Source organism: Leucopleurus acutus (assembly GCF_964270905.1).
Source record: "Leucopleurus acutus genome assembly, chromosome: 14".
NCBI classification, from domain to species: domain Eukaryota; kingdom Metazoa; phylum Chordata; class Mammalia; order Artiodactyla; family Delphinidae; genus Leucopleurus; species Leucopleurus acutus.
In genome coordinates this window covers 11,596,088-11,734,275 of record NC_139156.1, presented here as the reverse complement: position 1 = coordinate 11,734,275, position 138,188 = coordinate 11,596,088, and the positions used below count along the sequence as shown (strand labels likewise).

General features: G+C 45.5%; 2 protein-coding genes across 13 annotated transcripts; both read right to left on the bottom strand.

The window, feature by feature from the left end:
- Positions 1–25,041: 25,041 nt before the first annotated feature.
- Positions 25,042–61,462, bottom strand: RGS10 (regulator of G protein signaling 10; the record flags this gene model as incomplete). 4 transcript variants are annotated; one of them, XM_082854752.1, is made up of 5 exons in its annotated part: positions 25,042–25,392; positions 39,375–39,518; positions 49,300–49,386; positions 50,777–50,895; positions 61,414–61,462. In XM_082854752.1, 5 exons carry the CDS (start codon positions 61,460–61,462, stop codon positions 25,246–25,248), a joined length of 546 nt encoding a protein of 181 aa, XP_082710878.1. In that variant the 3' UTR covers positions 25,042–25,245. The 4 variants fall into 4 exon arrangements, with proteins under 4 accessions (XP_082710878.1, XP_082710879.1, XP_082710880.1 ...); XM_082854753.1 differs by having other exon boundaries at positions 39,375–39,512; XM_082854754.1 differs by having other exon boundaries at positions 50,792–50,895.
- Positions 61,463–84,817: 23,355 nt separating this feature from the next.
- Positions 84,818–109,055, bottom strand: TIAL1 (TIA1 cytotoxic granule associated RNA binding protein like 1). 9 transcript variants are annotated; one of them, XM_082853897.1, is made up of 13 exons: positions 108,542–109,055; positions 100,782–100,878; positions 94,838–94,987; positions 94,544–94,598; positions 94,299–94,386; positions 92,333–92,408; positions 90,286–90,394; positions 89,529–89,624; positions 89,338–89,422; positions 88,983–89,106; positions 88,506–88,645; positions 87,521–87,667; positions 84,880–85,013 (listed from the first exon to the last, which is right to left on the bottom strand). In XM_082853897.1, the coding sequence occupies exons 1-12, from the start codon at positions 108,571–108,573 to the stop codon at positions 87,541–87,543; spliced, it is 1,179 nt and encodes a 392-aa protein (XP_082710023.1). In that variant the 5' UTR covers positions 108,574–109,055; the 3' UTR covers positions 84,880–85,013; positions 87,521–87,540. The 9 variants fall into 9 exon arrangements, with proteins under 9 accessions (XP_082710030.1, XP_082710022.1, XP_082710024.1 ...); XM_082853896.1 differs by having other exon boundaries at positions 84,819–87,667; positions 108,542–109,054; XM_082853898.1 differs by having other exon boundaries at positions 84,819–87,667; positions 94,838–94,936; positions 108,542–109,054.
- Positions 109,056–138,188: the final 29,133 nt, after the last annotated feature.

Below are 138,188 nucleotides of genomic sequence, written 5' to 3'. Positions count from 1 at the left end.
CCCTTTACAGTTGATCAGCTCAGCTCCCAAAAGTAGACGGGCTAGATGAGGTCCTGTCTTGGAGCCAAGGAACCTGGGAGGAGAGGGTTCTGTTATTTGCTCCAAGTCCTGTGGTTGATAAGCCGCGGGGCCACTTTCTCCCTGAGTCCTCCACTGTGCCCTCGGAAGGCTGGAAGGGTGGTCTCATCCCTGCAGCCCTAAACATGGGGTCCAGTGATGCGTGTAAGTGAAACGCCTGTGGCACGCTGCAGGCAGTCAGAGCCAGCCAGTCTCCGGCTGGAGAGAGCCACCTAGTTCCAGCCATCAGCCCGCCCCTGGCCACCCAGGGGACATTCACGGCAACTAAGTTTCTTCCAGAGAGGGGAGTTCGCCACTGCCTTCGGGCCTCTAAGGAACAGTGACCTGTGCGAGGGGTCTTTATCAATAAAGATAATAACAGTTAACAGTATTTATTGGGTCAGGGCTCAACATGCATTTCTCACTCAATCCTCCCAACCACCCGACTGTTTGGGTGTCACTATGATTATTATCCCTATTTTACAGATGGGGATGCTGAGGTCTAGGGAGGTGAAATAACCTACCGGAAGTCAGACAGCCAGTCAGTGATGGAAGCAGGCCCCAAAACTCAGCTCTATCTGATGCCATAGGCCTTGATTTTTCTTTTCAGTTTTTTGCTTGTTTGTTTTTGGTAATAACTATCACACAACAATCCCCCTTCCCAGTGGAAGAGAGTTTTCCTTCTGCTGTAGGTCTCTGGAGCTATTCCCTGCATATATATTCCTTTTTAATCTTACTCAAAATGGAAGCTATACACATTACTCTCCACCTGGCTTTTTCACTCAACAGAGCATCTTGAAGATGGTTCTGAATCAGCATGTAAAGATTGGCCTTGTCGCTTTTTTTTTCTTTTTTTTAAATTAATTAATTTATTTTTTTTGGCTGTGTTGGGTCTTCGTTTCTGTGCAAGGGCTTTCTCTAGTTGCGGCAAGCGGGGGCCACTCTTCATCGCGGTGCGTGGGCCTCTCACTATCGCGGCCTCTCTTGTTGCGGAGCACAGGCTCCAGACGCGCAGGCTCAGTAGTTGTGGCTCACGGGCCTAGTTGCTCCGCGGCATGTGGGATCTTCCCAGACCAGGACTCGAACCCGTGTCCCCTGCATTGGCAGGCAGATTCTCAACCATTGTGCCACCAGGGAAGCCCGGCCTTGTCACTTTTTATCTGCTCAGTATTCTGTACGTATGGCCATATCGATTTTTTCTTCTATAAATGATCACTCAGGTGGGTTCCAGAGATTTCTCACCCTTAGCACTGCCAATGCCTATGCCCACACTCAGCCAGCACTCCTGACTGCCTCATTGTCAAGCAACACGGCCACGACCCCTCTCTGGGCTAAGATTCCTTGCAGTCCTAACCACAGCCTCTGATCCTTCAGTTGGGGAAGGGCCGGAGCAGGTGTTCTCAATACCTCCTGCCATGGGTCAAAGGCCCTGCAGGAGGGTAGGAGGGCCCGTGAAGGGTCACCTGGTCCATTTGCATCCTCCAGGCCCAGGCGAGTACTGACCTCCCAGAGGAGACCCACCCACCTGGCACACTCCTCCCTTAAAAGAAGAACCACATGGGAATACGCTGGGGTCCAGTGTTCAGGACTCTGCGCTTTCACTGCCAAGGGCCCGGGTTCAGTCCCTGGTTGGGGAACTAAGATCCCACAAGCTGTGTGGTGTGGCCAAAAAAAAAGAAGAAGAAGAAACACATGGCACGTGCAGGTGGCCCTCACACCCCATCACTGTTTCCTGCCCTTCCCACTTGGGTACCAGCTTCTAACCCCGTTATCTATCTTGTCCCCTCAGGCCAACTTTCCTTCCTCACATTCTCTCTGTGGAGGGTGGAGCAGATGGTGACCTTGTTCTCCAGGGTCAGTGCTGCCTCTCCTGGGAGGTGGCCTCAGATGACCCAGGGACTCTGCATTGAGGAGGGGGCCCTGGTAGGCAGCAAGCCTGAGGCCTGTGACAGGAGCCGCTTGGACACGAAGCCAAGGCAGGACGATGGGGCCATGAGCAGATTGGAAAGTCACTTCAAACCCAAAGTGCCCTCAGTGCCCCAACCAAGTCAAATGAAGCACTGACTGAACACGACAAACCTGCAGTTGTTTTCTTTCTATTCCTACAAAGCTTAAGAGAAGCAGGAAGGGGGAGAGGAAAGACTGCATCCTTCTCAGTGTGGTGCTAATGAACAGGCACCTTGGGAGCAGAGAGATCTGTGTTTGAATCTTAGCCCTGCAACACACCAGCGACACGACCCAGGGCTACCCACTTCAGGCCTCAGTTTCAATAGCTGTAAAATGGGGATAAGGATACTAACCTTATCAGTTGCTGTGACAAGCCATGTAGAGCAATTTTTACTCTGTCTAGCACCTAGTAAAAACTCAATACATGTTAGCAATGTTGCTGTTCGTCTTGGGGCAGGTTCTCTAGAAGCAGAGGCTGAGACCAAGATTCCTGTGCAAATGCAGGTATGGGCATACCTTGGAGATACTGCAGGTTCCGTTCCAGACCACCGCAATAAAGCGAGTCACGTGACTTTTTGGGCTTCCCAGTGCATATAAAATTTATGTGCACACTACACTATAATTTGTTAAATGTGTAGTAGCATTATATCTTAAAAAAATAAACCAATGTGCATACCTTAATTTAAAAATAATGCTGTTGGAAAAATGGTGCTGATAGACTTGCTCAACCTAGGGTTGCTACAAACTTGAATCTGTAAAAAGAAAATGCAGTATCTGCAAAGTGCAATAAAGCAAAGAGAAATAAAACAAGGTATGCCTGTACTGAGGGAGTAAAGGAAGGAGGACAGGCAGCTGGGCAAAGATACCGTTTCGGGGGAAGTCCTGCCTCAACCTGACCCCACGAGGAAATCTGGAGTTACATTATGCACAGAGGTGTCCTGGGGCTGGACTGTGACAGCCTTGCAGCCGTCAGCCATTGGCCATGGATATGAGGGGAAGGAGAGCTGCAAACCTGCCAGGTATCTCTGGATGAGACTGCCGGGGCAATCCTCCAAAGAAGAATGTAACTGTGAGTCCTTAGCAGCCAAGCTCTGCAGCACTTGGAGTGTGGGCACACCCACCTGGTGAAGGACACCTGGGCAGGGCACCAGCAGCATCTGCTAGGTTGTTGTTATCATCAATAGAAGTAGCTGCCCTGAGCACTGTGTTGAGGAAGATTGTGAGGCTGAATGGTGGCTCAGTGGAAAAGGATGACTTGATCGGGACTACCCTGGTGGTCCAGTGGTTGGTTAAGACTCCACACTCCTGATGCAGGGGGCCCAGGTTCCATCCCTGGTCAGGGAACTAGATCCTGCATGCCGCAACTAAAAGATCCCGTGTGCTGCAACTAAGATCCGGCGCAGCCAAATAAATAAATATTTTTTTAAGTGACTCGATCAATTAGTAATGTCTGCAATGGGTGTGGGAGGGGAAATGATGGCAGTGAATTTGCTCATAAACTTGAGGACCTTTCCGGCTCTACCTCTCCAGAATAAATGCTGACCAACTACTCATTCATTCACCGTATAGTGATAGAGGAACTACTGAATGTGAAGTACTGCACCTTTGCAGGGCCTTCAAGGAGCTTACTGTCCAGGAAAGAAGAGAAGACGCGTGCACACAGAAAAGGTACCGGCTCACACACAAATGAGCACAAGCTAATAGTGGCTGAACCCACGCCCTCACTGCCAGCCATTCGATAGGGCCTGACAGGAAGGGCTGTGTTTTCCAGCAATGCAGAGCCATTCTCAAAACCTAACCTAAACAATTCAGTCCCTGGGTTTTGCTCATTTCCTCTTAACATGTGTCCAACTCTTTGGGCCTCTTCCATTGTTCTCCAGGTGCCATACAACACGTTTATTAAGGCCTCGGGCTTTGGACCAAGAGAGAGCTGGGATCGAATCCTGGCTCTGCCACTTCCTAGCTGTGTGACCTTGGGCAAGTTACTTAATCTCTCTGAGTCTGTTTCCTCACCTGCTACACTGATCTAACAGCAGCAGCTGCCCCATACGGCCAATGCGACATTTGCTGAGGTGGCATCTGTGTGCCAAGGAAGACACATGTCCCAAGTGAAAGAAGTGTTTCTGCAGAGGTGGGGGCCTCCCAGCTCACTGTGGAAAGTAGCACAGTAAGAGAGGCTGGTGGGATGGCCCCCGAGAGGATGGGGGAGGGGTGGCTGCCTCGGCTCCCTTCTCTTCCAGCTCTCTCTGCCTCTTTCCCTCTGCTGGGTCTCAAGTGCCTACCCCTGCCTCAGTGACCTGAGAGCCCGACCCCCCGCAGGCTATGATCTTGGCCCAGTCGGGTGAGTCTCTGAGCCTCTGTATCCTCAGTGCTGCCTGGGCTGCAGCAGGAGCCCGGGAGCCGCATCCCTGCTGAGGTTGCCGACACGGCCCCCGAGCCCCGAGAGACCCTCAGTGCCACGCCAGACTTGGAGGGGGCTCAGAGAGCCTGACAGGGCCCGGAGGGGTGCACCCCATTCTCCCAGTGAGAGGAACTGGAGTGGCAGCTGGAGGGAGACCTCACCGCAGCCAGGTTTGCCTCCCTCTGGGAAGCGCCAGGAAACAGGGGCAGTTGTGGGGAGGAGGGTGTGCAGCTGGGCTGGAGGCCACCCAGGCGTCCCCAGGCCCTAAGCGTCCTTCACACCCCCCCAGAGGCCGCTGGGGAGGAGAAGGGGCCTCCAGCCCCCTGTGGACATTCCCAGTCAGGAGCTCCAGGGACCGCAGCGGCCTCGTCAGACAGGAGCTGGGAGGGTCTGAAGCACGCCTGCACCTCCCCCTCGCCCTCTTTCTCTCTTGCAGCCTCTCTTGCTCGCTTCGTCTCTGTGGGTGTCAGTCTCTGTCTCTGTCTCTGTGTCTCCGCCCCGAGTCCATTTCCTCTGTCTGGCTCTGCCTCTCGTTCATCTCAGCCTGTCTCTGGCACCCTGACCTCCTTCCCTCCTGCCCCACTTCCCTTTAGCCTCCTCTCACCTCCCAGGTTTTTTTCTCTCTCAAAAGAACCCCAGCCCCGTGAGGTTTCGGGAAGGTGGGATTTGGTGACTCAGAGGCCAGGGTCCCAGAAGCCCGGCAGTGTGGAGGCCACGGCCCCAGGAGCTGCGGCTGTGACCACCCACCCCTTCATTTCGCCTATTGAACTTCCTCGTTTCTAATGCGTCCCACATGGAGTGGCAAACAAGCAGTCCATCCTCTCCCCCAGGGTCCCCTCCTTCCAGGGAACTTTGTCGTCCAAGAGCATCTTGTCTCCAGAACAGGGAGGGGATGGAGCAGCGCGGTCCCAGCCATCAGGGTCTGGAGCAGCTAACCGGGCTTTCTGGGTTTTTCCCACAGCTCATCCGGCCCAGCTCAGTTTGGAATCGGCCGTGTTTGGCACATACTGGGCTGGAATGGCGTCACGTGTCCTGAGATGCCAGAGCCGTGAGGATGGGGCGTTAGGTGTTAGGAGACCCTCCTCATCTGTAGAAACATGTCTGAGACCCTGGCCGTCGCTGAAACTGGGAGCAAAGGGTGGTCCCCAGCGGGAGGTCTCGCCCAGCCTTGGCCCTGGATTCAGTTGGCAGGGTTGGGTCCTATTTGTTCTCTCTGCACCACCTGGTGGCATCCAGTGCCACCTGGCACAATGGACGCTACCCCTGGCACCTCTCAGCCGCTGGCCAAGACCTTCCAAGTTCAGCCCTTTGTAATTTCCAGGTGTCCAGCTGTCTGGGCCCCAGTTTAACTGGAAGTAGGCTGGCACAGAGCTAAGCGGGCACTCCCGGCCAACTTCCTCACCACCTAGCTTTTGATTCTAAAGCCATCTTTATGCCAATCCCACAAAAGGAAGCCCAGACCAGCAACAACAAGAAGGGAAAGAACAACAGTAAGAATGTGATGGACTCAGTGGATGTTCACAGCAGGTCTTGCGGGTCCGGAGAGGTCCTTTTGTGCAGTCTGGGCTCAGCCTGTGACCAGGACGGAGCATCTGGGCCGAGTTACTGGCCCAGCTACAAAGGCGTCCCCTTCACAGTGGCTCAGGACTCGCCAAATATTCCAGAAACAACAAGAGGGTTTGAGGTTGAAAAGTGCAGTTCAGGGATTTTGTTCATGTTCTTGTAAATGATACACAAGTATTCATCCGAGTGAATGGGAAAAGCTTAGGCAATTTAAACACAATGCAGCAAACAAGGGCAAGGCAATGATGACAGTCTTGGACTCAGTCCCTCGCGGGGCCCCAGCCATGGGCAGTTTTCGGAAAAGGCCTGGTCCTCTCTGTGGCTGGTCTTGAAGTTGGGTGCTGGGACATTTCTAGAGGACTGGGAGGGGGTTAGTGACATCACACCTCTTTGTACCATAGTTTGTGCAAATTCTGAAAGGAGTGAAGGAATGAAAGGAAGAAGGAACACATTTTTTAAATAATCTTTTTATTCTCTAAAGAAGTATGGATTTGAGCTTTGTCTCTGTCCTCCTAAAGCTGCTTACTAGGTATTTCTCTGTTCATTTTCCCCCTATCCTTCATGCACCCACCGCCCAGGTCTGAGGTCACCATTGGCGATTTTTTTCTGTTAGCCCATTGCCCAGTTGAGGATGTGTTTATGGTTTTTTTGAATGACCTCCCCCACCCCGGTCCTGTGAATTAAAGAGAGAGAGACAGACAAATGAGATAAATAGAGAGAGATAGATTGATATGTATATGTCTCTCTCTCTCTCTATCTGTATCCGTTGACTGACCTATAGACAAAGGAAATGATCAGAGACCAGGAATTGAAGGCTCTGTCACTTAACTGCCCAGAGACCCCTGCTGGTCAGCGATATTAGGGACCACCCCTGCCTAGGAGCGCTCAGGGGTGTGCTAGAAAATATTTAACAGCAGGCTCCTGGGGGAAGGGGAGGGGGGAAGCCCTGAGTGTAGCCTTTGCTGATTTCTGGGGTGTAAACATTCCCACCATGGCTGATGTCACACTACCAGCGTGATGCCACTGAGTGTTGAGTTGGGAAGAGATGCACTTAACTGGCTCTCACGTAACTGGCTGTGTTTGCTGGAGCCAGCACACCACACGGGAGATCATTATGGGGTGAATACAGATGGCCTCTGTCCACTGCAGCCGCAGGGGTTTGAGGCCCTTTGCTCTCAGCCGGCTCTGACCCTTTCCCCTCAGTTCCTGGTCCACCTTCGGCCCCTCCTCTTCCTCCAGCAAGTACAGACTAGAGGGTCAACCGTCCCTATCAATCTGCCAACCAGACCACAGCCAGAGCAACGGGCCATTTTTTTTTTTTTTAGGACAAAACTATAAACCAAACCACATAAATGTATTCTTTTCCCCAGATATGTAAAAAGAAAGGGTATGCTTGTTACTGAAAGCAGACAGTGAGGGAAAGGACTGGGTGGCAGCCGCTGAGGGAACAGACCCACTGAGGTGGCCCAGCCCCGGAAGGTCACGGCCTGTAACTTGCGGAGTTTGTGGTTGATGGGGTGGGGATGCCTCAGGAAAGGAGGATGTGTCAGAGTGGGCGACGGCGGGCCAGCCCAGAGCCCTGGGAGGTCCCACAGGACAAGGGAGGCCGTCGCATGGCTGCCGGGCCTGGCTGGGGAAAGGAGCCCCAGGCACAGTCTGAGGGTCTCTTAGTCCAAGGAGGTCACCTCGGAAGCTCATTTAACACAGAGGTTCAACTCCACGCACCCAAGAGAGAGAAGTGACCTTTTTAACAGTCGAGGCAATTCCACGAACCGTCCCATGCAGGAGCATACTCCCTGAGCGAGCCTAAGGGGGACCCGTGGGTCTGATCGGCTAGTGTTACTGCCCTACTTGGGGAGATCATCTTGCCCCTGTGTGTAAGTCTGCTGTTTAAAGACATGCATTTTTCACCCAGCCTGACCCCTCCATAGAGGCGACCTCTGGGCTAGAACCTGTCCTCAGACCCAGGAGTCTTTCCCACCCTGGAGGGAAACAAGACTGATCTGTCTTCAACATAGTGCCTTTCTGCAGGGGTTTCCAAGGGAAATTTGGACAAAGCACGATTTTCATCTGATGGGAAGGAGCAGAGAGCAGGGGGCAATGAGGCTCACGAGCATGAGGGAGGGAGAGGATAGGAGACTGTGGAGTAAAGTCAGTCCCAGCAGAGCAAAAGTCACCACTGTCTGACCTCGCCTTGACCCTTAGGGGGCTGAACAGCCCCCATCTCACCTTTACTGAGACTTTCACCCCTCTCCACTTTATGGTGAAATGAGGAGCAGAAGGCTCCCCCTTAGAAAAATGGGGGACCCCTGAACCAGATGTGCACTCTTTCCCCAGCATATAAGATGCTTTGGGGTGGTGCTCAGACACAAACAATATTGTCAACATTCTAGGAAAGTGATTTCCTTCCCATTCATTTGTGAATCTTTCTGGCTATCTTATAGGGAAAGCTGCCACACCTAGTCCCATGGAGCAGGGGGCTTAAACAACAGAAATTCATTTTCTCACAGTTCTGGAGACTAGAAGGCCAAGAGCAAGATGTCTGCAGGGTTGGTTCCTTCCTGTCTCCTTGGCTTGCAGACAGTTGTCCTGTCTTCTCCCTGTGTCATCACATGGCCTCCCCTCTGTGCACTCCTACATCCTAATCTCCTCTTTTTAAAAAGACACCAGTCAGATTGGACTAGGGTCCCCCCTAATGGCCTCATTTTAACTTAATCACCTCTTCGGATTTCAACACATGCATTTCAGGGAGACACAGTTCAGCCCATAACACCTCAGTTTAGTGCTGACATCACTCTCTCCCGACCTTTTCTCCTTTTTAGAAAAGAGAGAGAAGACCTCAGGCTTAGAGACGTGAAGGCAAAAGAACCTGAGTCAGAGCTAATCATGTCATGTTTCCATCAACTGTACATTGTCTTCTAGGACATTTGACACTGATTGGCCATTTATAGCAGTGATTTAATTTTTTAAAATAAGTACACTTGACAAGTGAGTGAACTCTTCAGTATTATGAGGTGCATTATGAAGGTGGTACACAGAGGACTAAGGTTTGGGGAAATGTGATCTAGCCTAAGAGGCTTTGCAAATGGGATTGGATTGATGCCCGATGGCTGGCTGTGTTAGAGCAAGAGCTGGAACTCAGGGCCCTACCCCCAAGCCAGATCCTTCACAGCAGACCCAGTGCTATGCCAATGGGCGTTTGGTGTCATGCTCAGGGGGAGTGGAGCTCTGTGGTTTGGTGTTTTAGTCTGTTTAGGCTGCTATAACAAAATACCATAGACTGGGTGGTTTGTAAACAACAAACACTGGACTTCCCTGGTGGTGCAGTGGTTAAGAATCCGCCTGCCAATGCAGGGGACACGGGTTTGAGCCCTGATCCAGGAAGATCCCACATGCCGTGGAGCAACCAAGCCTGTGAGCCACAACTGCTGAGCCTGCATGCCGCAACTACTGAAGCCCACGTGCCTAGAGCCCGTGCTCCACAACAAAGAGAAGCCACCGCAATGAGAAGCCTGCGCACTGCAACAAAGAGCAGCCCCCGCTCGACGTAACTAGAGAAAGCCTGCGCACAGCAATGAAGACCCAACACAGCCAAAAATAAATAAAATAAATAAATTTAAAAAAACAACAACAAACATTTATTTCTCACCGTTCTAGAAGCTGGAAATCCAAGATCAGTCTGCCAGCAGCCTTCTTCTGGGTTACAGATTACTGACTTCTCATTGTTACCACATGGCAGAAGGGGCTCAGGTTCTCTCTGGGTCCCTTGCATAAGGGCACTAATTATTGATGAGGGCCCCACCTTGATGACCTAATCACCTCTGGAAGACCCCACCTCCTAATACCATCCCCCTTGGGGATTAGGATTTCAACATATGGATTTGAGAACTGGGAGAACACAAACATTCAGACCATAGCATTTAGAGAGAATGGTCTTACAGGTGAGCCCACCACGTCCAGGCTGCAACACACTGGACACATTCCTTAAACACTCTGTGCCACTGTGTCTTTATCCACAGGGCTGTGGTAGAATTTAAAATGCTAATATTCCTATGTGCTTAGCCTAGTACCTGATCTGCAGCGAGGCCTTGATTAATATTTGCTATTGATCATGACCATAAAAAGAATCATGGAACATCCTCTGAAACAACTGAACCCCAGGTGTGTGTGTTTATTTTTTAAAGAAAAAAATCTAGAAACAAACATCCTGTGAGCACTTCCCATACATGTACTCAAGCACATGTAAGCACCCGCTCTGGGTAATGAATGGAACCAGTGAATGGTGAATGAGTAATCAGTTCCCATCTGATGTTCCTGGGGCACATGTTAAAATGCAGATCCCTGGACCCAGAACAGGGACTCTAGGAGGAGGGCTTGGGAATCTGTTTTAACAAGTGCCCTGCGTCATTCTGATGTGCTCTATGTGTCAGAACCACTGACCTAGAGCCAAACTTGTCTGCCTGTATGGCCTGTGGGCTGGTCATCCTTTTGACAAGGCCCAGTATGGGCCCCCCTAGCTACAAGATGAAAACAACCTTTCTCAAAAATGTACATTGTTGGAAGTATTTTCCCATAATTGGCTGTAATATGGAGATGTTGAGGGGGGGTGTTGTTTTTGCTTTGTTTGTTTCTTTTTTTTTTTTTTTTTTTTTGCGGTATACAGGTCTCTCACTGTTGTGGCCTCTCCTGTTGCAGAGCACAGCCTCCGGATGCGCAGGCTCAGCGGCCATGGCTCACGGGCCCAGCCGCTCCGCGGCATGTGGGATCTTCCCAGACCAGGGCACGAACCCGTGTCCCCTGCATCGGCAGGCGGACTCTCAACCACTGAGCCACCAGGGAAGCCCTGTTTCTTTTTTTAAGTGAAGTCTTTTATTTTGAGAGAACTGTAGATTCACACACAGTGGTAAATAATAGAGAGAGAGAAAGAGAGACCCCATGTACCCTTCATCCAGCTTCCCCCAGCAGTGACGTCTTACAAAACTCTAGTACAGCACCACAACCAGGACGGTGACATGGATGCTGTCAACTTATAGGACACAGCCATCGGCACAAGGATTCTTCATGCTTCCACTCCTGCCCCACTGGATCCTTGACCCCTGACAGCCACGAAATAGAAAGGGAGGCCACTGCAGAGGGCACACACGGCAAAGCCACCAGCTCAGCGGTAGGAAGGAGAACCCGTGGGCTGAGGGCATGGCAGCCTGAGCCACGGGGGCTCATTTTTTTAGGAAAACACTTCAGAGACAAATCTGTTTAAGGGGAAGCCTTAAACAAGGTGTGCATGAAATTGAAATCTATAAAGACCCAAGGGTGAGGTGGAAAGGATGCGGGAATGGGCATCAGGGTCCCATGCTTTCTGCCGGCCTCTAGTGGGGGGGACGGCGGGGGGAGACAGAGGCAGGGGGAGACAGGGGTGTGGGGGGGAGTGGAAGGGGGGGGGCTGGGTGGAAACCCAGGGGGAGGTCAGATGATTTCTGCTTCTCAACATCTCAAACGAAGGAATCAAGAGATCAGCCAGCCCCTTCCCTCTCTAGACCTCTGTGATAAAGTTTTGCACAGTGAGTAGCATCTTGGAACCTGTTTTTTCTACAGTTAAAGAAAAAAACCAGTCCAGTGAACTGGTTTCACCTCTGAAGAAACTCTGTGGTTTCTACAGCTTGAACTTGAGCAAAACTGGAACATCAGAAAATTCTTTCCTTCTGTGGCATCTCTTAAAATCTTCCAGTGAGATGCCTGATCTGTTCCCTCACCCCGTTTCCATAAAGAAAGCTGGGTGAATGAGGTTGTCTCAAAAAATATATTTTATTGTCCCTCCTTCTGCTCCCTCTGCCCCCTTCCACGGCCCTTGCCTCCTCTGGGACCCACAGAAGGAGGGTTCCTGCTGGAAGGGGTGACCTTCAAGCCAGTCTCTTCTTGAGATGAGCTGCCCAGCAGTTTGTTTGCTTTTCTTTTTCATCTAAACTCCAAATACCACAGAACCAGCACCTGCAATTTTCCCTAACACATCCTTTGAACTTGCTGCAAGTTAAACCATAGAAGGTTTCATTTCTCAGCTGCAATATATGTCGCCTTCCCCCACCCAACTTGCTTCCAAGAAACACCCCATGTTCCTCCTTTCCTACCCCGCCTCCCAACAACAACAACAAAATGGAAATACAAACTTCAACAGCGCCCTTGCTTGACTCTATGTAAACAGCATAGCGAGAATAAAGCCCAGGCTCCCTCGCCCTTCTTCCTCTCACTTCTGAGCTGGGAACACCATAAATAGGGACCTTGCTGAGGGGCAGATAAGGCACATCCAGGCGGGAGAGATGTAATTAGTGGCATCGTTCCTTTGTCTGTGCAGAAGACAGCAGAATGCCGCCACCCACATGATGCTTTGGCAAATGTACTGTCACTCATTTTCACAAACAATTCAATGGGTTTTTAAAAAGTGCCTACAACAGGCAAAGAAAGGCAGGGGAAAAAAACCAGAATGACAATTCAGCCAGTGTTCCAAAGTTACTTGAGAGTTGTTTTGGGGACAGTGAAGCCAAACTGACTTGATGACTCCTCAAGCCAAAGTTCAGATGGTCAGAGAGCCTAGGGTTCACGGGACAGGCAGGGGGCAAAGCACCAGATTCACAGTCAGAAAAATTAAGCTTGAATAACCCCGTGTTCTTCATGCGGCTGTCACATGCCTCTGAGTCTTACTTTTCCCATCTGCTTAATGGGCATATTGATACCAGTGTTTTACCTCTAGACTTCTGGTGATCACTTGGAAGAGTGAGTGCTTTGGGATCTATAGGATAGGTACTGTTGTTTAAGGAAGCCAGAATGGCAAATCACCCTGCAACACTGAGTACTAACTCTTCCACAGAGGCAACCCCTCTGGCCTCCCTTCATTAAGAACAAGGGTTAATAAAGTAACCCAGAACCTACAAGCTCCACTCTCAGAGCAGCTGCACAGTTGATGAGGCACAGTCCAATGTGTTTTCCTTTTATTTCCTCCAAACCCTGAAGGAGATCCAAATACCAAGTTCTGGGAACTTGTTAAAATCCCTGTTTCTCTCCCACCCTCTCCCCACACCCCCGGCAGTCGCCCTGGCACCCCTCCGTGCTCCTCTCTCCCCTCTTCCCCACCTTTCTGTAGGATGGAGCTCAATCTAGCCTCTCTGGGCTAGAAAGAATCCTTTTTATGTGTGAGGTGGTGATCCAGCTGGCAGTGATGGGATTCTTGAGGGCAGCTGGTTACAGAGGAAGGCTCTGGGGTTAATATTTATTTTTTATACCAAGGCGATTGTTTCTTTTGATGGTGTCCTCAAAGCTCTCCGGGGCCCAGACTTAAGAGTTTGTGCAAATGTTGAAAACAAATTATGCCTTTGGGGATTTTTTTTTTCTCCTAAATCTCCCTTTTAAGCTCGTTTCCTGCTTTCCCTCAGGGTGAAAATGAAGATTTGAGTTCCTGCCTTTCTTGAGAAGCATCTTCCAGAACATAAACCCACACAGTCTCTCGGAGCTGAAAGAGGCTCCAGGGTTCAGCTAGTCCAATCGCAGGTGTCTGAAGGCCCTGTCCCACGCCCCACAGGAGGGTGCCCAGCCTCTGCTCGGGTGCGTCCAGGGAGGGGGGATTCTCCTCCTACGTGAGGCTCAGCAGATGATGTCTCACTTCTTCCCAAGTAAGCCCTCCCTGAGGGGTACTCTGGCCTCTGTGTCCAGCCTCCACACCTTCCCACCCCACATACCCAGCTCCCAGGGGAGGCTGTAGGAAGGAAATGACCCAGAAATACCCACATCTCCTGTACAGGAGATGCCCCAAATGTCTGAGGAGATGCAAGTTTTGAAGGAGAACGACTTAACCTTGATCAACCAGAATTCCAGTGGCTTCTTCTCAGATTCACAGCTGAAGTTGTTTCCGAGAAGGGAATTGGAAAAGCACTGAAGTCAGGAGCATGGGCCGCAGCTGGGACTGCTGAGAGAGGCCAGCTCCCAACATTTCAATTGAGACGCTTAAATAATTCACCGAGGAAATATTGATATTCTCATGGGAAAAGGGCGCTCAACTCCCCTTGCCTACTGAGATTGAGGGAAATGGCCTCTTTGGTGTGGAATGGGAGGGGAGAGTCAATATCCCTGGAAAACTGCAATGACAGGATTTAAATCCACCCTGATGTTAAGTCATGCCTTGGAGATACATTATTTATGTCCCTTTCCTCTCAGTGGCTGGAGAAACACAAGGGCAGGGCTGGCCTTGTTCATCTCTGGGTCCCACACTGCCTGGAGCTCAGGGACTGTCACATGAGATGTATTCAACCAGCACCTATTCAAGAGAACAGGTTTTCTAGAGAGGGGCGTTCACAAGGCCACTGAATCACTCTGTTGGCTGGATTAAGACCCAGGCCTCGTTCGTTGAAACTTTATATCGTCGTTTTCCATTTTCTTCTCTGAGAGTGAACTCTGAGTCAGAGATGACCTCAGAGGACTTCTCCTAACACAGTGTCTTTGGGTTACTTACACCACCAGGGATGCTCCCTTTTTTTTTTTTTTTTTTTGGTACACGGGCCTCTCACTGTTGTGGCCTTTCCCGTTGCGGAGCACAGGCTCCAGACGCGCAGGCTCAGCGGCCATGGCTCACGGGCCCAGCGGGATCTTCCCGGACCGGGGCACGAACCCGTGTCCCCTTCATCGGCAGGCGGACTCTCAACCACTGCGCCACTAGGGAAGCCCATGGGATGCTCCCTTTTTAAACAGGTACCTGAAACCCCCCGGGTCAGTTTCTCTGGGGCAGGTCTCAGGAGTGTTCATTGCAGTAAGGTTCCCAGATGTTTCTGATGCGTAGTGAGGTTAGGAAGCACTGCTCTAGGTAAGGAGGTGATGTTCTCTGTTCATTTAGTTGAGACAAACCTGTGCTTGTTCACTTTGTCTTCTGTGCGCTTGCAATCCTTGCAGCTGAAGTTAGCAGATGCTGGATTCATACTGTGGTTCCCAAACTGCTCACCGAGGCACCCAGAGGCCACCGCAAACTGACAGGAGTCAGACAGGAGACAGCCAGAGGATATCTTACACTTTCAAGGGAAACACAGGGATAGCTGACACTGAAATAACTCAAGGTGGTTCATGGTTTCAACACTAGATCATGCTACATTCCTTCTGATGGAGCCATATCTTTCTAAAGCTGGGTTTTCGGTGGTTGCTGTGATAAAAAGGAAGTACCGCATGAATAGCGCTATGGGACAGGATCTAAGGGTGGTGGCGTCAATCTGATTCCAAGGTTTGAGAAGCTGGCTGGAGCCCACAGGCGCACACATTCCATTAGTAAGTAATTTTGGTTATTTTTGAATGAAATAGAAATACTCTCTTTAAATGTTGATGTATGTGTGTGATTTTTTAAATCAATTATGAAGTTGTTAGGACACAAATACTTATTAAATTGTTTGGACCTGTTTAATAAATGGAACAGTTAGTTTGGGGTTTGTTTGCTTAACCTAAGAACACTGAAAAGATTTATGAGACTCCAAGGGCATCGTGAACTGAGAAAATTCAGGGGCCTCTGGACTAAGGAGAAACGTCAGCATACATAATGTTAATTTATTCTCAGAAGTAAAGGAAATACAAGCTAAATGACACCATGAAGAAACAATAAAACAAGTCAGGAATGAGGAGCATTTTATACTATACTTAGCCTGGTTTCTTCGACAAAGGCAACGCCATTAAACAAAAAATATAAAAGATTGGGAGACTGGTCTAAATTACAGAGAGACATTACAATGCTAGCTCCTTGATTGGATCCTGGTTTGAAAAAAGGACACTTCAAAATGTCCTGTCATTTGAGAAGTTTTAATACGGAGTTGTTATTAGATGATATTGAGAATAATTGTTCAGTTTACTAAGTGTAATAAATGTTATTACTTTAGGTGAACGATTACATCTAATTTTCTTTAAAATAGTTTGGCAAAAAAATATGAACATATAGAGGAAACATGGCTAATAATTATTAATAATAATTAGTGGTAATTATTAACAATGATTAAATATAGACAATGGTTTTATTGTAATCATATTTTTACTTTTCTGAATGTTTTGAAACTCTTCCTATAAGCAGTTTTTTTGTTTATTTATTTATTTATTTATTTTTGGCTGCGTTGGGTCTTCGTTGCTGTGTGCGGGCTCTCTCTAGTTGTGGTGAGCAGGGGCTACTCTTTGTTGCGGTGCACGGGTTTCTCATTGCGGTGGCTTCTCTTGTTGTGGAGCACGGGCTCTAGGCACGCGGGCTTCAGTAGTTGTGGTTCGTGGGCTCAGTAGTTGTGGCTCACGGGCTCTAGAGCACAGGCTCAGCAGCCGTGGCATACAGACGGCTTAGTTGCTCCACAGCATGTGGGATCTTCCCGGATCAGGGCTTAAACCCATGTCCCCTGCATTGGCAGGTGGATTCTAAACCACTGCGCCACCAGGGAAGCCCTATAAGTAGTTTTCATAATGTAACACGTTAGTGGTAAACTGAGCAATGCAACTGGTCAGCACTGAAGAAGCAGGGATGTAAAGATATGGACGAATCCACTGAAATCCCTCCCAACTTTGCCACAAAATTGTACAAAGGCAGAATGGCACCTTGGCTAGTAACTATTTTGCAAAGTAACTAATTTTCTTAATGAAAAAAATCAGAGGAAAGTCTCAAGGAGTTCTGTGCATGAAGGAGGGGCCACTTTATTCTCACTCCACACAGCTGGACAGGAGTTGGGGACAGGGTACCAAGATCTCCATCCGTGAGAACCGAGACAGGAAATACAGAAGGTAGGATGAAAAAGCACAGCTTCTTGAGAAGGTGCCCCTTAAAAGCTGTCCCCCAGATGCTGGCATTGTTCTGTAGCTGGACCTGGTAGTGATTCCATGTGTGTAAACAAATGTGGACAGTCACTGAGCTGCCCACTCGAGATTTGTATATTTACTGAACATTAATTATTCCTCAATTTTTAAAAAAAGCCATCCCCTTACCCGTAAAATAATGATGCAGCCCAGAGAGCTGGGGAGGAAAGAGTGAAATTTTAACCTCTTATCTTGGAGGCTTCAGAAATAACCACATTTCAGAACAAACACCAGAGATAAAAGATGAGGGTTTGGAGATATACTTTTAAAATCCACCGATTAGAAAGACAGAAATTTAATATCTCAACAATTTTAAACCTTTAAGCCTCTGTGCACAAAGCTAGTCATTTCTTGATCTCTTCGTTAATGCAGCTTTTGTACCAGGCAGTTTACTGTACAAAGTCCTGCAGTTCTTTAATAAACTCACATCAAAACATTGTTTCCAAGTGCTTAAAAGAAAATGAACAGTGACTTTAGAAATGAATGAAATGAACAAAACAGTCCTCTCCTGATGGCCTGTCTGGGTCTTTGGGGCCAGCAGAGGCCAAGGTGGGAGGCTGGGGGGAGCGAGGCCGGGGGAAAGAGGCAAAAGAAAACCTCAATGTAAATGCAGGAAGTGCCTCATCCTCCTGCCTAAACAGCTGTGGGACCGTGGCGGCTAGGAAGAGTGCCCACCTTCCTGCCACTCACACCTAGAAGCCAGGGCGGTGGCCCTGGTCAGCGGGCATGGACCTGGCAGTTCCAGGGCTGCCCCATTCCCAGACCCGGGCTCTCGGAAGGTGATTAGCACAAAGACCCTTTTACAAGTGGACCTGGGGAGGGGGCACCGCAGGGCGCCTCTGGGGGTTGGGGACCCCTCGGGTGGGGACCCCTCCCCGGGGGTGGGTGTGGTGCCCAGGGCCTGGTAGGGTCCTCCCCCGCTGCCGGCCCCTCCCCGCAGAGAGCCCAGCTGCACCCTCTCTCCATGGCTCAGCAGCTCCCCCGTGAGCCCGAGCCGGGAACTTCAGGAAAGCTGTCCCTGTGCCGGGTTCCCTCCTCTCGCAGAAGCAGAGTCGGGGCCATCCTGGAAAGCGCGAGGGCAGCTCCTCCCCCGGGGGAAACCATCATTCTCGCAGGCCGAGGGAAAGTCGCCCAGGATACGAGCAGCTCCCCAGAGGACATCTACTGGATTCCCTTCCCTTTCCTTCAGACGCAGAGGGGCTCCAGAAGAGACCACCAATTCCCTGTTTTCACCACTTTTCCCTGGTCAGAACCCCTTCTGTCAGAGACCCTCTCTCAGACTTCCTGCCCTTTAACTTGGCCACTTGGCTGAATTAGGAGCCTGGCTCCAGGTTGGCAACGGAGCCCCCTCCCGGCCTTGACACCCAATCCCAAGCCCATCCTGGTCTCCCCTTCCCGCCCCCCGCCAGCGGCCCTCCACGTCCTCTGGTGCTGACCCTCTCCAGCTCTGAGACCCACTCACTTTCTACATCAATCATTTGAGCAGTATTCAGATCCAGCTCCCTGGCCCTGGGGCTCTTCCTGTGTTCACTCAAATGACATAGAGGAAGAGCCCTGGCCAAGGACTCAGGAATTAGCCCAGACTAGGAATCTGCTACATCTTTCCTTTGTGACCTTGAACAGACTACATGACTCTGGATCATTAATATTTATGGACCCCCCTATGGGCCAGGAACTGTGCTATGTACATTATATGTATTATCTCATTCAATCTCATTGAGTCAATGTTATCCCCATCTAACAGGTGAGGAGATTTAGGCTTGGAAAGATATGTGACGTGCCCAAGAGCACACAGCTAATAAACATGGAGCTGGGTTAGAATTTAGGCAGTCAAACTCCATGACATGATCTTAATCAAAATTCTCATGCTAGTCAATAGTAAAAAAGTAATAATAATAATAATAATAATTGAGAGAGATTCTTCCACTGCTAAGATTCTGGGGAAAGCTGCAAATTCAGTAGAAGTGGACCCACATTTTCATGTCTCCAGATGGGCCATGACCTTAACCACCTAAGAAAATTCAGAGAAATACTGCCTCCAGGAGGGGAAGGGACAGCCCTCCTGGGAGACCAGGGTCTCACCTCTGTAATCGCCAGGATCTGTAAATACAGATATTTACAAGGCAGCCAGTGGCACTATATTTCTTCCCCCATTCATCTGACGAGGGTACGAGAGGAGACATGTGGACCAAAAGCCACGTACTTGCAAAGGCATCCTTCCTCTGGAGACCAAGAAGCAGCAAATTCTTTTCCTGGGAACATCTCCATCAAGCAGACATCTGTTACTCTTAGGCGATCTGTATGCCATAACAGTTTAAAAAACAGAGTTTAAATGCTTAAATGAGAAGGAAACAGTTTGCCCGCGTTGCAAAATAGCATATAAACTGTGCTGGAATTAGCACAAGGGAAACATTTATCTTCCCTAGATAATCTTGAAACTGGACTTTTTTTTTTGGATGGTGTATAATTATGTTTACTGGCATGGAAAGATGGTCATGATATATCACTAACTGGGGAAAAAAACTGGTTGCAAATACCAAACCAGACTTTTTAAAGGAGCATTTGACTCTACCTCCCTTGCTGGGGCAAAGTACTCTCTGCATATCCTGCGAGGGAAAAAGAAGGATGGGTCAAGACCAGCTGGGTGGTGGCCTTGTCCCTGAGAGAGCAGAAAGAGAGTCCCATTTTTTAGCTGGAATGGCCAAAGATTTGTCTGAGCTGAAATCTGGCCCAGCCTGGTATAGAGAAAGATGGTGGGCTGCGAGGGGGTGTGTGGAGGGGTCTAAAAGACCTGGGTTCCAATCCTGGCAGCACCAACCATAAGCCATGGTGACCTGGTGCAGGTTCAATGCCTCCAAAGGTCAGCCCCCTTTGATATAGTGGAGGCCACACCCACTGCCCAAGTTTGACACCATCTGCAGTGCGCCTTGCACAATGCCTGGCATGTGGGAGGTGCTCAGGAAGTGGTGGGCCTCCTAATTCTGCAATCACAAGGGTTGACCATTACCAAAGGGCAACCCTGGAGTGCCAGGCTGTGAATGAGACGAACCAAAATTTGAGATCCTGACCCACTTGACATTCCTTTGCTCACTCACGGGACGTTTATGGAGGGCCCACCACGTGGCTGCTCGGGGCCAGGCAGTAGACTCACCTCTGGGAACTCAGTGAAACACATCCCGTCCCTGTCCTTGGGGAGAGAGGTCATAAGCTGGTAACGGAGAAATAGCCACGTGCCAGGGCTCTGAAGGCGCTGGGAAGCGGGCAGGGGGATGCTTACTGGGGTCCTCGGGAAAGACCTCTCCCAGGAGCTGACATTTGGCCTGAGAGCCAAGGAGCCAAGGTCAGGAGGAGGCAGCCTGTGCAGAGGCCACAGGAAGCAGCGTCCGTGCCCTGCTCACATCTGAAATGAGCTGTAGAGGGACAGAAGGTGAGCTGGGACGGGGCTCAGCTCTCCTGGCTTTGCCGTCCTGAGGCCATGGTCATGATCTGAGCTTTCATTCTGAGCACAAAGAAAGGCCCAGAAAGGGCTTATCCAGGTGAGCAACCTGGTCAGGGTTTTGCTTTCAAAAGGTGGATGCTGGATGAAGATGGGGAGGGGGTGTGCAGTGAGGACTGACCTGTGCAGAGGCTCCATCCGGCAAGACACGAGAGAGGCAGATTGGCCCGGGCCCAGGGCTGTGGAGGTGGGAAGGATGGATGCACTCAACATAGATTTGGGAGCGGAATTTAGAGGACTTGCTGATGGATCAGACTAGAAGTCAGGAAAGGGGAGACCCTCAGGCCACTTCCAGGTCTCTCAACCCAGTGGCTTTCTGGGAGTTGGGAAAAGGTCCCCCCTTTCTCCAGGTGGATGCAACACTGTGAATGCCCGTGCAAGCACCCAGCCAGTGTACCCTGCAAGACCCTCACTCAGAGGCCCCAAGGAGGGACCCCCAGGTTTCTGCTTCAGCAACTTTGGACTTGCAAAGTTTGCAGTGCCTGTGGGAATCCAAGGAGAACAATTTGGGGACCATTTCGACAGAGATTCTACCCCTGCCCCCATCTGTGTGTGAGGTTTCTCCCCTCCCTGCCCAGGCATCAGTCCTTTCACAGTGCTCACTGCAGTGTATGAGAAGAAACACAGTTTTAAAACCCTGGAAGCTAATGGTACAACAAGACCATTTAGCACTTAAATAAATGTAAGTTCTAGAACATCCGCGGCCAAAATGAAAGTAAATAATGACAGAATGCGAGTCATGACTGCGCATGCCTAGCATTTGCCAAGCGTATAAACAGTGTGCTCACAAATTCAGGGCCGGGACCTGGGAGTTGGGTACCAATTCATCAGCTCCCGACTCTAACACAAGAAAGGACATATTAGCAAAATCGTAATGGGAAACGCAGTTAACTAATTCTTCATTCTCCGGAGTTAACCTGAGACTGGAATTTAAAAAGCTCATCCCCCATGAGAACAGAGAGTACTTATTCTCATGTTTTTCAAATGAAATCACTTCACCGCCAGTGTCAACATGAAGATTAATTAACCCCCTGACATTTAGGGAAAAGACAAAACAACTGAGCATGTAAACTTAAGAGATGAACACAACCGGCCAGTCCTGTCCCCTCAGTCTCTCTCCCAGGGGCTGGTCACTTTCTTTCTTACAGAGGAGTTTTTGGTTAAAAACCCCATCTCATCTCCCGACCAGCTGCTGGCAGGGTTGATGCTCCATTCTTTCTTTTTTTTTGAACTGTGTATAGTATGACTTTTGTCTATTTTATGGCTGCACGTCACAGCCTGTGGGATCTTAGTTCCCTGACCAGGGATCGAACCCATGCCCGCTACAGTGGAAGTGCGGAGTCCTAGCCATGGGACTGCCAGGGAATTCTCCATGCTTCACTCTTTAATTCCCCTACATTCCTATAGCTAGTATGTGGCCTGGGATGTAGTAGGTGCTCATTAAGCATCTGTTGTATGAGTAAAGGAGCATCTTTACCAAAACGCCAGTATTCACCCCAGCGCTGGGCCTCCCTGGGGCCCTGTCCAGGCAGAGGATGAACCAAAAAGGGAGCTGGGGACGGGAGATGGAAGGTTTGGTTCCAGCCTCAGACTCCACCACTTACAAGCACGTGTGAGTCATGTCCTTTGTTTTGGTTTTCCCACCTCTAAAATGGGAGAAATAGATGTTCTCCCACTTTTTAAGGTTTTGTGTATGAAGCAATGGGAAAGAAGCCTTTGGAAAGGTGTTCTTCAAGTGTGAGGTGACCCCCGCCCTGCCTTGGAGGGGAGTTCTGTGATTGAGAAAGCAAGATGGTGCAGGAGTGTGAACCGCAACTGACTCTGAGAAAGCTGGGCGGGTCAGCAGAGTGGATCTGGAGGTATCATTAATGACTGAAAAGTCACAGAGGAAAATGTCACCAAGGCCGTGCTCTCTGCATACAGGAGATGGAGATCAGGGCACAAACTGTAGAGCCAGCAGAAAATGTAAAATGTGAATGGCTTGTTAGAAGGCAATAGGGAATGATGGGGCTTGTAGCCAAGTGGAGATTTCATTTGCGCTCTGCCCAAGGCAATTGCACTGAAAGCTTTCAGACACATGCCCCATCAAACACAACATCTATGGCCTGCGGGTTGAGATTTTGAGACCCTGCAGACTGTTGTCATAAGCGTGTTTTACTCTGAAGCTTTGACCTCTGGGTCCTGGCTGGCACTGGAGGGACTGCCCCTCCCAGCGCTAGCCGATTCTTAGAGACAGAAAACAACTGACAGATGCAGAGCTCACATCCCCAGGTCCCTTCTTTACGGGGCTCTCACACTCTGGGCCACCTGCCCTAATGACTCAGGCCCAGGTACCAGTTAGGGACAGTCCCTAAGCCCCAGAGCCCACGGAAATGATACGAACTAGCCAAACCTACCCTTTGCCCTGCCTTTTCCAAGGAAACCACAATAAAGGCTTTTGCCTACGTTTCCCTCACTCTCTCCACCTTCTGACCGACCCTGGTGATTCCCCACGCGGCCCCTGCATGGTGTGACCTGCTCCTTTCTCTTAGAAACTATCCTTTCAATGATAGTCGTCTCCTGATCTGCTGGGCTCACCACACCTGAATAATAATAAAACCTACATTTTAGAACACCTGTGAACCGGAGCATGAATCGTCATGGCTGCTATACTCCCCCCATTGAATCTTGGCACCTAACACAATCCCTAGCACACTGCAGACACAATTTAAATATTAATCAATAAATGGACGGATGGACAGACATAGGGTGAAAGTGAAAAGCTGGGTAGAAGCATGGGTCTGGCTACACAGATTCCCTACACTTCTGTCTCACTTCTGCAATGGCTTTAGGAAGCTGGATTCTGTACCTGCCTCAGTTCCGCGATTGGCAGGGATGCAGGCAGCCCGGCCAGAGCAAGCTGGGGGAAGTGCTGTGAGAAGTGAGCCGTGGCTGAACATGGGCAGCTCACCCTCCCACCCGCATTCAGCTCTTCAGACAGCTCCTAAGCCAGAGGCTTTCTTCTGGCAGACAGTCTCCCAGCTAACTCTGGCTGTTTCCTTTATGTGCTTATGAAGAGCTCACCACCTCAAAGGGCCTCTGAACCCAGGGGTAAAAGGGTAAAAGCCAGAAAGAGGGTTCCCAGCCCACCTGCAGCCTCTGGGACCCGCCCAGCACAGGCTCTCAAAAGAGAGCACCAAGCAGCTCGCTCAGTTCCCTGGCACCTTGAAATTATCCTGCAGCTGCGACAGTGCAGTGGGGTGTGGGTCTGCATCCCTGCACTTTTCTGGCTAGTAAACTGCAAGTGGAGCTAGAGAACCCATGTTGTTTTTATTCCTTACTCTTTCAAGTGCCTCAGTCTGCTCTGCACTGATGCAGAAGCAGTTCAATTCAGAAGATGGACTGAATTTCCCAGATGACAGGGCCCTTGGGTGTCATTCTCAGCATTACTATCTCATCCCAGGCAGAGAGAAGGCATGTCGGGGATGACCTGGGGGAGGCAGAAAACCCCCTGTCGGGGGGATCAAGCATTTGCTGTTTCTGATGAATGCTCAGTTGGGTGGTTTGGTTGGCAGCAGTGAATGGCTTCCTAAGACCATCCCTTCCCCAGGTCCAAGGTGGAAGGACAGGGGGCATTCGACCACAGTGAATGGACAAGGAGAATCCGGGGAACTGCCCAAGTGGTCACCCTAGGAGAGGGTGGTCAGTAGAGTGACTATGCAAACTGGTTTCACCGGGAACAGAACCAGCTGATGCCTATTATCCCAGCGTGATGATTAAGCTCACTCCCCTTCTCTCTCAAGTGTCCCGGCTTGATTGATAAATCATACAGTCATGCTCATCAGCAGGGAATTTTGCAAATGGGAACGTCTGACTCGGAAGGCTCTCAAGTAAGAGTCTGGTTGCTTTGTTTGTGCAAACAGGAGCTTAAGGTTTGGCAAACATGCTGGAGAAGGTCTGGCAGCAGCAGACGGCAGGAACAATGAGCAGAAGGGAAGTGTGCCTGACCTTGGGCTCTGCTGGGGGTGCCTGGGCCCAGCAGGACTTCACTCACACCCTCTTCACCCAAGAGGGGGCTTCCAAAGACAGCATTTCCTTCCTCTGGTTGAAGTCTCAAGCCCAGAGTTAACAAGTCTAGCAAGGGGTAGGCATCAAGAAGAAAGGGTTTCACCAAAAGGGCTGCAAGAGAAGGGAACATCCCCCCAGCTCCATCATCGGCACGGGCCAGTGCCACCATCCCATTCAGCACCACCTTGCATCACCATGGGGACCCTGAACAGTCTCCCATTTGTCTTTCTTCCTGGTTGAGATCTTGTTTCTGTCAAAATGAACTATTTATCTTTGTTGCATGAAATGTCACGGATTACGGGCAAAACCAGAACGAACCCACGCGCAAGAAATAAGAGCCCTCTGACGATACCCACACGCAGCTCCCCAGATCTTCAGAGGCTGTGATGAATTTTCTTTTCCCAGCACTGAACTTACTCTCTAGAAGTATTTAACCCAAGAGGCACCTGACAGACAAAACCCCAGTGACCTGAGCTTGTCAGATCAATTCATTCTTGAGCTGGTTCACCAAGTGAATCTGTGGACACATGTGACCCACACACAGAGGCAGGGCAAAGACTTTAGAGGTAAGAGGTGGCTGTATGTTCACCTGGTGGCCTCACGTGACGCTTAATCAAGCTGTGAAATACTCAAACTGTCCAGTGTTTTAAGGACTGTCCCCCCTTTGGGTGTGTGTGAGAACTAAAACTTCAAAGCTATTTGTCTTTTTATGTAAGATTAGCCATCATGCAAAACTTACTGGTCAAGCAGGTAATAAAATACACATGTTCCATGGAAGCGTTTTGCACATTTCAGTCCTTGCAGAAAACAAAGAGGTTATAAACCCTGCACGGTCCTGAGAGCGAGTTCCTTCGCTTCTGAAAGCTGCCAGTCCTGCCAGTGTCTTGGGGGCTCATGTATTATAAATTCTCGAAGCTCTTTTAGCTGCAGTCTGGGCATCGGGTGGACCTTCGTCCTCTTCCTCCGTTCGCTTGTGTTTTAAGAACAAGTCAGACTTTAAGAAGCGGCTGTAGCTGTCATACTTCATAAGGTTGAAGATCTAAGGGGAAAAGGAAACAAAATCTGAAGGGTGAGGCTAATCATCTCATCGAATATTTATTAAATACCGATCGTGTGCTGAGGAAAATACGTGCCAAACACACAAAGAAAGTTAAGTACGTCGTGTGCTAGACAAGCTGGATTTCCTGGGTGTTTTGGGTCATTTTGAAATTTTCTCAATGGAATATAAGAGCTTAGAGAGTCACACGAAACAAACCTATCTATATCTTCCACGGAAGTATAGGTTCGCACAGCACTGATTTATACCTTTGTATCAAGAGGTCCTTTAAGAATTTCCACTTTATTTGGGTAGATAATACAGGGATGTATTGCTCCAGGAACTTGAGATAGCAGAAGAGAAACCATTTCTGCAGAGACGACAGTGTACTAGGCCACTGTCACTGTCATATCAGACGATGTCAATATTGTTACGACCCCCGGAAGTCTGGCATCCCAGATCTCAAACAAACCTATCATTACGCCCAGAAACAAAATGGGGCTTATTCAATGCAGGTCAGGGAAGTGAAACGGTAGTCCTGGCGAGCAGAGGCTTCGGGAACAGGCCTTAATGAAAGAAAATAGCGGTCAGCTGCGGAATGCAAACACCTGCTTCCTCACACAGTTCCAGGAGTGCATCTCTGGGAGAGAAATCATTCCAAGGTACGTGCTCATCAGGTACAAGGGGAGAAACCCTGACAGATTAGAGGGCTGCCGCCTGCCTCACCCCAAGTCCTCAGAGAGCTGCCCCCTCTCTTCCCAGCATCCCGTCTCCTCCCACCCCATCCTTTGCCACCACCCTCCTCCCTTGCCCTGCAAAGGGGTGGGAAGAGGAGAAGCAAAAGGGAAGCGCTTTCTGGTGGTCGAGGGATACAGTCTCTTTTGAGAAATCCCTCTCCATCTCTCTCAGACCTTTCAGCCGAGATTTCAGGGCATTCTGCAGACCGAAAATCCGCCCTGCGCACCCTGGTACCTTCACTTATTGCACCACCAATGGGCTCAACGAGTGGAAAGTTCCAGGGGTGTCTAGAATGCTGCTCACTGCCAGGCAGGGTTATCAAGTGGGTGGTAAAACGTCTTTTCAATCTGTCCTCTCTCAACAGGCACACAAACTACTTCGTAAATGAAATGTCTGATGGTGACCAGGGACTCAGAACATCTACCTGGGGGCCGGGAGAACTGGACCTCAGCCTTGACACCTTCATTTTCCCAAGACGGCTTCAAGCATGGGAGAACCGCTTAAATCATTTTGCTTTCAGCAGAGTTTGGGTTTTCTTTAAACTCTTCAGCTACTGCCTGCCCTTCCCTGGGTGTCCTTCCAGTCTTATCTCACTGCTCAGAAAGACCACGCCTCTGTAAGCTCCCACCTTGTGCCTCTCCATGGCAGCCATCTATTTTGTAGCCATCTTGTAATCCTAGACTGATTTGCTACGGTTTGGAGAAATTATTCATTAAAAAAAAAAAACACCTCCCAGAAAATACTAGAATCATAGCCAGGGGTGAGACGGGGGATGAGGAATGCCATTATCATTTCGTGCAGGTGTTGCCATCCCTCACCACCTGCATTATTCGGCCCTTCCTGGCACAAGAGCCCCCAAAGGGAACTTTGAGATGCCCACCAAGTTCACAGTTTGGAACAATACTCGAAAAGTGACTAATGAAACCAGCTTCGCGAGTGCCCCTCCCGGCCCCCAGCCCCGCACCCCATCCCGACCAGGTCCGCAGCGGATGGGACCCAGCTCTGCCAGCAGGATGCGGTTCGACCCAAGTGTCTCGTCTGAGTCTCCACGTGTGGGAGTGGAACATCCTGTTTGCCTGCTGTGGCTCTTCAAAGAAGAGAAGCAAAAAGGCTGGGGCTGGAGGCACCTGGGCCAGGCCGGAGGCAGTGGGGGAGGGAGGAGGGGAGGTGGCTTCAGCCGAGCACCTGGCAGGACTCACTCGGCCTCCAGGAGATGCCAGGACACCACAGGCTTGGCTGCCCCTTTAGCACTCCTGGCGTCAGCAAGCGTGAGGGGAGGGGGCTGCGAGCTATTTAACAAGAGCAGACGCGCTGCTCCCTGCCGTGGGCGGGTGTGAGATGCCCGTGAAGGCCTTCAGGCTGGGGCTGCCCTCTCCACGAGCCCTCACCTGCTTCCAGGTGCAGCTCCTGGTGCCGCCGAGTCAGGGGGTGGCAGCTGCAGCCATCAGACTGGGGCAGATTTGAAGAAGAAAAGGGATGCTGATTCCAAGAGTCTCATTTTCTGGGTCTGTGAGCTGCCTGGTATCTCTGCACGGGGTCTTCACCGCCACCGGCAAAGGGTCTCCTGGTCACTGGCCTAGGAGCTCATGGCAATAGGCAGCTCCCATCCCAGGGCTCCTCGTGGTTGGTGCTCAGTGAAGATGGCTTAAAGGATAGAGAATGTCCTAAAAATCTCTTTCAAGAAAGTGGCCAGGACTTCCCTGGTGGCGCATTGGTTAAGAATCCGCCTGCCAGTGCAAGGGACACGGGTTCGAGCCCTGGTCTGGGAAGATCCCACATGCCGCGGAGCAACTAAGCCCGTGCGCCACAACTACTGAGCCTGCGAGCCACAACTACTGAGACCGCGTGCCACAATGACTGAAGCCCGCGCGCCTAGAGCCTGTGCTCCGCAACAAGAGAAACCACCGCAATGAGAAACCCATGCACCGCAACAAAGAGTAGCCCCTGATCGCCACAACTAGAGAAAGCCCACGCTTCAAAGAAGACCCAACACAGCCAAAAATAAAATAAAAATTAATAAAAGTTTAAAAAACAAAGTGATTGATAAATTTAAAAAAAAAAAGAAAAGAAAGTGGCCAAACACCAGGTACCCAGCTGTTGACCACAGCCTTCTTTATCATGGGGCAAATGGCCATGACGGAGGCCGAACAAACATTCACCCAGTGAATGAATAGACTCTACCCACCGAGCAATGACAGAGGGTTGGCAAAACAATTCGGGGTGGTACCAGCCCCACTAAGAGCACCTTCAAACCACACGCCAGGCAATGCATGGAGCATCCTCTCTAATCCTCACCGAACCCGAGGACCCCAATCACACAGGGGAAGGACAGAAGACTTGGAGATTTGGTGTTTTGCCCCAGTGGCTGGTATGTTGTCAGCTCAGCTGCCATGACAAGTACTAAGGACTGGGTGGCTTGAAAATCAAAAATTTCTTTCCTCAGAGTCCTGGAGGCTGGAAGTCCAAGATCAAGGTGATGGGAGCGTTGGTTTCTCCTGGCTTGTAGGTGGCCATCTTCCCCAGGGTCATCTGGTCTCTGCTGTGTGTGTGTCTATGTCCTAATCTCCACTCCTTATAAAGACACTGGTCAGGCTGGAGTAGGGCCCACCCCAAGGACCTCATTTAACGTTAGTCACCTCTTTAAAGACCCCCATCTCCCAACACAGTCACATTCTGAGGTACTGGGGCTTAGGAGTCTGACATATGAATTTGAGGGAGACACAATTCAGCCCATAACAGTGAGTAAAAGAGGGTGCAAAAAGGATGCAGGATGCAAACTCTGGCCGTCTGGCTCTCGAGCCCACACTCCTAACCTCCAGGCTATCCTGCCACTCATGTGGCAGAGCAAGAGGCAGTCATTAAAAATGAAGACTGCATAGGAGTTTAATGTGGAAAAATGTATGTGAGTGTTAAGTGACTGAACACAGAATTTTTAAAATGCACGTAAACTAAAAACAATGATCCCAACTACGTTCTTTAACGAGTGCTTGTGTGTATAAGTGGGAAATAAACATCCCCAAAGGTCAGTATAGTAGGTTGAATGGTGTGCCCCCCCCCCCCAAGTTTAGGTCCACCTGGAACTTCAGAATGTGACTTTATTTGGGAATAGGGGTAGTTGAGGATCTCAAGATGACATCATCCTGGACTTAGGGTGGGCCTAAATCCAAGGAGTGTTGTCATAAGAAAAGGAGAGAACACACAGAGAGACACACACAGAGAGAGGAAGGCCATGTGAAGGCAGAGGCAGAGACTGGAGTTGGAGGGATGCAGCCACAAGCCAAGGAACACCAAGGGCTGCCAGCGGCCACCAGCAGCTGGAAGAGGCCAGGAAAGAGTCTTCCCTCCAGCCTTTAGAAGGAGCACAGCCCTGCCGACACCTCAGTTTCAGGCTTCTGGCCTCCTGAGCTGTGAGAGAAAAAAATGTCTGTTGTTTTAAGCCACTCAGTTTACAATAATCTATTACGACAGCCCTTGGAAATGAACACAGTCAAATTATTGATTTCACCTCACTCCTGCTCGTGCACAGAAAATGAGATGGCCCTAGGGGTTCCAGAAGGTTCCACAAAACCAGGACTCTCTGATAGGGAGGACTGGCCTCACTGGGGCTGGGCTGTGATCATCCCCTGACCATGAGCCTCTAGTTGTCTGCAGGGAAGCGAAAGAAGAAGGTGGAGACCCAGGTGGGCAGGGGGCCGGGCCTGCAGGCTGCCGACCAACACCCCTTGACCAACACCCCTTCGGGGAGACAGGCAGCCTGTGGAGCAGAAAACTCAAGTTGGCAGCTAAGTTGCATTCCCTACCTTTTTTTTTTTTTTTTTTGGCCATCACAGCTGTGGCCCAGCAGGTTTCAGGTTTCAGCAGCCCCACATCTGGGGGCTGGACGCCAGGACTGTAAATTGCTTAATGTCGTGACCTTGGGAGCCAACCCTCAGGCTGCTGGCAGTGGGACTCGAAGTGAAAACAGAGAAGGGGGTCTTCCTGCCAGGAGGTCTCCCCACTCAAAGTTGTTATACAAGACGCCCGGCCCTCCCCAGATCCCAGACTGCGCGACCGATTAGCATTCCCCTTTCTGCAAAGGAAAATACCCACGTGGTGCTTCAATTTGAGACTCTTCCGGGTCTGCTGCTCCAGAAAAGGACTCCCTCACAGACGCATATTCAGCCATATAGACAATGAGAAGCTTAACCAGCCTTGAGGGCCCCTCCGTGAAGGTTTCATCCCTGTCTCAAGTGCATCTCAAGCCTAATAAATCTTTTAACCCGTCTTAGGGGACAAGGCCATGAAAGACCTAAACTAAACACGCATCCTACCTCCTCTTCAAAGCCCTCCACCATGTTATTTCAACTGGATACCAGGAGGAAAAAACATGAATCCTTTACTGCAACAGAAAATTTTATTAATGGGAGTTCATATTTGCTTCAAGAACCTGGTTTAGTTTTTACATGAAAAGGACTGAAAGAACACATAACTGTCCATGAATTGCAGTTCTAGAATGCAACTGCACACCTAGACCTCAGACATGCTTTCACACCACACGGACAGACACAAAGTGTGAAGAAAACCAGCCTCCACCTCCAGCCCTCAGGCAAGGATCAGCGGGGCACCGCAGAGGCTGCTGGGGCCAGGCACAGATGGGGACGTCCCCACCCCTGATGGAAGATCACCTCCCGCTCTGGGGATGGGGGGATGGGGGAGAAGGCCTGAGGGCAACTGGCAGAGAGCAAGTAAGAAGATAAAGCTCAGGCCAGCCCTTGTCCCAAAGCACCAGGGAAGGCCACACAGAAGGTTCTGTCGCCTGGACAGTGCTGCTTCCTGGACAGGACCCCCACCGAGGTGGACGCCGTGCCAAGGTGAGAGCAGAAATCCAGAAAGAGGCCGAACACGGACAGAGACAGAGACCCCTGCCCGGCGAGCAATCCGCTCGCACGCCCATGGGTTTGGTGCTGTCTCACTGCCAGGGGGTGGCGGGGGGTGGTTTGTCCACTTGATCCTGGAGTCCTTAATACTCAAATCCAAAGCTGAAATGACATGCTTTCGACGTGGGGTGAAGGCGTTTTATTTTCGCCTTTGGCCGTCAGGGAGAAAGTTCAATGCTCTCTGGCACCCGTCCCCTACCCCCTCTTCTTCCCCTAAACTCCATTTTAAAGTTGTAAAAAAAAACCCAAAACTCAAAGTATTTCAAATGCTGTCCTTCCCTCCCCACCCTCAGAAGCCACAGGGCCATGGCAAACACCAGGATCCAATGCTCCTTCCACTTGAATGAAAACCCATGAACCGCTCTTTCTGGCTTTGCCTGTTGGAACATGTCATTCTCCGGACTGGACTTGACCGTTGAGAGCAAAAGGCAGCTGGCACCAAGACTGAGGTGCCCAGTAAGTCCAGCTCCAGTTCCCACCACAGGCAGACTTGGAGAAGCGAGGGGCTAGGAGAGGGAGTGGACTCCTAGACAACCCTGGTAGGCGTGGCAGCCCCTCCCCCCACCCCTGGGTCCTCACCAGCTGCCCCAACCCTTCTTACTGAGGTCTACAAAGGAAGCACTTCTCATTTCTTGGGTTCTGGGGAAATTCAAAGAAACGACACTGCTAAAAAGGGGCCTGGTGCATGGTTCCTTTCGCTGTCAAGGATGTGGCTGGGAGTGCTGACATCTCACTGAAGTCTTTTGATATTTTTTTAAACATCAGAGGTTGAGGACTTCCTTTTCAGTGGAGAAAACCACCTCCACTCTGCCCTCCCCAGACCAGACTTAGCACCAACCCCGAAGCCTGGGTGAGGGCATCCTGGCAACACGCAAAATCTGCAGTAAGTGTAGGCACTGGGGTCCCTAAGATTTATGAAAGAAGAATGAGCCCCCCTGCCCCCCTCAAACCTGCAGGCTTCTCTTTCATGGTCGGAGAGAGCAATGACCTTGACCCTTCCCTCTTCTCCAATCTCCTTGCTATTCCAGGGAACCCATCATTCTACGCTGTGGAATTCAAACCAGAGGCTTCAGAGCAAGAAAGTTGTGTAAATTGGTGCCCAGAAACTTGCAGGAGCAGAATTCTGTTTTAAATCTTTCATATGGCACAAGCTCAAGTCACTGAGCAGATTTCAAAGTGTTCCGTTTTCAAACATTCGGGGGAGGGTCTGGAAGGATACACAACATAAGGCGGAAAGTGAGAGGGAAGAGGCAGGAACTGGGGGATTTTAGCTTTTCATCTCCTCTTGGATTATGTGAATTTTCTTCTCTTCATCTTAACAATGCATATAGTAATTTAACAATTAAAAATAATTTTTTTTTTTTTTTTTGTGGTACGCGGGCCTCTCACTGCTGTGGCCTCTCCTGTTGCGGAGCACAGGCTCCGGACGCGCAGGCTCAGCGGCCATGGCTCACGGGCCCAGCCGCTCCGCCGCATGTGGGATCTTCCCGGACCAGGGCACGAACCCGCGTCCCCTGCATCAGCAGGCAGACTCTCAACCACTGCGCCACCAGGGAAGCCCTAAAAATAATTTTTAAAATTAACTTGTCCAGAATCCTGGGCAAGGCAGTAACAGGATGTGCTCGTGGCTAGTGCTGGCTGCGTTGGCCTTCCTCCCTGGAGTTCTAGCCACGTAGCTGAGCAGGACACATGTGTCCAGGCCACCAAGCTGACACGGCCAGAACAGACCGGCACTGTCATTACTTGTACATGTTAGGCTGCTGTGACTAATTTGATCCCTTCATGTCATGGGTGACTCTCAGTGCCTTAGTGACTGATGGGAATATTCTAGCATCAGCCAGGGCTGGAGGTACAGGAGAGCACTACTGAGCAAGGGAGGCGAAGGTGGGAAAGGAGAAGAAGGTAAGAGTGTTGGCTGGTCTTTAATCGCCAAAGACCATGCTGCTGTACCAGCGCCCAGGAAAGGAAGAAGGCGGCACAGACCAGAGGGAGAACAGTAAGAACAAACACCACTGCTTCCCGTGGACCATGGGCCTCAGTGTGGCAGGAGGAGTCCGGCTGAACCAGAAGCGCCGGGTTCATGCCCCGTTTCCCCTCTTCCAGCTCTGGGACCTCAGGCCAGTCAGGTCACCTTCCCCTCAAGGGAACTTTCTCTCGTAAAGTGAGGTGCCAGGTTCCACCTTCCCCGAGCCTACTTGATAGTCAGATAAGATGCACACACAAAAGCACAGTGCAAACTGTGAAGAGGTTCTGCCTTAATGTTTCCCCAGAATTCACTGAAGTGTAGAAAACTGACAGACATTATTTGGTGCTTTTTTGAAAGGTGGGGACCTAGCGAGGGTAAGGCACGTGGATTCTGCTACATTTCTGAAAGTTACGTTAAGCCAGGGTTTCTCCACCTGGGCACCACTGACATTTTGGACCAGATATGTGTGTGTGTAGGGGGTCGTGGGGTGGTGGGGGGGCTCAGGGCTGTCCTGTGCATTGCAGGGTGTTTTGACAGCAACCTGGCCTCTGCCCATTAGGTGCCAGAAGCGCTCCCCCCACTCCGATCATGACAACCGAGAATGTCTGCAGACATTGCCCCATGTCCCACGACAGTTAAGAACTACTGCATTAAGACAATTTAAAGGACATGCACAGTTAACACCTGTGGAGGGCTGGCTGCACGCCAGGTGCTGCACCTAGTCAGTGTTTCACAGACATGAGTGCATTTCATCCTCACAACTGCCTTATCATAACCTGCATTTCACAAATGAGGAAACTGAGGCTCAGGGAGGGATGGCATCTTAGCCAAAGTTTCAAAGCTGCTAAATTCTAAAGTCAAAGAAAAGTCGGCTCTACGGAAACAAGGTTGTGGCCATCAGGGAGCAATTTTTTAAAATGGGGCATTGGGACTTCCCTGGTGGTGCAGTGGTTAAGAATCCGCCTGCCAGTGCAGGGGACATGGGTTCGAGCCCTGGTCTAGGAAGATCCAACATGCCGCGAAGCAACTAAGCCCGTGCACCACAACTACTGAGCCTGCGCTCTACAGCCTGCGAGTCACAACTACCAAAGCCCATGCTCCCCAACAAGAGAAGCCACCGCAATGAGAAGCCCACGTATCACAACGAAGAGTAGCCCCCGCTCACCGCAACTAGAGAAAGCCTGTGCACAGCAATGAAGACCCAACGCAGCCAAAAATAAATAAATAAATAAATAAATTAATAAAATGGGGCGTTGAAGGCTTGTGGACTGCTTTGCTGCTTGGAGAGGTAGCCGTGTTTGCCGAAATCCCCACGTTACCGATGAGGCCACAGAAGGCACACCAGGAAACAGGACCCACCTGGGGTCAGATGGAGGCAGTCTTGGAACATGAGCTCCCACTTCCCCCTCCAGCCTTACTTAACATGCAGTGACAAGGACAGTAAATCTGAGCTCAGTGTCCAGGAAGTGATGGGCAGGGAGGAGTAAGGGAGGGGGGAGGGGGTTAGGTCATCAGGGTACAAACAATGAGCCATGTTCAGGAGACTGCGGGCTCGCAGCTGAGTTTCTAGAACAGAGATGGATCTGCACCGAGTCATCTGCATTCTCCTGACTGGCTGAGGAGGGACGGGCACAGCCGGAGCTGGGGATCAGAGCCAAGGTGCCCGGCTTTCAAGAGAACCAAACCTTATGAGCCCAACCGGCACATTCTATAGTCACTGTTGAAATTAAACTGGTTGCCATGGCCTCAGGGCCTAACCCCAGCCAGTCCCTTCCAGCTTAGCTTCTTCATCTCCCTCGGTCACTCCACTGCAGGCACAGACCCAGTGGATTCCTGCCCCAGGGCCTTTGCAACTGCCATTGGCTCTCCCTGGAAGGTCCTGCCCCCAAGTCTTCTCACGCAGCTCCCCCTTGCCACTCAGATCTCAGGCATCTCTTCAAGGAGTCCTCCCTGACCACTAGACCCAAAATAGGCCCCTCTCAGTCACTCTTAACCCGTCATCTGTTTTATCTCCTTCTTAGCATTAATCTCTGTCTGTCCTCTTGGGTGGACAGGTGCTGATTTCCTCACTGCACACACAGTTCCTAGCACAGTCCCTGGTACATAGGAGGCCCTGCATCAATATTTATAGCATAAAGGAATGAAAGAAAAAACAAGTTCACACACCAGCAAACCAACCAGAACTGAACTAGACCTCCCAGGGGAGTTTTTAAGACTAAAAAGCCACTGCAGTGAAGTGCAATCCATTGAAGAAAACAGCTCTTTGTAAGATCACCTCCTCCTTCCTGCTTCCTACAACTTAAAATTGTCCAACAGCAGCCTTTGACTGTAGGCTAAAGTTCCAGGGAGATGCCCCCAGTGCTACCCTCACCTCTCCTGGCTTTACAGGCACGTGCCGGGCACACACCTGGGCCACGTTGGCAGTGCAGGATTAAATCAGAGAACAGTCTCTCTAATTATGAATTTTCCAGGTAACAAAGTTTTAAGCCCCCCAACTTCTCTTAAGATATAATCTATGGGGACTTCCCTGGTGGTCCAGCTTTAAGACTCCACGCTCCCAATGCAGGGGGCCCGGGTTCAATCCCTGGTCAGGGAACTAGATCCCTCAGGCCGCAATTAAAGATCCCGCATGCTGCAATGCAGATGCCACGTGCTTCAACTAAGACCCAGCGCAGCCAAATAAATACATAAACAAACAAACAAATGAATAATTTTTTTTAAAAGATATCATTTATGATGAAATTCTTTTTTTTTTTTTTTTTGCGGTACGCAGGCCTCTCACTGTTGTGGCTTCTCCCTTTGCGGAGCACAGCCTCCGGACGCGCAGGCTCAGCGGCCATGGCTCACAGGCCTAGCCGCTCCGTGGCATGTGGGATCTTCCCGGACCGGGGCACGAACCCGTGTCCCCTGCATCGGCAGGCAGACTCTCAACCACTGCGCCATCAGGGAAGCCCTATGATGAAATTCTTATTAAAACGCCTAACACATTCTTCAGTGAACACGCTGACCACAATTTAAGTTTTGCTTTATAATCTGGGGTCATTAGGATCACTAACTGCATCACCATCCTGTAGCACAGGGATGCCCCCAGTGCGGTGTGTGGGGCTGTGAGATTCCCCACGCTCAGTGGTTCCCAATCACTGTGCTGTGGTTTTGTGTTTAGTATCATTTTTCTGCTTCCTCCCTGGTTGTCAGCCATCACTTCTTGCTGCCCCTCACTCCACAGCCTCTACCAGCACTTCAAATGGGCTGTGAACTGAAAAACCAGAACCTGTTAGAACTGTGTGTAAACCAAAAATCAACAGGACCTGAATGAAGACCCAAGAAGCTCTCCTTTAAATGGGATTCGTGGATGTCAAGTCATCTCATCTGATGCTCAGGGAAGATCTTCCCATCCTTCTAGGCTCCAGCTGTGCCCCAAAGTCCACGCTGCCCTCTCAGCAGCCTCCAGGGCTTGGGGCGCTGCCTGCTGTGGGAAGGGGCTGAGGCCTCTGGAGTTTTCCTGGTGAGCCGGTGCTGAAAGCAGCCAGCTCAGACAGCTCGGCGATAAAGCCAGGCAGTGCTCAACGAAGCCAAAGCCGCTGAGGAGGCTTTTAAGTTACGTGAAATCTTGTGGTTTCAAACATGCTCCCCTCAGCTTCACTCTCCTTCACTTAGGAAAGTAGGGCTCTTGTGAGGGCCTTTGGGGAGCAGAGACCCATAGACTCTGCTGAGCATACATTTTGACAGTTGCCAGCAAGGGCCCCAAGAGGCAGAGGTTTCTGAAGTGAAACAGAACCCAGAGGCCTTTGCAGGGACTCACTGTGGACTCAGCTCAGATTCCAAATACCTTCTCTCCACCCAATTATGCCCGAGGAAGATAGTTAGTACCTCTGTCTTCCCCTCAAATAAATGACTTTTAACAACAGGGTATAAAAGTATTTTATTTACAGTAAGTAGTTTGAACTGCATTGTACCACATTTGTTAGATGTGTGTGCACATGCATATTTATAGAAAAATTGATGGAAAGTCTAGACATTAAATGCTATCTCCAGGCATAAAGTTATGAATTGTTTTTATCTTTATATTTTGGTTTCCCAAGTTTCTTTTGTTGAGCATGTATGATTTTTCTAGTTAGGTCAATAAAAGTTTTTCTTAATAAAAGTTATTTTTAAAATATTTTGTTGCTTAAAAAAATTGTCCTTGGTCCCTTGTATTTCCTCCTTTCTGCACCAGCTAAACCTCCCACAGTCTGAATCCAACGGGGGTGCCCTGGTCACAGAGGCCTAGCTCCATTTTGAGATGTGTCGCAGGCCTAACACAAGGAGAGCTGGTGGGACAGGAGCGCTGTCCCACCGCGTGGAGAGACAGCAGCCCACCTCATTCCTTGCGGCTACCTTGCCTTCGGCGATCCCAGAAAAGGATCGTATTCGCGTGGCAATCCCTCTGCTCCAACCGGTCTCATGCGGCTTTGAGGAGCCATGAGGGGCTGCCCACGAGGGCGGGACAGCTGTACAGGCTGTGAGTGTGTGCGGCGTACAGTCTCTGAAGGCAGGTGCATCGGCCTCCAGCACGCCCTGTACCTATGGGACTTTGTGCTAACAAACCACTTAGTCTCCTGGAACCTTGCTTTTCTCATCATCAAAATGGGAATACTGCTACTCACTGGAGATTAAATGAGATAATATATGCCAAGGGGGCACAGAAGGGCACCCCTGAAGGGTAGATATTGTTCTTATTGAGAATACCGAGAACACAGGGGCTTCAGTGCGGGTTCTCAGTCCTGGCTGCATTTCAGAGTACCCTAGGAAGTTTGTAAAAGATTCTGAGGTCCGGGTGGGGCAGACACCCCCGTGTGGCTACAGACACAAGAACTGCCTTTAACCATGCATCCCTTTCCCTCCACAAATCTATGTCCATGGCATCCCTCCCATTGGCTCAACATCACTACCTCCAGGAAGCCCTCAGCAAGTCTCCCATGCTAACGGGAGTCCCTTCAACACTCAAATTTGACTTAGAAGTCATGTGGAATTTGCACTTGCCACTGTACCAACTGGAAAACCTTCTCAAGCTAACATTTGTATTTTCTACCTATTTGTTTTCTATCTGATGCTGAGCAAATGAGGCCTTCTGCATGCTGGGACATGGCTCTGGGCTCTGTGCATACTCCAGGTGATCAAAAAAATGCCAACTGATGCCGTGGGCCAGTGGTTTTCAAAGTGTAGTCCCAGGACCTGCAGCATGAGCACCACCTGGGGACGTGTTAGGACGGCAAAGTCTCAACCCACTTGGGAACCATCAAGTCCACTGGTTAACTCTGGGGGTGGAGCCCAGCTTCTGTTTTAACAACAGGTGGCTCTAGGTTTGCTCATGTTGGAGGAATGCTGAATTAAGCTAAGAGCTGGTCTCCACTTGTGTGCCAAGTAAGGCCTTTGCTTCCCCAATAAGAACAGGGCCAGCAGAAGTTTGAAATCTGTCAGTGTTCCATGGTCCACATGTGTGCATACAACGTTGCATAAGAACAGAGCATGCTATGAATAGTCACATCTGCAAATTCATGCCTGAAAAAATCTCTGCGATGCAGCTTCACCCCTCTTGCCTCTTTTACTGCTGGCATTCCTCATACGAAAATTTGCCAGAACACTAAAGTTTACCCCTTCTAGGTCCATTTTTTTTTTTTTTTTTTTTGTGGTACGCGGGCCTCTCACTGTTGTGGCCTCTCCCGTTGCGGAGCACAGGCTCCGGACGCGCAGGCTCAGTGGCCATGGCTCACGGGCCCAGCCGCTCCGCGGCATGTGGGATCTTCCCAGACCGGGGCACGAACCCACGTCCCCTGCATCGGCAGGCGGACCCTCAACCACCGCGCCACCAGGGAAGCCCTAGGTCCATTTTTTAAACCTAACTTTTCCTGCTTTAAGTGGACTACGTTGGCAAAGTGGACTATGGGGCCAACTGAAGTAGGAGGCGATGTTTGTACAAAAGCCCCAGGTTCCCCGCCACTCCAAGTCCACGTGCTTTTGCTTTTCTAGATTTTTCTGGCTGCTCCTACCTTCAGCGGTTACCACTCATTGCTTCCTCAGAGCGGGTTCCTCAAATAGCTCCAGCCTCCCTTCTCATCTGGTTGAGAAGACAGATAACCCTGCTCGGTCAAACTACGTGTAGACCAAGAGGAACAAGGCCTGAGGGTGGCTCCAATAGGTCAAATCCTGGGCCTGGCAGGCCAGCCTGCTCTTTCACCAACCACGGCCCCTTCACGTGCCGCAGCCTGCCCGGTCGGGTGGGACAGCTTCTAGGGTGTCGAACATTTGGTTTTAACTGAATTCTTCCAGGCTGGGAAAAAAATGCCAGTTTTCCAATCAAGGTGCATGTAGGGAAGTCAGGTTACCTGGTCCTGGAGCTTCTGGAACATCAGTGGGTGCGGTTCCTCCAGTATCGTCTCATTGAGCCGGGACTGGCCCTCGACGTTGACTTGTGAAGAGGCCTTGCTGGACAGAAAGGTCATGTAGATCTCCTTCGCCTTTTCCTGCATCTGGGGGAGACACGGAGAGCCTGTCTGTTATCGGCGAGCACAGCCCTTCCCGGCCTGAGCCCAGAAGGAGCGCTGCTGTGAGAGCCCTGGGGGATCTGGCTGTGGCTCCGGAGCTGAGCCGGATGGGAGGGTGGGGGGCGGGGGGGCTCACGGTTGGCCTGGCCCCTTCCCCTCCTCTTCCATGCATCTGTAGGCCACACCTCCTGTCTCAAAACCACTATCCATTCCGAAATGATGTCGGAAAGAATCCCAGCCCGGAGTGAGGGACATTCGGTAGCAACCAGCCATCCTGTGACTGCCCCAAATCAAGGCCTCATGGGAACATTACTCAGCAATAAAAAGGAATAAAGCACCAACATATTCTACAACACGGATGAACCCCGAAAGCATGACGCTCAGTGAAGGAAGCCAGACACGAAAGGCCACACGTGACATGATTCTATTTCTGTGAAATATTCAGAAGAGGCAACTCCACAGAGACAGAGACATGAGTGGTCGGCTGGGGGAGGGGGAAACGGGGAGTGGCTGCTTAATGGGTAAGGGGTCTCTGTTTGGGGTGATGAAAAAGTTCTGGAACTGGATAGTGGTGATAGATGTATAACACTGTGAATGTATTTAATGCCACTGAACTGTACACTTTAAAATGGTTAAAATGGTAAACATGAGAGCCCTAAAAAATGGTCAGTGTGGTAAGGTGTGTGTCGTGTCTATCTTACCACAATACAAAAAAATCAAGTTAAACCATGAACACATATCCCAACCAGCGATCAAGCCCCTACTATGTGCCAGACACGTTAGGTGTTTTACAACTATGGTCCCATTTCCTTAACCCCTTGGGCGCCCATGAAGTGCCCCATCCCTGACGAGGACACAGAGGCCAGGAGAAGTGATGTGGCTTATCCAGGGAGCCCACAGGGAGACAGAGGACCATCTGACTCCAAAGCCTGGCATTTCTGCTCAGGTCCACGCCTGCGCAATACATTATCCTCCCAGCAGGCGATGCACTGTCAGCCTTCCAGGGCTGGGGGTTGTTTTCAGGGAAGGAGGTATGAGAATTAGCAAGAGAGAGAACACTTGCTGCCTGCCCAAGGGCCGTCGGGCCGGAAGGCATCAACCCTACGGAAGCACTGCCCTGGGAGGGCTTGTCAGTGGAGTTCGAAAAGGTGTGCGCATCTGCACTTAGGTTGCACCAAAACCCAGCAGTGGCTGGTACAGGAACGCTCTCACGGCGGGTGCTCTTAAACACAGCAGGCATCTGTGCTGGGGTCCTGCAGGGCGTCCCCCGAGGATTCTATGTTCTCTGACTTCCTGTGCTCGCACCTCACAGGTGGCAAACGTGGGACTTTTCTCCAAACATTAGAGCCTCAGTGTTAGCTCACCTACAGAGGAAGCCAGACAACATATGCCTCTGACATGGAGCCACGGAGCTATGATTTGCGGGGGGATGCAAGGAGGCTTTTCAGGGTCTGCCTAGAGACTGCCATTCTCTCCAGAGAGCCCACCTGGGGCCTTCCACGTGCTGCAGAGCTTGGCTTAGGAAGCCCCAGGCTCTGAAACCCTTTGGCCTTGTGGAAACCACCAGAAGGCTTCAATAGCAGGTGCTTGAAAGAAGGCAAAAAGCAGTCCTTTAACTTCTTTAGGTACCGGGACTAGTTGACAAACGACCCCACGAGATGGAGGCCTGACCACCTGCCATCCCCCCAGAAAGAAAGACTTGGCAAGATGTGCAGGAAGACCGTCCAGGTCGGGGCCTTAACATGGCTACTCCAGGGGACAGGCCTGGAGACAGCTGTGGAGACCGGATGGGGCAGTACTTTGAGGCCACCCGCCTCTTGAAGACCCACTCCCTCCAGGAAGCCATGAGCTTCCCTCCCACCACCCCCATCTGTCAGGAAGGAACGTTTTTGGAAAACCACTTCCTGTTTTAACAATACTTCATGAAAGTAGACTTTCAGCCAGTCAGATTAGCAAACTCCATGTGAGGCCCTGGAAGCAGAAATCACTTAAAGCCTCCCCTCCTTCTTCCCTCCCCCCTGAACACACACACACACACACACACACACACACAGTTTTCCAGATGGATGCAGGCTGTCTTGGGTGGTTCTGAAAAGAAGAAGTATAACGGGTAGCTTGAGGCTTAGACATGGGGCGGAAGGGAAGACAGGAAGCAGGTTCCGGGGAGGCGGGGCCTGTAGGTATATCAGCCTCGGGCCTCTCAGCACCCCCCGAATGTCCCCAACACCCCGAGTCTCTGGGAAGAGTGCAGGGCCCCCGAGGCGCCCAGGCCAGGGCCACCCTCATTTCTGACTGATCACTCAGAGTGACGGCTTCGTGGGCAGAGCTTATCTGGCTGGGCTAGGAAGCGTGACTGAGAAGGGAAACCCTGAGACTGCCAACCGCAGGCCGGTCATGGGAAGGCCTGGTGTCCACGCCAAGAACACTTAGCAAAAAAGAAGAACCAGGTCTCTTGAGTTATTTTGGTATATTTTCCAGAGCTTGGTTAACCCTATTGCAGCTCCCGTCGGGACAGGGTGAGAACATCCCCCACTGGTGAGGCCGCCTGGGTCTGGGACCCTCGGTGTGACCTGGAAAGATGGTCAGCCGCTCTCCTACCAGACTGTACGGACTCTACCAGAGCAGCTGCCCCGCTGTGGCCAGCAGCCGTGCCCAGCGCCCAACCCCGCCCCAGACGGTGCTGGAAAAGGATCCCCCCAGGTCTGTGTGGCGACTCCCGGCATCAACCTGAGGAATGCCCGTGGGAGCGTGTGCACCCAGGTCTGCTTCCCAGACACCCCGCCAGCCCAGGACCGTCCTCTCCGCCTGGCAGTGCGTCAGCCACAGCGGTGCTCAGCAGAAGTCAGCACTCCAACGCTGCTCCCAGGAAGTGCACGCTTAGGAGAAGCAAATTCCCTTTAGTATCAGCCCCAGAAACAAAAATCGACCCAGAACAAAGGCAAAGGCATCGGCAGCCCATGCTCCGACGAGCGCTCCTCTCCACGTTCTGCCTCCTCTCCCTCATCCAATAAGCATGCTTTACATTTTTCCATTGGGAAAATAAAACAAAACCTTTTACCCACATCCCCCTGTAGTTAATGACTTCTTACTGAAACATCTCAAAAGAAAAAAATGTGTATTTGTGTCTCCACTTTCTCCCTGCCACCCGCTCCCCAGCCCCTGGCTTCTGCCCACCCTGCCAGCCCACTGCCGTCCTTCTCCTGGACTGCTTTCTGGCCCCTGGCCCTGCTCAGTGCCGCTGCCCTCTCAGGATTCCCCAACACCTCCCTGCTTCTGTCTCCTTCGCCAGCTCCTGTCCCTCTGTCCCCCCCACCCCCATAAATTCTGGGGGTTCCCAAGTTCTGCCCTAGGCCGAACGCTTTCCTAGCCACATGCTCTCCCAAGATCTCAGCCCATCCCTCTCCCCGAAGCTACTGACCATGTAGCCAACTGATTTCCAGTAATGTGGGCTTGGATGTCCCACAGACACCCCACACCTAACGCCAAGGGAAGAAGTGGGCCCCTCCTGGCAGGGGGTCCTGCCGTCTCTACTCCAGGAAGCCGGGAACAGTGATCCCCCAATGCCTCTCTCACCCCGCACCCTGCCTGTCACTGAGTCTTGCTTATCTTGCCAGCCCATTCCCCTCTGTCCCCATCACTCTGCCAGAGATGGACAACGGGACAGGACACATAAGGAAATTAAAGGATCAAGCCACTACCTTCATTAATATCAACTTCAGAAAGAGAATGAGGCAAAGAAAATGTCAAGTAAATGATTTGAGAATATTTCTGAGAACAGACTCAGGAAATGGAAAGCAGATGGAGGGACAGCGAATGACTCTGCAGAGAGCAGCAAGGAGAAACCTAGGCGCCTGCAAGGTTGGTGAGGGGAGGTGGCAGGGCTGGGGATGCAAAGAAATGTCCCAAAATGGCAGGAACTCAGGGGCATCTGGGAACCTAGGCAGGAGGGATGAAGAAGGCAGCAGAAAGAAGCCGTTAGACCCCCAGGTCCCGACCCCCAGCTCTGAGCAGTTATCCACGCCCCACCCCCGAGAGCCTGGAGTTTTCTTCTCTAAAGAAATTGACTCAGGGAAGCTGCAGACAGAGACACGAAGGAGGGCAAGGAAGAGATGCCAAACCGAACACAAGGGTTAAGTGAAATTCCGCACACAGACGTCCAGCAAATTTCTCCCAACCCAGCTGATTGGAGGTATGTTTAGTTTATAAACACATCGGGGGACTTGCCTGGTGGCGCACTGGTTAAGAATCCACCTGCCAATGCAGGGGACATGGGTTTGTGCCCCGGTCTGGGAAGATCCCACATGCCGCGAAGCGGCTGGGCCCGTGAGCCATGGCCACCGAGCCTGAGCGTCCGGAGCCTGTGCTGCACAACGGGAGAGGCCACAACAGTGAGAGGCCCGCGTACCGCAAAAAAAAAAAAAAATAATAATAATGATAATAAAAATAACAATATAAGAACATCTCCCAGAACTACAAATTTCCAGATTAAAAGGCTCCACCAAATGCCCCACACGATGAACGAACCTCATCCCGCTCTAAGCCTCTGACTGTACAGTTTTAGAATACTGGTGGTGAACAAGCAAAGAAAACAAAACTGCTTACAGGTAATATACTGGTTCTTAACAAAAATGGAAGATCGTGGGACAATGTCTTCAAAATTCTGAGTGAGTTTTAACCTAGAATTCAATTCTATGCTCCATCAGATTATCCATGACGCAGGAGAAGAGGAAAAAAATAACATTTTCACTCAATACGATTCTTTAAAGGTCTACCTGCCATACACCCTTTCTCAAGAAGCTATTGCTGGTCATGCTCCACCAAAATGAGGGAGCGACTCCAGACAGATGAGGATCTGGGTCCAGGAGGCAGGGGAGGGACAGACGGAATGGCCACTGGTGGCAAAGGAAGACAGGGGGGCGCCCCAGTGGGTGGGGTAGTCAGGGGGCCCCGGGAGGAGTCCCCAGGGGAACTCGGACTGCAGAGATGATCTGAGAGACCTGTGTAACACCGTATCGAGAAGCATTTTAAAGGGCTATCTGAGAGTATAAAAATAAGAAGAGCAAAAAATGGTCCAAGAAGAAAAAAATGTAATCGTAGCATCCTCTTTGGCTCAGCAGCAAACAGTAAACAGTAAAGTTTTAATAAGGAAAATGCAGTAGACAGGGATGTAAAGTAAGTGAAACCTTGGTTACAGTAAGAAGACAGTAGAGGACGTCGGAAAGTTACACAGTGAGGCAGGAAGGAGTGGAGATGCCGGGCAGGCCCATGCCAGACCCCAGCCCACACCATGAGCAGCTGAGCTCCTATCCGGTCCCGCCTGGACCTGGCCAAGTCCACGTCAAAGGTCAGAAAGACACAGCCCAAACCAGAGACAGAGTGAAACCTGGAGGGTGCTGAGGGAATGAACCCTTCTTACTGCATCTGCTTGTGAACTGAATGACCTTCATATAAGGAACACTCATCACTTTTGGATTTTTAAGTAGTTGTTTTTCTTTTTTTTTTAAATAAAGAAGATGGTGTTTTAGCCTTTCAGGAGAACCTTTACTATTACTTTAAATAAGAACATCAAACATTCTAAAACCCTGGATCAAGTTTTAGTGTTAAATAAATACAATAAAATTAATGAATACCATAGACCCCTCCCCCCATAACTGTTAACTCTAAAACACTATAAAAATGCATGGTACTATTATATTTAAATATCAGTGCAAGTTGCTCTCAGAGCTATGATTATTAGACATCTTGTACCACCCCACCACTTCCCCACCCCCACTCGGTTTGGTTTTTACAAATCTGTACGAGCCGCTGTATCCATCTTAATCCTTGTTACACAGTAAACAGGCCCAATATGCATGTGCAGATGAATGAATGAATGAATGAATGAATTCAGGGATAGCCAAAGAATGAACACCTTCTTGGAGCTTTTTCTGAGGTTTTATAAGACATAAAGTTTGCTTTATGTTAAAAGATAGATGGATCTCACATGCTAATTCATGGGGAAGAGGCTCTTCATAGAAAAATGTTAAACCACGAAGAAATAGCAAAGGAGAGAACTGCTTTGAAAGCTGATTGTGGAATATGAACACCTGGCAATTACAACCCCAGGGAGGGAGGGTGGGAGGCATCACCCTCCCAACATCCTATAGCCCCAGCATCCCCACCATAAACACAGAGCGTTGAGACCCTCCCAAACTGAAGGGCTGCTTTCCTGTCTGCCAGGGGGCGAAGCAGAGACCAAGGAAGGCAACAAAGACACAGCACCAGTCCACTGTTTGGAGCTTCTGAGAATGCAAAGCCCCAACAGAAAGGATGGCACGCTCCTCCCTCAAGTCCTCCCCTAAGGCTGCAACTGCAGCTCAAGGTGAGCGAGAGGGCGGGACCCTACCCACGGCAGATCCTCAGGTGTCAGCTGACCTAAGTGGAAATTGGGAAGGAAACAGCGAGCCCGGCACTGTCCTAGGCACACAGTCCCAGGGGGGGAGAAGACAGACAAAGATCACAAACCTTATAGAGCCTGCATGATAGAGGGAAAACCAAACTGTACAGAAGATAAATAAATTATACAAGGTACCAGAGATCTGGCTGGATAATGATAATAAAAAATGAAAAAGAAAAAAAAAAAAAAACAACCAGCACAGGTCTTATTTAAATAGATGCAAAAGTGAGATTTGCATCAATCCCACAACTGCCTTAGTTCACTGTAGAGGTAAATGGTCCACAAACTTCATGCTGGATCAGATGTAATAAGTCTGATTGTGAAATGCAGTTGGGCTGACTTCTCCCTGTGCTATGCCCTCTCTGCTTCTTAAAATCAGTGAAACAGAACTTACTTCTGGTTCTACTTCCCCTGCAGCCAGACCCACTACATGGTCTGGAGCGGAGACCTGGGCTGCATCCTGCCTCTGTCTGCACCAAGCTGGACGGCTGTAGGCGGGCCACAGCTTAACCTCCCAGACCACAGACCAGCATCTGGAAGGGTGGGAACTGTCACGATGCTGAGTGTGATGACCCAGACCAAGGTGTGGACCCCGCAGGCCTCACACATGCTCCTCTCTTTCCCAGCTCTGTCTGCATCCTTGAGCAGCTGACGGCAGCAGCTGCTTCATTGCCCAGAAGCAACATCCAGGCCTCAGGACACAAACCTTCAAGGAGTCAATATGCTAGGTGTCAGGGCTAGGGGAGCAGAGAGGGCTGCCAGATTCTGGAAGCTCTGGCTGTAGGATGTGGACGGGACAGTGCAATCCAACCCCGTGGCTTTTCAGTGTTCACCTTGACACCCCGGTTCTCCAGCTGTGGCCCCAGTCTCAGATACAGCAGACCCAGCCTACCCCTCAAGCACAAACCTCCCACCTTCTGGTCTTCCTTCAGCTCTTCTCTCCAGGCCTTCCTCCCCACAGGCTGTCCCCTCTTACAGGAACACTCCCCCCATCTCCAAACTCCACTTAGATGTCAGCTTGAGAGTCACTTCCCCAGGGACCTTCCTGACACCCACTGCCTGTGCTCCCACGGATCCTGCACTTCCCATTTCTGTTCTCGTCACACTTGCAAAGGCTTGTTTAACAAGCAGCTTCCCCTCTAGAGGCCTGTTCCCTAAGGAGTCTCATCTGTCTCGTCCCTGTGTGTCACCCATGCTTTTCACGAGGCCTGGCCCCGAGCAGGCGCGCTGCAAAGATCTGGCAAAACTCAACTGAATTGAAGGGCACGTCAGCCTCACGTGCAGTGAAAACGACTGGGCAGCTCATGGGGCAGGTTCAAGTCCCAGCTCAGCCGCGCGGGTACCTCAACTGCCTGGTTTGTACACTGCAGGGGTGGCTGGCTGACCTGTCAGCCCCTCTAAGCTCCAACACGCAAATGAAGGCAGAGAAATGGACATCTGTCTGCCTGCTTGACTCTGAGCTAGGGTTTTAGGGTGAGGCCAGATGAACCCATTGCCCAGGCCAGCATTTATTGACAGTTGTCCCTGGGCCCTGTGCTGGGTGCTGGGGGCAAAGGATTGCGATGGGCATGCCTGCCTGAAGGGGCACAGCCAACACCGGAGACCATTCACCAGCCCAAAGGGCTCAGATAAAGTCATCCAGGGTCAAGAAGCAGGAAGGAAGCAAATGCCCAGCATCATGGCCGGGATGGCTTTCTGGGCTGACCTAGGAAGTTCAGCTCAAGGGATCTTGGAATCCATCCTTGCCCGGACAGAGGGGAAGGTGACAGAGCGAAGGTCACACTGCTCCATCTTGGGGTAAGGGTGTCTGAGGTGGAAAAGCCTTTGAATAAACCGACGAGAGACATTTTCTGCAAACGCGTAATGGCTTTTGGCCTCATGGATTCCAGCTTTTGGAACCAGAGGCTTAAAAACTGGCAGCCCACAAGCCACATCTGCCCATGGATATGTTTTTTTTGGCAGACAAGGTTTTACATTTTTAAAAAATTAGTTCCATCATTTATAAAACTGGATGGTTTCACATAAGAATCCAAATGTCCAGCTTCTCTGGAAAAACAGGCAGCATCAGACTAAAGATGGGAGAAGATGCCTTAGGAAGCAAGGTCCCTCAGGGTTCTGGGGCAAGGGTGGGCAAGCGAAGACCTACGTGGGTAGAACCCAAAGCAGGGAAAGCTCAGACGGCCACAGACCCCAAAGCGTTCACTGCCAAAGTCAGCTAAACGACCAGCTACAGCCTCTGGAGGCAGGGCAGGCCACCCCCTAATGGCCCCAGTCCCCACCACTCCCTGCAGCCTCATACAGAAAACCTCATTCGTGCACATTATTACCGGCTCCTGTAGGCATCTAGCCACTAGCCTCTTAGAAATACACAGGCATGAGCCTCGTAAACACACCCAATCCACAAGCCTCCTTCCCCATAATCGCCTCCACCACCCCAACGCCCAACCTCCAGTGGCAGGAAATCTGGTTGGCATTGGAGCTAAAGGCTACCTCCTGCAAAGAGCACACATCCACCTCCACCCAGGAGAACAGTGAGAAACTTTCTATGTGGGATGCCTGCCAACTACAAGGTGTTTCGTAAAGATATACTGAATAATTGACAGTCCATCTGACGTGCGTTGTGCTTTTATCACCACACATCTGCTTTACGGTGTCCGTAAAAAACACAGACATGTCAAACTCTGGGGGAAGCATTCACACAACTTATTCATGAAAAAGCAATCATACTCGATGAGAAACTCTCAGTGACTTAAATCATTATTTTTACTTTAAACGTTTGAACAGCTCCATTTAAAAATAGATTAACAAGGCTTCCCTGGTGGCGCAGTGGTTAAGGGACACGGGTTTGAGCCCTGGCCCGGGAAGATCCCACATGCCACGGAGCAACTAAGCCCGTGCGCCACAACTACTGAGCCTGAACTCTAGAGGACGCAAGCCACAACTACTGAGCCCAAGTGCCACAACTACTGAAGCCCGCGCTCCTAGAGCCCGTGCTCCTCAGCAAGAGAAGCCACCACAATGAGAAGCCAGCACACCGCAACGAAGAGTGGCCCCCGCTCGCCGCAACTAGAGAAAGCCCGCGCGCAGCAACGAAGACCCAACGCAGCCAAAAATTAATTAATTTTAAAAAATAGATTAACACACTTTTTTAAAAAATTGTTAATATTTGATCAATACCACATAGGCTATTCTGAAGTTTAAATCTTCCCCCAAATCCAATATAGATCAGATTTCCCTAGGCAATTTCAAAATTTATTGGAAAGGCAAATAAAGGTAACTTTATAAGGAGAGAAGAAAATTACCAAGAATGTGATTATAGAGTAGAAGTACCTGCTTTTTATCTTGTGTTTTCTTAAAATCTTCACATGCTAGCCAAAATAAAACATTTTCTTCACTGAATTCCTTTTTTAAAAATTCCTGTGGATGAAAAGAAGAAAAAATATCAAACAGCATTCTACTTAAAAAACAAATAATGCATTTCCCTTCAAGAACTAAGTCAAAATTCAACAAACGAGGGTGTTCATTCACCCTGTAAAAGCTCTACCCTGAAAACAAGGTGTATGTTTAACGTTAAAGCTGGAATTTCATATGCATTTAAACTTAATGGGTTTGACACTCTGGAAAAGAGTAAACATGAAATAGGAATCTACTAACCATTCTCAATTGACAATAAGTTACCAAAAAGTAAATTAAAGTGGAAGATATATTAGTTACTTCCAGACAGTGTTTAAACAAAGTACATTCCTTCAAAATCAGGCTCATTTTTTTAAACAAAAGAAAAGAAAACATACTAAGCATGTCTAAAATTGCCACAATGAAAACCATTTCAAGCTGGAGGTGTGCTTTCTTTTGGCAGGTGTTGGGGGCTTAGTGGCACAGCCAGCTATCCTGCTGTGCATGGAAAAGTTTTCTCCCCGAGATCTAGACGGTGCTCTAGATGGTGGTCCTATGTCCAGAAATGCCTGCTACCCCTCCTTGGAGTCTGCTACAGAGACCAACAGCATCAGGGCTTATCCTGGCCTGACCCAGGACTTAAAAGACAAAAGTCAGTGGGACTCAGGCAGATACAAGGCATTCTTGAAATTCACCTGTGCTTCTTTTGACACTTGGGGTTTCTGCAGGCCATTTCTAGGCAGCCCTGACACTTCCCCATCCACCTGCTCTCCTCTCTGAGTTCATCTTCACTTTGTCAGCTTATGTCCAGCCTCTTTCACTCTGTTAATATGTATCCTGAGAATCTCCAACATACAAGTGAACAAACCTTCACACCAGAGAGACCCAGACCACCCCCTCCCAGGTGTCACAGAGCTGGAAATTCTTTGTAGATTCTGCCAATGAGCACAGTACCTCTTCCTCATCACCCCACCCAGCTCCCATCTAGCTATATAAAAACCAGAAAGAGGGACTTCCCTGCTGGCGCAGCGGATAGGACTCTGCACTCCCAATGCTGGGGGCTCAGGTTCAATCCCTGGTCAGGGAAATAGATCCCACATGTATGCCACAACTAAGAGTTCGCATGTCACAACTAGGGAGGCTATGTGTTAAAACTAAGGAGCCCGCCTGCCGCAACTAAGACCCGGTGCAACCAAATAAATTAAAAAAAAAAAACAGAAACAGTCTGTGCACGCCCCTCCGTGTTGGTCCACGACTGCCCAGGAAAGCATTTCCATCTTGGTCATGACAGGTGAGAAGTTCTGCTTCTCAAGTTGGGCCAGACAGTGTTAAAACCTGGCCTGTGCTCCACCCACAGGCTTCTAAACTTCTTTGTATGTGCGTCGAGCCCGGTGAACAACGAAAAAAGTCAAACCCTAAATCTTTTCACGCCTTCCGGGTCTTCAAGCAGATTCTCCAGAGAAGCCGCCCATTTGTCTGCGGTCTTGGGGTTCTGGTGGCTGCTGCTGGAACTCCCATCACTGTCGTGGATGTCTGCAAAGCAAAGTTTAGACTGTGTATGTGGCCCAAAGATACTGTCATCTTATAACGGGCATTATGATCATCACCATCACCATTATGGCTAAGATGTAATAGTAAGTTATATGCCAGAATCTGCTCTCCGCGCTTGACACAGTGAATTCATTCTAGTCCTGACAACAACCTTATGAAGGGCATGCTGCTATTCCCTCCATTTTACAGATGCGGAAAACTGTGGCTCCGAGTTAAGAAGGGACTTGTCATTTCCCAACACTCCCCAGATATCCTTCCCCCACCCACGTGTCCACTGGCTGACCCACAGGCAGCCTTCAAGTCTCCCTCAAGCCCTCCTCCCAGGGACCTTGACTCAACAGCAACTCTTCCCCCATTACATTCTGTGCACAGTCTTATAATTATCCTGCTGTGTTGTGACTGCACGACCGGCGCTCACCAGTCTGAAAGCTCCTCTGCATCTTGATCTTGTATCTCCAGCAGGTAGCTCATTGCCTGGCACATAGATTAAATTGTGTACCAGGGCCGAGACTAGGGTGGGGAAAGGGAGGCACTGGCCAGAGGTGCAAAATTTAAGGGGGTGCCCAAAAAACTCAGGCATCAGGTAAATGAGGTTTTCATGCAATATTCTGAAAAATCAAAATTAATGCAAAAAATTCCAAAATGAGCAAAATACCAAAAATTTAAATAAAGACAAGATCATTATAACTGATTATTCCTTGTGCCTCTCAGGCTCCAATATGTCTCGGCGGGACGCTGTTACGAAGGGCATAGGCTAAATGAATCAGTGACTTTGCACCTGCACATCTGCTGCACTCTCTTACTCTTACCTCTAAAAAGAACCTCTTGACTAAAGGAAAGGGGACGGGGACCTCCAACTAACACACTCTGGCTACTTGCCTGAAGGAGGAAGTAACAACACAAACACACCTCATCTACAGAATTTGGCCCCTTCCTGGAGTCAAGGGAAAATCCATGGAATGTCACTTCGGATGGGCCCAGGTTCCAAAGCCAGTTTTGTCAATTCGAACTATGTGAACATGGGCAAAACTCTGTGTAAGATGAAGATAATCCCCCTATCTCTTGGGGTTATCAGAAGGATTAAAGGAGGAAACACATCAGGCACCTAGATGCTCACAGTGTACCCTCAAAAAATATTAGTTCTTCTCTCTGCTTCCTTAAAATAATGATTTATCAAGTGAACTATTTTTATAGCTAATACTTCTTTTCTCCACTGCTTTCTTTTTTTTCAAAGTAGAGACATGTCTGTCTAAAGAAAAGTTTGAATCTGGGAGAAAATAAACTTTAAATTAAGAAATCAGCAAAACAATCATTTTAAAAGGATAAATTTTAAAAGTCTTATGAATATTAATTGCTGTAAGTAGCTAGGTGGTCATATGGTTTCAAATGTTTTTGGAGGAAAGTTGTATCAGAATATGTTGAACATGGAAGTAACGCAGCTTTTGTGATCTACTGTATTCTATTGGAGGTCAACAAACATATTAATTTCTCAAGCAGCTGAGACTCGGTCTCCTAGCATCTGGGAAAACTACCTGGGTTCTATACATTGATTGGCTGATTTAGGCTAAATAAAGTAGAAGCAATATGCATTGGTGATGGAGCACATAAGAGAGTTGTTTGGGACAAATCCATTCCTTTACTTGAGAGGCAAACTCACTCAAACATCACAAATGGACCTGACACTTCTCTAAAGTGAATCTTCAGTTCGTGGAGATTAAATTAGTTCTCTGCTCTCTTTGCAAATATTAAAACGGCAAGCTTCTGAACACTGCATTTCTTCCCAATGAAGTATAAATCAAATTAAAAGATCATTATCGTAAGAAATTTCTGCAACAGGGTTCATTCTGCCAAGCATTTCACAGATTTACTCCCTGTTCTCTACCCAGAGAATACAGTTTGACAGTTTACTCCACTCCCCTAGCAGATCTTCTCTTAAGTAAATAAATTAGAGACACAAGTTCGCTGTTCCGGAAAAATCGTAGGTAGCCAGAAATTTCTCTCGCCATTGCAGAACAACTGCTTTGGCTATAACTTTTCAACCTTGGCCTGTAGTGATTCCAAAACTCTTGACGTTCTTTTCAGTAATAAACCAAACCACATTTGGGTTTTCACGGCCTCACTGTCTTGCAAATAAATACACTTGGTGGATTCCCATTTAGCCAATAGAGTGCTCTGGTTAACTAGGTCTTCTGGTTAACTGAGAGATAAGATAGCCATCCCCACGGTGAGACAATTGCTCCCTCCTCACCCCCCTCTTTTATTTCATACTCTAGTCATTTTGCATATTAGGTTTCTGTGCTGGCTTTCCTGTGAACAAAAAGTTTTACAACTCAAAACCCACTCATCTGATCTAGTCTCCTTATTTAACAGACTGAGAAATAAAGGTCCAGAGGGTAAGGTGACCCAGCTAAGGAACTGCTGGATGGAACCAGTACTGGGGCTTAAATATGCAGGCAATTGTCCCCACCAGGACCACCTCTATGAAACCCCAGGATGCCTCGGAACACAGGAGTTTGCAGATGGGTGGCCCTTCCTTTCAGTTCCCTCCTAGGCTACCATTTCCCTTCCATCGATATCATGAAATACGTCTATGGCTGACACTGTTACAGAGGCACAGAATTTTCAGAGCTGGCCCAGAAAGCATATACCAAAACACAGAAAGCATCTCCATAGCCATGGTTATTAGTTTCGGCTTTGGTGCCATGGATAAAGAGAAATTTCTTCTTGCCCTTCTGCTCACCTTCTGCCCTAGCATTCCTTTTACTATAGGAATCTTCTACTCAAACTCTACTGCCATGTGTTTTCACTTTTCCAGAAATACTGACTTGAATTTTGCCAAGACTTCCTGATTGTCTTTTCATTTTGATTAAGGCCTTTGGCTACGCCTTTTTTTTTAATCCTTCTTGATTGGTATCAATATAGATAGATATCTCTAGTTAGAGCAACATTTGCAAACTCCATTCACTTAATGATGTCTCTCTTTTCCAAGTCATTATCCCCAACCTCCAATGAGACTGGCAGAGGTCCACTCCATTTGGCAATGCCCTAAGAGACTGCCCCCTAAGCTGAGGCATTTCCATTTCTCAGGATCCTCGTCAGTACAAGTAGACTTGCCCTATTTTCCGATGCATGTAAGTAAGGGCTTCCTAAGACAACTTGGTTCACTTTAAATGTTACAATCAGTCCAATGATGTATAGGAGAAAGAAATAACCTTTCTTTACAGCAAGCAAGTTTACTTCTGAGCTTAAGAATAAAGCAAAAACAAGAGTTCCCAGCTTCCCAACTCCTTCCCAACTCCTTCCCAGTTCCTGGCACTTGGAAACACAAAGGTCCAACACTCTTCTTTCCTTTTTCATTGATAAAAGTTTCCATTTTAGATGGATTACACAAGAAGGTAGGTTGGGAATGCACAGCTGGAAAAAGAGTTAAACCTATCTTTCTAGCAGCTTTAAGATCACTCAAGCTAGTAAGGAGCAGGTGGTGATGACATTTGTTTGTTCCCATTTTGTCCAGCCCTGCTCATTTGTTGTTGTCATTTAGATCTGTAAAACATTTCTGCAATGAAAAAAATAATTTTTTTTTACCTCCTGGGCCCTTCAAAGCATTTTAGATCTTCAGATTTTTGCAGGCACGATACTTACGTTTCAATATACTCATCTTCAGATGAATCTGTCATTGGCTAATAATAACCATTAACACTTACGAATCATTCACAATGTGCTGGGTACTATTCCAAGCTTTTTCCATGGGTTAAATCATTCTGTTCTCACAACGACCCTCAGATGTGCTTAGTATTATCCTGACTTCACAGATGAGGAAACGGAGGCACAGTAACTCGCAAGGGGCACCCAGCTAGAAACGGGGAGTCACAGTCCAAGCCCAGGTAGTCCTGCCTCCAGAGCCCAGGTCAATGGGCTGCCATTGTTAGTTTTGATATCTGCTGATCTTCACATTCACAGAAGCCAGAACATGACGGCCTTGACAAGAATGATAACACTTATGTGTGAGAAGACTGCAAAAACGAAGAGTCCAATTCCTTGCAGACAAAAACCCACCTACGACTGGGCCAGAATCATCCAGCACATAAACACAACGGGCAGACGCTTTCCGTGTACGTTTACGCTGTTCTGTGTGGTAAAAGCTGTTATTTCAAAGCCGGCACAGCATCCAGGTACAGAGGGCTGAGGCTGACTGCTTGCAGCACATTGTGTGATGCATTATTTATAGATGCCATGATGTCATATCTAACAGAGACCTTCTCCAGACAGTAATTCCTTGGAAATCCATACTCAGAAGGCATCTCTAACACTCATCAGAACAAATTCCTGCTATTAGTCTTCAGGAAGGTCTGGCTAATGGTCCTGCCTAGACAATTTCCCCAAGTCAAAGATTTTAGTAAACTCTCAATATCCAGCTTCCTCAACAGCAGAGTCAACTTACATCCTCAGAGGGTTTGTCAAAGGCACCCCCCAAACGCACAGCACATTAAAGAAAACAAACTAAACATTCAAGCCCAGGAAAAGGCAGAAATGTTAACCCTAAATTCTAATGTGGTTTGGAACCACACACACACACACCATACTCCTTTAAAATAATCAGGGAAAGTACACACCCCACAAAACTGATTTAAAACCTCATATCACCTATATCACATCAAACATCACATTTTTTAAAAAGTCATCCCACTTAGAAGCAGAGAATCCGTTTTCACAACTGGTGATCCATGTAAGGCTCCAGAGAAACTGGGTCATGGAAACCCTCTATCTAAATATTACTTAAGTGTTTATCAGCTCCAGTATCTAGCTTCTGAGAATAATGAGCGTTCAGGCATGCAATTCCCTTGGTAGGGAGGTTTGCATGAACTGCCATTAGCAGAAAATAAAAATAAAATCGTTTTGAAATAATCATACTGATAGCAAGCATCAAAGACCAGAGCAGGCCAACAGGCTGGAGAGGTCAGCTGGGCTCAGAAACGGCCTCATGGCAGTTTTCCCACGAGGTCTGAGGCCTCAGAAAAAGTCAAGTTGCTCAGCCGAGCCCTCCAGAGGCCCCCTGTGCACCTGCATCTGCACCACACACACCCCTACCTCTACCCTGCCCCCCAGCACCCAGCGATGGGTGAGCTGAGGGCGTATCTGATAGCCAAAGGGGTGGGGAGTCTTCCTTACGTGCCATGCTCTGGGGTCTGCCTGGGGAGGTCCCCGCAGCCCAAAACTCCGCTGCCTTCTCAGGGACGCTTTGTGCGAGACAGACGGGGGCTGTGGGGCTCCAGAGCACCCTTTTGGATCCAGAGGAAAAGCAAACCTCAACATCCTCTTCTGAGTGGACTAAACAACAGATGGCCCCAGTTTCCACTTTCTACCAGAGGGAAGGAAATAAGGACGCCAGACTGTCATCTGTAGCTTCCCTAGAATCCTCACTTTCTAGGCAAAGGCCCAGAAAAAATAAAAACTACCCAGGAGCCCAATTCTGGAGGTGAAAGTGAAGACCCTGTCCGTATTTCTTCTCACTTTCCAGAAGCCCCCATGCTTCCTCTGGGACCTGACTTATGTGGAAATGTGCCCTTGCTCTCCCCTGGCCCCCACCTCAGGGAAAATAAGTAACTTTTTCCCTCCGGTGTCAGTAGGGTAGACTGTGTATTTCTTGAGTAAGAGCTGTGTCTTCCTCAGGGTCTGCAGTGCCGGGCACTCTTGTATAGATTTATAGTGATAGCTGTTTTCTGATAGATTGTCAGGTTGAGCGGGGGCCAAAACAGAGAGGAGGATGACGGTTGTAAAAAGAGATGGCATTTACTGAACACTGACTACATCCCATCTCAACCTCACAGCCCTTGGAGGTTGGGTCCATCGGTGGCCCATTTTACAGATGAAGAAACTGAGGCACAACAAGGTTAAATCACTTGCTCCAAAGGGGAAAGCCAGGAAGTCGATGAGCTGGGACTCAACCCTAGGCTGTCTGGCTGCAGAGGCTGTTAAGGGAAGGGCAGGGAAAGACGCAAGAAATAAAAGGCAGGTCCTTTTTCTCAGGGAAATTAAAAATAATTGAGAAGATGAAGCCAGGCATTCCCAGATGGCATCTGGCTGCAATGCCACACAATGCCATGAAGTTTTCTTCACTGGTCCATGAAAGAATGAGAATAAGCAGAAGGAAATATTTACCAAGTGAGCTGTGCTGATCGAGTGGGACAGTGTTGGGTTGTCTTTTTTAAGTAGGTAATTACATTTATTTACAGGGTACAAAAGACAAGAGCTACACAAGGGAGCACAGTGGGACAGGTCTTCCTATCGCCCCTGTCCTTCAGCGACCCAGAGCCTCTCCCCTAGAAGCAACAGCCTCTGGAAGATTCTTGTGTATCAGGACAAGTTCTTTACGTGAGATTATATCTCTCCTACTATTTGGGGTGTTGAAACATCCTTCATTTGTGGGATGATAAAGACAGTTGATGATGGTATTGTTGGTTTTTAATGTCCCAACTGCAGAAAGAAAGAAAGAAAAGAAAGAAGGAAGGAAGTGGAGCAGAGAAGCAGGGAGGCGAGGAAGGAAAGAGAAAAGCCCACCGCTCCACACTCACTCTCTAAATACACACGAGCAAGATGACACACTGGATACTGTGTGAGGTCACGCAGGCAGCTCTGGGCTCGGTCAGAGATCTGAGTCCCCTGGTCTGTCCCTTCTGAAATGGGCGGCCTCTGCAGCTGTCCGGGGAGAGACAAGATGGGCAGGCTGCATTTCAGGTGCAGAGAGGGAGGCAGGAGGCCTGGAAGAGCGGGCCTCCTGGAGCTTTGGGAGAGGACACAGGACAGAGGTGGGAATGTCCAGCCACCCAAGGGCGGGGCGGGCAGTGGGGGGACTGGGCGAGAAGGCAAGCCAGATGAGGGGTCCCTGAGCCCACCACAGAGCGGGGACAGCAGAGCCGACCCACAGGCACTCGGCGGGGCCCTCGAGAGATGGGAACCTACTGGGAAGGGAAATTGGTCCCCGGAAGTCTGCAAGGGACTGTTTGGCTCCAGTGTGCGCCTCCTGACAGCTCTTATCGAGGAGCTGCTTCTGTCGCCTGCCTGGGCCCCCGCTGCCACCCCCGGGGCTGCTGCCGTGGAGAGCTATCTGGGGGAAGCAGAAGAAACTGGTGAGCGTAAATTTAGTACAATTTAAACAGCAAGTTCCCAGAGCCCAGCGGCAGGGAGCCGAGGGGATTACTCAACCCCAGGGAGGGAAATGACTCAGTTCACCCAGAAAGCCCTAGGAAATGGCCCAGCCAGGCACCTGCCTGGTTTCCACAGTTTCTAACAGTGAGTAAAGGAGACATCAGTTCATACATCATACAGTCTGTGAAGGCAAGTAAAGCACCCCGAGCGCCCGGCACCCACCAGTCCGCGAGCTGCCCGCGGTGGTGTTCAGGTCGCCACACGTGTATAAACCACGCCCCTCGCTCAGCCCCGCCTCTCTGTGCCCGCTTCGTTCTCCCTGAATCTGAAGGCCCGGCTCAGTGATGTTCGGCAGGGAAAATTTCCCCCAGCAGCCAAGCCGGCCATTAAATTGTATGTCAACTGTCATCTTTAAATAAAAACTTAAGCCCTGCCATAAATCTGAAACTGGTCCCAGAGGTTTAATGGGATAATGTATAACAGGCTCTGGGCGGGGGAGCGGGGAATTCCCCTGGCGGTTCAGCCCGTGTTCTGCTCGCAGGGGGCGGTGGAAGGCCGTGGCTCTGGCTTCGCTTTTCAAGCGAAGAGCATCCCATGTACCATCAACAGTGCAAGTCACTGTGGGGGGCAGGGTGGGTGCACAGAATCCTTGGCGGGGTCCTCACACTTAAGTGGCGTAAGAATCGACTGTCAAAAATGCAGCCAACTCTCCCTCCCACCTCGGGTCCGCAGGACTGAATCCGGGACGGGGCGGGGTCTGGGGGGGCCTGGAAAGCTGCATTTTGTCGAGCCTACCTCCACTCCCACCCCCTTGTGGGTCGTGAACACACTTTGAGAAAGCTCAGGAAGGAGAATATTTGCCCTTTGAATCGTACTTTGAAACTTGGAATTAAGCGTTGGGAGCACCAAACTTCAGTTTAAAGACATTGTCTCCAATAAGATTTTGCAGAAAGGCAAGAAAGGTTTGGAGTAAAAGGAGCTGGGAGGCAGGACTGCAGCCACGCTCAAATCAGGGTCCAGCAGGGATGGATCCGGGTTTTGTGCGGCCAGAAACTTACACAATCTGGAGAGCCACTTTAAGAAAAATAATTCAAAATCACCAAAAAAACACACACAAAAATCAGTCCAGGGTCCCATGGATCACTTGGCTGGCTTCCCAGTGCCTTTGCCTCGGGGCCCACATTCCCCCTTTCTCACTGCTGGGTGGTGATGACCAAACTGGCAGGGGCTCATTTGTCCTTTCCCATCAGGGGGTAGACATTAAACCTAAAAGTCATAAAGAAATCGGGCTCTTGGAAGTCTGGCATTTAATACCAATCCATGATTTTTAGCTACTGATCTTTCTATCAGTGACCTAACCACATTTCATCAGACTTAAAATGTGCTACCCTGAAAGAGGTACACTCCACTGGTGTCCCTAAAACTGCCACCAGTCTTTCTGGGGTACAACCTGCCCACATGCAACAGCACCCCAAAACCAGGTATGTCCCAAAATTTATGTGTTCTATTTGGAAGACTTCAACCCAAAAGCGAACTGTGCAGGGATGTTCAAAGCAGCTCTATTTATAATAGGAAAAGGCGGAAAAGATAAGAGCTAACCATTATTACTCAGTAATGCCATGCACTGTACTAGGGACTTCATATATATGCTTTCATGTATTTGATTCCACAGCTCTATTGAACCCACTTTACTGATGTGAAAACGGACGCAGAGGTGTGCTGGTAAACCAGCTCTCCCAGGGAAAAACAAAAACAAAAAAGCTTGATGTTTAGCATCTGCTGATTTCCAAGGTGTAAATGGCCACTGGTAGCCAATTTCAAGCCACCTACGGTTTAGCAACCAGCTTCCAAATTTCCCCATAATTTAGCAATTGGCTCGGAGGTAAAGTAACTTGCCCAAGGTAGCTGAATGATAGAGTCACGGTGGGAACCAGGAGTTTAACTTCAGAGTCCAGGCTCTGACCACCACTCCGTAGGCCTGTGAATATCTAACAATAAGGAATGGCTAAAATGAACGCCCACAGGGGAATCCTTTGACCCACAGGTAACACAGAAAGGTTTACATGACCACTAACACTAACTCTAATATAAGCAATTTATAACTCTATGAAGTCCTACTTTATTAGAGTTGTCCTAAATAGTAAATGCAATAATTTGCAAAATTTGATGGATGAGAAACCAGCTTCGATTTAGCGTTTAAAGAAGGGTATTTTATTCTCATTTTGCAGATCCTTATCTACACAGAGAGGCTCCACAGCTAGTAGTGGTGGAGGTGGGATTTGGACCCAGCCAACCTACTTTCAGTCCATCCTCTTCACCACAGTGTCCCTCATAAAATACATTAGGTGATAAAAAGATACGGGCCAACACGTACAGCCTCTTGGTACTAGCAGAAGCGTCTCGGGGTGGGAGGCGGCAGAAAAGCCTCTGAACTCCAGAGTCAGGCCGAGCTGGGTTTGAAAGATTCTCCATCACCTAAGTATGACTTGGAGCACGTTACCTAATAGCTCCTGGCTTCAGTTCCCTTCTCCGTAAAGTGGGGAGAACAATGCCTATCTCAATGGGTTGCCCTAAAGGTGAAAAGAGAATTCACAAAACAGAGTGAACACAGACCCGGGCCCACAATTAGCGCTCAAAAGGGGCTTAGCTATTAGGAGCAAAAAGGGTAAGATGGTTGGAATCAAGGGCATGGTTTCATCTTCACCACGGGTTCTTTGTCCTATCAAATCGTTCCAAATTGTGGCTGGTCCAGAGTGACAGCCAAACTGTATCCTTTGTCGGCTCTTCCCTGGCGCTAACTGCAGATGCGCCCTTCACCTGGTATTTATTCACCCTCCTTCTCTGCCCCATAGTTCGGCTCCTCGGCGCAGAACAGGCCTTGACAGCCCTGTCGGATGCCTGGGGTCCAGGCGTGCCTTTCCTGGCGCCGCGTGGGCATCATTCGCACCAACGCCCGCAGCGGAGGCAGAGGACTCCCGAAGGGAGGGAACTCGCGCGACGTTCTGCTTTCGGAATCTAGAGCCCATACTACCTCCAAAGTTTGGAGATGTTTTGGATCTCCTTTTTCTCCCAGACCATCACTAAAAAGAAAACTGCTGTTGTTCCTCCTTTCAGACAAACTTCCTCCCCAGCGCGCCTCTCGGGGCTCTGCGCTCCCGCCGCGGCTGGGACGGCATGGGCGCTGGACGGAGCAGGGAGAAGTGGCGCGTTCGGCCAGGGCTCCCCTCCGTGCGGCATCGCAGAGCCGCGCCCGAGCCTAGTAAGGATGCCCTGGGAGGGCAGCGCCTGCCCGGGCGGTTCATCGCAGCCCCTGCGGGCGCCCCAACCCCAGCACGCGGGGTCCAGGGAGCTTACCTGACGGCGGCCGCTTCCTGCTCAGCCGACTCACGGCGCGGTTAAACATAGCCGCGGGCAACCCAGGGAGGAAGGAGGATCCGCTGGGCAGCGCGGCGGCTGAGCCGGAGGAAGGCGAGGAGGAGGAGCCCGCTCAGCACCGCCCCGGAGCGTGCGGCCCCCACCCTGCCGCCCTCCTCCCGGCCAGACGCCGCGTGGCGCGCTCCGTGCGCCCTACCGGCCCGCCCAGGAGGGGGCCCTGCGGTCCCGCCCCGGGGTGCCTGGGCGGGCAGGGCGCACCCGGGTGACACCCAAACGCCGGGACCCGGCCCAGATCCCAGGACGGAGCGCACTCTCTCGGAAGTAGTCCGCGCCGCCAGGGACTTAGGAACCCTGCCCAGGTGGTTCGCGGGTCCCGGGGACCCTTCGCCGCCCGGCGGGGTTCTCCAGAGAAGCCGCCCGAGCCCCGCCCTACCCTGCCCCCAGCTCCAGCGTCCATCCCTGCCTCCCGCCCTCTCCCTGCAGCCCTGGGAAACTGACGCGGCGCCTTCAGCGCACTGCGCTTCGTGGCTCAGCGCGCTTTTGCCGGGCGGCCGGCGAGGGTCACCTCCTGGTTCAGAGACCGGAAAGCTGAGGCCTCGTGGTTCTGAAAAACCCAGGTGCGGCCCACGGCCTTCGCCTCCTTGCCCTCGGGTTCCTGGATCCCTGCGCGCCCGGGCTTGCCCGTCCCGCGACTCCGTGGGCGCTGGGCCTTCCCACGGCCGCGAAAGCCAGCGGGGCATCGCCAGGACCCGGGCCGCGGTGTCCGCGGGCTGAGCGAGCCGAGCCGGAGCAGGTGGGCGCCCCCTCCCGGGCCGCGCTGCGCGGGCGCCGAAATTTGGGCGCCTTCTGCCCTCGGTCTTGAGGCTCCAAGGGCGGACCTCGGGGGAATTCCGTAGGAACCCCTCAGGTTCCAGCGCGGAGCTGTGCCTCTGCCCCGCACACCGGCTGGCCGGAGACACTAACTTTCGGGACACGTGGCACACCTTTCGGCGGGGCCTTTGCGCTCAACGCTCGGAATCACTCGGGCCGCACTGCGCTCTACTTCTGATTTCTCCTCTCCCGCCGCCAGTCACCTGCTTAGGGCCGCCAGCTCCACTCGAATCTATTATCTCATTTCTTCTGCAAAACAGCCCAAGAGAGGGTATCGTTAGCCCCATTTTCTTGAGGATTTGGTTTACGAGTAATTGTCTTTCTGGCGAGTCCTACTTTTCTCCAGTGTATCTGGCTTTGTCTCTAAATTAGTCTTTATTTTTAGCTGTACTAATTGCTATTTTTCTAAACTGTTCCCCAGTCGTCGGTCCCCCCTCCACCCATCCTTTCTCAGTATTTTCACTAGTTGGCATCTTCTTTTGTGTCTTCTATTCTGAGCTTCCCATTCCGCTCATTTTTCCTCCCTCCCTCTACCCACCCCTTCAGCCCCAATCCCACTCCCATCTCTGGCCTTCTGTGGTTGTTTCTCATTTCTCTCCCTACCTTTCCTTCCCCTCTCAAAGTATTTTACTCAGAGTGTTTCTAAGCACCCTGCCCCTCTGCTGCGGGTTTTCAGCTGCAACTCGAGGAGGCAGGCTATTGTGACCAGGAGCAGAGTTAGAATCGAGCTGAAAAGCTCGGTTTTTAAAGCGTCTCCTGTCGCCGGCCTCCTGCCAGCTTCCTCTCCGTTATAACGGGATTGAACCGTGATGCTTAAACTCCAGGCAGCATGTTCAGCCATTTTAAGAGTAGGACTTTCAAACTCTACAGAGTCCTGCGTACAAATGAGGTAACAATAACCAGGGAATTTGTGCAGCACCTCCCCAGGAAGCGTCTCCAGAGACCAAATTACAAGTAATTCTAACGCAGGAAGTAGGGAGACTGGCACAATGGGTGAAAGTTAGGCACAGCTAAATGTTAGGCCACTTTCCAGGTCCACCCCTGCTGTGTCCGGAAAGACACCTGCTGTGGCCTAGGACGTCCTTATGCATCTGTCCTGAGCTAAGACTGCGGCCAGACTTAGCTGGGTCAGCTTTCTGAAACGAAAGGAAAATAGAACAGCTTCAAACCACTTTTACTGTCCTGTTAGCACATCAGATAGTGAGTACAAAAATAAAGACCCATGATTTAATGTTCACAGTTTAAAATCTGTTTCGGGGCATGAAAAGACTGTCTTTATGAAATTGCTATAAATACCTGTTTCAAGTGTCTGAAGATCCAAAAGCCAGTTTTCAACATGTGCTGTGCAGAAGACCATGTATAGGAGTATAGAGCCTCACAGTTCCTAAGGCTTGCCAAAAGAAAACACACACACACACCCCTCCCACGTGATTCAAGTTCTGCCTGTGGTTTGCAATGGCTGAAGGTACTCTCCATCCAAACCGCATTGCTCAGGGGCTTCCCCTTCCCTTGTGGTCCAGTGGTTAAGACTCCTTGCTCCCAATGCAGGGGTCCCCGGTTTGATCCCTGGTCAGGGAACTAGATCCCGCATGCCGAAACGAGGATCCCGCGTGCCACAGCTAAGACCCGGCGCAGCCAAATAAATGAATATAAAAAAGAAAAAATAGCATTGCTCACTTTCTGTAGCTCATCTCAAGCCTTTACAAACACTGGTAGCCAGTCTGAGTAAGAAGAGGACAAGTGGTTTGGCCCCTTCCTACCCCTGCTGGTCTCACCTTTGGTTGAATAACTTTCACATGTCTTCTGGTAAAGCAGAATTTCAGAGTGATCATTGACTCTAGAGTTTGACTTTTTTTTTTTTTTTTTTTTTTTTTTTTTTTTTTGCGGTATGCGGGCCTCTCACTGTTGCGGCCTCTCCCGTTGTGGAGCACAGGCTCCGGACGCGCATGCTCAGCGGCCATGGCTCACGGGCCCAGCCGCTCCGCGGCATGTGGGATCCTCCCGGACCGGGGCACGAACCCGTGTCCCCTGCATCGGCAGAAGGACTCTCAACCACTGCGCCACCAGGGAAGCCCGAGTTTGACATTTTTAATTCTCAAAAACTAAAAAAAAAAAAAAAACTGGTAAGCTGTGAATATATTATAGTCTTTTACAATAAAATATATTTTAGTCTCTTATAAAGAATATGCTCAGCCATTTGAAGCAGATGAGATATAGTAAACTAAGTAAATACATAAGTGCGCAGCTTGAAGCCAAGAGACCTGGTTACCAATCCTGGCCATATAGCAGACCAGCTGTGTGTCTTCCCACACCCCATCCCCCCACCCCACCCCCACCCCGCAGCTTGTGGGGTCTTAGTTCCCTGACCAGGGATCGAACCTGCGCCCTCAGCAGTGAAAGCGCAGAGTCCTAACCACTGGACTCCCAGGGATTCCCCAGCTGTGTGTCTTTAAACACAGCCTCCTAGGATTGGATAAGGAAAGGATGCCACCCACATTCTAAGGGTGTGGTGTTCACTAGCAATAAACAAGAAAACACCTGGTACAGTGCCCAGCACATGTAGGCACACAAAAATGTACTGGAATCTGACTTACTCACTCCCCCTACAATGCTGTTTTAATAAATAATAAACTTTAGCTTATATGTGGTGAAAAGTGGCATTTTAGAAAGGAATTATAGGAAGTTGGCAGGGTTAGTAACAGCATGATGCAATTGACACACACAGTGAAGGCGGGAAAGTAAATTGTTAACAACCTCTCTGGAAGGCAAGAGAGGCAGATGTGTTAAGATGATGTTTGGCAACATGCATAAGAGCCTTCAAAATGTTTATACCCGTTGGACCAGTGAATAATTCTACAACTGGTAATTTATGCCAAAGAAAGAAAAGAAATACAAAGATTTGTGTGCAAAGTTGAACATCATTAACACTTCTTTTATCAGTGCTATTTATGGTAGCTATAAATGTCCATTAATAGAATGACTAAGTTACAGTATATTCCTATGATGGAATATTGAACAGTTGTAAGAACTGAATGAAGAGTATTTGGTGATGTAGGGCAGGGGTCCCCAACCCCCGGGCGGTGGATGGGTACCAGTCCGAGGCCTGTTAGGAGCCAGGCCACACAGCAGGAGGTGAGTGGCGGGTGAGCAAGTGAAGCTTCATCTGCTGCTCCCCATCGCTAGCATTACCGCCTGAACCAAACCCTCCTGCCCCCGCCCTCCCTCCCCCATCCATGGAAAAACTGTCTTCCACAAAACCGGTCCCTTGTGCCAAAAGGGTTGGGGACTGCTGATGTAGGGAACGTGCTTGTGAAGCTGTCATTGAAAAAAAGCAGGATACAAATATAGAGAGTTTTCAGTAGGAGAGGAGAGGAAATATAGTATATTTATGGATAGAAAGCTTTATGGAAACGATTCCCAAATGTTACTAGCATTTATCTCTAGATGATGGGATAATGGGTGATTTTAATTTCCATTATTGTATTTTCGTGTTTTACAAAATTTCTGCAGTGAATATGCTTTTCAGTGGGGTGGGGGGGGAGGGGATCAGTAGTTGGAAACATCAAAATCTCTACTAGGTTTAATCTACAAATATTTAAGCCCACATCTTTACAACGTTAGTTGTGCTTTCTTTAATTTCCCGTGGAAGAAGCAAGCAGACATTGACTGCCTTTCCCATCTTTGATCTCCCTTGCTTTTCAAGTCACATATTCATGGCATATCACAGCTGGATGGATCCTTGGAGATTGGCATATTCCGCTGCAGATCAGGAAACTGAGGCCCAGATGGCTTTGGCTAGGAGTGATGCTAGGTTTCCTGAGTCATAGGAAAGTGGTCTTCCTGGCACAGCACACTCTATCTTGTACCATGCTGCATCCATGAAGATACACCTGAAAAAGGAAGACCTTTATGTACATTTAGGATTCAAGTCGGGATTCCTGCTAAACAAAGGCAGGTTAATTATTTCAGTATGCAATCATACTTGAATTTCTCCAATCTCAAAGCAAAAAAACACACAAAAAAAAACAAAAACAAAACAAAGCAGTTCTCTATTGCTCTATTTCACTGCAGCACTTCTCAGCAAAGTGCCTCAAATGAGTTGTCTGTACTCATCGTCTCCCATCCCTCTCCTCCACTCTCCTAAGCCCTCTCGGTCTGCTTGCTTCCCCACCACCCCACTCAACTGCTCTTGCAAAATCACAGTGGCATCCCCCTTGGGAAATGTAAGTCAGTTCCATCTCCGTCTTACTTGAGCCACTGTCAGCATCGGACCCTGTTGATGCCTTCCTCCCTTGAACCACTTTCTTCCTTTGACTTCCAAGACACCACTCTCTCCTGGTGTTCTTTCCACCACGTTTGCTGTCCCCACTGCCACCTCTCCTTCCACTTAAAGATGAACACTGCATGCTTAATTTTAGGATCTCTCGTCTTGCACACTTACTCCCTTGACCATCTCATCAAGTCTCATGGCTTCTAATACCATTAAAAAAAAAAATAGACTTTGGGGACTTCCCTGGCTGTCCAGTGGTTAAGACTCTGCGCTTCCACTGCAGGGGACTCAGGTTTGATCCCTGATCGAGGAACTAAGATCCCTCAAGTCGCGCAACGCTGCTAAAAATATAAAAAATAAAAATAGACTTTGTTTTTTAGAACAATTCTGGTTCCACAGCAGAATTAAACAGAAAGTACACAGAGTTCCCAAGCACCCCTCACTCCCCGCCCCCAGTACAGCCTACCCCACCAGGGTGGTACATTTGCAACAAGCGGTGAATCTGTATCGACACATCATTTTCACCCAAGTACGTGTGAAATACCATTTTTAACTTTTTTTTTTGGCCGCACCACTTGTCTTGTGGGATCTAAGTTCCCCGACCAGGGATCGAACCCGGGTCCTCAGCAGTGAAAGTGCTGAGTCCTAACCACTGGACCGCCAGGGAATTCCCTGGAATACCATTTTCAGACCACACAACTCCCACCTTTCCATCTCCAGCCTGGACTTGCCTGTTTGACATCTCCTCTTGGATGCTGACTAAGACATCTCAAACTGAGTGTGTCCAAAAGGGATCCGCCTCTTCCTGCCCACACCCACACTACCCGCAGCCTTCTCCTCTCCCCTGAAGACAGCTCCACCCTTGCAGTTGCTCAGAGCAATTATCTCGGAGTCCCTTCTGATCATCCTTCTTCTCACACCTCACATCTAGTCCATCAAGTAACTCTGCAGGTTCCACCTTCAAAATAAATCCAGAAGCCCATGCTTGCACCATCTCCATCTCCACATCAGCCCCGTCCAAGTCACCATCCAGTGCCCTGGTTTACTACAGCATCCTCCTAACAGGTCACTCTGCTTCCAATTGCCATAGTCTATTCTAAACGGACCAACCAGAGTGAGCCTTTAGAAACAAGGGAAGTCTCACCATGTCAACCCTCTGTTCAAAGCTGCAGTGGCTCCCCATGTGGCCCCAAGAGAAAGCCCAAGACCTTATAAAGACTGACAAGACCCCACATGACTGGGACCTCTATTCCCCTCTGACCTCCTTTCCCGTTCTCCTGCCTCACTCATCTGTTCCAGCGAAACCTCCCCCTATCCCTCAATCCCACCCCCGCAACAATCCCACCTCATGACCTTTGCATTGGCTCTTCCCTCTGTCTAGGGTATGCATGGTGCGTGCTCTCAGTTTCTTCAGGTATTTAACCAAATGTCACCCCATCAGTGTTTAAAATGGCACTCCCACGTCTGTATTTCCACGCCCCGTTTTCCTCCACTCCTGCCATGTTTCTCTATAGCGCACACCACCTTCTAACGTGCTGGAACTTACTTCCTATGTATGTGTATTGTCTGTTTCTCTGTACAGTACCTACACTCGCTCTACTCTCCACTCTCCCTAGAATGTAAGCCCTGCTGTCCCAGCACCTAGAAGAGTGCTTGTCACATTTGTCACATAGTGAGCACTCAACAAAAATGTGCTGATGAATCAGGACGAGAAATACTTATTCCCTGTCCCCGAAAACTCCACTAAGATGACAGAAAAGACCTTACAAATACAGTTTTTTATATATATATATATATATGAAAATTTTTTTTTTCGGACAGGCCTTTCACTGTTGTGGCCTCTCCCGTTGCGGAGCACAGGCTCCGGACGCGCAGGCTCAGCGGCCATGGCTCATGGGCCCAGCCGCTCTGCGGAATGTGTGATCTGCCCAGACCGGGGCACGAACCTGTGTCCCCTGCATCGGCAGGCGGACTCTCAACCACTGCGCCACCAGGGAAGCCCAATACAGTATTTTTTTTTTTTTTTTTTTTTGCGGTACGCGGGCCTCTCACTGTTGTGGCCTCTCCCGTTGCGGAGCACAGGCTTCGGACGCGCAGGCTCAGCGGCCATGGCTCACGGGCCCAGCCGCTCCGCGGCATGTGGGATCTTCCCAGACCGGGGCACGAACCCGTGTCCCCTGCATCGGCAGGCAGACTCTCAACCACTGCGCCACCAGGGAAGCCCCAGTATATTTTTATAATAAGGTACAAACCTGCCTGGACGAGGGTACTGGCAAGGAGGCAATAATGGGAGAGATATTTCTTCTTTTTTAAATTGAAGTATAGTTGATTTACAATATTATAAAATGTCAACCAATCTGAAAGCAGATGGAGCAGCAGAAACTGCTTTAACACGATAAAGGAGCCACCACCAGAGGCGGGCAGCTGGGCACTGGTGAGGGGCCAGTGTACACTGCAGAGACGCACATGAGTTCCGGACCACAGGGCAGGCAAGGGCTGAAAACGGGTTTTGGATCAATCTCTGTATAAGGAGGCCTCACTCAGCCTCCCTCCCACCCTAGCCCAGGAAACCAGAAATTGTTGTGGGAAATGTGGAGGCACAGAGGCTGTGGACTTAGGGACCACTGGCCAGGCTGAGGTGCAAATGAGACTCTGGGCTGTATGAGAGTTAAGTGAAGGTCTGCATCCTGAACTGGGAGGCCCCTTCCCCTCCCTGCATCCAGAAAGCCAGCAGCAAGTTGCTGATAAATAAAACAAATCATAATAGAGATGAATGTTTAGGGATTCCCCAAAGTTATCACATCTAACTAATCATAAAGAAATACACCGTCCACAAGCCTCTTTCACACACATACAGCTTCTGAGCGCTTTTGATGCCTCCCTCTCAAATATGAGGGGTATGCGAGGATCACAGACGTTTAATGCCTCTGACATGAGAGACCAGAACAAACAAGATAAGAATTCAGGGGAAAGACAACAGAGAGAGTAGAATAAATCTTTTTTAAAAACTGTATTTACCCGAGAGAGAGTGAAGTTATTGCATCCATAAAACAAGAAACAGAGCTTGGAATATAAATATAAAAACAAAATATTTTTTAAAGGGGGTTGGAAGAAAAAGTCAAGGAAATCTCCTAAAAAGTAGAACAAATGAAGAAAAATGTATAATAGGAGAGAAAGAAGACTAGTAGAGAATCAGTCCAAGTAATAGGAGTTCTAGAAACACATTACAAGGAAAATAGTGGAGAGGAAATTAAAGATACAATTCAAGAAGATTGTCCAGACTAGAGAAAACTCATCTCCAAACTGAAAGAGCCCACAAAGTGGGCACAATGACACACCTACAACAAAGTACACCAGCATGAAATTTCAAAACAATTTCCAAAAAACTTACAAAACAGCATACTGCTGGTGGGAATATAAAATGGTATAACCACTTCAAAAAGCAGTTTGGAAGCGTCTTTAAAAGTCAAACATATACCGAGTGTATAATTCAGACATTCCACTTCTATGTATTTACCCAAGAAAAATAAAAGCATATGTCTATACAAAGATTGTACATGAATGTTCACAGCAGCTTTATTTGTAATATCCTCAAACCGGAAACAACCCAAATGTCCATCAACAGCTGAAGAGATGGACATTCTGTGGTATATACATACAACAGAATCAATATTTTTAAAATTGTGGTATATACATACAACAGAATATTAAAAAATGAATTATTGATACATTCAACAGCATGGATGAATCTCAAAACTATTATGCTCAGTATAAAAGCCAAAAGGGGTACATACTCTATGATTCCATTTATGTAAAATTCTAGAAAACGCAAACTAGACTATAGTGACAGGAAGTAGATCAGTGGTTGCTCGGGGATAATAGCGAGTGGAATGGGGTGGGGGGGTCAGGTGGGAAGGATGGATTTCAAAGGGGCACAAGGGAAGTTTAGAGGTGATGGATATGTCCATTATCTTGATTGTGGTGATGGCTTCACAGGTGTATACGTTTGTCAGAACTTAAATCGCATACTTTATGTATGTGCATTTCGTCGTATATCAAGTATACGTCAATAAAGCTGTTTGTAAAATCACCTATGAGTTGAGAATGTAAAATGGTGTAGCCCCTTTGGAAATAGTTGGGCAGTTCCTCAAAAAGTTAAACATGAAATTACCGTATAACTCTGAAATTCCACTTCTGTGTATCTACCAAGAGAAATGAAAACAAATGTCTGCACTAAAACTTGTGTGTATGAATGTTCAAAGCAGCATTATTGATAATAGCCAAAAAGTGGAAACCCAAATGTCCATCAGCTGATGAAGGGATAAACAGATGTGGTGTATCCATACAAAGGAATGAACCCTGATGTACGCTACATGCATGAACCTGAAAAATATTTCACTAGGTGAAAGCACCATCGCAGAATACCACATGCTGTATGATCCAGTTTAGATAAAGTTCGAAATAAGCAAATCTGTAGAGACAGAAAGTAGATTAGTGGTTACCTAAGCCTGGAGGCAAAGAAGGAATGGGGGATGACTGTTAATAGGTACAAGCTTTCTTTTGGGGATGATGAAAAAGTCCTAAAATTAGGTTATGGTGACGGTTGCACAGTTCTGTAAATATACTTAAAATCATGTAATTGTATGCTTTAAATAGGTGAACACTATGTCAGCGGTCCCCAACATTTTTGGCACCAGGGACCGATTTCGTGAAAGACAATTTTTCCTCCGCAGGGAAGGGGGGGGATGTGGTTCAGGTGGTAATGCGAGCGAGGGGGAGCGGCAGATGAAGCTTCACTCGCTCGCCCCCCACTCACCTCCTGCTGTACGGTTCGGTTCCTAACAGGCTGCGGACCAGTAGCGGTCCACGGCCCAGGGTTGGGGACCCTTGCTCTATGGTATATAAATTACATCTCAACAAAACTGTTAAAAATTTTTTTAATTGCAAAGATCAAAACCAGCTCACATACAAAGGTTCAGAAGTCAAATTGTCACTGGACTTCTTGGAAAACTACTGGAGGATATGGTGCAACAATATAAGAAAAGGCAAAAAGAGGGTAAAACTCAGGCTCCTAGGAACAGGGAACCCAACATCAAAGAGAGGCAAAGTCCCTGTTGGGATGCCAGTGGGCATGTGGTAAAGTCAGGACAGCCAGTCCAGAGGGAAGCATGACAGTGAAGCCTCCAGGAGCCTCATCTGATGAGTCTGAATGTTTTGACATTGTATTGAAAAGCATTTGATACATCTGTGGCTCTATTTGGTTAAAATTAGTGACAAGTTTATAGAAAACTAAGCAAAGAAAAATCAGTCAATTATTAACTCCAGGAAAAACCCCAAAGAGTACAAGAAAGAAAACAACCAAAATATACGACTTGTAATTAGTAATGACAGAGTCATAAATGCTTTTAACTGAAAACGGATACATTTGGGGGAGGGGGATTGAGGAGAACGAAAAGTAAGACAGCGAAATACTCATCTACCATAATGGGAAGTCAGCAGCAGCAGTATTGTATATTGTTCCTGTTATGTGGAGGTAAATATCAGAAGAAACAGTTAAAATTTTTAAACGATGGCCTCTGAGGAGTAAGCCTGGGAGAGGATGGTGAAGAGGAGTGCACTTTTACTTGACTTTTTGTACTGTTTGACTTTTTAAGCTATTATATATCATTTTAAAATTAAAATTAATTAAAAAACTTCTAGTAGGGCTTCCCTGGTGGCGCAGTGGTTGAGAGTCCGCCTGCCGATGCAGGGGACATGGGTTCGTGCCCCGGTCCGGGAGGATCCCACATGCTGCAGAGCGGCTGGGCCTGTGAGCCATGGCCGCTGAGCCTGTGCGTCCAGAGCCTGTGCTCCGCAACGGGAGAGGCCACAACAGTGAGAGGCCCGCGTTCTGCCAAAAAAAAAAAAATTCTAGTAATCATCATGTGTCTAGTACATAACAAAAGAGGTAAGAAGACTTGGTGATATCACCAATAACAGTAACAGCTAGATTTCACTGAGCAGTTTGTATGTGTGTGGCACGGTTCTAAGTACGGTTTTAAATACTGTCTCATTTAACAACCCCTTGAGGGGGTCTTAATCCAGCTGCAAGTAAAATTGTGAGTCTCCATGGATTAAACAAGCACATTCACACACATTTTCATTTGATCTTCCCTAAACCTCATGATACGGGAATATAGATGTAGAAAACTGAGTCTCAGAGAGGTCTGGAGAACGGTTCAATGTCACAGGTACAACTGAAAAAACAGGACTGGAATTCAGGTCTTTGGGCTCCTGGTACTCCTTATACATATGCCTCACATCCACGAAAAAATGATTTTTAAAAATCGCTGTTCCTGGTGTCTACTTTGTAACACTGTTCCCTCATCATATTTTTATTTTTTGATGTAGACCATTTTTATTTTTTAAACATCTTTATTGGAGTATAATTGCTTTACATTGTTAATTTCTGCTGTATAACAAAGTGAATTAGCTATACGAATACATATATCCCCATATCCCCTTCCTCTTGTGACTCCCTCCCACCCTCCCTATCCCCCACCCCGAGGTGGTCTCAAAGCACCGAGCTGATCTCCCTGTGCTACGCAGCTGCTTCCCACTAGCTATTTTACATTTGGTAGTGTATATATGTCACTTCGTCCCAGCTTACCCTTCCCTCTCCCCGTGTCCTCAAGTCCATCCTCTATGTCTGCGTCTTTACTCCTGTCCTTCCCCTAGGTTCTTCAGAACCTTTTTGTTTTTTAGATTCCATGTATGTGTTAGCATATGGTATTTGTTTTTTTCCTTCTGACTTACTTCACTCTGTATGACAGACTCTAGGTCCATCCACCTCACTACAAATAACTCAATTTCGTTTCTTTTTATGGCTGAGTAATATTTCACTGTATATATGTACCACATCTTCTTTATCCATTCACCTGTTGATGGACACTTAGGTTGCTTCCATGTCCTGGCTATTGTAAATAGAGCTGCAATGAACATTGTGGTACATGACTCTCTTTGAATTATGGTTTTCTCAGGGTATATGCCCAGTAGTGGGATTGCTGGGTCATATGGTAGTTCTATTTGTAGTTTTTTAAGGAACCTCCATACTGTTCTCCATAGTGGCTGTATCAATTTACATTCCCACCAACAGTGCAAGACGGTTCCCTTTTCTCCACACCCTCTCCAGCATTTATTGTAGACTTTTTGATGATGGCCATTCTGACTGGTGTGATGATACCTCATTGTAGTTTCGATTTGCATTTCTCTAATGATTAGTGATGTTGAGCATCCTCTCATGTGTTTATTGGCAATCTGTATATCTCCCTTTGGAGAAATGTCTATTTAGGTCTTCTGCCCATTTTTGGATTGGGTTGTTTGTTTTTTGTTATTGAGCTGCATGTGCTGCTTGTATATTTTGGAGATTAGTCCTTTGTCAGTTGCTTCGTTTGCAAATATTTTCTCCCATTCTGAGTGTTGTCTTTTCTTCTTGTTTATGGTTTCCTTTGCTGTGCGAAAGCTTTGAAGTTTCATTAGGTCCCAATTGTTTATTTTTGTTTTTATTTCCATTTCTCTAGGAGGTGGGTCTAAAAGGATCTTCCTGTGAGTTATGTCAGAGTGTTCTGTCCATGTTCCTCATCTTATTTTTAAATGTTAAAGGAGAAAAGGGTTTGGCATTTTCAAGTATCTTAACCAGACCTTCCTTAAAATCCAGATGAAAACTGCTCTCTGAAAAGCCAAAAAAAAAAAAAAAAAAGGGAGAAGGAAGTGCATTTTTGCACACAAACTCATGCACAAGTAAGGAATGACCATGACATAATAATTTTTTTTTTGAACAATCATATTGCAACACACATCTCACACTAAATGTGGTCCATTCTGTGTGATCATGCAGACACTCCTCAGCACTCCTGAGACAACGGGGTGCTGCGACTGCTCAGACCTTACAAAAAACCTTCTCCCTGGGTACGTCTAACGGTGAGCAATATCTTGCAGCCGTCACCAGTTTTGGGAAACTGCTAAAAGCCATTTGATGGAATCAGCAGAATGACATGGGTGATACAGTGGTGAAATGCTGGTGGGGGACTGTGATACGCAGCTGTAAAATAGCTGGGCCAATTTTCGGGTGTGGCTTATAAACCAATCTCAAAAACGACTTCAAAAGAATCAGCATTTGCCAAGAGGATTACAGGTGACTTTTTTTTTTTTTTGTGTTACGCGGGCCTCTCACTGCTGTGGCCTCTCCCGTTGCGGAGCACAGGCTCCAGAGGCACAGGCTCAGCGGCCATGGCTCACGGGCCCAGCCGCTCCACGGCATGTGGGATCTTCCCGGACCGGGGCACGAACCCACGTCCGCTGCATCAGCAGGCAGACTCTCAACCAGTGCGCCACCAGGGAAGCCCAGGTGACTACTTTTTAAGACAAATATACACTTCACATTTTGGACATATAAAATCTGGCATGATTAAAAGATTCATTTTATAAAAGCAAAAGGTTACAATACTAACGTTTACGGCCATCATATAACACACCCACAAATGTTCCTTAGTACTTAGTAAAAAACAATGGACATTTTTTGAACTAGTCAGTTCCATAAGACAGAATTCAATGAAGAACAACTAAAAAATTATTTTTTAACCCAAGCCTAATTAATATTGAAAAATACAAAAGTTTTAACGATTTTAATTAAAAGTATCTGGTTATTCATCTACACTTATAAACTAATCTCCAGAACTCTTTTAAATGCTTTTAAAAATCATAAAACCTGACCAAGGTAGAAAGCAATCTTCAAAAGACAGATCATTTATCAAGATGTTCCCATTTACCATTTCCAAGTACCATTTAATCAGCCATCAAATTTCACCTAAAAGCTATTTTATAGCTGTTTCACATGTAGTTGAAGAAAATGTTAAAAATGGTGGTAAACATGTAAGAAAATCATCTGACAAAATACAGGGACTGCAGATCATGTCGTTCTTGCCTACATTTTAGCCAGATAGAAACTTCTGTGAATCACTACTTCTTAGACGTTCACTGACCAAATTCTCAGGAAATGTACTTTGGCTCACAAGTTTGATATTTTTATCAGATTTTAAAGGAACATTACATGTGAGTTTTTGCACCTTAAACCAAAAAGAAAAAAAAAGCTGAAATAATATACAAAACCGTAAGTCAGATCTTGAAGATACTTGGGGTGGAAAAATACACGTGTGTATACACAAATGAACATGTATGTACATATTCACCTATATGCATGCACATGTATGCATATATACATATTTACAGGAGCTTTTAAGCAAGCTGAAAAGCAGTGCGTTTTGTTGGCCCAGCAACTGGATAAATGCACTTTAGAAATAGTCTGCACAGCTACACCTCTCCAGAGTAGGCATTAGTTCCACACAGAGATCTGGCAATCATCAGATCCAAAGTTTTCAGCCCATAAAAAGGAGTTACCTTTATAGGGAGGCAAATACCACAAATTTCTGTTTATCAGGATTGTTAGATGATCTCTGTTGATAAAGACAGGAGAATCCACTAACAGTACCTAGTTTTACATGCTTCCAGTCATAAATACCAAAATACCTTCTTTAATAACTGCTAATCCCACACATTTACATCATAGGCTTATAAAGTGCCATTTTTGATCCAGTCCATATTTTGAAGGGATTTACAGATACAGGTAAAATTTGTAGCCAGGCACTATTTACAACCTTGAACAATCTTTCCAGATGAGGCCACGTCTGTTCTCAGCCACTACTACCCTCAACCTTTTTCAGTCAGGGCCACCAGAAAGTTTTTTCACCCTTAACATAAACAGCAGTAAATTCTCCAAGGGCGAACATACCATATTCCTGACTTTATAGGATAAATGGATACGCGGCGGTTAAGGAAGACTGTTATCTGCTACATTTTGCAGGCATTGTTCTCCTAGTGTTGCTGAGGTTGATGGCCTACCTTATTTCTTCATGTCTAATATTTTTATGTCATTAGGTTAAAAAAATGACAGTAGATTAAAATCACCTTAAGGCAATGTAAGAGGAAACTCACTAATAAGCTGATGACTAGCTGAGATCTTAACTCACCTAATGTCTTAAATAACTAAGTTCTGTCACATAAAATGAAAACTTGACAAAGCAAAGATGTGGAAGAGTACTGTTTCTCAAAAGGAAAAGTATCTAAGAACAGTCATCTAACAAGAAGAAAGCTGAGTAAATTTACACACTCTAATTCTGTCAGAGAGAAAATGAGAAGAATTCTGAGAGCAGTTACAAATCTGAAAGGAAAATAGTGCCTAGGCCCAAGCAGTAATGACTGTTTATTATTATTATATTATTTATTTTTATTTTTATTTTTTGGGGTTGCAGGCCCCTCACTGTTGTGGTCTCTCCCGTTGTGGAGCACAGGCTCCGGACGTGCAGGCTCAGTGGCCATGGCTCACAGGCCTAGCCGCTTTGCGGCATGTGGGATCTTCCCGGACCGGGGCACGAACCCGCGCGTCCCCTGCATCGGCAAGCGGACTTTCAACCACTGCGCCACCAGGGAAGCCCTCTGTTTATTATTTTTTAATGCGAGCTATAAAATTCAAAACTTATATACTTTATTGTGTCGAAAATACACAACATAAAAATTTCCATCTTAGCCATTTTTAAGTGTACAGTTCAGTACGGTCACATTGTTGTGAAATAGATCTCCAGAACGTTTTCATCCTGCAAATCTCAAACTATACCCATAAAACAATTCCCCTTTCTCTCTTCCCTTCAGCTCCTGGTAACCTCTCCTTTACCTTCTTTCTCTATGAATTTGACTACTTTAGATACCTCATATAAGTGGAATTACACGGTGATTTTCTTTTTGTGACAGGCTTATTTCACTTAGCACAACTTCTTCAAGCTTCATCCAGGTTACAGCGTGCATCATATTTCCTTCCTTCTAAAAGGCTGAAAAAATTCCATTATATATATATACGTTTTGTATAATCCATTCATCCGTCGATGGACATCTGAGTTGCTTCTATCTCTTGGCTATTGTGAACAACACTGCTATAAACATGGGTGTACAAATATCTCTTTGAGAATCCGCTTTCAACTCTTTTGGATATATACCTGAAAGTGGGATTGCTGGGTCATGTGGTAATTCTGTTTTTAATTTTTTGAGGACTCTCCAGATTGTTTTTCATAGCGGTTGCACCATTTTACAATCCTACCAACAGTGCACAAGTGTTTTAATTTCCCCACATCCTCATCAACATTTGTTTATTTTGTTTTTCTTTTTTATGGAGTAAAAAAAAAAAAAAAGCTATATACTTTTTACGTCCACAGTATTCAGTTTAAGGTAAGTTAGAAAAATGGAAATAACTGTCTAAAAATTTTCAAAATTTTAAAATGTATATAGCCAACTAGATCATTGTTCCCAGAACCTAAAACGTTTTAAACTCCAAGTTATTTTTACTTAGATCTTATTCTTATTCTTTCTTTTGAACACCCTGTCCTTATTCTAGCCCATCCAGGAGCAGAAGATAAGTAAGGGTGCATTCAACTGTAAACATGGGAACAGCTGCCAGTGGTAGAGAAGGGGATGAGGCGGGCGTGCGTGACAGGAGAAGGGCAGAAGGGCAGATCTGGCACCTAGACCGGCTTCCCTCTTGAAGATTTCCTTTCCAATCACTGCCACAAGCACGTTCAGGAACATCAACAGCAGCTCCTGAAAGGAAGCTGACTTGCCTTTTCCCCAAAACAGCTGAGAACTGAGAGGCTCCCATCACCAGCAGTAGCCACCTAGACTGCCAGAGGAAGCTCTCAACGGCCCACTTGACTTTGGGAGTGACAAGGTGGAAGGCACAGCAACTGTGCCTTGAATAATAATAATAAATGACCCACACTGCTTCCTGTAGCAGTGCATTTCCCTCATTCTAACAGATCTAACCAGACCCAAGCTCCAATTTTGTACACAATGCATCTCTTTCCCTTCTGTTCCTACTTTATCATCATTATTTGCCATTAGGTCCTTTGTAAAGTTTGCAAATTTACCTCATAAAAACTTACTCATTCACTCAACAACTATTCATTAAGCATCTGATACATAGGTACTGTGAGAGTCACAAACGAGACAAAATCACTACCCTCGTGGAATTTATAATCTGGTAGAATGCCATTAATCAAATAATCACATAACTATCTATGTCTATCGTTTCAAGGACCATAAAGAAAAAAATAAGGGATAATGCAAGTATAACTGGGCAATCCTTAAATTAGATGTGGGAATGAGGCAGTCAGGGAAGACTTATCTGAAAAAAATGACAAGTTGATACAAATAGCCAAGTAGAGAGTGGTAGGAGCTTTCTAGACTAAGAAGGCATATGCAAAGGCCCTGAGGTGGGAAAGCTCAGCCAGGGTGACTGGAGCTTGTTAACAGGGGGGAGGGGGAGAAGGGCTAGATGGGTAGGAAAGCACCCAGGGCTCTAAAGCATGTCAAGGACTTGAGATTTTATGCTAAGTCCAGTGGGAAGTTATTGAGGCATTTTCAGGCTACATGTTAGTAAGTGTTTATTAAAAATTAATGCAACTGTATACTAAGATTTATTAAGTGAATAAAGGAAGGTGCAGAAGCGTATATACAGGGCTTCCCTGGTGGCGCAGTGGTTAAGAATCCGCCTGCCAATGCAGGGAACACGGGTTCGAGTCCTGGTCCGGGAAGACCCCACATGCCGCGGTGCAACTAAGTCCATGTGCCACACTACTGAGCCTGCTCTCTAGAGCCCACGTGCCACAACTACTGAAGCCTGCACACCTAGAGCCCGTCCTCCTCAACAAGAGAAGCTACTGCAATGAAAAAGCCCATGCACTTCAATGAAGAGTAGCCCCTGCTCGCCACAACTAGAGAAAGTCCACGCACAGCAACGAAGACCCAATGCAGCCAAAAATAAATTAATTAATTTTTAAAAAGTGTATACACACTATCATGTGGAAAAGGGAGGGAGAATAAATGTTCATATATAGGTATCTCTGAAAAAAATACAAGACACTGATACCACTAGTGTCTCCTGAGATGGGAACTAAATGGCTAGGAGACAGTGGGAGGAACAATTTTCTACTGTATACCTTTTTTTTTTTTTTTTTTTTTTTGTGGTACACGGGCCTCTCACTCTTGTGGCCTCTCCCGTTGCGAAGCACAGGCTCCGGACGCGCAGGCTCAGCAGCCATGGCTCACGGGCCTAGCCGCTCCACGGCATGTGGGATCTTCCCGGACTGGGGCACGAACCTGTGTCCCCTGCATTGGCAGGCAGACTCTCAACCACTGCGCCACCAGGGAAGCCCCCTGTATACCTTTTTTTAATCTTTTGAATTATGTATCACACTTAAGAGTTACCTATATAACAGTAAGTTAAAAATTAAAAAGTCACTCTGGCTGTTGTGTAGAAAAGACTAAAAGGGTTAAAAGCTTAGGTTAAGACATAGGTAAGATATCGGAACAGTTAAAAATGAAAAAGATTGATAATATCTAGTGTTGAGGAAATGCGGGGAGTAACTGGAATTTTCACATGCTGCATGCAAGTGCAAACTGATGCAATCATTTTTGGAAATTATTGGGGAGCATCTGCTAAAACTGATCAGACACATATCCTATAACCCAGACTTCCATCCCTAGGTATACTCAACAGAAATGTGTACTATGTTCCCTAAGATTTATAAAAATTCATTACAGCACTATACATAACTCCCAAATGGAAAACCAAGTGTTTAAAGGAGAGTAGAATGGATAAACTGTAGCACATTCACACACTACTAGCACACTGAAAAACTCAGCTATATGCAACAAGAAACCCATTAACAGTAAATCAGAAACAAAAGAATATACACTGCTTAATTCCAGTTACATAGTTCAAAAACAAGCAAACTGATTTAAGATCATAGAAATCAGGCTAGTGGTTATCTTAGGGGAAGAGTGGAGGTCAGAGACTAGAAAAAAGCATGAAGGCTTCTGAACTGCTGTCAATGTCCTATTTCCCAATCTTGGTGGCACTACATGAACGTGTTCGCTTTGCAAAAGTTCAGAGCTGTACACGTGTGTGTACTTCTGTGTGTCATGTCCTAACTTCTTAAAGTATAAATACCAGGTAGGAAGCTACTGTAGTAGTCGAAATCAAAGATGGTAGGTTAAACTAGCATAAGAATAGAGAACAGGGCTTCCCTGGTGGCGCAGTGGTTGAGAGTCCGCCTGCCGATGCAGGGGACATGGGTTCGTGCCCCGGTCCGGGAAGATCCCACATGCCGCGGAGCGGCTAGGCCCGTGAGCCATGGCCACTGAGCCTGCGCATCTAGAGCCTACGCATCCAGAGCCTGTGCTCCACAACGGGAGAGGCCACAACAGTGAGAAGCCCGCGTACTGCAAAAAAAAAAAAAAAAAAAAATAGCAAGTAAAGACGAGATTTATAAAGTGAGATCTACTTTTTTTTTCCCTGCTTTTTCATTTTTTCACCAGTCTAGTAGGTCTAATAAAAGCATCAGCAAATTGAAAGTCAAGACAAAGCCATTTGCTTGAATGAGGTTAACAAATTTGAGTAAGGTTGTAAAGTCCTGGGAGTAAACACAAGTAATTTCCAGATATATTAGAATTTAAAACCTTTGCGTTTGACAGCACTAGTTTCAGGACACATTTAAGACCCAATCAAACTAGAAATACAGAATATAGGGCATTCAATAAACATTTACCCTTTGTGATAGAAGGGGAGACTGAATTTTAAATACACTATTTTAAACGTGCACTTGCAGGTGATACCATACCACAAGAGATCAATACTATTAAAATTATTACCTACTGTTTTCCTACAAGTCTTTTATAAACTGTCTTATTCTCACGTAATTAGGAAATTTCCTTATATCCTAACCAGTTTATCAGTATTGCTGAAGCACACACAAACTTTAGATGTCTATGTGATATATATATATATAGCAATTATATACATAATCGCTACTTGAAGAATCTCAACTGTGTCACTTCCTATGGTTATTTCCAAGTAGTCTATTATACTCAGATGCTGCGTGGCCAGGAACCCAATTCTGCCTTGCTGGTAGCCCCTCTTCTGAGAAAATAATGCTCCCCAAACTATCTGACACCATGGCCCAGTATCACTCATGTCCTTGAAGAGTGCTACACAGGAGTAGCTATGGTTCCTACCTAGTACATCCAGGTACATTACCATCAGGTGTACATTCTAATCACCTCTGAAAGATGCTTAACAAACTATACTGGGTAGCAATCATAGTGATCATGCACTCTAAAAAACTAGTTTTTCTGGGAAATGTGTGACCACTACCCATGGGATTTTCTTCCCCTGACAACGGCTAGAAAAGGAAGGAAACCATGCCAATGAGTTTTATTTCAGATTACATTCACCCACAACTGTGGAGCCTCAGAATCTGCATTTTAACAAGCACTCAGTTCATTCTGATCAAGTTCTAGTCAAGTAGAACACCAAGTGGTATTCTGGTTCTAAGAGGGAGACTAAAATATTTACTTTTACTTCCTCAATCATGTTCATGCATTAAACATTTACTGAGTATTTACCATGTGCCAAGTATTCTTATGTAAGTCCTAGGGTTTGTGTAGTTACTAGAAGGTCCTGCCCCCATGGAGCTTACATTCTAATGGAGGAAAACTGACATAACCAAAGACAGAAAAATAGTGAAGCAACCTGGGTATGAAGTTATCCATTTTTAAAAATAAAAGATTCCTGGTTATAATAAACTAAATGTGGCTTTTGAAGGATATTGTAATCCCATCATTTTACTGAAAATGCTCAAAGGCAGTATTTTAAAAACAGCAGCATGTGCCCAACATTCTAATACACACACAGATACAAAAATAAAACACACATTAAAGGAAACTGAAAAGAAATGATCAGGGCCAGTAAATGACACAAAGATGTTGGTAATACTTTTTCAATAACCTGGTAAAGTCTCCTAGTCTTCTTGACAAAATGTGCAGTTTGAGCTAACACATTAAATATCTGCACCCAAATTCTGATTATCACGCATGGTTTACTACACTTGCCCAAGACTGTCTATTCCCATGTCAATGCTCTTCAGAATCAAGGACTTCTCCCCTCTTCATTACCCTAGTCACCACTCCTTTCCCAATCTCATTAAACAGATAACCAAGGATGAGCTGGTCAATATGCTAAAATATAACCTAGCCAAAGGAAGTTAAAAATGTTCTTCCAAGTTTAGTCCTTTTCAAAAAAAAGCAGCTAACTAAAATTATTGTACCTATTTTGTTTAGCTATGTTAAGATTTAAGAATTGGCTTTATTTTTGTGAGCAAAAGCAATCATATAAACCACATATGGAACAATTCAACTCACAACTTTTTTTTTTTTTTTTTTTTGCGGTACGCGGGCCTCTCACTGTTGTGGCCTTTCCCGTTGCGGAGCACAGGCTCCAGACGCACAGGCTCAGCGGCTATGGCTCACGGTCCCAGCCGCTCCGCGGCATGTGGGATCTTCCCGGACTGGGGCACGAACCCGCATCCCCTGCATCGGCAGGCGGACTCTCAACCACTGCACCACCAAGGAAGCCCTCAACTCACAACTTTTAACCAGTAAAATGAACTGTGAAAATCTGAAATTTATGCAATATTAGTATCAATTTTCATAACAGGCACAGTTGCATATGGCTACATATTTCACGCCCATTTTGTCCAGATGGTTTTGGACCTCTCTTCATTGGTATACCAAAACCCAAGGAAGAAGGATACAGGAACAGGAGAAAAAAAAAACTTGCGGGTGGACAAGTTATGATATCCACCAGATATATATATATAGCAAAACCTGGCTTACCTCAAAAATACAATTCTGCTGCACCACCTGATAACCACACTGTTTGCAAACTCTTGTCAGTTCACGAGAACGACACACACAGTCAAAACAGGAGGTCCACAGGCAAGCTAAACCCAGCTGCAAGATCGACAAGTGGACAGCTCCACCCCAAGAGATTACTTTTCAACGTAAAATTATCCTGGCTTTCCTCTGACAGCTATCCAACAGCACTTCGGTTTTTGTCATGTTTGGCAAACTTTCCAAGCTGACTTCAATATATTAGATGTGGATCACTTTGCCAGAGGAATATCTCAGAGCAACAATGGTTATTGAATTTTGAAAATGCAACAATCTGGAAAAGTGAAAATTCAGCATTATGTATTAGAACTAGGTTGGAACACTAAGGAAATCATTTACTGGATACATACCTTTTGTCAACTGTTACTCTAACTGACACTGTTCAAAAGCCAAACTATGAACGTCATATGAATTAATCTTCTCTTCCCTTGAACAAAACCCTAATTCAACAAAAGGGTCCATGAGTATTAGCACCCCCCGCCCCACTTTTTTGTCTAAGATAAACGACTACATATAATTCCCCCTCCTCTATTCACATTTGGGCAATTCTAAAATCAAGTTATTCTCGCCCCTAAAAGAGATACTTATACAAAGTATGTTGTGAATTAGTTTCTAGTTTATCTGCACTTAAACCCACTCATTTGGACCTCTTAAGGAGGCTTATATAATAATAAAAGCCTAAAACATTTTTGCATCTTTCCAATGCCTACTAAAAATGCAAATTCAATGTTTATAACATATTAAGTGGAAGCCCAAATGCTGATTTTCAATGAATAGGTAAGAGATAATTTGGGTACACCTGCTAGAAAGGTGTCTAGATAATTTATTAAATTCTTTTTCTACTTTTTCTGTTTGTCGAGTGCAATCTTTACTCATAGGTACTACCAAAGATTAATCTAGAAACGGTAAAATTATGGTTCCCATTATTTGTGGTCTCTAATGAGATTTTACAATATTAATATTCAAGAGCATACATTTTTAAGGATGCAAATTTCTACTCCTCCATACCCAGAAATTAAATTTTATTTTATTTTATTTTATTTATTTATGGTTTTTTTGCAGTACACAGGCCTCTCACTGCTGTGGCCTCTCCCGTTGCGGAGCACAGGCTCCAGACGCGCAGGCTCAGGGGCCATGGCTCACGGGCCCAGCCACTCCACGGCATGTGGGATCTTCCCAGACCGGGGCACGAACCCGTGTCCCCTGCATCGGCAGGCGGACTCTCAACCACTGCGCCACCAGGGAAGCCCAGAAATTAAATTTTAATCCAACAAAAGCAAATAGACTTTTATCACTTATAGAGAACACAGAAATAGGTCCTGAATATATGTATACTCCATATACTAAGAACTTAAAAGAAAATGGAATTACTTATTTCACGGCAGGCTGCAAGGAATAATTATGTAATGAACGACAATAAGAAAAAGCCACTTATCATATAGTCTAGTCTTTATTGAAAGACTTACTTCAACTGTTGTTTACAGCTTTGGCTTACGTTGGCCAGTCATTTTAGCCTCTCACTGCCAGCAGACATAAAAATCAAGTGGTAATGGCACGGGGGGAAATACTAGTAGAGAGATGAGAGCAAAGAAGATGGCAGTCAGAAACACATCACCAAAATAAATCTCAGAGTGATTATGAAATAAACATTTTCTTGCCTGCCGAAGAATCTCTGCTGCTGTTTTTAATGAACATGGAAAATGCAACGATTCTTAGGCTTAAATTGGATCAAGATAGCACTGACTTCACTTTGTGTTATAAAATAGTCTTGAATAGCTTGACAGTCGTATTTTAAAACGGTGCATTTCATCTGGGTAAGTAGCTTTATTTTTTAAAAACCATTTAAAATGAAATAATTTCCATTAATTGAACTGAGCATGTAATCTTGTTCTTTCAGATAAGATGAAGGACACTTCAATCATATGTTTACTATGAATATAACTAGTCTGCATCATTTTATTAAATCATAGAATATACAAGCAGCTATATTTAGCTGGTACTGTATTTAGCTACTTAATTTACTGGCAGACCAAAAAAGGTAAATTGAGACTTTAATAGGCTTTTCTCAATATATATATAAAAAAAATCTTTAGTTCAAGTTTCATATATATTTAAGAAATTTTAACTAGGAGGTATAATTAATTTGAGCGTTCTCCTTATAAAATATAAAGTAACTTTTCCATAACATCCCCCAAAGACACTAACCATGAACAAAAGAAGTAAGGGTAAATTTTATAAGAGAAGAGTGTAATAGATGAGTACTGTGGTTAAAACTAAAGTGCCATAAAAAATTTGGCCCGAAGATGAACAACTTCAGACCCTGTAAATTTTCATGTTCAACACATTTCTAAATGGGGGAAGAAGGAAAATACCAAAATTATTGTGGAGATCAATTTATAAAACCATCATTATTTTAAAGCTAACTGTAAGACGTCAAAAGTTTAAAAAACAGTAATCTGTGGGTGCTAGCTGAATCTTATTACTTAACTGTAAAGAGTTTTCTCATTTTGGTGCCCAGACCTCAGAACATTTCAAATACGCTGCCTAAACATTTGCACCCCCTAGCTGTCAGAACTCAAAAACAAAGGATTTTTATCTCTTTTACATTCCTGCTATGATAGAAATTTGAGGCAGATTTTATGCACATGGCCTGAAAAATACCTCAGAAGCAAATGTCAATCTTACCCAATCAATTCATTTACAAACTCTGCACTCATACAACTCACAGCCTCTGTTCAGGCTTGTCATCCCATGCACACTACCCACAAGGAAAAAATTAATTAAAATAAAAGTCACAACTCTGTATACTATTTAAGTTGAATATCCAATTATAAATTGGTACATCAAACTGTCTAAATAAGATGTTTTAGCAATCTTGTTAAAAAAATTCTTGGGCAAAATATATCTAATTTTAAAAAACACCCCAAGATTTTTTAAAAACACTGTACTATACAACTTATAGGAACCTTGAAATAGGTTTACAAGGTTTTAATCAAGGTATTTACATACCAAATGATGTAAAGCAAAAAAAGGAAAAAAAAAAAGAAATCTAATTTCCAATGACATTTTAAAATGTACTAATGCATCAAAGATTTGTATGAAATTAAAATTAAGGCTTTTTCTGTATAGTAATTTGTATAATTTTAATTTTACATAGTAGCCAACCTTGGAAATGTCAGTCTTAAACATTCTTATTCATCCACTGCATTCAATGCAGTGGAGTGTGTTAAGTGTTACTTCAAATAATTACATTGCTGCTACTTCTATGTTGAAGCATGCTTTTTAAACACTGTATTCAATATTTACAATGTATATCATTTAAACTTCATGTAAAAGCATAAGAATGACTGTCTGACTTTAATACAAACACCATACTTGGAATTTTCCCCCCAAAATGAAATGTAATTTACTACAGTTTTAATAATCAACACTTTTTAAAGTTTTAAAAATATGTCTTAATCTGGACCACCAATATTTGCTCAAGTAAGTCAGACAATGCTGTTCCTTATTTAGGTTGCAAAATTTCTTTTATCAGTCTGGCTTCAGTTTCTTTAGGCACAGAGAAAGTATTTCCTCCAAAGCGACTCCAAAATCATGCATTTCTTCTCAATATCACACTTTTTTCCTGCTGACTTCAAATGTGGTCCACCTTGGGGGAGGGGAGGGGAGTATCAAGGTTCAAGATGAACTTATTTGTGATTCCCAGTTTTCCATGATCCTCCCTTTTTTGCTCTTTTAAAAACACAGTGAGTTAAAATACTGAACAGCAAGATAAAAATGGAGTATCTAAGAATCAAAATGTATTACCCATTTCTCCTATTATATCAAAATTTGTAGTCAGAATTGTCTTAATTGACTTTATTGTAGTTTTTGTACACAAAGAAAAATCATGTTCATATCCATCATGAACAAAAACTTAAAAAGGCAGAACTAGAAGACATGTGTCCTTCACCAAAGCAAAGCTGTGCTAAAGGTTCCAAACATTTCAATTTTTAAAATAAATATTTTCATTTTCCGATGTCTACTTTCATGTCTTCAGAGTGTCACAAGGAAATTGAAGCTATCATGAATTACATTTTGTTTAGAGTCCCAGCTCACTGTGTTTGGTAACTGGCCATGCCATATCCAGCCTGGTTGGGAGGAGGTATTACAGGGGGAGGGGCTTGTCCTTGGGGAGGCTGAGCACCAAATCCACCCATCCAAGCAGCTGAAGGTGATTGACTTGGAAGAAAAAAAAAAAAAAATCTTCAGCAAATGCAAAGAAAAAATTATCTATACAGTTATACAAAAGTCAAGCAGAGCCTAATCATAAACAAGAAATCAACATACTTAAAACAGAGAGCAAAGAAATACATCACATATATCCATATATGCAAAATATATATTCCAATACTAGTCTTAAATTTTTGCTAAGATAACATATGACTTCTCTGAAAAGTATCTCAAAACTGATTTTTTAAAAATGACAAATGATTAAACTCATCATCTACCCACCATATATTTGCACACATGGTATATCAATTTATAAACAATTTTAAAAACACAAGTTTACTTTGTAAACAGGAGGAAGACCTGGTGAAAACAAAGGTTTGGGCTGGCTAGAAAAAGCACAAGGGACCAATGCAATCTATCAATAAAGGAAAAAAAGCGAGCTACTTTATATTAGATAAATTTCAGAGACTTCTCACACAAGCCAACAGGCATAAATCATTAAATTGCTGAACATATCCAGACAAAGATCTTTTCCATGAAAAAATAAACAAGTAGATAAAACAGTGTATTAGAAATGTAAATCAAATTCTACCAACTGCTCATAGAGATAGGAGGACACATCACATGTTACCCCAAACTCCCTTTTCACCTAGATAATAAAAAGCAAATTTTTAGCATTACAATTCATTTTTCGTAAGGTTTCTACAATGCTTATAAATGCCACATAGTTAATGCCACATAGTTCAATGTATTTAGCTTAAATAGATTCTCCCTAGGAAAACACACTTTTTAATTCCTTTTGTCAGAACTATGTGTTTCTATACTGGAAAAACTCAAAACAACTTACTCTACTCCAAATCCTTGTTGATTCCATGGTTGCCCATATACTCCATAAGGTGGTACTTGCCACCCATTTGCCATATACTGTCCATACTGTTGTGGGTTTCCATAAACTTGGCTCCACTGGCCCCACTGACTATAGTCAACCTAGGAAAAAGCAAATTACTGTTTTAGGGAACAAGTAAGAAACACAGTATTTGAAGAAAGTGGGAGACAAGGAAGAGAAAAACTAAGCACCCTTATGTGAATAGGACTCTGTTATTTATCATTGTCTAAGTTTATTGGGGTGGTGACACCTGTGAAAAGAAAGTATTAAGATTCAGTTAATACCGCAAAATAATCACTTTTGAAATAGCATTAATAAAATCAACTGAAAGCAGCTATATGCTTTACTTTTTTGTCTGCTTTCTTTTACAATTTCTAAAGCTTTTATGTAGATATGTAAGAAGGAGACCTTAAAAAGTGCTATGAAAAATTGGATTACCTGTTGGAAGTTTTTAGTCATATCAGGAGATTCTTTACCCCAATAGCATTTAACAACATGTCCTTCAATTGTAGTACCATTCACCGAAACAATGGCATGGGCCGCACTTTCATGGGTAGAAAATCTAAGAGAAGATAAGAATGAAGTTTTTTGTTTTTTATTTTTTTAAGTACTTAGTAAGTAATACAGAAACTCCTTAATTTATAAGTATCAACTTGGTATTTTCCTAAAGTACATCATGTAGGAGTTTAAAGTTCTACATTGCAAAGAAGTACTAAAATAACAAACTCTGATACCTGAGGGGATCAAATAATATAACTGAAAGGAATGGATCAAACGTAAGGTAGGATTTTACCTGACAAATGAATAGCCCTTCTCTGGAAAAACTCTGATTTCCATAATTTGCCCAAATGGTGAGAATGTCTGTCTCATAAGCTGATCTGAAAAACAAACATACAAATAGAATATTTAAGGTTCATGTTATCATGAAATTGCTAATAATGATGAAGCTCCAGAGAAGGGGATTAGAAAAACCAGACACTGTACCTGTTAACCCAGAAGCAATTCCTCCACAGTACACAGTACAATTTTTTGGGCTTGACTGGTTTACTACATCTTCAAATCTCAACTGCTTAGTGTTATCTATATGCAGAAAGAAAACAAAAATGTTGATGGGGCTTCCCTGGTGACGCAGCGGTTAAGAATCTGCCTGCCAATGCAGGGGACATGGGTTCGAGCCCTGGTCTGGGAAGATTCCACATGCCGCGGAGCAACTAAGCCCATGAGCCACAACTACTGAGCCTGCGATCTATAGAGCCCAGGAGCCACAACTACTGAGCCCGCGTGCCACAACTACTGAAGCCCACACGCCTAGAGCCCGTGCTCTGCAACAAGAGAAGCCACCGCAGTGAGAAGCCCGCGCACCACAACGAAGAGTAGCCCCCACTCGCCGCGACTAGAGAAAGCCCACGCGCAGCAACGAGGACCCAACGCAGCCAAAAAAAAAAAAAAGTTGATGGTTATACAGCATTATAAAACTGATTACCATATACTATTAAGGTATGCCTCATTGTGGGGAGAAATAGAACTTTTTCTCCTTGACACTATGATCTGACCTATAAAATCACCTGGTTCACAGCTCCAAATATACTTGCATCAAAGCCCAGTTATTTTCCAACAATTATATTGAAGATAAAATGAGTCTTGAAATGCTAATAAAATTTCAATGTTAAGAAATTAAGACTAAACTAATACATGATTTTGTGAAGTATCCATAAAAACATATAAAGGAGACATATCTTACTTTCTTGTGTACTTTTAGGTGCAGGTGGTTTACGTGTGGCCCAATTGGTTCTGATTTGACGACCACCCAACCACTGACCTCCCATATGCACAATTGCATTTTCTGCATCCTACGGAGAAAAAGAAAAAAAACAGCAATTACAAACACAGAAAAGAGTGGTTCATAAGACTCATTAAGATGAAATAAAACATTGGCACTTCTGGATCCAATAAATCTTATTAGTAAGTGACTCATTAAAGCAATATTTATTTATAGATTTTAAAATACCAGGATAGGGACTTCCCTGGTGGTCCAGTACCTAAAACTCCACGCTCCCAATGCAGGGGGCCCAGGTTCAATCTCGGGTCAGGGAACTAGATCCCACATGCCGCAACTAAGAGTTCGCACGCTACAACTAAAGATCCTGCATGCTGCAACGAAGATCGAAGATCCCGCGTGCAGCAACTAAGACCCAGTGCAGCCAAATAAATAAAGTATTTTACAAAAAAAAAACAAAAAAAAAACCCAGGATAGCATTTAATCATCAAGGGAAATTATAATTCAAACATAAAAGGAGAAAATTACAATCCCACTGATCACCAAAAAAAAGGACAAAATTGTTTTCAAATATCTTAATTTTATGGTTGATTTGTAATATGACTTTTACTGAAGTATCTAAAAACTCTTTGATACTATGGTCTAAATACCACCTAACCCCCCCAATCTACATTCTAATAACAATGGACTATGACACAAGATTTAAAACTTAAGACGGAAGACTTCTGCATTATGATTTAGAATGCTGTAAAATTGAGTTCTACAATAAACTGAGTAAGGTATGGAACTCATGCCCCCTACAGTGGAAGTGAGGAGTTGTAACCACTGGACTGCCAGGGAATTCCCAAAAAATGAATTTAGGAAGTAATGTGAATTTGCAATGAATCTAAGCAAAAAAAGGATACAACTCCTGCCCTTTATCTTACTGCTTCAATAAAATGTAAATAATTTAAGTTGTTGAAACTGTTCCAAAACATTAATACCAAAGCCCATTTTATTATCTGATGTTACAGTTAATGCAAATGCTTAGATATTTGGTACCTCGTTCTTAAATACATGCAAAAATCAAGACGAATTGCTTAAAATTTCATTTACATAATTTGCTGTAGTCATTAACGTCCCAGCTACAAAAATATGGATAATAATTAAAAAGTTAAGGGACTTCCCTGGTGGTCCAGTGGTTAAGAATCCGCCTTCCAACGCAGGGGATGTGGGTTCAATCCCTGGTCGGGGAACTAAGATCCCACATGCTGCGGGGCAACTAAGCCCACGCACCACAACTAGAGAGCCCGCGTGCCCCAGGTACAGAGCCCACGTGGTGCACTACAACTGGAGAGAAGCCCATGCGCCACAACTAGAGAGAAGCCCACAGGCCACAACTAGAGAAGCCTGCATGCTGCAACAAAAGATCCTGCACGCCGCAACTAAGACCCAACGCAGCCATACATACATACATAAATAAATAAAAGCATTTTAAGAAAGTTAAAATTGAGATTTTCATGGTTAAGACAAATATAATTTTTAAAAACATTTATTTATTTTATTATTTATTTGGTTATGCCGGGTCTTAGTTGCGGCAGGTGAGCTCCTTAGTTGCGGCATGCGAATCCTGAGTTGCAGCATGCATGTGGAATCTAGTTCCCTGACCAGGGATTGAACCCAAGCCCCCTGTGTTGGGAATGCAGAGTCTTAACCACTGTGCCACCAGGGAAGTCCCAAGACAAATATAATGTAACTTCCCTTCAAATTCTGAGATTAGCTCATCTGTCCTAGTTGTGAGTTTTACTTCTAACACATCTTACCCTTACCAAGTCACAAATGCAAGCTTCAACATACTTCATTATAATCAGCCTATTTTTCCCAGTTATTTCCAAGCTTATGAAAAAAAAAGAATGAACTACACCTTATTATTAAAACAAAATTACACAATAGTTGTTTGTAGTCAACATCCAAAAATATTCATTAATAACTAAATTTTGCATTAAATTCAAATTGAGTTGAAAGAACATACCAGTTTATTATAAAAAGATACAAAGCCATAGCCTTTGGATTTTCCAGTTGCCATGTCTTTAACTACTCGGGCATCCCTGTGAAAAGAAGCACAGCTAAATGAGGGAAGTAAAAGTCATCCTCAAAATAAAAACTAAAAGGAACCACACACACTGTATTGTGAGCATTTTTTTAAATAAAATTCCAGTTAGCCCTAATTAACTACAGCCATTCCTGAACTCTCCCTAACGCTTCTTTACCTGTTAGAAAAAAGCAGTAGGACAAAAACATGTAATAAACATGCAACCTAATCAAACAGCCTGTGCTTTCTAAACTAAATGCTCAAATTTGAAGATTAATAGGAACAATAGTTTCCTTTTCTAATATTCTATTCGCTAGTGTCCTCTAAGGTTTACTGGTTCTATAAATTACTGTAACAATGCTAACTACTTTACCATGCAATCTCTAAATAGTTAAATGTCTTCTGCCTAGTGATACAAAATATATGAAATATTAAAAAATTGAAAAAGAGGAAAAAATAGGAATTAAAAAGGCATACATGGCCTGTTAACAGATTTCTTTATTTTTCTTGGTCAATTCTCTACCATCATTTTGGAGTTTGGGCAGCTGTAAATTTTGAAAAATTGACATTTTCAGAAATTTAAGAAAGGAGAATAAAAAACTAACAACAATGCTAAGCACACCAGTACGAAAACAACAAATTTACACAGAAATTTTAGTGAGTAAGTTAAAATGATTGGAAATATAGAACTCCACTGAATATAGAATGTTAAAATGTAAATACTAAAATATGTATATATAAATAATGTATAATAAGAATAAATAGAAATGAGAAAAAAATCTACAACTGAGTTCCAGTGTGCACAGTTCCTTGCAGTTAGCCTTCAAGATCCTGTCCATTCTTATGAGCAATTCTGCAAAATAACCAGAATGCTATTACTTTTAATTGTGACTTGGACTTTAGAAAAACTGCAGGTCTCAGGTATAAATATAGATTGAAAAACAGCAACCTGTATTATTTTTTATACTGATTTTTAAAACAGTACTACTTACCACATCTAGATTAAAAAGCAAAGTAAATATCAAAATAGAAAATTAAGAATTAAATCTATCAAATAAATTAAATCTATAGAACAACAAATTGCAGAGAGAAATACTGTTGTTCTTAGGTGAAACGTATTTTTGTAAAGTAGTACTAAAACGTTTAACTTCAATCTATAGGAAATAAATACATAAAATAAAGTGATTTTAAGCAGATAGATAAATTGTGATAAACATTTTATAGAACTTTTAACACTTTAAATTTTCCAATATATTTGATCAAGTAACATACAGCAAAATCTGAGCACCAACTTTGTTTAAAAAAAAAAGAAAATCAAACCACAATTGGGCCCTACCCTAGCAGAATCAAATACCACTAACAAAAAAATCTACTAATTAATCCCACATTTATGGCTCAGACATTGAAACATTTTACTACTATAATAATGCTACTTTTCAGCTAAAATATCAAAACACATTTATCATTATAATTAAACATGTACATTTCCAATTTCACAATATATCCAAGGATTTACCTACTTTCCCCATTTATAAATTCCTCCTATAAAAGTTTAATACACAGTATGAATCATTTATTTTTGGTTAACCCATATCTTTAACCACCAAAGTTTGAAAACACTTGACAAAAAGCTGGACTTTATAATAAGTTTTACCACCCAAACATCTGCTTTAAAGATAACAAACAGAATCACTTAATTTTTAACATGTTATACACAGGATTAGATGAAAACAAGACCCCAAAACACTGAAATGACATTAACATTTTCAACAACATCTACTAATCAAAAAAACAAAACAAACAAAAATCACACTAACTAGGGAAAGAAAATCTTAATTCTGATACAAGTTAATCATGTACAATTTTGCCTATCACTACTGAATATAGTATTGATTATGATACTTACGATATTTTACCAAAGGGGGCAAATGCTGATTTGATATCTTCTGTTGTAATTTCTGGACTCAAATCCCCAACAAACACGTGGAAATGATCTGAAATCAAAGCATTTGGTAATCAAATACTTAAGAAGTCAGGTACTAAACCTTTTTTAGGCAACACTAAAGGAAGAAAAAAACCTATTTGAGCTGGTAATGCTGCCAAGGATAATTTCAGAACTCTTCCACAGTAAAATGCAGCAGGAGTACTTACTGGAAGTATCTTTTTTCTGGCTACTTGGTGTTGTTGCCCAGTTTACTTTGACCTCCTAAAAATAAAGATTATATTTAATAAAATTATTAGGCATGTCATTATGAATCACAACACTTACCACTTATTAAATCATTTTATCAAGCAGGATTATTTTGGTAAAAGCACTAGGCTGAATAAAGCAAAACCATCACTTGGCAGAGCTGAATATTTGTTAAAAACTTGCTAAGAAAGAATACAAACTAATTTGACATGCAAATATATATACTCATAAGATGCCATCATTTATTATCTTACCTTTCCCAAAATTTTTCTCCCATTCATAGCAGCTAATGCAGCAGCTGCATCTCTGTGTTCATAAAATTCCACAAAGCAATATGGGTCATTGCTTGTATGCTGCAAAACAGAAAATCCAACAGAAGAGTTGACCCTTCTGCTATCGGGTTGCTGAGAAGAAAATCCAGGAAAAAACATTACTGATAGCTAGGCATGTACGAGGTGAGATTGCATAAGCTTATGAAAGCCTAACACTTTAAAAATAAGATTTACACCTATACCTGACTTTGCACCTCAGAATACTGTTGTACTCAAACAGAACTACAAAGCAGTACAGAATCATGACTACCAGCATTAAATCAAAGTACAGAGTTCTGGTGAAGTATGTTAAATATAAAACAGAAGTTTATATTAGACCAAACAAAACCTCAAGTTCAGATTTGAGAGATAAGGACCACTCCTTACCACTGCTCTTCTCTCCCAACATTATTTTCAAAGGGATGAATTCTATTTATGCATCATAATCCTTCATAAACTGTATCCCATGACTATAAAAAAAATACAGAAATGAACCAACTTTACAAACTTTACTCCTGATCGAAACTAGGATTAGTACTATTGATACATATAATAAGACGAGATTATGTATTTCTTTTCTGTACAAGGAAGGAATAAGAATGAAAAAAGAAAAATTTCAGATTTATAACCAGCTGTTGAAATGAAATCCCTACCTTTCAAAATCTTCTGAAGCTCTGGAGATTCTATACACTTTGAATTTGGTCTTCCAAAGACCAGAAAAATATACTAGTGATTAAGAAAAGATTTTCTGAAAATGTGTCTGAATAAAATATTCCACAACAAAGCTAAAATTTTATATCACAAAACATCAATATAAGAGAGTGAATACCTAAAGAGTGGATATAAGTATATGTATAACTGATTCACCTTCCTGTACACCTGAAACTAACACAACATTGTAAATCAACAATACTCCAATAAAAATTTTAAAAAAAAGTGAGTACCTAATATGACACCAATGAATATAAAACACCAATATAAGATGGGAAAGTACCTAAGATATAACAACTGTAACACCTATGAACCAAAATGGAAATGAATTTTATAAGACTGCAACCTATATTGAACAGCTATACAGTTGTACAAATATATTTTTTACATAAGGTTAAAAATATCACTATTCAATGTAAAATATCTAAAAATAATGTTTAAAATGTGGAATTCCAGTTGCACTTACAAGGGATTAAAAATACCAGATAAAATAAAGCTCTTTTCAACAACCACTGTTTTTCATTCCAGGGAAGTTTTAGCAGAAAAATCCAAAATAAGACGTCTAAAACAATAGTGGTGAAGCAACCAGAAGGCATTTCCTTGAGGGGGAAAAAAGCGTAATCATTAATACTGACAAGAAAACTACTACGGGCTCTCATACAAAAATCCTATTGTAGCCACGTGAATGCTGTTCTCAGGAGGCAGAGAAAGGAAATAGGGAAAAGACTCCAAACATTCCTTTTGTAGAAGAGTTAACTTTTACCAGTAACACTCACTGAAGAAAAGGTTTAAAGGTAAATATGAAGCTAACACTGTGCTAGTCAACTTTTCCTTGTACTCCTACCTCTTCTGCCCTGATGGTCTCTAAGGAAAACACTGTTAACCATAGCAAAACATACAGGAGTCCAATGGTAGAACTATGATAACAACGGGCTTTAGTAAACTAGTCTACTCGTGCATACTGACTTCAAATTTATCTAACTAGTAGTAGGCCAGATCCCATTCAATGTATGTACATACATGTACACACACACACACACACACACACACACACACACATATATTCACATCACACTGCATTTCATCTCATTTAAGACACCATTTTTTGTCACTGTCAGAGATGTTAAAATTTTTTAACATTTGCCTTAGAATTGATAATATACATTTATTATAGTATACAGGGAAAGCTAGAATCTACGATAAACAGTATCTAAAGTAAAACATCGTAAAACTAAGGGGAGGAAAGGGATTTCTCATACCCTAAAATGAAATTTATGAAAGGAAACGAATAGTCTGTACTAGAGTTCATGAGTTCATGCCCTTTGAAAGTTTCCCATTTACACCACCACCAAGTGACACTCTGAAATCAACTGTGTCCTTACCACGGTGTTGTCACCAATTTTTGTTGGATGACATAAATGTCAAGACAAAGAAATATGAAATTTTACAACTATTTACAAGTTCAAATATAGGAGTTGTAGAATACAGATAAATTATGAAAGTTCACTTCAAACTCCTCTACCCCTTCATATGGCTGACTGTGCACACAGGTTTTAAAAAATATATGTATCAAATGTTTCTCAAAAATTTTCTAGCGACTCTCCACTTTCTCACATTTCATTCTTTCCTAAACCCACTCCAGTCAGTTTCCAACCCAACCATAGAAAGGAAACTTCATGTTGAGCTCACCAATGACCTCCCTGCCATCTCTGTGATCCCTTTTCTGTCCTCACCTTGACTTTCAAGCAGAATTCAAAACTGTTGACAACTCTCCTCCTCTTCTAAATATTCTCCTGTAGATTCCACCATACTCTCTTGGTTTTCCTGTTTCTTCACTGGAGGATCTTTCAGAAAGTATTTCTTCCTCCTTAACTCAAACTATAAATGTCACTTAAGTGTTGAGATGCTCCAGGGCTCGAACCTAGGCCCCCTCTACTCTCTTCTCTCTCAGTGCTCTTTCTAGTTCTAGGAGCTAGATCTTATCCAGTCCCATGGCTTCAAATTATCACTGCAAGCTAGTATCATCAACACTGGTTTCTCTAGAGTTCCAAAACAGTTTATCCAACTGCCTACATATGACGTCCATTTATATGTCTAATGCACATCTTAAAATTAACATTGCCAAAACAGAGCTCGATTCCCACCACTCCCCACCCCTAATCAATCCTGTGTCTCCCTCAGTCGTGCCATGCCCATTTTAGCAAATAGCATTAACATACACACAGCTGCAAACAAGAATCTAAGGGGTCTTTCTTGATGTCTTCCTTTATGTCCCACGGCCAATCCAGTCCTACTGATTCTACCTCCAAAATGTATCCCAAACTTATCTACCTCTATTTCTATGGCTATGACTCTAAAGAACATCATCTCCTACCTAGGCTAGTGAAATAAACACAGCTGGTTTCCCTCTTCTTCCACTCTTGCCCCCTACAATCCATTCTCCATATAATAATCATTTTCCGGGCTTCCCTGGTGGCACAGTGATTGAGAGTCCGCCTGCCAATGCAGGGGACGTGGGTTCGTGCCCCGGTCCGGGAAAATCCCACATGCCACGGAACGGATGGGCCCGTGAGCCATGGCCGCTGAGCCTGTGCATCTGGAGCCCGTGCTCCGCAATGGGAGAGGCCACAGCAGTGAGAGGCCCGCGTACCACCAAAAAAAAAAAAAATCATTTTCCAAATAAAGTAACATTAAAAATGCAAATAAGGGGCTCCCCTGGTGGCGCAGTGGTTGAGAGTCCGCCTGCCGATGCAGGGGACATGGGTTGGTGCCCTGGTCTGGGAAGATCCCACATGCCACGGAGCGGCTGGGCCCGTAAGCCATGGCCGCTGAGCCTGCGCTCCACAACGGGAGAGGCCACAACAGTGAGAGGCCCACGTACTGCCAAAAAAAAAAAAAGCAAATAAGAATACTTCATCAGGAGGACTTCCCTGGTGGCGAAGTGGTTAAGAACCCGCCTGCCAATGCAAGGGACATGGGTTCGAGCCCTGCTCCAGGAAGACTCCACATGCCGCACAGCAACTAAGTCCGTGCGCTACAACTACTGATCCTGCGCTCCAGAGCCCGCGAGCCACAACTACTGAAGCCCGCGCGCCTAGAACCCGTGCCCCGAAACAAGAGAAGCCACCGCAATGAGAAGACCACACACCGCGAAGAAGAGTAGCCCCCACTCGCTGCAACTAGAGAAAGCCTGCATGCAGCAATGAAGACCCAATGCAGCCAAAAACAAACAAACAAATAAATTAATAAAAAAGAATACTTCATCGCCCTACTTAAAATCCCCACTGCAGAGTAAAATCCAAACACTGTGTCATGGCTCATACTGCCCTATGTGATTCCAAACCCTGCCTGCCTACTCTATTACACTCATTTCCCACCATTCACCAGGTTCCAGCCACCCTGGTCTTTGGTTCCACAAATGCACCAAGCTCATTACCAACACAAGGCCTTTGCATGGGCTGTTCCCTCTGCCTCCAGCTCTTAATGTAGATGGCACCATCTTGTTATTCCTATCTCAGCTCAAAGAGGTGATTTCTGATAGTAGTCATTATCATGTTGGTCCCATACCAAACATCCATAGTCTAAAAAAGACTCATTTGATCTTTTAGAATTTGGTTGAGTCAACTGCCCACTGATTACAGATTTCTAGATCACAGATCATAACCAAAAAGCCTCAACATTCAATTATGCAACTTCAGTTCCCATCTCCTTAAGAACCTACATTATTACTTTCACAATACAGATGCCAATTGCAGCAAGACGTCATCCCTCACCACCTAGCCTATACAGCACCAACATTGCAATCACCATCACAGAACTGTTATATTCTCTTAAAAGCTCTTACTCCTATCCAGAATTATCTTGTTTACTTATTATTTACAATACTCCCACTAACATGTAAACTCTTGTGAACCTCACTGGTCTAGCTCTGCATTATATCCCCAATGCTTTGAACAGTGCCTAGTACAAAGTAAATTTTTGATTAATTAAAGAAAGAATGAATAAATAATCAAAGACAGGAAGGAAAGAAGAGATAATATACCAGAAAAGAGTGATAATTATCCTTATTAGTTAAGAATGAAGATCAAAAGGCCACTTTGCTTTACATATTTCTAATAGTTCCCCTCCGTCTCAGAATATAACACAAACTCCTTAGCACAGCTCTGGCCCCTGCTGAACACTCCTGCCTCATCTCCTGGCATCTCCTAAGACTAATCCCTTTCGAAACTCCAACCACATTATGGTTTCTATCTTTCCTTCTATCTCACAAGCACTCCCGCTCTCTGTCTACCAGGCTTGATCAACATTCTTCTCTCTACCTGGATTCCCTTCTTTCTCAAATTCCTGTCTAGCCAGTTTCCATTACTATCCTTTCCGGTTTCAGCCTAGACACTGAATCCTCCCCTGACTGAAGACTGTACGGACCTACAAGCTCCTATAGCACTTGAAACTATCAACTTCCACACTATTTATTATCCTATATCATTAATGCCTATTATTTCCTCTGTCTCCCTCATAGACTGGAAAATTCTATCGCGCTAGGAACCGTTTTATTCACCACTGTATCCCTAGCACTTACCATGGTATCTGGTACATACTAAATAGTTGAAAAAGCAAAGTGTTAATAAATAAACTGAAAACCGAGTCATTGGGCACTGCTCCAGAGTCTTAACCAGGAAAGTATAAAAAGTAAGATTTTTTTGAAAAAAAGGAAAACAAATTATCCTAACAATTTAAATTCCTATCTACATAAAGTTGTTCAGTCAGCATTTACTAAAATTGCTGAAGATGCTTGTGTGGCACTATGCTCATAATAACCTAATGTTCTTCTACACACACCAATTCTTATTGGAAATATATGAAATATAACATTCTTATTGGAAATATAACCTAGTTTTTCAACATTCTGAGATAAGCTCTAACAACTTTACATAAGCAGAATCACTTGAAGATAACTACATCATGAAGGACCCTTTGAAAATAACAGCACAGAAACTCTGTCCTCTCAGATAAACTCCATTCTAAACCTAGTTTGTCAGTCAAATCAAATAAGTCAACACAACATGAATCTATCCATCTAGTAACTTGAAACTTAAAATGATACTAATCAACTCATGTATCTCAAAATGTTAAACATTATGCTAATTGTCAGCACAGGGAACTGGGAAGATCTTACCTCTGTTATCATTTTACAGCTTTTACAGGGTCCAATCTGACTGAATAACTGAAGAATAAGAACTTCTGTCACATCTCTGGAGAGGTTACCTACGTATCTGTACAGAAAGAAAGAAAAAAATCAGCTATTTCCCTTCAGCTCTAGCTCTAAAGCATTATCATCTACTCATCATCTTTTATTTCATTTTAACTTCCTCTGTCTTCAGTAAAATTTTTCCAATTAAGCCTGATCCTTTGAGTGTAAGATTAACTCTCATTTAGGAAAGCAATAATTATTCTTAGGTCACTAAAATATCACTTCAAAAGACTCTATTAAAAACAAATCAGGGGCTTCCCTGATGGCGCGGTGGTTGAGAGTCCGCCTGCTGATGCAGGGGACACGTGTTCGTGCCCCGGTCCGGGAAGATCCCACATGCCGTGGAGCGGCTGGGCCCATGAGCCATGGCCGCTGAGCCTGTGCGTCCGGAGCCTGTGCTCCACAGCGGGAGAGGCCCGTGTACGGCCAAAAAAAAAAGAAAAACCAAAACAATATGACCTTGCTTCCCACCCAAAGCATATTATTCTGTACCTATATATCATTTTCTCATCTTATTTGTTAGAATAAAAATTTAAATCAGTCTCAAGATAACTATAATTTTTAGATATGAAACACAATTCAAAATAATGTATAACACACACACATAATACCACAAATAATGATTCATTAAAACACCTGATCATAGAAGGATATCAGACACAAGGTGAGTTTACCTTAGACCCCCCAACCAAAGCAATTACATGAACAAAGAAGAGAATTAAAGTTATAGCAAAACACAAAGATTGAAGGATTTTGTTCTTTCTACTTTGCTAATAAGATTGTTATCGATGGTAGGTCTTCATAGTTTTGTTTTAGGAGAGCAGGGTAAAATAAAATTCACACTCAAAAATGCATCAGAATCAACAAAATACATCTTAATGTAGCAAATATAAAAGCAAATATAAAAGCAAATATAAAGATTTCTCTAGAAATTCAGAGAAAATTTAAGACAAATCCAGGTATACTTTTCTCCTCTGCGGTACGCGGGCCTCTCACTGTTGTGGCGTCTCCCGTTGCGGAGCACAGGCTCCAGACGCACAGGCTCAGTGGCCATGGCTCACGGGCCCAGCCGCTCCGCGGCATGCGGGATCCCCCCAGACCGGGGCACAAACCCGTGTCCCCTGCATCAGCAGGAGGACTCTCAACCACTGCGCCACCAGGGAAGCCCCCAGGTATACTTTTGACTATAACATATCTAAAGATTTTTTTAAAAATTACAAATTGAATGTATGTATTTTGTATAAGAAACTTAAAATACACATAAGTTTAAAAGAAAAGAACACCACCACCCAGAGATGACCATCTTGTATCATGGATCTTTTTTCTTTTTCTTTTCTTTTTTATTGGAGTATAATTGCTTTAAAATGTGTTAGTTTCTGCTGGACAGTGAAGTGAATCAGCTCTATGTATACATATATCCCCTCCCTCTCCCCCATCCCACCCATCTAGGTCTTCACAGAGCTCGGAGCTGAGCTCCCTGTGCTATATAGCAGGTTCCCACTAGCTATCCATTTTACACACGGTAGTGTATTTATGTCAAACCGAATCTCCCAATTCATCCCACCCTCCGCTCCCCCCCCACCCTGTCCAAACAACCGTTCTCTATGTCTACCTTTCTATACCTGCCCTGCAAATAGCTTCATCTGTACCGCTTTTCTAGATTCCACATATATGTGTTAATATACAGTATTTGTTTTTCTCTTTCTGACTTTCTTCACTCTGTATGACAGACTCTAGGTCCATCCACATCTCTACAAATGACCCAATTTCATTTCTTTTTATGGCTAATATTCCATTATATATATGTACCACATCTTCTTCACCATGGATCTATCTTAATTTAGCTTAATAAACTTTAAGTCTTTCTCGCACTCAGCATATAGTTCCTAAAACTCACATCAGTTATGATCCTCATAAACCAACAACATTTATAAAATTTAACATATTTTCTTCTGGAAAGTAAAAGGACATAAGTTTTATTTTCCTAACTATAATACCTAACATCTGGAAACAATGTACTGAGACCAATATAAGCCTTGTATCTACAGTTGCCATAGTTTAAGACAGGATACTCTGAAAGGGAAAAATAAGACTAAGAAAGGTAAGCTTAAGTGTTAAAAAGAAAAAAAAATTTGATTAAGAATGAATAGCAATTTTCTTTTCACCTAAGAATTTCACTGCAATGGGTGCCAATAACTTTAACACGCTCTAAAAATGAAACATAAGTCCAATGTTACTTAAATGGAAGACTAAACCAGTGACAAACTGGTTTAGGTCCACTATGCCACCTTTTTGTTATATTTAAAGTAGAGCAGACCCATCAGTAGGCTGTGCAGTGACATACTTTTCCCAGCAGTAGTGAAAGGTTATAGGCTTCTGAGCTAGCCAGACAATTGCCTATTTTTTTTTTTAACTCATAGGGGTTTGTGAACCTGTATACATGGAATTTCTTTTTGTACAAAGTAGACCTATCTGTAAAGAAAATGAACAGTGACCTTGGTCTCTGAAGTGTTAACACTCAACTAACCTAAAATGCTAATAGTTAGCTCATTTCCAAGAGCATAGGAGTGGATAAAACTGATTTTCACATATCAAAGCTAACTAGCAATAAAGTTAAAATTATCACTTGAATGTAACAAACGGTAAATGATTTAAATAATTTTAATCTGTATGACTGTTTAATGATTTTTCCAGGAAAAAACTGCACGGGCATTAACTACCTTACATACCTAACAGTCACAAAGCTGTTACTGTTTCACAGGATTTTTATTCCAAGTCAACCAATTTCTAATCAACTACAGATTCTGAAGAATTTCTAGAGGCACATTTAGATATATTAATTTATATTTCAAGCACTGATAACAAAGAGCAAAAGGTTAATAACGCAAGTTTAGAATGTCATGAAATACTTAGAGAAAAGTTTAGTTTTAAGGTTTCCTACTTTTCAAATATCTCCACTAAAAGTTCAGTTGGTAAAGTAGCAAACTCCAAAAACTAATATAAGAATGGCCTTTCAGGGCCTTCCCTGGTGGCACAGTGGTTGAGAGTCCGCCTGCCGATGCAGGGGACGCGGGTTCGTGCCCCGGTCCGGGATGATCCCACATGCCGCGGAGCGGCTGGGCCCGTGATCCATGGCCGCTGAGCCTGCGCGTCCGGAGCCTGTGCTCCGCAACAGGAGAGGCCACAACAGTGAGAGGCCCGCGTACCGCAAAATAAATAAATAATAAAATAAAAATAAAAATGGCCTTCCATAACAACATGTAGAACATCTTAATTTGCCAGGATAAAAAGGAGATAATTTGCCATATAATTTCACCTAAATTATACAGAAACCTGAGACTGCCTTTTCCTTTACTCAGAGTTCTGTAATTCATTCACCTACATTTGCCTTCATCCATCATAACACTTAATACAGAAACATTTTACAGCTTTTAAAATACTATACAGCTTAAGTACCTTTACGTTATCATAAAATTATCTGTCCCAAAATAAATACTAACAAAAATATTCAACTCTTGACCTGGTAAAAACATCATCTCTTGGTAGCACATAGAAATATTTACTTTTTCTTTCTAAATCATCTACACTTTACTTTCTTTCTGCTTTGGTTATAAAATCGTCAATATATTCTAAAGTCCCAAGGGTTTAAATATAAAATTTCTACTTGAAGAACACATACAAAATAACAGAAAAAGACAAATGGCTCAAATTATTGTAGTGAGATCAATCCAAAGAGTAAACACTTAGGAAATTCCAAAACGATTTTTAACTCAAGGGGGGAAAAAAAAGCAAACCTTAGGTCTATTTTGTCTTCTAAGAACAGGAACTGTAGGAACTAATGCATTAAAAATGGAAAATTATGTCTTTATCCCTAAAGTCAGGGTTAAAATCAAATTTGAGACTAGAACTTGGCAGTTTCACAGCAGGCAAAAGTTCACATTGCCAAACTACTTCCTATGTACAACCAGGCAGAATTTTAAGTTAAGAACATCATGCCTTTCAGAAGACTAATCACACTTTTCAATACTGAATGTGCTCTCACTCTGAGAAGATTAGCCCTACGAAGGCTGAAATTACCAGCACTTTTACACAAGACACTATGGCTAAGTAATATTTTTACTTTTGTTCTTGAAAATTCCTATATAAGAGGAGATTTTGCAACAATATCCTTCAATGGGCCTCTAATGTGCTGATCAATTTGTCGATATTTCATTTTAGGAAGGAGGCAGGGTGGAGGAAAGGTGCAGGAGGTACAAGTGAACTGACCAACTATATAAGGAATATCAACACACATACACATACATTTTAAAGAAACAGAAAATATGATTAAATTGTATGAGAGGTTTAATTACAGCCACAATATAGCCAAATGTATGGTACAGCTAATCAATTTTATAATGGGATTTAACAGTATTTACTGCTATTGCCCTTAGATGTTCAGATTATACTCTAAATGAATGGCTTATTTCCTCCTTTTGACTGAGTCTCTATCGGGGGAAAAAAATGGCCTTAAAGATGGCATTGCGTTAACATGGTATAATTCCAGATCCACAATTCCTACTCATTTTGGTGCATCGAGTAGATGAAGAAAATAAAACTACAATAGAACACCATTACAATTTAATGTTGTATAACAGATTCAGATATACCATGGATCAAATCACTGTACTCAAAGCTACACACAACACAAATCTGAAATGTGGGTCCCACAAGGTAGGTGTCAGGCAGTTCACTTCCAACACCAGTGTTATACAGCATGATCTCACTTGTTTTTTTAGATCCCAAGATACCCAATACATTTACCCCCCAATACAAAAAATGTTAAATGGGAGCAAAGAACATCAGAAAACAGACCTTCAAAGAAACTATATGACAAATTTTAGGCTCAACATCAAAGCAATTCTATATCACTTTAAATACCATCAAATAAATTAGTAATACTGTAGGTAATGAATATTTAAAGACCTACCTAGGCTATAAACACCATATTGTTTTCTGATGATAGAACCATATGTCTTAGCTTGTGTGTGTCTGCAGGAAAAAAACCTCACTAGTAACACACAGGCATATTAAGGAAACAGTTTAAGATAAGCTTTGTTAAGAGTACATTCTTTTACAACATACCAGCCACTTGAAAGCCTAATCCAAAGATCACGATGTAAAATAAAAGAAGGATCTCCATAAATAAACAAAAAACCCTACTAGGTATCAACCTCTAAAGTCACCTTCAAAGTTTTTATCATGTTACCTGTATCTAAAAGAACCCTTTGAGAAATATGTAAAATGAACACTTTAAAAAATATGCATTTTTATTAAAATCTGACAAAAATCCAAATGTGAAACATTTGCTTTTATCTCAAAATTTTACATTTCAAATTTCAAAAAATATAAAAATCAACAGACCACACCACATATGACCATCATGTCTGCTTATATAATTTTAAATCAATCAGGACTTTTTAAAAAACGGACTTAATATTAATTTAATGAAAGGAAGTATAATCATTGTAAAATATTTGAGTACCTCTTATGTTCCAGGCAGTGAACTAAGTGCTGCAGGGTTAAGACCTAGGAAGATGTAGCAGTCCTTGTCTAAAAAAAAAAAAAAAAAAAATCCTTCCCATGGAGAAGAGTGGGAGAAGGAAAAAGGAAGACAGAATAGTAAACATATACTGACATACAGGTACAACGAAGCTCAAGATGTTTCTTTACTTATATGTATACATGTCACATTTTTAGATAACTGTAAACATAGACAACTTAATTGTGTTTCTGAGAAAGAACAGGAGACTGGAGAAGATAGAGGTAGGAAATAAGTGACAAAGAAGTTAGCTTATTAGTCTACGGTCTAAGATCTGATGGAGATGAGAAGGCAGACGCAAAGTGCTTGTATGAATTAAAGGTACTGCAATAGCATTTTGTTTAGCATGACAAAACAGGAATTCTTCATAAGGAACAGACAGATACAGTTAATGAGAAATATGCCTTGAGGATTTACCAATTATTCAGTAACTATTATGATGCGATGACATTTCAGATTTTTAAATACTATGTAACTTTTATCGTTGTTAAATACATGTTTGCTAGGCCTAAATCCAGCTTTCCCAGATGCTTCCATCAAAGAACACATTGCTAACTAAATACCAAGTCTTGGCTTCAACAGATGTTAGAGAACAAATTTCAAGTTTGTCCCAATCCTCTCTTTTCTGGGAAAAGAGAGCAGAAATGGAAGACAGCACAAAACATAAATATTGATACAAAACTTCCTACTAAGCAGACTTCCCATTCAAGCATTTGATGTACTTAAGTTGACCTCAAATTCTCAAAAGGGATAGCAGATACTTTAGTGAGACATTAGAGAAGTAGGAATAAAAAAGTGTAAGCCCCCCCACCAGCCAAAAAAACAAACTTGTATTAATGTTGAACATAGACATCTACCTTCTTTACGGAGCAAACTTTCTTTGGTAGGACTAGAGATGAGAAACTAGTCTAACTGCCTAAGTACCCATTCACCTTCATCTGTTCCCCAAAAAGTAATTTCCCCATCAGATAGCAGAGCCAAGTGAACTATGATCGTATCAATACCAGGCAGAGGCAAGAGAAAACAAAGCAGCGACCTGACTGACTCCTTGCACTCGAGGCAGGTGTGCTGAACTTCGAGAGGCTAGGAAGACCCAAGGTGCCCAACTTAAACATTTAATTAGAAATTACACTTTAAAAAATGCAGGAAAAAAGAAAGGACTGCCACACTATTTGGAAAGGAATGCAAATGCTGAGTCATCACTCTTCATTAGGAAGGAAAGGAAACTCGAATAAGCGATTCAAAGACGAAATTCATTCATTACACTGGGCTTCAGAGTAAAGAGCAACAGCAAGATAGAAGAAAAAGCGCTCAAAAGACACATCGAATAGCTGATAAAAACATCATTTTATCCAACTCTGAAGGTCTCGATCCACGGATTAGGAGGGGATAACACCACTTTAACAACTGGTTGTCAGTTTAGCGCAGGTAGCGCTCAAAGTAAACTTCTTCATCCAAGAAGGGAAAGATGCTCCGGCGGCAAGAGGGATCCCTTTTGCACTTTAAAAGTAGCGGGCGCTAGGCAAAGTGTTTCTGACAGCGTGGGCGGGGGCACGTGGGGCAGAAAGACAGTAGGGGCTTGAGTGGTGTTAGAATGTCCGTCTTCCTCGGAGAGCTCAACTTGGGATAAGAGCAGGGAGCGACTGGGGCCTTGGAGGGCGTGAGTGCTAATTCCTCGCGGCCCGCAGGGGATGTGGCTGCGGTCCCACCCCCAGTCCCACCCCCACCAGGCCCAGCCCCCGTGGGGGACCGGCAGCTCCCGGCCCGGCCCAGGGCCCCCGGAGCAGAGGAGTAGCAGGAGCTCTCCCGGGCCTGACAGGCTCTGGCGTGCAGAAACCCGGCTTAGGAGGAGGTTGCAAAGAAGGGCGCGAGAGGAAAAGGTCGAAATAAGCCCCGGACCCCAGGAAGTGACTGTGTTTGGGGGAAGGGAGAGCTTCCTTTCTAAGGAAAAAGGACAGATGAGGAATGCACTTCGCGTCCGCGCCACCGCGGCCAGGGAGCCGCCAAGAGTCCCGCCTTCGGCCCCGCTCTCCTGCTCCCTCCCACAGCGTCCCGCGGTGCCCGGGCCTCTCGGCGCCTGGCACCCCTCGTCTCGGGTACTCACAGAGTCCGGGGCTGCCCGTCGTCTTCCATCATGGTGGGTGCGACGGAGCGATCCCGGGACAAGGGGGAGGGCAGGGCCGGGGAGGGGAGGGGGTGGGGAGGAAGGGGAGGGGGGCTACGGGCACCGGCTGGGGACAGAGGAAAACGCACCGAACCCCGCTCTCGGGCTCTCTCCCCCCAGCCCGCTCCGGACACTGCGCTCCAACCAGGAGGAGCAGGAGGAGGAGGAGGATGAACAAAATGGCCGCCGCCACCAGCCAGGCAGGAAACGGGGCACAGCGCAGGCGCGGCCCGCCAGGTCACCGCTCAGGCCAGCCGCGACAGCCTGCAAAAGGGATAACTGAGTGAGGAGGAAAACAGGCCGCTGAGGAAACCCTGTGCCGGGTCACGACGGATCACGTCGTGGCTGTGCGCCGGCTGGTCGGCGAAGCCCGGCCAGCTCAAGAAGAGATAGAGTAAAAAGAGAACCGCCAGGAAGCTGAAGTCTCTGGGAATTGTGGTCCTGGAAATGAGAGAGGGAAGCACTTCCCCAGAGGGCTTCTGGGAACTGCAGTCCAAAGAAGGCGGCCGGCGCCCGCGGCGCGCTGGGACGCGAAGAAGAGAATTCTGGGGAGTGTAGTCGTACGTGAAACGTGTGGCGACCCGGAAGCCGGCGTGCTGGGAAGGGAGGGGAAGAATAAAAGCGACGTTAAAAGGCGGGGAAACGAAGCGAGAAAGACTGCTGTCCGGGAGATAGACTACGACTCCCAGAGTGCCTCGCGCTGGGGGCTGTCCTAGGGCTGCTCCAGGCATTTTAAGGCTCTTCTGTTGGCTCAGCCCGAGCTGCTGCTCCGCCTCCGTCCAGCCCGAGAGCGGTTTCTTCAACTGCGGCTGAGGCAGTGCTTTGGCTCCGCGTGGTGTCTGAGCCCTCAGGCCCTTGCGGCCCTCCTGTATTCATCAAAACGGCCGGCCCACGGTCATCAACCGCCGCCCCGCGCGAAGGGCGGAGGGCCTGGGGTGGATTTCAGGCCCTCGCTGAGCTGCAGGCTGCGCTCGCCGGGGCTCCTCCCGCTTTCCCTACGGCCGGCAGCGTCCTGTGGGCGCGTTTTCCCGCAAATAGGTATTCTAGCCTGGGTAGGCGGCTTGTAGATTGCTTTACAAGTTTCAAAGGTTTCCCCATCCGTTAACTCATAGGATAAGGAGGTAAGAAGGACAGCCCTCAATTCAAATGACTCTTCGAGTCAGTGTACAGGGGGTGATAATGCCCTCCTACCCCCTTATTTAGTTCTTAGAGAGGAAGTCTTTGGGCAGAGATGTGCACAGACTTAAGGTTATGTTTACAGACATCCATCATATGGACGGGGAACGAAGTCTTGTTCGAACGTGTGGGAAACCATGTTCAAACTGGCTACGTAACACTAGAATTTGCTTTGTCGCCCGCAGCAGTTCACGGTATGCTTCCATCCCCACCCCACCTCCCTCTCTAAGCATCTTTAGGAGAACGTGATTGAGTTCGTACCTGCTCTTGTAGCCTAGTGAAGGGTAATGGTGAAGAAAGATTTTTCAGCCTGTTGCCGGAGCTTGAGGGTCCCAGTTAAACAGTGCCTTGAGAGTTGGTTTTACAAACACTACCAGTGAATCCTAATCCTGTAAGGGGAGTGAACCGTGCAAGAAAAGCGTTGTAAAGTCAATATGAGGAGGAGGGGGGATTTCGCTCTGGGAGGCTTCATAGAGACCGTGAGGAGAGAGTTGAGACCCATGAATCAATAGGAACAGCAAAAGGGCACAGAGGCCAGGACCCATGGCTAAAATGTATGGGTTTGGGGGAGGGAGGTGTGGGGGAAGACATGGAGTAGGGATATTGAGAGCTAAGTTAGAGAAAGTGAGCAGGGGCTTTATAGAACCGTGTTGTTAAGGATTGATACCAGGCTGAGGAGTTTGGGCTTTATCTTCCAGTCAATGAGGAGCTATTCAAGGGTTTTATTTTTTTAACCGGACCTGGGTATAGAACTGTATTTATCATAATCCAATTCATCATTGATCCATGCCTGGCCCACTGTATTAATTTCCTATTGTTGCTGTAACAAACTTAGTGGCTTAAAACAACAGGAATGCATTATCTTAGTGTTCTGGAGGTCAGAAGTCCGAAATCAGTTTCACTGGACTAAAACCAAGGTGTTGGCCAGGCTGGTTTCTTCTGAAGTCTAGGGGAGAATGGTTTTCTTGCCTTTTCCAGCTTTTAGAAGCTGTCTGCATTCCTTTGCTTTTGGACCCTTTATCTTCAAAAACAGCAGCATAGCGTCCTCTTTCCTCTGACCTCTGACTGCCTCTCTCCTCACCTCTCTTTCTGACTGATCATCCTTCCTCCCTCTTTGACTTACAAGGACCCATTGTGATTTCATAGGGTCAGGATAATCTCCCCACTTTAAGACCCTTAAACACATTAGCAAAATCCCTTTTACCATAACATAGTAAATTCACTGGTTCTGAGGATTAGGACATAGACATCGGTGGTAGGTCATTATTCAGCCTACTTTTAAAAATGTAATAATAACTGAGCCCTCCACCCTAAAAAAAAGTTATTAGGGCATCAATTTGCATCTAACTCTTCGGTTTGCCTCACACACACTCTAACCCATCCTCCTGCCTCCCCTCACCTGGGTTAACCATCATCCTGAATCCTGAATTTACCATTTCTTGTTTTCCTTTTTACAAAATTTTATTATATATATATACATATATATATTTCCAAAAAGTGTGTGTGTATACACATGTATTTTTGAATTGTTTTTAAAGATGTTATAAAAAAGAATATGCCTATTAGAATGGCTAGAATGCCAAACACTGACACCACCAAATGCTGGTGAGGATGTAAAGCAACAGGTACTCTCATTCAGTGCTGGTGGGTGTGCAAAGTGACACAACCACTTTAGAAGACATTTTGGCAATTTCTCACAAAGCTAAACATAGCTCCTAGGTATCTCAATGAGTTGAAACCTTATGTCCGCACAAAACCCTGCACGTAAATGTTTACAGCAGGTTTATTTGTAATTGTCAAAACTTGGAAGCAACCAAGATGTCTTTCAATAAGTGAATGGGACAACTATAGTACATCCAGACAATGGAGTGTTATTCGGTGACAGAAAGAAATGAGCTATCAAGCCACAGAAAGACATGGAGGAAAAGCCAGTCAGAAAAGGCTACATACTGTATGATTCCAACTGTGTGACGTGCTGGGAAAGGCAAAAAATATGGAGATGGTAAAAAGATGAATGGTTGCGGGAGATGGGGATGATAGGTGGAGCACAGGGCATTTTTAGTGGTGAAACTATTCTGTGTGGTACTGTAATGGTGGATCCCATAGAACGTACAGCACAAAGAGTGAATCCTAATGTAAACTATGGACTTCGGTTAATAATAATCTGTCAACATTGGTCCATCGTTTGCAACAAACGTACCCATAAATGCAACATAGTAATAATAGGGGAAACTGTATGCTGGTAGAGAGAGGATGTATTGGAACTTTGCACTTTCTTCACAATTTTTCTGTAAACTTAAAAACTGCTCTAAAAATAAAGTCCATTACAATGGGAAAAAAACAATGCCTTTGTATCCTTTTGGACTTTTTTCACCCACTGTAACATGGGAAGAGTCAGCCATATTTTATGTATTTAGTTCATTTATTTTCACTATTGTATGATATTCCAGTGTGTGAATGTAGCACATTTTGTCTGATTTCTCGTTAATGGACATCTGCGTTGCTTCCAGGTTTTTACTGTTGTGAGCAGTGCTACTATGACTATTCTTGTACTCCCCTGTTATAGATGTACAAGAGCTTTCTTTTGTTTATTCGAGTCTATACCTAAAAGTAAAATTGTTGAGTCACGGGGTATGTGAGTATTCAATTTTAGAAGATAATGTCAAAAATGTCAAACATTTTTTCCAAAGTGGATACATGGATTTGTACTCCATTAGCATTATGTAGGAGGGCTAATGAGTGGATCCACAACCTCTTCAACACTTGTGTTTGTCAGACTTTTTACATTTTTATCTGTCGAAGTGGTAGCTCAGTGTGGTCTTAATTTGCATTTACCTAATCAATAAGATCGAGTGTCTCTTCATATTTAATAGCCATATGTGTTTCCTCTTCTGAAAAATGCCTATTGATATATTTTGCCTATTTTTCTATTGGGTTAAATGTGCTTTTTTTCATTGATTTTAAGGAATTCTTTTTTTAAAAATCAATTTATTTATTTATTGGCTGTGTTGGGTCATCGTTGCTGCACGCGGGCTTTCTCTGGTTGCGGTGAGTGGGGGCTACTCTTCGTTGCAGTGCACGGGCTTCTCACTGCGGTGGCTTCTCTTGTTGTGGAGCACAGGCTCTAGGCGTGTGGGCTTCAGTAGTTGTGGCACGCGGGCTTCAGTAGTTGCGGCACGTGGGCTCAGTAGTTGTGGCTCGTGGGTTCTAGAGCGCAGGCCCAGTAGTTGTAGTGCATGGGCTTAGTTGCTCCGCGGCATGTGGGATCTTCCCGGACCAGGGCTCGAACCCGTGTCCCCTGCATTGGCAGGCGGATTCTTAACCACTGCGCCACCAGGGAAGTCCCTTAAGGAATTCGTGATGATAATCCTTTCGCAGTTATGTATATTGCAGATATCTTCTCCCAGTTTACAACCTCTCTCTCTCTTTAAATGTCTTTAATGAACAAAAGTGCTTAATTAATTAATTATTTGGCCGCACCGTGTGGCTTGCAGGATCTTAGTTCCCGGACCAGGGGAGAACCCGCGCCCTTGGCAGTGAAAGTGCAGAGTCCTAACCACCAGACCATCAGGGAATTCCCAAAGGTGCTTAATTTTAAAGTGGTCAAATTTATTTGGTGTGTGTGTGTGTGTGTGTGTGTGTGTGTGTGTGTGTGTGTGTGTGTCTTGTTTAAGAAATATTTCCCTACCTCGAGGTCTAAATTATAGACTCTGAAAGATACTCATCCATAGAGTCTACTAAAAGTTTTTAAACTTAGTATTTGAAATTTAAGTCATTAATCTACCTGGAGTTAAATTTTATACAAATGTAGGGTAGGGATCCAATTTCATATTTTTCCATGTGGATAATCATTATTTTAAAATTCCATTCATTGAACAGCTCCACGCGACCTTTCCCAGTGGATCTGACATGCTCCTTATGTCATCGTGTAATTGGGTCCTCTAAGAAGGTAACAAGATGGAATTAGATGTGCAAGAGATGCACTGAGGGGAAACTCTTGTGAAGGATGAGAGAATGGGAATAGGCAAGAGTCCCACAATACAGGTTGGACACTTATAAAAAGAGAAGGGAGGAAGGAGGATTGCCTAGGAATTGCCTTCAACTTGTTGCAGCTGTAAGAAAGGCTTGGCTAGGCCATTGGGGACCCTCAGAGAAAAGTTTGCCTCTTAGAGGAGACCCATGTCAGACAGAAATGGCCCATCTCCTGTACCCCCGCTGTCTCAGTCACTGGCTGAAAGCAGCCTTGGGAGAGAGCATGGTCTCTACGTGAATGCTACAGTGGATATAAAGTTGCTGTCTTCTAACCTGGGCAAGCCCTGGAGGCTGTCCACTAACTATGCTCCTTGCCTCGCTGAGTCAGGAAATACAGGAAGAAGAACAGGTTTTAGGGAAAGTTAGTTTGGTTTTGCACTTGCTGATTGCGCGTGTTCTTAAAGCTGCCCAACGTTCAAATGGATATGGTGGTCTAGAGCTCATGTAGGGACCAAGACTGGCTACGGGAGTAATTAATCTGTAGGTATAACTGAAGTCTTAGGTGAGAGAAAGTGTCACCTGGGGAGGGTATGGAAGGTAGGAGGGCTGAGAATATGAGAGGACACTAACACATAAGGAGAAATCAGAGGAAGAGGAAGGAAGAGGAACTATACCTTAAAAATTGATAAGGAACAATCAAAAGGAAAGGCTACTACCCAAAACCCATTAGGATGGCTACTATCGAAAACGCCAAAAAACAAAAACAAAACATAACAACTGTTGGTGAGGATGTGGAGAAATTGGAACCCTTGAGCACTGTCGATGGGAATGTAAAATGGTGCAGCCACTGTGGAAAACAGTATGGTAGTTCCTCAAAATTAAAAAGAGAAATAGCCATATGCTTCAGCGATTCCACTTTTGAACGTATACCATAAGGAGTTGAAAGCAGGATCTCAAAGAGAAACAGTACACCCATGTGGATAGCAGCATTGTTCACAATAGCAAAAGGTGGAGGCAACCCAAGTGTCCATTGATGGATGGATAAACAAAATGTGGTATATACATGCAATGGAATATTATTCAGCTTTAAAGAGGAAGGAAATTCCGACACATGCTACAACATGGATGAACCTTGAAGACATTCTGCTAAGTGGAATAAGCCAGTCCCAAAGGACAAATATTGTATGGTTCCACTTATATGAGGTACCTAGCATAGTCAAATTCAGAGAGAAAGGAAGTAGAAGGGTGGCAGCCGGGGGCTGCGGGAGGGAGGGATGGGGAGCTAGTATTTGATGGGCAGAGTTTCCGTTTGGGATGATGAAAAAGCTCTGGTGATAGATGGTGCTGATGGTCGCACAATATGAATGCACTTAATGCCACTGAACAGTAGTACACTTAAAAAATGGTTAAGATGGTAAGTTTTGTTATGTATATTTTACCACAATCTTTTAAAAAGACTCTGAGAGAGATTTCTTCAAGAAGATGAAATGTAATGAATACCTAATTTGCTTGATCTCATTGAAAGGAGACCAAACAACTGGGGGAAAATTGGAGGATAAGTTAATAAGTACATGGAAAACCGAGTGAACAGGAAATAAGACATTTACCAACTCCTTAAAAAGAAAATTATATAGGAAAGGAGAAGTATGGATAATTACATTGTATTATTTGGCTCAGCTGTACATAGCATTTACATGGTCATGATAATAAAGACACTGAATATTGATTTAACCAAAATTATGGTACATATTGGAGGATGAGAGGACAGAAAATATGTATTTGTATGGTAGATGAGGGGTGAAAGAGAGATAAATTCATATCTTTTATAGGGGCAAGTCAACAGATAATACCTAAAATTGAGGAACTGGGAAATGGCAATATAGTCAAGCTATTGAAAGATAGGGACGTAAATACTAAAAATGCAGTTGAGTTGAAAATGGATGATTCTGGGAATAGGAAATGAGAGAGGTTCCAGGATAGAATTTCTGGTTTTCCTAACAAGCCTTAGAGATTCTGATCCTTTAAATGATGTATATAGATCTGACAAAAATTAGAATTAATCTAAAAAGAAAAGAAAGCATCAGTATGGTTGCACCAGTGGAAAAACTAACCCTCCCCTTCCCAATACTAAGCTTCAGACCTGAGAGTGCCCTGTAGATGATGAAAGGCCCTACTTTTGGTAAAATCAAGCAACTAAAGCATATATAGTGAAAGGCTGATCTAAATTTGAAATCAGACAAATGAGGAACGCAGACACACTGAAAACCTAGCCCGTAGCAATCTCATCCTCTACTGCATGTAAAGTCATTTGGAAACAATTTCAAAAAATCACAGACCTCAGGCTTCCCTGCTGGCGCAGTGGTTGGGAGTCCGCCTGCCGATGCAGGGGACGCGGGTTCGTGTCCCGGTCCGGGATGATCCCACATGCCGCGGAGCGGCTGGGCCCGTGAGCCATGGCCGCTGAGCCTGCGTGTCCGGAGCCTGTGCTCCGCAACGGGAGAGGCCACAACAGTGAGAGACCTGTGTACGGCAAAAAAAAAAAAAAAAATGATAATGTCGGGACTTCCCTGGCAATCCACAGGTTAAGATTCTGTGCTTCCACTGCAGGCGGGCAGAGGTTCAATCCTTGGTCGGGGAACTAAGATCCTGCATGCAGTGTAGCCAAACAAACAAACAAAAAACCACACAAGGCAGTTAATAAAAATATTTTAAAAAATAATATGTCATGTACATTAAATTTAATTGAGATATTTAATTGAGATAAATTAAATTAAATGTAATTTAATTGAGATATGTACCCTACATAAATTATATATTTTTTAATTGAAATAGTGTTATTTAAGAAATTTATATAAAAAAACCCAAACACCAGTAAACTGAGACTGTTAAAAACAAAAAAATCCATGTTGTTGCATGTGGCTTTAGTTTATTTTCTCTTCTGTGTTACATTCCATTGTGTGACCATTGCAGTGTATTCATTCTTTCATTAATGTGCACTTTATGCTATCATGAGTAGTGTTGCTATGAATATTAAAGTATTATTTAGTAATAATAATTACCTTTTCCTGAAAATTTACCATTATCCCTATTGCCTACAAATAAAACCCAAAGGGACTCTTATGGCTGCATCAGTAGCTTGTCCTGGGCTCTGGCTTCTGCCTGCATTCAGCCAATGGAGAGTACTGGCTAGGTTTGCCAGATAAAATACAGGACACTCAGTTAAATTTGAATTTCAGTTAAACAACAATACTTTAGCATAGGTATTTCCCATGTAATCTGGCAACCCTCATATTAGCACGTAGGAGGAAAGAGAAGACAGTATTTATTCCCTCAACTTCCTGCCCACTGGGTGGCTACGCTACAATGGGCTGGCTGTGACACACCCCCGCTTCGGCCATCGGCTCTCAACATACAGCTCACCAGGTTCTAGTAACTGGTCCTTCTTGCTCTGTCAAGCCTAAAGTGGTAGTTGATAGCTCCCAGCTATTATTAGTACCAGGGTACTATACCAACTCCCCCTTGTTGCTGTTACTAAACCCTGCCCACACTTTTGAAAATAGATCCCTGATTCATTTCCTTTCAGTTTCCCAGTTTGATTGTGTTGTCTGTGTCCTGCAGAGATGAGGCTGTTCCCAGCTTTTTGAGACAGAATATGTAAATTTTCCTTTTTTGGCACTCCCACAGCAATTTGTGTATACCCTTCTAACTCCTGGAGAGGCCAGAGTATAGGGCCCCTCCTGCAGGCCCAATGTAAGCTAAGCCCCTCTGATTCTTTCTCTCCTGCTGGTTTGTCACTATCATCTCCTTTAGGGCAGGAAAAACAACAAAAAACTGTTCCAGGGACCTCAGGGCTTCCTTTCCTCTCTGTGCTTTTGGTATGAGCTCTGTATTCTGAACCCTCCAGGCTCTTGGTCTCTGAAACCTCAGGAAACCTTTTCTCTCTCAATAAGCCTAGCTCTTGCAATTGAAAAGTATAGCTTTCAAGACCATTGTCTTGGTTAAATGTTTGAAAAATCCACTCAGAAGCTCTGTGAACTTGTGACAGGCCTAGCCCTGACACACTCCCCCCTGAGATGATAAATGTCACTGCCTTTATGGATGAGGGCCAGAGAGCAGTAAGAAGATACTGGGATAGAATAAAGCCTCAGTTATCTCCAAATTTTCTCCCATTGCATGGTACCTAGTATAGTGAGAGTTCAGTGCAATTGTGCTTAAGAAACATGGAAAAAGAGTTAATAACGTAAAAATAGTTATTGAACATTTCATCTGGGCTGTGCAAACAATACCAGTCTTCACCACGCCTGCAAGGCAAGGGAGATTTCGTTTCAGCTCTCACCCGTCTACCCTGTGCTCTGTGATTCATGCCAGGGCTGGGAGTCTGCAAGGTACATTTCTCCTTTGTCAACTGGCCAAAAAAGGGCCACTAGGGGGAGTTTGGAAGGCAGAAGGGACTTGTTCCTTCTTATTTGCTTGCCAGGAACAGCAGATGGTTCCAATTTCCAACTTCTTTCCACATTCCCGGCATTGCTGGGTGGCGCCCACTTTTCAGCAGCCTGTGCCCCAGCTCCGTGAGACCCCTCCTCCAAGGTCCTGAGGCAGCAGCAGTAGCTGGAGCCCCCTCCTCTAAACCTGTAGGTTCTTGTGATCAACTGTTACACCAATGACCCTTGATGGATGACGCCTCTTGAAGTCAATGCCCTCGTGGAGTCCCCGCCAACGTAACTTGGGCTAGGCCAGGTGATCTGCTGTGGCCAGTGGGATATCAGCTAACACAAAGCAGAGCCTGGATCAGAACTTACGCTTTGGGACTCACTTTCTTGGACTGTTGCTGCCACCATCACATGAGGGAGCCCCGTTTAGTTTCCTTGAGGATGAAAGACAGAGACAGAGAGAGAGGCCAACCACCAGGATGTCCCAACCTACTTTCCAGCAGAAGACTGCAGCATGAATGACCCCAGGTGAGACCTGCAGAAGAACTGTCAGGCCAGCCCAGACAATGTGAAGCCTCTAAGCTTTGGGGTAATTTGTTGAGCAGCAATAGATGGCTGAGGCAATTCTAATAACCCCAACCTCTTCTCTCCACCAAAGGAATGGTAGCTGCCTTTTGTGGTTATTATCTGTAGCTTCAAAATACCTGTTTTGTTTTTTCAGTCTTCCAACACATGTTTAACAACTTCCCCATGTTCTCTCTGTTAAATCAACTAGTGTAATTTCTTTTGCTGACTGATACAGTATTATTATACCCATTGTACAGATGAGAAAACTGAGGCTCAGAAATTAAGAAATATGCCAAAGGTCACTGCTAATAAGGGTCCCAGGCTGACTCCAGAGCCCTTGCTATACTTCATAGTAACATTATTAATCTATAGCAATAGATAATTGTACTAGATAGTAAGCAAATTGTTATAGATTGTTATGATGACAATTATTTGAAGTTGATGTCACATAAGAAGGGTTTTGTTCAACATCTAGAAGTCTCCAGCTTGTGAGCCAGCAGAGGGAGCTCTGTCCCCAAGGACCCAGCCAGCCACTGGCTGGCCCAATGGGGAGTAAGGGTAACATACCTCTCACCATCAAAGGTTTGGGCAGAGGAAACTGTGGGCTCCTTGAGGAGAAGGGAAAGGAAGCAATGTAACATTTATTAAGCCTCAAGAACTGTGTCAATTTAAATTTTAAAATATTAAACTAGAGCCACTTGTTCCGAGTGGATTGTCCTCCAGGAGAAGGAATCCAGGGTCCCTTCCTCTCCTCCGCCCGGCCTATGCCTGATTCCACCCTGAGGTCAAGAGGAGTTTCTCTGGAACTCAATATGGGCCACACTTGCCAGTGGACAGATTTACTGAGTTAAAGGGACCTCGGGTACAGTGTGGCTCTTTCCTCAGTCTCTTCCGGTAAAATGATAGCAGGAGTAGGAAAGGGCAGGCCTGCTCCCTCCCCAAGAACATGTGACCAAACTGCCTCTGATCGCTCCCCGCTTCTTTTCCCGACCTGCACCAGCTCTGCACTTGGCTCCTTGGCTCTTGCCCTCTGGCTACATTTCTCCCTGATGATGAAGGGTTTGTGTGAAGCCAACTTTTCCTCATCACGGTGGCAAAATCTGAGACTCAAGTCTGAGTTCTGGGGTAGGAAGTACTAGACCTCAGAACCTGTAAGCAGGCCTCACAGCCCAACCAACCCGGGCAAGAGAGGGAATACCGGTCCAGCCCAGCTTACCTCCTCTCCCTGCATTGGGGTTTAGAGCAAACAATCAATGACCCCTTGGCCTCCCAGTTGCCTGCCATTCCCTCCTGTTTTGGAGCTAGGTCTAGCTAGAGCTGATAGGCCAAAGGTAACATTTGGGCATTCCAGACTTCCCCTAGCTAAATGCCATTTTAAAACATGATGTAATATGTAACACATACTAAAGAATATATATAACATATGACAGTGTCAAGGATAATAAAGTGAATTCTTAGGAACCCACCACCCAACCTAAGAATTAGTACATAACCCACCCCCAGGTTTCTATCTATATGCTCCCCCTCCTCTCATCTAATCTCTACTCCTTTAAGTTAAGGGTTAACTTAAACTAGGCTGAATCTTTTTCCATTCCCTTCTTCTTTCAAATACTAATTTATCACAGTTGTATTTCTTCTTTAATTACATTGACACTTTTTAAAGGTTCAGGCTCTCAATTTGGATTTGTCTCATTGTTTTCTCATAATTATGTTCAGGCTAAATATTTTTGGTAGGAACACCTTATAGGTGATGCTGTGTCCTCAATACATCCCATTAGAAGCTACATGGTGTTGATTTGTCCCATTACTGATCATATTAAAGAAGATGCGAAGAAGATAACTGGTGAAGATGTCCACCAGATTTTTCCTTTGGAAATTACTGTTTGTAATTAATAAGTAATCTGTGAAGTAATCATTCGAGTTGATGTAAATATCCTTTTCCCCAACATTTTTTCAGCAGTGGTTTTAGCACTTATTGATGATTCTTCCCTGAAACAATTAGTACTACAGTGCTTCCAAAGTTTTCTAGTAAACTCTTTTTCACCAACCCTCGTGCTTTCCCAGTATTTGATTTGAAGTCATATCCCTTTGTTCCCAGTTAAGAGCCATAAAGTAATCAAAAAGCTTATTCTCTTATTTCACCTTCATTCTGTAGTTTATTTTCTCCCAGTGTTCTGAAGGTATTGTCTACTCTTTGCTGGCTTCTATTATTGGAAGTGAGAAGTCTCTTGGCACCTAGGGCTGCCCTAACAAAGTACCACAAACTGGGTGGCTTAAACAACAGAAAATTTTCTTCTCCCAATTCTGGAGGCTAGAAGTCTGAGATCAAGGTATTGGCAGCATTGGTTTCTCCTGAACCTCTCTCTGTGGTTTGCAGGTGGCTCTCTTCTCCCTGTGTTTTCACGTGGTCTTTCCTCTGTGTATATCTACATCCTAATCTCCTCTCTCATAAGGACATCAGGGCCTATGTGCTCAGGGCCCTAATGACCTCATTCAGCTTAATTCTTTAAAGACCCTATCTCCAAACACAGTCACATTCTAAGGTACTGGGGCTTAGGACTTCAACACATGTACTTTGTGGGGGAGGGAAGGTGGGGACATTTCAGTTCATAGCAATAAGAATTACAGTATATATCAGGTATGGTAAAAAAAAAAAAAAAAGAAATCCACACCCAACACAATATAGTGCAGTTGCTGAACACCGAAGACAAAGAGACGATTGTAAAAGCAACCAGAGGAAAAGTTACGCCTCATTTAACAGTAGAAGGGCTCCCTGCCAGGCATCCTGGAATCCAGCTTCTAAAAGCTGTCAAAGCTCAGCTGCACCCCACCCCCCGCCGGATGTCTTGTCCTGAGGTTTGCCTTCTCTGAACTTACTCAGCACGAGTTTAGTCCCAAGCCTGTAATGTGGCCTTTCTGCTCACCTGCAGCAGAGGGGTTCTGGCAAAAGTCCCCAGGTGGAGCCAGACCTTAAATCTCTCTCCCACCCAGACCAAAAATGAAAAATCCACCTGGGTTACAGCACCGCTTTAAAAAGTAGATGGGGGGGCTTCCCTGGTGGCACGGTGGTTGCGAGTCCGCCTGCTGATGCAGGGGACATGGGTTCGTGCCCCGGTCTGGGAAGATCCCACATGCCGTGGAGTGACTGGGCCCGTGAGCCATGGCCGCTGAGCCTGCGCGTCCGGAGCCTGTGCTCCACAATGGGAGAGGCCACAACAGTGAGAGGCCCGCGTACCACCAAAAAAAAAAAAAAAAAAAAAGTAGATGGGGGACTTCCCTGGCAGTCCAGTGGTTACAGCTCCGCGCTTCCAATGCAGGGGGTGTGGGTTCGATCCCTGGTCAGGGAGCTGGGATCTCTCATGCCGCGTGGCGCAGCCAAAACAATTTTAAAAATAAAAAAATAAAAAGCAAATGCGTGTTGGGGCCACGAAAGCTGGCAGGTGGGGTCTGAGTAGAGGGTCAGTGTGGAAGATGAGGTGGGTCTGTATTCCTGGCTGGGGAAATAAAGGCGGCAGAGACTTTATAGAGTTCACAGTTTTGCCAAGGGTCGCAAAGGCAGATGTCTGTGCAGCTAATGAAATCGTCCCTGCTGCCCCTGACTTTCGTGCCCACAGTCACCAGTGCCTGAGGCCTGGCATCTTATGATTCAGTTCGTCAGGTGGGGATGTTTGGTCTACCCATGAGACAGGTGTCTGTCTTAGCATTTCCTATAACCCCTGTTGCACCAGACATCTGTGTCTGTGCCAGGCAAGTGCTCAGCAGAGGACTGATGAGTGGGTTGATTGGAAACCCTGGAGGATCTTTGTATCCTGGAGCCTGCAGGGGTTCTGACCTGTTGGAGGAATTTATAACTTAGCTGTGCATCTGCTGCTGTAACAACTGTCTCCACCACTCTTGCCTGGAATATGGGCACCACCTTCTCCATGGCGTTCCTTCCCTTCAATGAATTCTCCACATAGCAGTCACATGGTCTTTGTGAAAAAATAGGAATCAGACTACATCACTGTTTTGCTTAACATCTTCTATGGCTTCCCATGGCACTGAGAATAAAATCCAAGCTCCTTGCTATGGTTTATACGACCCTGCAAGATCTAGGCCCCATTGGCAGAGTTTCTTCTCCTCCTCTTTGTCACTATGGTCCAGCCACCTGGGCTTTCTCAGTTCACCAAACATACCGAGCCCTTCCCCACCCCCAGGACCTTGGCCCTTGTTCATCCTTTTGCCTAGAATGGTCTCTCTCAGTTCTCCCCGGAACCAGGCCCTTCTCATCTATCAAGTCTCAGTTCACATGTCCCCTCCCTAACGTCCTATGGAAAGTGGACTCTCCCAGTTACTCTCTATTTCATCACTTTATTTCCTTCTGGGTGCTAACCCTAAGCTCTATCCATTTTGTTTCCTTGCTTGTTTACGTCTGTCTCCCCAGCTAGAACCCTACAGTACAGGGACCCTCTCTCATTCTGTTGTCCATTGCATCTCTAGCTCCCAGCACAGTGCCTGGTGCATTCAGTAGGCTTCATGTGCCAGGTGAGGTCTGCCCTGGGTCCCGGACTCTGTAGCAGAACTCTTTTCTTACATTCCAAGGGAAGCCAAAGCTCAGCAGAATCACCAGAGCTGCAGCTCTGGCGCAGTCCAGCTCCTGAGCATCCAGTCTATCAGAATTCAAATGGACCCCAGGAGCCAAAAAGAGTTGAAATGCAGAGCTAGCAACTGTTTACCTCCATAAATTCACCTCCCCATTGCTCACAGTATTAACTCTGGTTTCAGGCACTTCCATTTCAATTAAGACTTGGCACAATTCAAAATACCTCTGAACAGCGGGGCACTGATTGAATTCCAGGTGCCAGGAAGCCAAATGGAAAAATAACAGTAAAACCACTGGTCCTTTGACATTATAGTTAAAAGCTTGAACAAACAACTATTACACTTCCTTTGATGTTGATTCTGTTCCAGATTAATCTGGAATAAGTGTAGTAACTTACACTGTTTTTAACAGGCCCCATTAGGCACGTCCAGTCCGGTCCACAGCGCTCTTGATCTGAGGTTCCAATTTGTCTCTCTGCACCACTGTTGGTACACAGGGCCGGTCAAGTCTATAAGATTTGTAAATGTTGTAAAGGATGTTTGAATTATTCCAGTGGTTGTTTGCATGTATGTTCAAATATAGAACCTCTGGACAAGTTTGTAATTATATATTTTAAGTGCTCTCCTTTCGTCATATAAATTATGGTACCTATTCAATGAAATACTGCCCAGTTATTTAAAAAGAATGTGGGAAATCAATATGCATTAATATGGAAACATGCCCAAACTATTGTTAAGTGAAAACAGCAAGTTGCAGAGCGTTAAGTATAACATCTCTCTGTGAGCATGTGTATGTAGATAAATTTTGTTGTAAGCATGGAGTGTTTCTGGAAAGAGACCCTCATCATCTCTGGAAGTACAATGGCTATGATGACTATCATTAACATATGTGAGGTGCTTGCTCTCCGCCAGGCGTTGCACCAAGCATTTTTCAATGCCTTCATTTAATCTCCACAATAATCCTAAGAGGAAGATATTACTATTATCCCTCAATTACAGATTAGGAAACTGAGGCCAGGAGAAGTAATGTAACTCAGTTTCAGTGTCCTAGACTTTTTTTTTTTTAACTTTGAATCTACATTACTTCTCTCATAAAATCTTTCCCTCTTGGATTTTGAAACTGAGAGGGACAGTAGAAATGTTCAGTCCCAACAGGTTCTATTATGACAGTGAATGAAAATCCAGGTTGCATCGCCTCTCGCTGAATGCACTTTCTTCTGGCAGCCTTGCATGGAGAAGGTGATCGGGAGCCCCTGGAGTCATAGCAGAGCTCAGTGGAAGCAGGAAGGAAGAGAGGCCGGTGTGAGGTGCTTCAGGAGCCCCCGACTCTGGTTTCCTAAGCGTGTGATTATGGACGAGCTGACCCCACTGCCACTAGGGCGACATTAAGGAGGCCTCAGAACTGAAGAGTAGGGGCTTCCCTGGTGATGCAGTGGTTAAGAATCCGCCTGCCAATGCAGGGGACGCGGGTTCGAGCCCTGGTCCGGGAAGATCCCACATGCTGCGGAGCAACTAAGCCCGTGCGCCACAACTACTGATCCTGTGCTCCAGAGCCCGTGAGCCACAAGTACTGAAGCCTGCGTGCCTAGAGCCCGTGCTCTGCAACAAGGAAAGCCACCGCAATGAGAAGCCCGCGTGCAGCACAACAAAGAGTAGCCCCCGCTCTCCGTAACTAGAGAAAGCCCGCGCACAGCAATGAAGACCCAACGCAGCCAATAAATAAATAAATAAAATACTTTAAAAAAAAAAACAAAAAAACTGAAGGGTAGCACTGTCCCCCAGTAGCCTACATAATTTAAGATTACCCACTGACTGCAACCTTTTATCCAGTGGTACCTGGATAAAACCCATTACCATTCAACACTCATCGTGATGCCAGGCCTTACATTAACAATTCGTTTGACACCCACAATTACCCATGAGCCTCCTTATCCCCATTTTAACAGCAAGGAATCTGGCACTTTGTGCCACTCAGTAATTTAAGGCCCACAGCAAACTGCAAGATTCGGACTTGAACTCAGGTCTGTCTGATTCCCTGCGAACTTCCATTGTGGGCTTCCCGTGGGTGACCTGATGGTGGACAGGTGTCACAAATTTCATAGGTTCAGCCCCCCCTTACTAAGCATCCTTCACCCAAATTGTGTAGGATACAAAAAGTGAGCAAGTGCAAAGCTCCTGCCTCTTGAGCCAGCCTCTGTCTGCTCTCAAGTCTTCTTCGTTGGAGGAACATTGAGCAAAGTGGCCATCTGCTACCAGATTGCCCTATGGCCACCTGCCTAATGACCTCTGCAACTGCCCTGAATCTTGTTCCTGTGGTCTACAGCCGAGATTGTTGTGTCCTGGAATTTTCACCTGGGCTCTGGTGCCTCAGCCTCCATGGACTGGCCACTCTGCCACCCATGGACCTTAATTTTAATTACTCAGGCCCCATGGCACTCTAGAGATCCAGCTTGGAAATGCAACTGCTTGGCCTCTGCAGAACTTGGGAGGGCTCATCGTGCTCTGAATCTCATGCTCTAGAAATCTGGTGTCTTGGAGATAAGATACCGGGGCAGTTCCTGAAGGATTTTCTGAGGCTAAAAATGATGGTGATGGGCAAAGCTAGTCTCCCAGCAATCCCACTTGAACACGGGGCTGCCTGGAGGCACAGGCACACACATGTGTGTGCATACACACACACACAGAGCCACGCTCACACACCACGTTTCATACCTCTGGGTCCTGGCTTGCTCTTCCCTCTGCCTGAAATGCCCTCTCTTCGCGTGGCTGACTGTTACTTAATCTTGGAGATTCAGCTCGGATGTCATACCCTCAACCCCCAAGCTGAGCTAATGCTTTCACAGCACCAGGGTTTACCGCCATGCCAGCCTCCTACAGTGAAACACACCTTCCTCTTTGGACTGCATGTATTTAAGGATGGAGCCCAGGTTCAGGTCCCCTGCGGTTGCTCAGGGTCTCACCTGATGTCTGGCACGCGCGGGCACTCAGAGCAGGTAGTTGGCTCTGTCCAGCAGTTGTGTTCTGAGCCTCCAGGTGGCCTCTTCGTTGTGCTGCCACAGGTTCCCATTGTGTGGAAACGTTACCTAAGTGCAGGGCTTGTAAGTTTGCGGCTTATCTGAGGTTCCTCTGCAGAAGCCGCAATTAAAACAGCTTCCACGATGGAAAAATCACTTCTAGAATTCAATTTCCAAGCCTGTGGCCTGGATCATTCAAGCTGATTACCGGAAACGGTTGGAGTGCTAATGTCCCTGTGCCGAATCCAAATGGGTGCGTTTACTAGCCTGAGAAATGTTAATCCTGTCTTTGGCCCCAGGAATGTCTGGCCTTCACTTTGGAGGAAAATAGAAAAATAGAGTAGTATAGCCAGCTAGGCTCAATTATATTCCTCTTAAGGAATGTTTTTTCAAAACAAAGCTGGCAGGGGGTGGCAGTGGGGTCCTGCCAATTCTAACCTGGGGCTGCTGGGGGACCTTTGCTGTTCAGGAGATAGTGTGTTACTGACATTGATTTTAAAAATTCAGAAAAAGAGTTGTGAGTAGTCAGTCTTTAGCACCATCACAAGGCTGGCCAAATGTCAAGAGAGTCTGAATGCTGAAGGAGGAGTGCGCCTAGGGGAAAGAGCAGAGGTCTGAATCTGCTCTCCTTATGTAAGTAAGAGGGCGCATGTGATCAAAAGACAACAAGAAGAATTGACTGAGCCCTGGCTTCATGCCAAGCATCATGCGGGAAAAACTCTACATCCCTTACATCATTTGATCCAATAACTCTTGGAGGTAGATGCTAATACTAACTCCATTACAGCCAGGGAAATCAAGGTTCAAAGAGTGGCCTTTCCGAAGCAGTAGGTGTCCTACATGCTTTGCAAACACTTTTCACAACTTTAAACAATTTTTTCATCCCCCATCTATGGTAGCAACGCAACTGGCCCTGCTTCTGTGTGGCCACCCCTGTGCTGTGTAGTGAGAATTCAAGTTGATCTGACTGAAAGATTGGCAGGTGCTCCCCAGGTGGTAGGGCAGCAGGTGCCCTTTTCTCCCCAGGACTCTTCCACGCAGAGCTCAAGACAGCAGAGACAACAGATTCATTAACTAAATGAGTGACCCGCCACCTGCTTGCCCCGTCCAAGCTCTGTGAGGGTCTGTCTTGGGTTATGAGTGCAGGGAGCAGCCATGGAGAGGAATAGACCTTTTGAAGCCCCATGGCCTGGCGTGGAAGTATCTCTGGGCCTCCCCTACCACCTTCCCACCAGTGCTAGGGAGACAGCAAGGAGGGAGGAGTCCCTCTTTGTCAATCAGGAACGCCGCCTCCTGGTGCTGGCACCAGAAGAGAGCGCTGAGCCTACCTCTGGCCCCTGAGCTCAGCCCTGTGACCCAGCCCCAGAGCACCTGCCTTGCATACACGGTTTGTGGAGCGCTGTAATTAGCTAATGAACCATCTGAATGATATTTCTCTAGTCGTTCAACCAGTCCCTCTCCTCAGGGTGGTAATTGTATTTGAGGTTATTTTGAAATGTTGCTGTATCCAAATAGAGTTTACATCAGCAGACAGCGTGATTAGTAATCCTGCTCTCCCTTGGTGTTTCTAAGCTGTGCTATGAACTGCCTGGTGAGTCGTGCAAAAATGGCTTCTCCAGCCACGGGACCCCCAGGGGGGCTTCTCTGCCAGAAATAACCAACCATCTGAGAGGGGAAGTAGTAAAAGTAACTTCTGGCCAGAATCCAGTTGACCTTGGTGTAGAACAGGTGTTTCCAGAAGAGGTGTGCTGCTGATCTGATCATCGTCTTGAGATGTGAACTCACTCTCCTTTATCTTTACAAGAAAATGTTCTGACACTAATCTCAGACTACCTTCCTTTACCACCTTTTATGGAATTATTAGAGTGATACAGTTAAAAGCATGTAACCCTGCTTACTAAACATCTCCAAGCCTCCATTTCTTTGTCTGTAAAATGGGGATCATGGCAGTGACAGTAACAGGAGTTAACATTTTAGAGCTTATCATGTGTCAGGCACTGTTCCAAGTATTTTACATGAATTGTCTCACGTGAGCCTCAGGATAGCTCCGTGAGATAATATGATTAGGTAATATAACCAGATACCTATGATTATCCTCACTCTTCCTGTCGGGAAACTGAGTAGTGGAGAGGGTCAGTAACTTCTCCAAGATCACTCCCCTGCAAGTAGGAGTGATCCAAATTCTGGAGACTGATTCTAGAACCTACGCACTAACCACTCTGCTACTCTGCCTTTTTCATAAGGTTGTGAGGACTCAGTGACATTCACTAAAGAAATATTTACTCTGTGCCAAATACTGTCACGGGTGTTAGAGTTAAGGACAAGTTCCACCCCACCCTCAGCCCCCATAGATATCACGTCCAAGTAGGGAAGATTATCCATTTAAATCTTTTAGTGTAACACTCAGGAGAAGGCCAGTGCCCAGTTCCAGGTGGTAGGGATTTAGAAGTTTCTACCTGGTATTTTAGTTATTTATATACATGTTTTAATGCTCCTGCTAGACTGTAAATTCCCTGAAGGCAAGATTAAATTCTGATTCCTTTCTATATGTTTTCTAACTCCTTACACATAGTAGGAAGTCAGTAAATATTTGTTGAATTAACAAACCTATAGATCCTGAATGTATGTGAAAGAATTGCAAAAAGTGCTTTATCCATGTAGTAATGCAAACGTTTTCAATGTAAAGTTAATCTATAGTGGTAGTTATATCTGAAATGTATTCGATAGAATTACACACCCATGTCAATTGCTAAGAGGATCAGATGAGAGGTATATAAAATGCTCTTTGAAAACTAACACGCCAAACCTAAGTAACATGTCATTGGTATAAACAATACAGAGAGATGTATTATATCTCTTCTAGGCTTTCAGTGGAGCAGATGCTAATCCTAGGGCATAAAATGTCCCTAGAATGTGGATGAGAACCTACCAACCACACAAGGTAGCAGTGAGTAAATAGTGAGTATTTGCACACAAGCCAATACAAGGGATTTTTAAAATTTATTTATTTTTTTGGCTGATTCGGGTCTTAGTTGCGGCACGTGGGATCTTTTGTTGCAGTGCGTGGGCTTCTCTCTAGTTGTGGCGCATGGGCTCCAGAACACTTGGCCTCAGTAGTTGCAGCACTTGGGCTTTCTAGTTGTGGCACACGGGCTTAGTTGCCCCACGGCATGTGGGATCTTAGTTTCCCAACCAGGAATCCCACCTGCGTCCCCTGCATTGGAACTCAGATTCTTAACCACTGGACCACCAGGGAAGTCCCTACAAGGGGTTTTTATTGTAAGAAACAAAAAGCTGTATTAGTCGTCTATCACTGTATAACATATTACCACGTTCTGTGGCTTAAAACAACAGCAAACACTTATCATCTCACACAGTGTCTGTGGGTCAGAAATTTGGGAGCAGCCTAGCTGGAGGTTTCAGCTCAGTGTTTCACGCAGTCAAAATGTCTGCCAAGGGCTTGACTGGGGCAGGAGGATACACTTCCCAGGTGACTCACTCACAAGTTGGTGCCGGTTGCTGGTGGGAGGCCTCAGCTCCTCTCCATAAGGGCCTCTCCACAAAGCTGCTTGAGTGTCTTCTCAACATGGTGACTGGCTTCCCCCAGGGGGAGTGATTCAAGAGACTAAGGCAGAATCATCAATGTCTTTTATGTTCTATCTTGCAAGTCACACACCCTCTCTTTCTCAATATCCTATTGGTCACATGAGTCAGCCTTATTCAATGTGGGAGGGGACTATACAAAGGCAAGTACCAGGAGGGGATGGTCATGGGGCCATCTTGGAGGCTGGCTACCACGAAGGGAAACTGGAGCTCAGAAATCAAGAACGGTGGCCACAGCCAGGCCTCCCTGAGACAAGAGCTAGAGGGTATCCTGGAGCCAAGACAGCTCTGAACACTTAGGTAGCAGACATCCTTAAGTCTTCACTCTTGTTCTCTGCCCTTCATGTGACTCAGTCACACCTCTGTCTTCTGCCAGTTATTTCTATGTTTCTTACTTCACGTTCCTAAAAGCAAAGCTTGAGGGTTCAGTTCACCTTTTTTTCCCAGGTCATTGCAGGTCACATACCAGCCATTGAGTTGGCTTCTGGGGACCCACTCCTAGCCCAGACATTTAGGGGAGTTAAGGTTCACATGGTCCAAAACATAGACACTTTAGCATAGAGTTTAGTCCGTGATCAGGATAGTCTTGCTAAGATGAGATTGGGGGGAGGTGGGGTCAGAGCTCAAGAAGCATCGTCTGCCCAGTGTGGCTGTTGCTCACCAGGCACTGTGCTGGACAGATGGGCCGCAGATGGGGAGAAAGAAGAAAAACAAATACAAATAAGTTGATCCTTGGCCTCTCTGTTTAACGAGGAAGACGCCCATAACCAAATAATTATAATTTGTGTATCATAAAGTATACTAGTAGTACCTGGGTCAGGTGGGGAAAGTTTTCTAAGAAGACCCGTCTGCCAGGGTCTTGAAAGATGAGATGGATAGGATCCAGATGAAGAGAAGGGAGAAGGGCATTCCTGTCAGGAAGGAACCCATATAGGATATTTTGTGGGGAGGTGAGACTCTGTAGTGGGACTGGCAGGTGGGGTGGATGGGAGGAAAGCTGGCAAGGTCGGCTGGGGTGACACTGCAATGGGTTTGGCGGCCTAGTGAAGAGTTTGGGTTGTTTTCCGAGAGTGGTGGGAAGTTCTCGAAGGTTCTGAAACAGGAATGAGGACTCCTGTGGGTGGCTCCCGGGGCTGAGGCTTCCTTCGAAGGCTTGTTTAAACACATGTGCATCCTTCCCCTTCAGGTTCTAGATCACAGGGGGTTGTGTATGATTTGAGGAAAGCTGTAGTCTCCATTACGCAGAGACATCCATTCTTGTGAGGAACTAATGACTGCCCCTCCGCTGGCTTCCTTTAATAGCAGCCAAATATAATTCCACAGGCGTCCAAATTGAGCAAAGGTTTTTCAGCACCAAGAAGGCCACATCTGCAGAATGAAAAGATGTCGTCAGAAGTCTGCGAAAAGTCTCCCTGTGGACTCCTTATCAAATAACTTGTCATCCTCCTACCAAAAAACCTCCCAACCAATTCAGAAAATAATATTTGGAAAATAACCCTTTTTAGCAGTTCAGGTCCTACCAATAAGCAGCTTACAGCAGACTCACAATTCCTATGTAAGTGAGCAAAGTCCAGAGATGCTAGTCGCAGGTTTTATTATTTAAATGTCCATGGGCCAATTTTACGTCTGGGCTTTCACTCTGTGGTTGCTTTGGTGAAGCCTGGTCCTGCGTAGGGGAACCATTATGCTGCAGAAGCTCCTGGAAGCCGCATGGCCCATGGTTAAGAGCCTGCCTCTGCAGCCAGCCTGCCTGGGCTGATGTCCTGGCTCTGACACTTTCTACTCTGTGACCTTGGGTAAGTTACTTGAGGTCTCGGCACCTCTGTTTCTCATCTGTGATATAAGAATGGTCTTAGTCTGTTTGGGCTGTTCTAACAAAATAACAGACTCGGTAGCTTACATGAACAGAAATTTATTTCTCACAGTTCTGGAGGCTGGAGTCCAACATGAAGGAGCCAGTATGATCCGTTCTGGGGGAAGCCCTCTCCATTGCTCACAGCTGCTGCCTTCTCACTTTGTCCTCACGTGGTGGAAGATGGTCAGGGATATCTCTGGAATCTCTTTCATAAGGCAATGATCCCATTCAGGAGGGCTCCACCCTCATGACTTAAGCACCTCCCAAAGACCCCACCTACTACTACCATCATCTTTGGGGGTTAAGATTTCAACATATGAATCTTTGGGGGGGAGACACAAACATTCAAACAGAATGAATTAATCCTCATGGAAGATTATGAGCATATGGCATATATCTCCATGTAAGTATATGCTGTCATTATTACCCTAGTATAAATTAATTGATCTGCAACTTTTCTCCCATTAAGCTGTACCTATAAATTTTTTTTGTTTTGAGTTAGCTGTCCCAATCATAATAAATGGCACCAATCATCTGGTTGGGTTCATGGAAGAAACCATCCAGTCAATCACCAAGTTCTATTATTTCTTACTCCTAAGTATATTTTGAGTCTTATCTATTTCTTTCTAGTACATATGGTACATATGGTCATTAAGCCTACAGGCTTTGGACCCAGAGTGCCCAGGTTTAAATCCTGACTCTCCATTCACCAACTGTGTGACCTTGAGCAAATTTCTTTCTTTTTTTTTTTTTTTGCGGTACGTGGACCTCTCACTGTTGTGGCCTCTCCCGTTGCGGAGCACAGGCTCCGGACGCGCAGGCTCAGCGGCCATGGCTCACGGGCCCAGCCGCTCCGCGGCATGTGGGATCTTCCCGAACCGGGGCACGAACCCGCGTCCCCTGCATCGGCAGGCGGACTCTCAACCACTGCGCCACCAGGGAAGCCCTTGAGCAAATTTCTTAAACTCTCTGAGCCTCGACATTCTCTATAAAACAACAAAAATAATGAGACCTACTTCATAGGTGTTTGTGAGGATTGAATGAAATCATGCAGGTGCCTGGCACTTAGTTATACATTCAATAAAACCTAATCTTCATTAATATTATCCCCATTCTAGTCCCAGCCATACCATCTCTCACTTAGATGTTCATGTTGGCCTCTTAACTTAGTCCCCTGACCTCCAATCTTGCTTTCCTATGAGGCATTCTCCACATGGCAGCTAAACGATTTCCTAAGAACACAAATCTGATTGTGTCACTCACGGCTTAAAATTCTGCAAATGACGCCCATTGTCCTTGGGATAAGATCCCACACCCTAGAGAGGCCTTGCTGGTTAACACAGACCTTCACACATACTGCAGAACGACTCCTCTGTCCAGCTAACTCCTATTCATCCCACAAGGGCCAGCTGATATGTGACTTCCTCAAAGATGCCTTCCCAACCTTCTGGCTAGGATGGCTGTTCCTTCTTGGTGTTAACAATTGTGACTAAATTCTTATCTGTACAACTTTTGTGCCCATGGTCTAGAGTTTGTGCTGTTCACGGAAAATCCCCCAAGCTTGGTGTGGTGCCCTGTCCATAGTAACCACTCAATAAATATTTACAGAGTTGTGAATGAATGAACGGACAGATGTGGCATTCCCAGGGAACTAACCCTCTTCTGCAAGTGCCACTCTGCAGAGCCTTGATTCACTTTGCCTTCTTTTGCTCTCTGGGGCAGCGGTGGGGAAAAGGGACACACTGTTTAAAACCCAGCAGGCTGAGGACAGGTTGTCCTGTCACAGAATCAGAGCAGGAAGGCCCTTTAGAGGCTGGGCATTCGGTCCCCTTCCTTGTTAACACTGCCAGTGACCAAGAGCTCACTCCGAACTGTTAGCACGTTCTTCCCCATCTCAATCTTAATCCCGTCTCCTTAAAAGTTCCCATCCAGGGACTTCCCTGGTGGTCCAGTGGGCAAGACTCTGCGCTCCCAATGCAGGGGGCCCGGGTTCCATACCTGGTCAGGGAACTAGATCCCGCACGCTGCGGTGAAGATCCTGCGTACTGCAACTAAGACCCAGTGCGGCCTAAATAAATAAATATTAAGGGAAAAAAAAAGTTCCCATCCATGTGTGAGACTTTCATTTTCTTCTGTGACTTCTGTATTTTCCAGCTTTTACAGAGTGTATATAAATTGCTTGTGTAATTACAGAGAAAACAATAAGAATCTTTAAATTCTAATCACAAAATCTAGTTATGCTTTTTACACGAACAAGAAAGAAAAAGAGAAAGAAACCTAACTGCTGGCCTCCTCTCCCACATGAGGTTGGTAACTGAGTCCAGCGTGAGCACAGCTTGGCCTCCCTTGTCTTTGGGACCTGCCTGATATTGGCACGGATGGTGAGCTGTTAATAACTAGCATATGCTTTTCCCGACGTTCAAATGCACATTTACCAGCCTAGCGCTGTGGGCAAGGAATGCTGTATGGACTCCTAGGGTGCTACCAGGCCTGTCCCAGAGGGTGCAGGCTGCCTCACCATGTTGTAGATGCCATGAAGGCAAACACTGCCTGCTCCAGTTCCCAAGTAGGTCTTGGAACCTTGTGGCCGATCAACAGTACAGGATAGCTGGGTGGGTAAAATGAATATAATTAATCTGGGAAACAGAGACATTTTGGAAAATCATAACAGATTTTTCCCAGGTACAAGTGGGTTAAGATCTAGCCTCCACTGTGTAAGAACAACCTAAAGAATGCAGAGAAAGAACAGATTAAGACATTGGATGAAATGCTTCATTTATACTTGAGTTTAAAATTTAAAACACATTTTCAAACAATGGTATATCTTGTATATTATTTATGTACTTAAAAAATAACACTAAAAAACTCCAAACATAAACAATGGAAATGCTGCTAATTATTCCTCTCTATTTACTGAGAATAATGCTGCTTTTTGTGAGTGAAGAGTGATAAAAACTAAACCAGTTTGGCCTGTCAGGGTGAAGAATGTGATCTTTAAACACAAACAATAACCCCCAAAATCATAAAACTAAAGAGGCTGAGTTGCCAGAGGGATCCACAGAAAAAATGAAAAGGGCCCTTCAAATTTAACAACCTATTTTGTATAAAATGGGAATGGCTCCAGAGAAATGCCCTGAGAGATTTGTTCTCCACAGCCTCGGAAAGGGAAAGGAAAATGTGTATTTCAAGCACAGCAGCAACTAAAGACCATGTGTCCAGCGGCCAAGAGGTGGTACAGAAACACCCAGTTGGGAAAAGCTTTGATTCTGTGAGACTCTCTCAAATCTGCTCAACCCTCCCGGAAGGCAGGGGAACCCTGTGTCTCTCTACTTTACCTTTGTATTTCAGTCCCCAACACACAGCAGTAGGTGCTTAATAAATATGTCGGTCCTGGTTCAAGAGCAAGGAGAGATCTGACAACGTGGCAATAATAACGTATCACATTCTACAGTTAACCATGATTAAAAAAAAAATTTATTGGTGTATAGCTGATTTACAGTGTTGTGTCAGTTTCAGGTGTACAGCAAAGTGAATCAGTTATACGTATACATATATCCACTCTTTTTTAGATTCTTTTCCCATATAGGCCATTACAGAGTATTGAGTAGAGTTCCCTGTGCTATAAAGTAGGTCCTTATTAGTTATTTATTTTATATCTAGTAGTGTGTATATGTCAATCCCAATCTCCCAATTTATCTCTCCCCCCTCTTCGCCCCTGGTAACCATAAGTTTGTTTTCTGCATCTGTGATTCTATTTCTCTTTTGTAAATAAGTCCATTTGTACCATTTTTTATATTCTACATATAAGCAATAGCATATGATATTTGTCTTTCTCTGTCTGACTTACTTCACTAGTATGACAATCTCCAAGTCCATCCATGTTGCTGCAAATGGCATTATTTCGGCAGTTAACGATGATTAATGTTATTTCATTTCCATCTCATCTCTGGGCAGCAGGACTACAGATGTTCTATTTTCTATTTGTCTGCATTGTCTGAATTGTTTATGAGTATGTTTTGTGAAAAGAAAGTAATATAATTATTTCCCTATTGAGAAAAAGTAATTCTCTTAACCGTCATCACCAATTTCTTGACCCCTTTTGGAACAAGGTTGGGAATTCATTCTTCCATAGATTATAATTCAATACAAGGACAAAGTGAATACATTCACTCCATCAATAAATTTATTCAGCACCAACTTGTGGTAACAATTTAGGTAGGCATGGGGAATATGTATGTTTAAAAACCACCAGGTTATGGCCTAAGAGGGAGTCAGACATTAAACACATACTTCTACTAACAAGGTCCTGTTGCAACTCTGACAACTGCAGTGTGGAAGGTACCTGGAGCCAGGAGCACCTGTGTCTCCGGGATCATTCCCCTGCTTAGGCCCAGCTTTCCTCTTCCTCTTTCACCTCCCAGAAGGCCCTTCCTCCCTCTTCCACCTATTCAAACTTGTCCTTGCTTCAGAATCCTGCTCACCTCTCCAGTTCCTGCTCAAGGCCTCCCTGACGGCTGAGGCCCACCTTCCTCCCTCCCCTCAGCATCTCTCTCAGCTTGTGCTAAGTCAGATACTGCCTTGAGGGTCACACAGCTCACTAGTAGTTGTATTAGTCAGGGTTCTCCAGAGAAAGAGAAAAAGAGTCTATCTAACTATCTATCACAAGGCAGAGGAGAGATGGAGAGAGAAAGAGATATTTATTTTAAGGAATTGATTCACACAATTGCGGAAGGGCAAGTCCACAAGCTTCACGGTAGGCCAGCAGGCTGGGCACCCAGGAAAGAGTTTTAGTCCAAGTCCAAAGGCAGTCTGCTGGCAGAACTCCCTTTTGCTCAGAGGACATCAGTTTTTGTTCTGATTAAGGCCTTCAAGGATTAGATGAGGTCCACTCACATTATGGAGGGCAATCTGCTTAACTCAAAGTCTACTATTTTTAAAACTTCATCTCATCCAAAATACGTCTTTACATAAACATCCAAAATAATGTTTGACCAAGTATCTGGGCACCATGGCCCAGCCAAGTTGACACATATTATTAACCATCATAGTAACCTTATTTCCCTAACTAGAGTCTACCATCTTGGAAGGCACAGGTCAGCTCTTTTTTTTTTTTTTTTTTTTTTTTGCGGTACACGGGCCTCTCACTGTTGTGGCCTCTCCCGTTGTGGAGCACAGGTTCCGGACGCGCAGGCTCAGCGGCCACAGCTCACGGGCCCAGCCGCTCCGCAGCATGTGGGATTCTCCCGGACCGGGGCACGAACCTGTGTCCCCTGCATCAGCAGGCGGACTCTCAACCACTGCGCCATCAGGGAAACCCCACAGGTCAGCTCTCGCATGTCTGTATCTTCCCACAGGGCCAAGCTCAGGGATTATTGTCAGGAGGTGTTCCATAAATCCCCAAAGAATGGAAAAATAGAACAGCAAGACTTGATAGACTCTCTGGAAGCAACCCTAGGCACCTTCTGGAAACAATAGGGGATGCGTGACCAACATCTGCTTAATCCCCAGAGTGCAAAACACGCGGCTGCAGAGAAACCAGAAGCATAACCCGGATCCTTTCTCTGTTCTGAAAACAGCTCTTCAGACATACTCAATTATACCTTCCAAGATAATGACAGATTGAGACAGAACTGGCTGTTCGTTTGAGTTTGAACTCAGCACAGCCCTAGCCGGTGAAGAAAGAACAACACAAAAGCATGCTGTGGCCTAGGGAGGAATTTCTGAACCTGGTCTCTGACTGTCTTTTTAGGACTTATGTACCTGTTTCAAGCCTCACGTTTCTCCTAAACCTGTTCCAAATTCAAGCAACAAGCTCCCACCTCTTATGCCCCCTCCCGGCCCCCACCAACTTTGATCAGCCCCCTGGAGATAAACCAGGCTCAAAGGAGGGGCCCAGTGCTTTCTCAGACGACTCCCAGTCCAAGCTCAAATGTGCAATTCTAAACCCAGAATCTAGTTTCCAGGCTTCCCCTTGGCTCCTGCAGCCCCTTGCTTAGGCTGGAGAAGGAAGAAATCTCAAACAGCTGGAGAGGTGGTAGTTCCTCCAGCCATCCTCAGGGCCAGTCCTCATCTTCGTGTGCCCCACAATTATCTGACGCCCCTTTAAAATTCCATCTTTCTGCTTCTGTAAAAACCCTTTTCATTCCTCCTCAGTTTCAGCAGAAAAATGGGCAAAGGATAGCTACAGGCTTAAAGAAAGGGAATACCAAATGTCTCTTAAACAGATGAAAAGATGCTCAATTATGCTCATAATAATAGAAATGCAAATTAAAAATACAAAGCGAATATATCAGATTGGCAAAGATCAGGAAGTTAGGTACACAGTCTGGTAAGATTATGGGGAAACAGGCACTGTGAACATGGCTCGTGCGAGGCTGACCTTTTCTGAC

What these genes read in the sequence shown, in the direction of transcription:
- TIAL1 (XM_082853897.1), bottom strand. Translation starts at nt 108,573, where the DNA reads ATGATGGAAGACGACGGGCAGCCCCGGACTCT. An exon ending in GCCCCCTTTGGTAAAATATC is followed by an intron (nt 92,409 to 94,298) that starts GTAAGTATCATA and finishes TTCTTTTCACAG; the next exon opens with GGATGCCCGAGTAGTTAAAG. An exon ending in ACCTAAAAGTACACAAGAAA is followed by an intron (nt 89,625 to 90,285) that starts GTAAGATATGTC and finishes TTCTGCATATAG; the next exon opens with ATAACACTAAGCAGTTGAGA.